This window comes from Lissotriton vulgaris, chromosome 5, assembly GCF_964263255.1.
Source record: "Lissotriton vulgaris chromosome 5, aLisVul1.2, whole genome shotgun sequence".
In the NCBI taxonomy this organism is placed as follows: domain Eukaryota; kingdom Metazoa; phylum Chordata; class Amphibia; order Caudata; family Salamandridae; genus Lissotriton; species Lissotriton vulgaris.
In genome coordinates this window covers 1,054,576,500-1,054,693,802 of record NC_141693.1, presented here as the reverse complement: position 1 = coordinate 1,054,693,802, position 117,303 = coordinate 1,054,576,500, and the positions used below count along the sequence as shown (strand labels likewise).

Here is a 117,303-nt window from a genome sequence, read left to right as displayed (position 1 = left end):
CGCCGTGATGGTCCTGTCGGCCCAGTTCGAGTCGAACTTGGGCTGGTGAAGCTGATTTTGGCAGACGAAAAGCACGTTTAAAAATGTTGATTTTTAGTATGTTTAGTAAAGTACTTGTTGTGCCCTTCGTGATCTCATGCCCTTGTGACAAATAGTTGATTATCTTCGCCTTCATCACTTTCATAATGGGTGATAGGCTTGGGCCAAGTAGCTGTTTTGACATTTTCGCGGCGGCGGCCTCTAGTGGCAAGCCTTTGGTCCTTAATGTTTCTTTTTGCTTGACGAATGAACGAACATCTGCGTTCGAGAAAGATTCACAAATATTTGTAGTAAGATGTTTATTCGAGTTTTGTGTTATTAAAGAACCACCCTCCCTGTGGCCTCTTTTGCTTCCTGAAATATATTGTTTTATTTTTTAGCAGACACAGTTCTAAGGAATTTCTTGGAAAGCAGTTCATCAAGTAGCCTCTGTAGGCCCACTTTTGTGTGGCTTAGCAACACCAGGTCGTCGGCGTACAGCAGATTGCTGATGCGGGTTCATCTAGTTGAGGGTGTGGCAGTTGACACTGTCTAGGGATGGGGATAGGTCTGATATAAACAAGTTAAAAAGGAGTGGAGCCAGCACACAGCCTTGTTTAACTCCGGATTTAGTTCCGATTTTTCCGGATGCGTGGGAGCCTTCCCCCAGCTTGATACTGATCCATGTTTCTGAATGGAGTTGGACGATAGCGTGTAAAAGGGTCGGAGGTATGCCCCAGGACTCAAATTTTTGCCACAGTATTCCCCGGGGTACACAGTCGAAGACTGCTTTAAAATCAACAAAGGAGCATTGCAATTGGGTTTGTTGAGCTGCCGCTTTCTCCATCAGGACAGTTAAGGTGAGTAAGTTAGTTGTTGTGCCAGAGTTAACCACAAAACCAGTCTGGTTAAAAGGGAGGCACTTTGTTGTATCGGCCCAGGCCTGCAGCTCTTCTAATAAAATACTGGCATAATATTTGGACTCGAAGTCTAGGAGTGCTATAATTCGGTAATTATTAGGGTAATTTCTCTTCCCGCCTTCATGAATTGGGTGAAGGATAGCGCCTCGCCAGGACTCTGGGACAGTGTTGTTTAGCCTGCAGTAGAGAAACAGGGGGGTCAGGTAAGCTGACCATAGGTCTACGTTGAATTTGAACATAGCCTGGGGAAGACCGTTTGCCCTGGTGCTCCTTCGGCCCTGGCTTTCCTTATGGAGCATGAGATCCTGTGTTTTTAGCTCATCGGATGACACTGTGGTCTCCGAAGGTAAGTCATTGTTTTTCGCTGAGTCCTAGATTATTGGCACTTCTGTCACGTTAGTAAAGGAGTGACTGAGATCAGGTTGTCTTGAACGCCTTAGTTCTGAACATAAAATCACAGCGTTAGATGCTATGTGGGATTTGGGATGGTCATCCTTTGTGTTATGGTCTTTAAAATGCGATGATAAGAACTGATGTTTGCGTTACCGTCACCACTTCTGCCCTCGCCGCTTCCTGCCCCGACCCTCTTCCGTCCAGTAACATCGATCACCTGGAACAAGAAATCGGCTCCTGGCTGGAGTCGGCCAGCGACCAGTTTGCCCCCTTGGTTACCTTCCCTCGTACTAGGCACCGGTACGCTCACAGGTGGTTTTCCGACGATCTCAAGACCTTGAAATTAAAAACACGTCAATCAGAACGTATTTGGAGGCACGACTACTCTGACTCTGCCAGACAGGTCTACCTGATCACTCGTAATAATTACAAATCCGCTATCAGGTCAGCAAAAATGGAACACTTCTCCAGTAGGATTGTGTCAGCTACTAATAAATCCAAGGAAGTGTTTAGAGTCCTAAACGAGCTAACTACGGATGATAGATCACTCCCAGCTCAGACTCCTACCCAGGACACTTGTGATACTCTGAACTCCTTTTTCCTGGAAAAAGTCATCAAAATTAAAAATTCTATCCCTCCCCCCACCCAGTTTCCCCCTCTTGATCCCTCCCTTGATAATACGTCGACTTTCACTACCTTTCCTGTTATAGACACGACTTCCTTAGTGGAACTTGCCACCCGTGTGAAATCAGGCTCCCCCAATGACTGCTGCCCTCCCTCTGTTCTGCGCAGTATCTGCCTCAATCTACCAGACAACATTCTACACTTGCTCAATAGCTCACTCACCAGTGGCAGTGTCCCCACCTCTTTTAAGGAGGCCATCTTGGTGCCCCTTCTTAAGAAGCCTGATGCAGACCCCGTTGAGCCATCAAACTACCGTCCTATTTCCCTCCTTCCCTACCTCTCTAAAATCCTGGAGGCTCATGTCACCCGCAGCTTATCAAACTTTGTCGAATCTTCCCAGTACCTTGAGCCCAACCAGGCGGGTTTCCGACCCGCCCACTCGACGGAGGCGGTCATTTTAGCAGTTCTCGATATACTCAGGTACAACGCTGATATCGGGAACCCTCAAGCCCTTGTCCTCCTGGATCTGTCTGCTGCGTTCGACACGGTGGATCATAACATCCTTCTCCACCGTGTCGAACAGGCCGGCATCCGAGGCGTGGCCCTCGATTGGGTCAGATCCTTCCTCACTGGCAGAACACAGGCAGTCCGCTTGGGTCCTTTTACGGCAAAAAAATCTCCCACGGTCTGCGGAGTCCCCCAGGGCTCCTCTCTTTCCCCGCTTCTATTTAATTTGTATCTTCGGCCACTGATTCAATCCCTCCTCAAATGGGACATCACTATTTTTAATTATGCTGATGATTTGCAGCTTGTTTTTTCACTTAATTCCCCTCTGGCCATCAATACGTTCCATGCTGTAATGACTCACATACAACTCTGGATGGACCAGAACCAATTAAAACTCAACCCAGGAAAAACTGAGCTTCTTCTTCCTGGCCTCAGCCATATCCATTGGGGCCCTCAGTTCTGGCCGCCGGAGCTTGGTTCCCCCCCACCCCTGCTAAAACAATAAAAACTCTGGGCGTAATTATTGACACCGAACTTACCCTCAAAGCCCAAGTTGGAGCGGTAATTTCATCATGCATGTTCCAGCTTCGAAGGATTCGCAAAGTTCGTCACTTCCTCCCCCCTGCAGCACTCACCCAATCTGTTACCTCACTGGTACTCTCACGTCTTGATTTTTCTAACTCTATTTATCACGGCCTTCCACTTTATCTGCTGAATCGCCTCCAGGTCGTCCAAAACCAGGCAGCTCGCCTGATCCATGGACTACCTCGTTGGCAATCCGCTAAACCTCTGCTCCATAGCCTTCACTGGCTCCCTGTGAATCAAAGGGTCGCCTTTAAGGTGGCTTGCCTCACTTTCAAATGTCTTCACTGCCCTAGTCCTGGGTTTCTCAACTCCCTCATCCGCCCCTACCGCCCTACACGTAATCTACGCTCTGCCTGTAATGACCTACTAATCACCCCAAAAAATAAAACCAAGAAATTTGGTGGCCGCCGTTTTTCTTATCTAGCCCCCACTCTCTGGAATTCTCTCCCCCTGTCCATCAAATCCTCCCTCTCTCTTCTCTCCTTCAGGAAACTCTTAAAGACCCATCTGTTCCCATCCTTATGTTAGGTTTTGTGTATTTCTGTCTCTCTCACCTGTCTAGCAGCGCCAGGAAGCTTCGGCGTCAGTGCGCTTTACAAATGGCACTTAACATAACATAACATCACTTCTACCTCGTAGACCCCGGTTTACAAGAGACTAGAATTGCTTTTAATTGGGATTTTTGTTTTCATGAATAAGCTTCAGCCAAAATTTATCCACAGCCTCTTGTTTTTCCCTGCGTATTGCGATCTTTAAAGCTACCAGGGTTTGCTTGTAGTTATTGAATTACTTGGTTTTGTCGCCTGGGCTCTTCCTAGATAGGTGTAGTGATAAATTTCTTTGTGCTTTTAATTGCTTTGTAGCTAGTGAGATGCGAAATTGGAATGCTTGTTGCCCAATGCTCCGCTTTTGTGGCGAGTATTCAAATAGTTGATTTATGAAGCTAGCCCAGCTGCTAATAACCAAAATATCTGACTCCAGTGGTAAATGTAGTAGAGTTCTACATTATTCCATCTTAGGGAGAGCCGTGGCATCCGACCATTTTATTTGCTCTAGGTTTTCTATTAGGAAACCTGAATGGGTATGAGCGAGTTCCTGGTGACATGAGATATAGGTGGATAGTGTTATAATTTGTGGCCGATGGTCGCGCTCGCCTTGTGATGCGATGTAATAACTCTCGATCAGGGGAAGTATCTCTCTGCTCCCTAAGGTGAAGTCTAAGAAGGAGTGTGTTCGACCGTCTGAACGGGTCCAGACAGGGGGAATGTCCGTGTGAAGATGCCCATTCAGTACGGTGAATCCTACACTGCTAAGCTGAATAACTGCGTACTGCCACAGTTTCGATGGTCTATTTCCAGTAGGAGTCGACTGTGGAGCGAAATGTGAGGGAATCATTCGGAGATCGATCCCTATGTCCTCTAAAGAGTTGCAATGGAGATTGGTGTTGAAGTCTCCTGATATTATAGTGGGTATGCTGTCGTGCTCGCTTAGTAGATTGCAGACGATATTGGTTAAACAGTCCATTTTGTTTTTTTTCTCGATGGTAGAGGGGGAGATATAAACATTGAGGAGAAGCAACTGCCTATCGGAAGGTAAACTTCCTAACACTATGCCAGAGAGCCAGTTTTATTCAAATTTTATCTGTGTGATGCGTAATTTAGTTGATACATAAATCGAGAGGCCCCCACTCAGCCTACCAAATTTCGACTGTCTGGAGGCGAATGACATAAATTCCAGGTAGCCTTCTATGGGCAATCTATCTACTGTCCAGGTGTCCTGTAAGAGAATGATGTCATGTTCCTTTAAAAAACCGAGGGTGGAGGCGGATTGATTTTTCAGCCCAAATCCGATAATATTCCAAGAGCATATTGTTAGGCCAAGCTTAGTGATGTTTCAGTCGTTCCGGCTTCTGGATAGAACCCCTGACAACCATGACCAATCTACCCTCTCAGGGATTTGCAGATTGAATATATGTCCTGGAGTTGCTGTTGGCAAATGGCTTCTTGCTGACATTAGAACTGAAAAAGGGGCCGAAGTTGTGCGGAGGGAGTGAGCCTGGTTGTTTTCTAATATTGATGTATAACGGAGGACACTGGGCGTTGTGATATTTATGCCCCTGTTTTTAAATTGTTCGGTTTTTTACTGAACCAATTCTCGAATTGCTGGAGATGCTTGTGTGAGTTGGGTTGTTTCACCCATATTGGATCCTATAGTTGGTGTAAATTCAATCGCAACTATATCTTTAGATTGCAGGGTGCTTAAGTCCGGGGATGATTTGAAGAGTCTAAGAATATTCCCTTGATTGAAAATGTCACGAGGGCCTCTTGAGACGTATTCTGGGATTAGCAGCAGTTTAGTGTCTGGGCTGTTGGTTTCTTGCGTGAAGACCTCGTCAATCGTTGCCGGCTTTGTTTGTTTTGAATTTTATTCAAGGGGCAGTTTGGTTGTGGCTATGGCGGGCGGTTGAAGGGACAATTCTCGGTAATAGGTGATTGGAAATAAAACAGGGGGTCTTTTACTTGTGGCCACAAACTGGTGACGATTTGATACATTTAAGGGATTCAAGTGGGCTTGCTCTCTGACTGTGCACTGTGAACCCATGTTGTTGTCCTCCACTATAGGTGGAATGCTGGCACCGGTGTCCACAAATGGTGTCTAGGGATTTACGGATCCTTGTTGCCCTATATTGGGTGCTGGCGACACTATTGGGGGTTGAATAAAGCCAGGTTTTACTTGAGTGAGTAACTGAGTCCGGGGCCGTACGTCTTGAAATGGCCCTAGTGATTGACTGTTCTGTCCTGAGAGTTCTTTCTGGGTAACCAGTTCAAGCGCCTTTGGCTGTGGGCTCGGGTTTGCTCCTGTCGTAGCTGGCATAGCTTGCTCTTCCCGTAGTGACTCTGAATTGGTCTTTGGGGAATAACTAACTCTTGAGCTTTTGGTTTCCGTTATTTGTTTATTCTGGCTCTTCCGCTGTCTTTTTTTTCCCGTTTTGACAGCTGGTGTATATTATGAAGGTTAGCTGGTTCTGTGGGAATTACGTTGCCATCACCTGACTCCGCGAGGTATGGGGAGAAAGGCCGGGGTTGCACTTCCAGAAGAGTAGGATCCTGGACCAAACTAGAAGCCTGGGGCGAAGAGTCATGAAGCCCCGGCTGTGGTAGCTTCTTAATTTCCATTAATACTGAAGAGAAAAATTGAGGTAAGGACGAATAGAAGAGTCAATTATGGGGGAGCAACAGCAGCATACTGATTGAACCAGTTGGGCTTGGGATTGGGCTTTTATGATGAGTGAGTTGAACGCCTCCAGTTTTTGATCAAACCCGGCGGTGTACACCGCTAGTGTGTTTAAAAGGTGCACCTGCAGGTCCATCTTATCTGAATGGTAGGTCAGTGCTGCGGCCGTAGTTTGAAGGGTTTGCAATAATTGAAACCATAGGTCATTAAGGTCAATTGATGGGAGCTTTTCATGCATGGTGGACTTGTTAGGTTCATTAGTGAAGAATGATAGATCTAAAGAAGTGAGGATTACTTTCTCGTTGCGCCACTCTTGGTTGACCGTTTGATCTCCTTGGTCAGTGTTGTTTTCAGAACTTTCTGGATGTGAAGATGGGTGGGTCATGACCTGTGGTGACAGAACTTTAGTATTCCTTGTTTGATAATCTGGTATGGTTGAGGTTTGGAATTTTAACTGCTATTGGGGAGAACTGATTAGAGTTCGGGGCAGGCTGAAGAATTGTTAGAAATGCATCTTTGTAGATGGTAGCTTGAAGAGAAGCCCGTTCGGTTTGGGCTGTCTGTTGATTAGAGGCCTGGTGTAAGCGACTGTCATCTGGCACGTCTAAGGCATCTGTTAGAAAGGACTCTATTATTACTGGTAGGCTTGTTGGTATTGGGCTTTCAAGCCCTCCAGCAGCCGCGTTAATCGTGGCTGAACCAGAATTTGATGCGACGCGGCTTCTATGTTCATAGGAAGGGGAGCCTGAAACTTATCAGAGGGACTGGATTTTTTCCACAAGGCTGTCGCTGGTGCGGAATTCCTGAAGTAATCCCTTAATGAGACCTTTTTTATTGTGGAGTTTGTGGGCTCTGTTTGGCCTGATTCCAGCATGTCAGTAATCAGATTATCATGTCCTGCGTCGAAAACTGATTTGAAATTTAGGTTTGCGGGTGATTTAGTTTGCATGAGGGCCATTGAGGATACTTCCTTCGTCTTTGCACTTTTTTTGGTAGGCCTTGTTGGAGCTTTCCTTACTCGCCTGATCTCATTCTAAGTGGCCCTGTGTCTTCCTGATGCTTGGCGGTCTTTAGTGCTTATTCGTTTGTAAGGAGGTTGATTGCTTTGGTGATTGTATTGCAGTTTCGCCGGTTGGATGTCCCACCTGGGGTACTGATGGACGATGGACGGTGGGTTGGCGGGTAACTGGGACTACAAGGAGCAGCTGAGGGATGGCCTTGATATCTCCACCAATCCCACACTATTGGTTCCCATTTATTTTGTTTATAGATGGCGTTGCTGGAAATAGTGACCTGTGAGCTGAATACAACAAATTTACCTGGAGTGAATCTGTAGCAAGTTAGAGTCAGGTTGGAGTTGTTAGAGTTGTTGCCAAACCTACTTTTTTACTTCAACCAGGGTGTTGTTGAGATGAATACAATGAGGAGGTTAGGAGGTGAGGCGGCGAGGCAGTGAGGCGGTGGACAGCTGGATCAAGGGCGGGGGCACGCGGGGCACTCAAGGCTGAGTTGCTGGCTTCACCTGAACTAATCAGGCCGCCTCCGCAAGATGCCAGGGGCACACACTTGATGCAGCCGCCTGCTAAAGGGCAGCCGCACTTGCCTCCCACTATCACCGACAGGCACCAGTCACCAGTCAACAGTTGCCCGCAATCCCCTGCGTCCCCCGGCGAGGGTCTTTCCGGCGTCACTTTACCTCTCTAAATGTAGCACAGTGAGAATGGTAGTGTTTTGGCGGATGGTGGCAGGAGCAGAGTGAGAATGATAGTGTTTTGGCGGGTGGTGGCAGGAGGTTGGCGTAGGCAGAGCGAGATAGAACCAAGGCCGGAGAGTGGGGGAAGGGGGAGGGGTGGTTGAAGGTTAGCGTTTTGCCATAAGGGCTCTGCAGGTTTTCTCCGCTGTCCGCTCTCACTCACCCGGGCAGCGGAGCACCGCACCGCAAACCGCAACGCAAACGCCTCGCTTCCTCACGTCTTTAGCTTGTTTCTGAACCGGTTTTTTCTGCAATGTCCCCGCGGCTCCTGCACTCCCGCTGCTCCGCTACTGAGTTACTCTGCTTGCCCGCCGTTCTTGCGACCACGTGATGCCTGTCATGGCTAGGCGGAGATAGGTACACAGAAGTAGGAACACACCACACTGTATGAATGTTTAGGAAGAAACTACAACTCCCACAATCCTGAGAGAGAGCCGGTCAGGGCACCTGACTTGTCTACTTAAGCCCCGCCCTTGCTGTGCTCGAGGCTTGTCACTCGAGAAAATTACTTGGTGAATGGATTGAAAGGAAGCTGCTGCGTCGGGCAGTCTATGCCCTCACTGAATATTTATGGATTGTCATCTCACCTGTATGAGGATATCTGTTTTCAAAGTGAAGTAACCGGAACAGAAGTTTTCCGCTTCTGCCTAGCGTCTGTTACGCTGTGGGCGGTAACTGTTATTGAGCCCAAGTCGGCTCCAACGGCTGGTTTGATTTATTGCCGCTGCACGCAAAAGCCGAGTGCAGCTGCAAAGGGAAATCTGCCTTTCTTTGAAGGGTTCACGCTCGCTCTGTGCTTTATTACGTGAATCATTTCTTTTTGTGACCGGCTTGAATGCCCTGGAGCTGTTCAATCTTTATCGTGAACAGAAAAGGGGCATACGCGCGAAGGAAGCGCTAACATTTTTGGATAAACATTTACTCTACCGGCTTTCCGCCAACAAACAACGCGGAAATACCGGCCAGTTGAATCTTCTTCTGTGATACCTCCCGAGTGCTAAAGGCAAATGCGCTAGATAGCGCCCTAAGCTTAATGTTAAATTACCATTACTTCACACGCTCCAGAGAGAGATATGGATACATGAGAGAAATACTGGAGAAGACCTCAGAGAATCATTGAGGAGCTAAAGTGCCAGAAGGATTATATACTAAGTATACTAGAGGATTATCTACAGTAAGATAAGTACCTCATTCTTGTGAGAATCAAGACTGTTTATGTTCTATTTTTTCATTATTTTTCTTTTTTGTGTTGTTTTACGTTGGGAGATGTACAATTGCATATTATGCAAGTACAAACACACATAAGGGCACATGGGAGTGTGGTCATTGAGGAAAGAGTTATCTTATGTGTGTATTGTGTTTCATTTACAGGGCATACGGGGTGGATTGTAGGAGAGTGAGGTTCACCATATCCGATGTCATCCCTTATCTGAGCCTAGCAGCTGCAACTTTATTGTTTCTTTTGTCCCTTTTTTCCCTTTCCCCGGTAGTGGTGTTATCCGTGCAGTGTTATACCTATATACTCATGGGTATCACAACATAGGGGAAGGGATTGACTAGCATCTCATTGTTCCCGCTGTATCCGGCTATAAGGTTAGTGATAACCTACCTCTGCACGACAATGCCGATACCTTTGTTCGTCTGCAGAAAGCCCAAGTCCTGTCAGTGGCCTCAGTACCATTGGATGCGTTATTCCCTATATTAAAATCACACACAGCTGAATATCAATGTTATGCAGAAAATTTGCTTGACTTAAATATTGTGCCCTAAATATTAAATATGAAAATAATATAGTTCCACTGGTTTAGATGGTCTATTGATTTCAATGGGAACATATTTTTCTAGATAATATTTAGGACACAGCATTGATGTCAAACAATATTCTAACAACTGCACACCCTTTCATGTTTGGTGTTTTTTGACACTGATGCACAAAATCTGTTGTGGATCTGGTACACGGATGGTGCAAGCAGTTTTTTCAATTAAACTCTGGAGAAGGGTGCCTGGTGAATAGAGGCGTGGGGGAGAAGGGATGTGACATTGGAAAGTACTTCACTGTGTTTTTTTCATAGGCTGTCCAATACTCTAATGATGCAGTCGCACACAGAATGTTATAGTACTGTCGACTTGCATCGAGACCCTTGCCTTTCTGTCTGTGCATTAAAAAGCCTTGGAACATGTCCATAAATGTTTCCTAAGGCAAGCATGTATTCCTGAATCAAAGTGCATGACCCATTTTGTAATAATTGAATAGCTCTTCAACTCTGGAGGTACAGCACCCAGGATAATATGCTGCATGGCTAAACAATTAGAAGATCCCAAAGGCGAGACCTATAGGCTATGCCAATGCTTGTTTAGAGAGTATTGCTTTGTGGAATTAAAGCCGTAGGACGCCATGGACGAGACACTGACAGTAAACACCTGATATCACTGACACGTCTCTCTGCAAACTGCATGTCTGCTTTAAAAACATTTCCCAGTGTTATTTTATGCCAATCGTATGCATGCTTCAGGTCTAATCCTGCTGGGTCGTAATTGTCTTGTTTGGGATTTTATAGCAGATTTCCATCGATATTGTTATATTGTCGATTCATAATGCTGCCTATTTCCACCAAAATGCTCACAGGTCCAGGATATTCTCCAATGTTAACCTTACATCTTGATTGGTGTTCGTTAGTTTCCTTCTCTAACGAGGCTAATGAGTGAAAACTAAGCCTTCAATGTGGTCGTCCAATAATTGGTTGTTGTCTTCCCCTTTTACACAGACTAGGCTCTACATGATTGATTTTTACATACTCGTGAAAAATGAGCTCTCTCATTTATTCTAATGCAGGTCAATTTTTTGAGGATGCAAAGTGTTTATTGGACCCACATCTGTAGTATTCGTTCTTTTTACTGCCAAGTAGGGCTTTCAGTGGGTTGAAAAAACTAGTATTTCCAAGAGGCATGGCCTATGTAATTAAGGCCAAAGGCACAAAATACCATAGTGTGCCATGCAACAGGTATTTTGGTGCCTGTCTACGAACTTTCTGCTATTGCATCCAACAAAATGACACAGTGACTAAAATGCACCTAAAACAAACTAGTCCTATTGGCTTCGCCAATGCTTGGTACTAGCATCAGATAAATAACAAGTGATTTTGCTCTGAATAATTGCAGTTGAAAATGTTTCAGTTCTGAAAATATAAAACTGTGCAATAGCCATTACTAAAGTGTCTCACTCCTGTCTTTCCCTGCCCCTTCCCACCTCTATTGGGGTTGGGAAGGAAAAGGAAACCCTTTTGTTTATTTAAAAACCTCCTCCTCTCTAGTAGTGGCATGCTTCATCATCAAGATCACCCTGACTCCTAAATGTCAGGGTGAGCTCAAACATATTTCAGGGAGGTCTTATGATAACGTTTTTGTAAGGGGGCGTAACTTTAAAGATAAAATTCCTTACCCACATTATTGAGGTGGATAAGAAAAGTTAAAAGACTGAGGGTTTGAGGATATCATGGTCCTATGTCACCAACATGTTTCAGCCCTGTTCTACTGACCTATCAGAGGTCTTGGGCGTTCATCGGGGACCCTATGCACTTTTTATACGGAGAAGTGCCACCTCCACATACACCCGCACATCCTTACGGTAGCAGGAGACTCCAGCAGAAAGTCTCTGTCAGAAGCTATCTTCTGCCAAGGCTTTACTATTTTCTTTTGTAAGCTTTGCTGGCCAGGTGTCCTCATTGGAACCGGATGGCCTCATATGGCCATGTCTTCGCATGACATTAGGTTGGAAGATTTTGTTTGAAATGATGAGGTGCAGATGGCAAGCGTGCAGGAAAAATAACTGTGTCTTATTTTGTATATGACATCCAGGTTTTTAGGTGGGAAGAGGGCAGCTAAAGAATCACACAGATTTTGGGAGGGAGGTAATGAGGAGCTCAGCTGCATGTCTGGTGATGCAAGCTCCTTATATGTTTTGAATAGCTTCCCTTGGGACTGATTAGAGGAGGCCGTGTTCTCATTGTATTACAATCTCTTGGCTATGTAAATTTCTCTTTTGTAGAGCATTTAGTGAGTTTTGCATGCTAGTTTCAGAATCATCACTGGTTCTATATATGACTGACTGACTGACTGACTGAATTATTTTTAGAGCACTCTTATGCCGAGGCGTCTTGGCGCTGTAAGACGGAGAGATAGAGGTGGCAGAGTTAGGGCAGCACAAAGAGCCAGGTCTTCAGCTCTTTCCTAAACTTGGCTATGCTCTTTTCGGAACGTAGTGAGGATGGTAGACTGTTCCAGAGCTTTGGGACTTGATGGGAAAAGGATCTGCCGCCCCAACGGACTCTCTTGATCCTAGGGATGTGAAGTAGATTTTGGGAGCTGGATCTAAGTGAGCGCTCCGGAACATATGGGGAGAGAAGGTTGGATAGCTGTTTAGAGGTCTGTCCATATAAGGATTTGTGGGCTAGGCACAAGACCTTGAATTGGATTCTTTTCCTAACTGGGAGCCAGTGTAGTTCGCTTATTGCTTTTGAGGTGGGGTGTCGTTTAGGAAGATTAAGCAGAACTCTGGCCGCTGCGTTTTGGATGGACTGGAGTCGGTTAAGTTGTTTTTCGCCGGCACCTATGTATAGGGCATTATAGTAATCTACCTTAGACATAATCAGAGCACCCACGACTGTTTTCCTCAGGGCGAAGGGGATGTAAGGCAAGATTTTTCTAAGGACCTTCAGTGTGAAGAAACAGGACGAAGTGACCTGGTTGATTTGGGCTGTGCAAGAGAGGTCCTTGTCCATTATGAAACCAAGGTTTCTGACCTTGTTTGCCAGGGTGGGACATACGCCGGCTTCTGGGGGCCACCAGAGATCGTTCCATAATAATAAAAACATTTATTAAGCGCCTGGCTGCACAAAGCTGTGTGTCCCTGCGCTGACTGCTAGTACAAAATAGATCCAGAGGAGAAGTGGCGTGGAGCTCAGCAGAAGACTTACTTTCTAGGGAACAGATGAGTTTTTAATTTTGCCCTGGAACTCATTTCGGAAGGCTCCATCCGCAAGTGAAGCGGAAGTGCGTTCCAGTATTTTGTGGCCAGGTAACGGAAGGATTTACCTCCCATTTTGGCTCTTGTGATTCGGGAAAGTTTGAATAACATCATACCTGACGATCTTAGGTCTCTCATCGGGCGGTGAATGGTGATAAGACTTTTCAGGTATTCGGGGCCTCTGTTCTGGGCGATACGGTGGGCATAGCAAAGGGTTTTAAATTTAATTCTTTCTTTAATAGGGAGCCAGTGGAGTTTGGATAAAGCAGTTTTGGTAGATGTTTTTCTTGAGAGACCGAGCACCAATCGGGCTGCTGTGTTCTGTACACATTGTAGTTGGTGCAGGCCCTTCTGGCTGAGACCTATCAGAAGGGCATTGCCATAGTCCAGATGAGGTGCTATTAGAGCATGGACTATGGTTTTCCTGGCTTCAGTGGGAAGAAGGTCAAGTACCTTGCGGAGAACTTTTAATATGCCAAAGCATTTTCCCGTTACTTTATTGACTTGGATCTTACCAGAGAGGTCAGAATCCAGCATGACGCCTAGATTTCTAACCGTCTCTACGGGAGTAGGCAGCTCGCCCAGTTCACTGGGCCACCATGCATGAGACCATGCAGAGACATCTCTCCTCACTACCAGAACCTCTGTCTTGTCTCCATTAAGACAGAGACAGTTGTTGTTCATCCAGGTTGCTACCGCCGACATACAGTTCGAGGAATTGGTGGCAAGTTCTCTACGCTCCAGAGTCAGCTTGAACACCAACTGGGTGTCGTCAGCGTAGTTGGCAATGCCCACCCCAAAATCCTCTACAATGTGTGCCAGGGGTTCCATATAGATGTTAAATAACGTAGGGCTCAAACTGGAGCCCTGTGGAACCCCATGGCTTACCCTGCGAGGCGATGATCTAAAGGGTGGGCAATGTAGCTGGAATGTTCTGTCAGTCAGGAAAGATTGAAACCAGGCAAGTGCTGGGCCCTTTACTCCCATGTCCGAGAGACGAGACAGCAGCGTTGAGTGCAGCACGGTGTCAAATGCTGCACTAAGGTCCAATAGGACCAACGCTGCCGTCTCGCCTTCGTCCACCATCTTCCGAATACATTCAGTCGAGTAAAGGACTGCCGATTCGGTTGAATAGCCTGATCTAAATCCTGACTGGGAGGGATGAAGGAGGGCTTCTTTCTCCAGAAACTCCATTAATTGTTTATTTGCCACTTTTTCTATGATTTTGGCACAGAACGGGAGAAGTGAAATAGGCCGTAAATTTTGAAATTGGGAAATAGGAATGTTCGGTTTCTTTTTTAAAGGTATCACTTGAGCAGATTTCCAAATTTCTGGCACGTGACATTCCTGGAACGATAAGGTAATCATGTGACTGATGTGATCAATTAGTGTGTTTTCCATAACTCCCTTACAATGTTCCGGTGGGCAGGCATCGATGGGGGAGCCAGAGTGTATACCATTAATGATTGTCAATAAGTCCTGTTTATCCGGGGTAGTGAACCTGGTAAGTAGGGATTTGTGCATTTGGGTGTTTTTATTATCTACATTACTATTTACGGGAGTTGTGTTGCTTATAAAAGTGGCATGAATTTTTTCTACTTTTTCTACAAAGAAATCAGCGATTTGATCTCATATCTCAACGGAGTATGTGTCTCGAGTATCAAATCGTGTGGGAATGGTGAGTTCTCTATAGATACAAAACAACTCTTTCGTAGGATTATTTGCTTCCTCAATTCTGTTTTTGTAGTGGTGACTTTTCTCTGCTCTAACCATTTTCTGGTATTTTTTTAGTTCAATTCTGTAGCTTTCTTTAAGTTCAGATGCATAATTTTTCCTCCATTTACGCTCTATAGATTTACATAGGGCTTTTGCTGTTTTGAGTTTCTCTGAAAACCAAGGGGCGGTTTTGGATTTTCTCGCCGGAGGTTTGGTGGTCCAGGGAGCGATTTTATCTAGTGCTTTTACTATCCATAGTTCGTAATTGTCCCAGACCTCTTGCAGGGAGTTACCTGTTGTAGGAGGCTGCTCAGCTAGCATGCTTTTAAAGAGTTCAGGGGTGAATTTTTTCCAGTTCCGGCGTTTGTGAGGAGGATGTTTTGTCGAAATGATTTTAGTGGGTTCTCTTATTATCTCAAACGGCACCATGCTGTGGTCAGACCAGCTTAATGGAATCGGGGGGCGGTTTTAATGCCCTTCCAGTTTGCAAAAATAGGGTCTAGAAGATGTCCCTGTTGATGGGTGGGGATTGTAGAAAGAAGTTTTATATCCACAGAGCTGAGTGCGGCCGCTAGAAGTTGTGCTTCACTGGAATTAATATCTTCGAAATGAAGATTAAGGTCGCCTAAGATGATTAGATTTTTATGTCTAATTGCAAGCTTGGTGGCTGATTCAATAAGTTGGCTCCAGAAAGGCACCGCAGTTCCAGGAAGCCGGTAAATAAGTAGGCCAGTGATCGTAGTTGTAGGTTCTAATTTTATTGTAAAAATACCACACTCACTATTGATTATAATTGATTTTGTTAAAGTGCATTCTAGCTCTGCCTTACAGATGAGTGCTAGTCCTCCTCCACGTTGCTTTTGTCTGTCAATTCTCAGAAGACTGTAATTGGGAGGTATGTCCTCTAGGATATCAGGGGAGGATGACTCTTCTAGCCATGTTTCAGTGAGAAATATGGCGTCCAGATCTTTATAAATCAATAGGTCGTGGATTTCCATTTTATGTTTTGTCATGGACCTACAGTTTAGTAATATCATCTACAAGTTAACTATCTTTCCTGAAGTTTTGGTTATCGTGGGAAGTGGCTGGTTACATAGATTACAGAACGAGGGTATGAAATCCGGGTCTACGGTGTGAAAGCAGGTTTGAATCGGAATCTTACCAAATGTAAGGAGGTCTGTCTTCGAGTAATGAATTCGATGGCTGACGCTTCTTAGGGCTGCGGGAATTGTTTGAGGGATTGGTCCATAGAGTACTGCCCCGCGCCCCGGTTGTTCACGGACGGGCGCAGACGGGCTGGACTCTGGCTTGACTCCGGCGCGCGATCGGCGCGCACGCAATGCGCGTCCGCTGCGCGGAGCCATTGACGTAAGTTTTTATGCCGTCGTCCGAACGACGTGCACTGCGAGCCCTCACAAAGATGGCCGCTACCCTATCCCTGTCAGTCCCCGCAGATGACGGCCCGTGAATCGGCCACACCCACAAGGGGAAGGCAAGTAGTCTGCCGGTTATCGCGGGAAGCGGGTAAAATCTAAATCACCCTTGCCTTGTCTGTCGCTTCAACACAAATTGAGGGAAGTGCCTTCAAACGTTCGTGCCTCTATGTTGATCAGCGCGCGATCAGTCCAAATGCCAAAGGGAGGGGGAAAGGACACACGGGGAAGAAATTCAGCAATAGTTAAAAAGCAATCAAGATTTTTAAAAGTTAACCTCCCGGCTCAAGCCTCAGGAGTGAAATGCAAAGCAGTAGAATCGCTCACGTGCTTTCTCTGTTTTTATGCCGTCGTCTGAGCGACGTGCACTGTGAGCCCTCACAAAGATGGCCGCTACCCTATCCCTGTCAGTCCCCGCAGATGACGGCCCGTGAATCGGCCACACCCATAAGGGGAAGGCAAGTAGTCTGCCGGTTATCGAGGGAAGCGGGTAAAATCTAAATCACCCTTGCCTTGTCTGTCGCTTCAACACAAATTGAGGGAAGTGCCTTCAAACGTTCGTGCCTCTATGTTGATCAGCGCGCGATCAGTCCAAATGCCAAAGGGAGGGGAAAAGGACACACGGGGAAGAAATTCAGCAATAGTTAAAAAGCAATCAAGATTTTTTAAAAAGTTAACCTCCCGGCTCAAGCCTCAGGAGTGAAATGCAAAGCAGTTCCAGACGGAAGGTTTTTGGCCAAACTCAATCACCTTCGTTTTTTCGGTGTTGAGTTTGAGGAAGTGAGAGTTCATCCATGCCTTGACGTCTGACAGACAGTTTCTGAAACTGGTGGCAGTGGCTTCTACAGTCTGAGCCATTGAGATCACCAGTTGTGTGTTGTCAGCGTACGAAACTAAATGTAGGCCGTGGGATTTAATCAATCAAAGGGGTGTGACATACAGATTAAAAAGGGTTGGTGACAGAGCCGACCCCTGGGGAACTCCGCAGGGTAGGAGGAATTCCTCGGACAGAAGCCCGTCCCAGTGGATTTGGTGAATGCGTGCCTGCAGAAAGGCCTGGAGCAGTTTTAGGGCGGTATGGGAGATGCCCAGCATTGTTAGTCTATTTAAAAGGACGTCGTGGTTCACGGTGTCAAACGCCGCTGTCAAATCTAGTAAGATCAGAGCGTCTCTGCCTCCTTTATCCATGGATTGACAAATGTCATCAGATGCAATGATCAGAGCAGTTTCTGTTGAGTGACAGGCCCTGAAGACTGAAAAACAGTTTCAGTCTCCTATCCCTTTGTTTTCGCTTGGTAAGATGAGAGTTAATTCAAGAAGTTAAAGACATAGGACCAGATGTAGGTGGCCATTTACCGGCCGGTAATGGGTTTTTGGGATGTAGGGGTTCCATTTTACCGAATCTGTAAATTTACCGAATCGGTAAAATACCGAATCGGTATTTTTACCGATTCGGTAACTTCTAGATGTAGGTGGGACTCTTCTGAGTCCCAAAGGCCTTTCAGATTCGGTATTTTACCACCCAATCCAATTGGGTGGTAAAATACCGAATCCAGGTGTGAATGCACATGTGTGTATGCACACCTATGCCATGTGACAGACAGACATGCCCTTAGGGCATGTCTGTGTGCCCCATGGCACACATGCCTGTATTTGGGCTGCTATAGGGTGTCAAAGTGACACCCCCTGCACCCTTGCTGGAATCGGTATTTACCGATTCTGTAAATACCGATTCGGTAATGCCCATTGATTCCTATGGGCTTCAATGCCCATAGGAATCAATGGGCATTACCGAATCGGTATTTACAGAATCGGTAAATACCGAATCTTAACTATTAGTTATTTACAGATTCTGTAATACCTACACCCCCCCCCCCCCTCTATTTTACCACTTCTTAAATACCGAATCGGTAAAATTCGGTATTTAAGAAGTGGTAAAATAAAATTACCTACATCTAGGCCTTACTATGTAATGCTACTTTCCTGATTTTTAGTGCTGCTACGATTCCCAGAATCACACTATAGTTCTGGAAGAATTGGTTAGTGATGTCATTAGGGTGTTTGGGGATATTCCAGGAAGTAGGGAATCCATACTAATTTAATAAAGAGAGAGCCCAAACCTTCGAGGCGGGTAATCTCAGGAACCACAGCACCAATCACAATACCCAATACAGCGTTGGAAAGGGCAGTTGCAGCAGAAGGACATAGGCTATGCAGACGCCCACCATATACATTTAAAAGGTAAAAGAACAGTACCAGCAAAGTAGTCCCTTGTGGGCGTGTCTGCGTTGTGCTGTGGGCGTGTGCTGGGGGCGTGACAAACGCTGGGGGCGTGTGGTACGTTCTGCCCTTCATGCTATGTCTCATATCGTGTGCTAATCCCACCCTGCTCCCTTTAAATACCCCTGCACCCCATAATCATAACCCACCCTTACTCCTTAAAATACCCCAACACCCTTAAACACTAACCCATCTTAACCCTATAAATATACCCTGTACCCCAAAACCCAAACCTATCCCTAAACCCTAAAAATACCCCTCTACCCAAAACCCAAACCTAGCCCTGAACCCTATAAATACCCCTGTACCTCAAAACCCAAACCTACCCCTGAACCCTAAAAATACCCCTGTACCCCAAAACCCAAACCTAGCCCTGAACCCTAAAAATACCACTGTACCCTAAAACCCAAACCTACCCTTGAACCCTAAAATACCCCTGTACCGCAAAACCCAAACCCAGCCCTGAACCCTTAAAATACCCCTGTACCCCAAAACCCAAACCTACCCCTGAACTCTAAAAATACCCCTGTACCCCAACCCCAAACCTAGCCCTGAACCCTAAAAAGACCCCTGTACCCCAAAACCCAAAACTATATCTGAACCCTTAAAATACCCAAACACCCCAAAACATATACCTCAGTACCCCAAAACATATACCCCTATACCCATACTTACCATATCCAAACATTTAAAAAAAACATGCTTTTACCATTCATGCATCTACAACGAATTTTGTTGTAAATGTATGTGGTAAAAGCATATAAAATGTAATGCCATGCGTTATAATGGCATTGCGGAGTCATGGTACTTTCGTAATGAAAGTATGCGGAGTGATTGTATGCGGAAAGAAAGTTGCAGAATAATGGGTGTTTACCCTCCCCCGGTAAGTACATTGGTGGCACGGTGGCCCACATCTCCAGCAACATACTCATAGTTTTTCACTACCCATTTGAAAAATGCACATATCTCTCTCATTTATGGCCGCACCGACATACACTTTTAGACACACCTCACGCCACAAGTTCTACAATTGCAAACTCTAGAGCTGGGTAGCTACGTTTGAATCTCGGCATCAGCTCAACATCCTGTGATTCTGGGCTAATCGCTTTGTCTCCCCGTGCCTACCACAAATGAATGTGTTCTTCTGTAATGTAAATTGTGCTCATGCCATGTTGTCGAGTTCACGCTATATAATATTGCAAGGAAAAATAAAGTAGGGAAACTCGAGTTCACACACTACTGAACGAGCACTCTTAAGTGCATCAGCAGTGCACTGTGAATCGGAGCGTTTCACAGGCCTGTCACAGATAAGAAATGCTATCAAAACGAAATCCTACAAAATATTATACTACTGGCCGGCAGCAATTCATACCCGGACAACGTCGGGACGGGCTTCTAGTAAGGTATAAACAAGGGACCAGAGCCTTTTTAGGAATGTGCTTAAAATCACTACTTGAGACAGGCTTGTAGCAGTAAGTGTGCCTGACTTCACTTTGTATGATTGTGCAGGGATGGATAATTTGAGCATTATATGCAGCCGCGGCCCGTGGAGGGAGTTTCGGTAGGGCAGACAGGCGGGGTGGGGGGGTGCTGGGTGGAGGGTGATAAACACCGGAATATGGATGATTACAGGTAAGTAAACAATTAAATTAATAAAACGATGCAGGGCACGGAACGAAATTAGTTTTATTAATTTAATTGTTTACTTACCTGCAATCATCCATATTCCGGTGTTTATCACCCCTCACCCTGCCCCTCCCCCGCCTGCCTGCCCCGCGGAATTCCCTCCACAGGCCGCGGCTGATTATATGGCCTGGCCCAGGTCAGAAGGCTGGCTGTTGGGAGAGATGGTGGTAGAATACAATAAAACAGGAGACCTTATTACATGACATGCTTCATTGGTAGGACCTTTGGAGTTTACATAAATTCTAGATATAGAAATTCTTTTGCTAATGTGTCAGTTTTATCTAACTGTATAGTAAAGCCCCCCAGTATCAGTATGTTGTTGCATAGGTCTTGGAGAGGTGTGTCCATGCTATGGAATTCGGATAAGAATGTACGACAGTGTGTGGGTGGTACAGTATGTTGTTTGATGTAAGGACATGCAATCCAGTGGTGCATTTTACATGCTCACATGAAAGAAAGGAGAGCTCAGGAAAATATCTTAATATGCAGGAAATTAATGTATAGATGCTGATCCAAAGGGGAACATAGATGACGTTCCTGAAGCAGCGTGACGGCAGCACCACAACCATACTCTTAAGAGATAAAAGGAGCGGAAAACAAACTAATTCTCCATGAATGATGATTATTCAAGATTTTCTCTGAAGAATAAGTTACTTACCTTCAGTATGTCTTATCTGGTAAAGACTATCTAGCCTCAGAGTCCCAACTTAGAATATTCCCCAAGAGTCAGACTGGATACAGACATTTTTGACCAATCCCCTTGTGCGCCAGTAGGTGGCTGTGTAGGGCTCTGCGTGGCGTTGAGGTGGAATCAATAGTGTGCGATGGTGAGGTCAGGAAGGATCTCTTTAATATAAGATATACAATTCACAGAATGGGGAAGATGTGAGTCGGTAAAGAATCTGCGGCTAGATAGTCTCTCCACTGGATGAGGAGTTACCAAAGGTAATTAACTTGTTCATCAAATAAAGACTTATATATGCAGATTTCTTACATTAGATAGGACACCAAAGGAATCTCTTCCTGGAGGTGGGTCTGCAGACTATGTTATACTAACAGGCAAAGTTAAGCCGACAACGCAAGAAAGCTTATCAGCAAAAGGTACCCTTTGACTGGCACCAAACAAGGCCTTACTGGGCACAGGTCAAGGCAAACAACAGAACTTCAACCAAAGGCGCAGACAGAGGCACAAAATCACAAACTAGTTCAATCAGCAGACGTGAATTGTTTTAGTGGAGGGAAGTCTGGCTGCCAGAATCACATCACATATTTTGGGAGGGAGGTCAAGCACCCTCAATTGTTGTCTCTCAATCTCCATGCAGGTAGATGGAGAATATGCAGGTTCTGATGCACAACCCTGCCCTGTCGCTGCAACAGGAGGTCCTCCCGAAGAGACAACCTGATAGGAGGTCTGATGCTCATGCGCAAGAGTTTGGGATATCAAACTCTCCTTCTCGAATCTGGAGCCACTAAGATGACTTAGGCATGGTCATTCTTGCTCTTCCTGAGAACCCTGAGCAGGAGTGGTAACAGCAGACAGGTGTACAAGAGTCCTGAGCTCTACTCTAGACAAAATGCATTTGGGAGCTAGGTTCGCCTAGGGAACAGCGTGCAGAAGTGCTGACATTGAACGTTCTCAGCGGAGGTGAATAGACCTAACCAAGGCTCTCCACAATCTGTGAAGAGCCTTTGCACCACCTCTGGATGGAGAAGCCATATGTGATCTGAGATGCATCCACAGCTGAGTTAGTCTCCTATGGCATTCAGAGAACTTGCAGAATGTTGAACCACCACAAAAATGTGCAACGTTTCAGCCATGTTCAGTGATGAAGGGATATTTGACTCAGGGTCCACAATCCTACCCTGTCCTGCTTGTTGCAATATCACATTGCTGTGGGTTTGTCTGTGAATACCTGAGCTAGCCTTTCCTTGACTGAAGGAAGAAAGGCTTTCAATGCCAAGCAAACCACTTTCAGTTCCAATAGACCTAGGGGTAACACATCTGTCACCACTGTGAGCGCTGGGTGGGGAGTGGAGAAGGGCCTCTGAGAGGGAGTCAGGTGTGAATTTAGCATGTTGATAGAGAACCCCAACAAGTGCAGGCGGTTCGCCGTAGTCTGGAGGTGGAAGATGAATGCCTGGGGCAACTCCGCCTTCAGCAGCCTGTTAGTTGAGGTAGGGAAACACTGCAACCCCTGGCCTCCGCAGATGAGCTGCAACCACTGTCATCACCTTGGTGAACACCTGAGAGGCACTGAACAGACCAAAAGAGAGCAGAGCAAAGGCTCTTGGCCTATCGTGAACAGCTAATAACACCTGTGGGCAGGCAGGACAGGCATGTGGAAGTAGGCGTCAGGCAAGTCCAAACCTACCATCCAGTCTCCAGGGTCGTGGGCAGCTGGGACCTGAGCCCAGGTGTGCATCTTAAATGTTTTCTTTTTCAGGAGGTAGTTGAGAGGGTGAAGGTCGAGGATAAGATGGAGGCCTCCATCCTTATTCAGCACTAAAAAGACTAGCAACCTACGTCTGCTCTCGGGACTCTCTTGATGGCTCCTTTGCCCAACAGAGCCTGTGCTTTCTGTCGCAAAAGCAAAATGTGGTCCTCCTTCAGCTGATCAGTGGACAGTGGCACAGGTGGAGGTTTTTGGTGGAAAGGTAGGTGTTAGTCCTCTGGATAATCTGAAGCAACCATTTGTCTGAAGTAATTTCCCTCCATTTGGACAGGTGTGCGGAATCCTGCCACCAACCGGGGGCCTGTGGTTCCAACAAGCCTTGTGAGACTCATGTCAGCAGCCACAAAAAGACTGTTATCTGCTGGCCTTGGTGACTGTAGCCACAGACGGTGCAGAAGGTGGAATGCAGCTGTCTCAGGAACATGGTGAGCCCCAACGACATGGTAGTGGTCTTGCTGTCTTTAAAACACTCTAGTGATGCATCTGCACGATTGCCAAGAAAAAAGGGTCCAGATCCCCGCTCAAGCAGAATATCAGTGAGGGCTTCATTAGAAGGGAGAAGTGGTTCTGAGGGGGACAACCCAAGCTGAAGCACTTCAGTCAAGACATTGGTCTTGAACTCAACCATGGGCAGCTGAGGATCCAGGATCTCAGCTGCCCTCTGGACCACCACTGCAAAGGAAGTCCCGTCCTCAATAGCCAATGTGGGAGGAGAACGAAGGGCAATGTCTGATGAGGTGTCAAGGCCACTGGCATCAGCCAGGTCCTCAAACCAGGTTTTGTCAGTCATGGACTCTGCTTGGTGGTCAGAATAGCCACAGGGACATCAATGTAAAGCTTAAACCGATGGATTACCTCCAAACATGAGGACATATACCTAAACATGGTATGAAATGAGAATGGCAAAACCTGGTTAAAATGGAAGTACATCATAGTCTAAGAACAGTTGATACTTTCCATAGTTGTTAAATCTTTAGGGAGGACTTCACCAAGTTCAATGACATGCTCACACTGAATTGAAGTAAGTTTAGCTGAAGGAGCTCAAAGGAGAAAACAAACAATCTGTTCAGCTAATTGCCTCTAGACGCCAGTTTTTCCATAGGAGTACACGATGTTGCGAGTATAGATTTTTACTCATTGATTTCTGCTGAGAGGACTGCTGAGAGAGGCCACACACCTTTTCCTAAAATACAGCTTTAAACAAATACTTGGCTACTGTAAATACCCGTTTTTTTACATACAATTATCGACTTATGGTTAAGAATAGACTCCTTTGAGAGGAATAGACCTGACGAAGTCTGAGGTTGACACCAAGAAAGACGAAATACGTGTTGTCTAGGATCAAGTTTGAACATAACTTGTGAAGAATAAATGAAGGATAAAAGAAGACTGCTTCATCTCTGATTTACTAAGGATACTAATTATTATGAATTAAGCTCAGGATATACGTGTGTTTTTACTAAGAATAAAAGTCAGTCCCCTACAGAGGTGCGCACCCTCCAGACTCTACTCAACTACCTAACGGGAGCTATGGGCGCTATAGAACAGCAAATAAGGACGGTAGAAGAAACATTGAGCTTGGGTACGAGTAATACTATCCCAGGCGGGGTTATACCTATAGTCGACATGACTCAAAGACGGGCGGTTCCACTCACAGAAGTATCAGAAAAACTAGAAGCTTGTCAGCGAAGCTTAAATTGATGTATTATAGATACCTCAGGGCACATATCAGGATGTGGTCAGGAACACAATAGTCACGATAATCAACCACGCACTAAGAGGGTGAGAAATCTCGAAAAACCGCCCAATAAAGTTGGGGTGAAAAGTTCTACGACTAAGGTAACTCCCCTAAATCCCCCAAAATAAGTCTTTAGAAAGGGTATACCCATAGCAGGTCAAAACTCAGGTAGTAAGGAAAAATTCATAGACAGCCCTACTATAAGCGCTAAGAATGGGTAGTTCAGCTTAAAGGAAAATTTGACTCCCTTGATGCCTTTCTCAGAGGCACACTAGATAAAATATTGGGAAGAATTGATAAAATGGAAAAAGTACTTTCCAAATATCCATTCATTATCCAGGACCCTGTACAGAAAATTTTAGACGTTCATGAAAACACTCACGTTCAACAAAGTAACACCATGAGATGTCCTGATTCCCATATTACCCCTGACATTAATAGGGATTCTGTGCATGCATCGTTATGTACAGCTAATCTAGGGGAGCGCACTACCATTTCACCGGAGGATCCACCTATTGCCATTTAAACTTTAAATCATAGTCGCAATAACATAAGTACCCAGCACAAGACAAGAGTCGAGTGGCAAAAAATCCACCTGGATATACCACCAGCTGCTACACCTTATGTGGTGGTATTAGCAAATGTCCCGAAAATACCGATTGGGGCGATAGAACCTTTGGAGCTTTTACGAAATAGAGCAATGCATTGGCTAGGTAGAATATCAGGTCTGACCGGGAGACTCTTTGAGGAATTTAAGATGGCGAGGAAAGTACCGTGGGTAGGTAGAGGCCGAAAAAATCTGACTGGGGATCGTGTAGTGTTGACATTTAGAACACCACAATTGGTACAGTTAATTTTGAGGAGAGTCGGAAGCAAAATAACAAGTCACAGAGTCAATTTGGTTACACTAGGTTTTTTCTATCAAACAACGAGTAACAATTCCCCCAAACCTAGAGATCCCTACCGTTTAGGCCCGAGCCACCAGTTTAATGTGCCCACTTTCAACCGTTTTGAGATATTTAGTAACCTCAATTTAGTTGAATGACTACAAACGGGGGAACACTGCAAAAGTGTAAAACCAAGCAGTTTTGAACTGTCAGATAGAAGGGGCACACTGGCATCGGTGAATAGTAATAATACAATCCCTCAACATGGAGCCACACTGACAGCAAGTGTAAGTACAGCCATTTACCTGCTGACAAACATTTTGAACGATTGTATTTCATATTCCCCTCAATCAGTTAATTTTACTCCTATTACACCAACTACCAAGAGGGGTCTTTACTGTGGCAAGGGTCAGGAAGATAACTGTCAGTTCTTGTTAAGGAACATTGCAGGCTTAAGGTTACTAATGCAATATGGTTTGAGTTTGTGAACATTTTTAACATTATCAGCCTCCAAGAAACATGGGCGATAGACCCTATACATATAAGTGGTTACAAGACCTTCCATTCTCTAGCTATTTCTTCCACACATGGTCGAGCTAAAGGGGGGTTGTGTATGTGTATATATATATATATATATATATATATATATATATATATATATATATATATACATACACACACTTACCACACACTCGTATTCACAGAGTGAAAAATAGACGGCACTCCAAGTCGGTGTTTCACAACAAAAGATTTATTGGCAGACCCCCCAAGCCCCCTCGACAGACACGTTTCACCGTTTAGGCTTCGTCAAAAAAAAAAAAAAAAAAAATAATAATATATATATATATATATATATATATATATATATATATATATAATTACCTAAACATAGGGAAAATTGATTTAATTGCAACGGAATCCCAATATCAAATCATTAATCTGCATATCGACGGTACATCCTGTCTGTTGGTATTGAACTTTTATAATAATGCTACCACAAACAGGATTAGAGAAGTATTGAAATCCATGAGACACCATTTACAAAACCTGCATACTAGTTTAAAGAAGTAAATATCCGTGATATGGGGTGGGGATTTTAATTCATTTTCATGTAAACATATTGATAAAGATTTATGTGGCCTGGCATTTGAAAAAGACAATATTCTTGCACATTTTTCACATACAATGTATGGTGACGCACTAAATCAAATTATGTTCATGTTTGATCTGGGGTTTGCTAATAACCAGTGTTCACCCACGGTGCTGTTTAGTCCCACCTTTTAACGGCCAAGGCATTTTTTCTACTATTGACTATATACTATTTTCTAGTAGATACTGGTCCCGTGTTAGTAATTTTAAGACACATGGAATTGCTTTAAGTGACCCCCTAAGCATGGATGTTAAGATGCATAGCCGGTGCATTAATGCTACAAGGGATTCTGCTGACATTGTAGAGAAAATTGCTTTGACCAGGCAAAATGGATTTGTACTTAAATGGGCCATGGTGGACCCTCAGGAATTTATTACCAAAGCTGTGTCAAATTGTAATAGTATGTTTTTAAAGTGTCTAGAGGAAAAGTCCCCCAGAGATGGAATTTTTGAAAACTTCGTGGCCATCTCTAATTATGTGAAAAAAGCATTCACTGTCGAAATAAAAAGGAGGCTTGCGAAGAAACAAGGATGGTTCGACACAGTGTGCACAAAGGCTTATACTAAATTAAAACATTCCCTACACACGAAAGTGAAAAACAGGGAAGATTTAAGAGAGGCAAGAAGAAACTACAGAAAAGCCTTAAAACTTAGAAAGACCGCATTACAGGAGGAGGCATGGCACGCTCTGCGCGATGCCTCTGAGTTAAGGGATTCATCTGCCTTCTGGAAGGCGGTGAACGCGTCTTTTTTAGCTGAGCAAGATAGGGCCTCTATAGAGATCGCTATTACTGAGTCTGAGTGGCTACAGCATTTCACAACTCTATATAGTAATTCTGTAATAGACCAACATGAGACTGTATATAATATGGAGACCTGGCAACAAGAACTCTCAATGGTCTTCACACTAGGTGAAGTTACAACTGCAATTAACTCAAGACTGGGTGGCAAGGACCCAGGACCTGATGGCATACCTGTAGACCTTTTTAACTCGAATGTAGTTTTTTGTCGACCAATTTTAACACAGGTTTTAAATGCATGTAGTGCATGTGGTTTTTTATATACATGGTACGAATCTATTATCGTTCCAATTTTTAAAAAGGGAGATAGGGCAAACCCAACCTGCTACCGCCAGATCTCACTGTTGGATTAAACAGTTAAGATCATTGGGTGGATTTTACTAGATAGAATGCAGACATGGGCAGAGAAAAAGAACGTGATAAGCGATCTCCAACACGGGTTCCGGAAGGGTTTTGGCACAGTTGAACAGGGTCTTAATTTACACATTATATTGGATAAATACAGCAGGCTAAAAAGGAAAGATTATTTATGATTTTTGTTGACCTGATGGCAGCTTTTGACTGAGTCATTCATGATAAAATGTGGTCAATTTTAGAAAGTCTGGAGGTCGATGTTTTAATGATTACTTTTTTAAATCAGCTCTATGTAGGGGCAAAGGCTAAAATTCGCTATGGGCTGGGTGGAGAATGCACTAGTCACTTTAATGTAATGAAAGGTGTGAGGCAAGGCTGTGTCCTTGCCCCATTCCTTTTCACTCTGTATATAAACAACCTGGAAACTATTTTAGTTAAAGAGTGCAGAGATATACCGATGATAGCGAAGTGTCCAATCCCTGCACTCTTATATGCAGATGATGCAGTCTTAATGGCCCGTACTCCTCTTGCACTCTAAAGGGTTGTGAACTCGTTTTATAATTTTATGACGCAACTTGGGCTCTCGATTAATTGCTCTAAAACATTCACTATGAATTGTGGGACAGGGCAAATAAGAGGATTAAACCTATTACTATTGATTCCAGGCCTATAGAATGCACAAAAACATTCTCTTACCTGGGAATTGTATTTGACGGGTCTGGTTCTTGGTCAGAGGTAGTGAATATTAGACACCTACTGTTTGTTAAGTCACTAATGGCATTATCAAACTTTAGCTGTAAACTAGGCAGACGCTCTACGGGGGAATTACTACACTTCTATAGGGCCAAATGTGTGGCTATAGCCACTTACGGAGCGGCAATATGAGGCTACGCAGAGGTACATACATTGCAAATTGCGGAAAATAAATTCTTTCAATTTCTCCTCTTCCTTCCCGATAGTACCTCAAATTACATCTGCCACCAGGAATTGGGAATGCCATATTCTTTGGCACAAAATGTGGACATCGGATGAAACAGGTTTTAATCGGGATATATTAACAAATGTGTTGGGGATGGACGGTGCAAAAACAAATGAGATGGCTCGAATATGCGAAAACATTACTTTCAAAGTTAGGACATCTGGAATGTTTCACTAAGCCACATTTAATGTGCATTGTTTCAAGAAAATCTCTGAAGGAGAGTAGTATGAGTTTTTTGGGCGAACGTAGAGCGACTACTGAAATGACGAATTCTACGGTACAAGCCCATCAGTTAACTCTGTTGTCCTCAATGACACAGCCATATTTACTATTAATAGTTGGTGACTTTGATCACCTACTGTTGAAAGGTTTTAGGGTAAATATTTTACATAGATTCCTAAGCTTTCTCTAAGGTAAATGATTGGGCAAGAGCTTTGTGCAAGTGCCCATGTGATGACATTTCTGTACAATCTACCATTCATATTTTGCTATTCTGTAGTTATTATGATACACCAAGGAGATGGATCATCTCTGTCTTAAAGAAATTGGGGCTGAAACCGTGTCGCCCTACATTTTTAGCAATACAATATCTAGAAAATGAATATGTCATTGCATCAGTCATTGCATTAAAAAAAAATTTTTTTAACTTATGGAAAACATTACTATTGTAAATTGTGTATTTGAATTCAAATGCCACTGAGATCTTCTCATTTTATGTTTTTCTTACTTGTAACTACTATGTATTTAAGTAGCAAAGAAATGAATGAATTTATTATTTGTGCTTTTTATGGTTATTTGTATTACAACCGAAAAAAGACATTTGAATTGAACTGAATTGACTGGGCTTTTAAAGGCATTTGTAGCGCAAAAGAGGACTAACAAGTATGTCGTATATGTCAGAGTGAGGCAGGCAATTAGAGCTATCTACCCGAACTTCCCGATGGAACCTACAACTCTGCTGGCATTGCAAGCGGTGCTAGCAGAAGAGAAAAAAATTCTGTTTACCAAGCTATATAATGCCTCTCTGCGGGAGAGGGAGCTGGGTGAACACCCCTCTTATCTTAGATGGGATGCCGCACTGGGATCCACGCTCACGCTTTAGCAATGGAAGTCTTGCTGTGCGCTAATACGTCTCTCACTGCGAATTGCAACCTTCGCAAAATTCACTTTAAGTATCTGCTTCAAATATATTATACCCCACTGCAACTTTGTAGGTTTGGGCTGCGTTAGACTGCGGGCTGCCCGCCGTGTGGGCAGGCAGATGCTGATTTTCTGCATCTGGCATGGCTGTGTGCCAGTATATTTGCATTTTGGTCGAAGGTGGCGAATGTGCTGACTGATATTGTGCTGGAACCTGTGAGCTGTGCACCAGAGATTTGCCTTCTTGGGAGCGTTAAGAGTTTAAAGCCCTGCAACCGATGTATAGTTGTGGTCTCAACTTGTTGACTAACAGGACTGTGGCGCAATGCTGGGGGGCGAAAACCACTCCCACTGTCAAAAAATGGATCAGCGATCTACTTTACTGTAGTGACCAGTTGGGGGTCTACGCAGAGGAGCTACCATAGGCTTCGTGCCCAAGGGATTTCTGGGCCCCACTATTTGTATATCTATTGAATAATCCTGACCTGTAAAAATGTTGTTGTCCATGTTCTACCCTATGGTCGGACATTGTTCACTTGAATTGGGACTCCATCCCTTGAATATGTTTATCGTATGCTACTCATATGTGTATGCTTTGTTTTGGATTCACCAAATTACCTATGTACTACATCTGAAATGGTGGGTTGGGGTGTTGGTTTTCTTGACGTGTATCGTCATGGACGTTACTATGTTGATTGGAAATTGAATAAACATAAATAAAAAGAAAAAAAAGAAATGGCTGTAATCAGTACAAAACAGTATTTTGCCCACCTCAAATCTCAGAAAAAGACATCTGATGGGAGTGTAAAGGTTAATATGATTTATGTCAAGGGTACAGAACTAGTCCCAAGGAAAAACAGTTTCAAGAACATGGGCTAAAGCAACCATTTTTATTGTCACCATGAGCAGGATCATCATGTTAAAGAGTTGCACTACTCCACAGAGACCTTCATTCTTTTTGTTCACTGCAAAATAGACTTACCTGATGTAGTGAGACACATTTTAAGACCTACCCACTCCCCATGAGCTTCTAAGACTGAAAAGATGTAAGGAGGAAATGAAGTGGGGTTCAGTGAAAGGTGAAGAAGTCCCCGTCCTACTTCACCTTCCTTGAGGAAGACAAGAAATTTGCCCCCCCCACACCTTCAAAAGCTGTTGAAGAATGCTCCACTGTGGAAAATGGAAAGGGATTCTCTTTTACGTCTCACGTGGAAATGAAGCTGTGAAGAGCTAGGATTTCATTACAGAACCTTGGAAGGGATGGTATTGACAGACCCTTCTCCACGACCCTTTGAAAACCAAGATAAATTGTAAATTAATACAGGCATACTGGTTTGAGATATTTAACCCCTTCTACAAAACATACTTCACAATAACTGCAACCACCATGCACCAACTGAGATCTTAATCAGTGGAGAGTAACTGCTTCTATAAAAGAGAGGTTTGCGTTCTGAGAGAAGGAAGACGAGTACAGTCAAGTATGTTTATGTACTGCTGTCCCCAGGGCCATTGTACCCAGATGATCACAGTAGCATCTCAGCATGTGCAAGGCTGTAACTTTTCATCTGCCAACGGTACCTTTTACTTGATTTGGAATAAAGTACATATCTATTTGTTCATTTAATTGTTCTATATCCTTTCACATCTGCAACTGGATGCTCTAAATTTGGCAACTACTTTTAACAGAAGCAGATAAGTGTTGTGAATTCTTCACGAGGGAGCCAAGAAACTCGGACTTCCAATCAGACATGGAAGGGTAGAAACTACCAATATTCGGTTCTTATCCTGCAAATACACAAAAGGGCTGGTAGAGCAAAATAAATTGAAAGGGCCTTCACAAATGTGACTCTAGAATTGGATCCAGTTTCTTTGAGCACACCAATGCTACATGGAACATCAGTTGCATCTCTGCAGCTACCGTTACCAGATATTTATGAAGCAGATTGAAGCCCCTACGAATATTCGCATGGGGGCAGGACATAATCAAGAACCCCTTAGGTCATGGAAAAAAATTATTTTATACAGATTATTCTTTTCACCCCCTCTTCAGAATCTAAAATGGTGACCGATTTATTTGCACGAAAAGGTCAACAGAGTCCTCTAAGGGGGACCTGGAAGGCCCAACCCTAAGAAGTGGCAGAATGCAGTATAAACGTGAGCAGTTAGATTAGCACACTGGCCTGATCTAAAGTCCAAGGACAGACAAAGGGCCACATCCTTCATAAACCCACCGGATAAATGGGGGAAGTGAACCCTGGGAAGGAATAGACGGAGCTTCAGTGGCATGACCTCATGAAAGATCGCGGATTCCCTTTAGGACGTTAGGCTTTCAGCAGATCCTCTCTGGACAGAAAGAGTCCCTGGTAAAGTTCATGGTTTAGGTTTCTTGGGTTTCAGCGTGTCTTTGGACCGGTCTGACAAAATGTCAGGGCATTTTAAGCGCACACATCTTGGAACTGCCTCAAAGTTGTCTCCCCACACTGATGCCGAGGACCTTGACCTCAGAATTGTAAGACATTAGGTAGCAAGGCTGAGCTGTTCATGCAATCTGTTTTTTAAAACTTTTTATTTTGAAACAATACACAATTAAGATAGCAACAACCATCTCGGTCGACATAAACTTACAAAGGACATGATGTATACATTGCAGGACATTCATCCTACCCCTTGTGATACGTAAACGAATGCAGGTTTCTTCTGTAACAACAAGCCCCTTCCTCCAGTCACGGAGATTCACCCAGCCCCAGTGTGCTCTTCCTGCAGTATCCTCGGGTGGGTCGGTAGATTGAACTGGTTGACAGAGCATCTCCCCACTTTCGTTCCATTTCCCCCAGATCTCTGTCCATTTGTGTGGGCACCCCCTGCTGTTCGTGCAATCTCGAGTCTCAAAGAGACTCCTTGGGTACATTCAAAGATAAACCTTTGCTGCTGTAAGCCCATACAAATGATAACTTGGAGAAAGCTGTGATGCAAGTCCAGTGTCTCGGTATCTCCTCAGTTGAGCCCCAGTGAAAGCCTTGAAGAACTTTACAGTATAATACTGTGCTATCAGTATCTCAGGGAGTACCCCAGTCAAACAGCCTCTTTCCAGATACTTCACAGTGGAAGCTCTAGGCAGATGCTTGTTTTTTCTTTATTTGATTCCTCCTTATACAGAAAACCAAGACCTCCTTAAGAAACAGACAACAAAAACACTGTCTATGCCTTCAGGAAATTCTTGGTAAAGCGCACTGAAAGAACGGTGCACAACAAAGAGAAGGTATGGAAAGAGCTGGCCGACAGCGAAAGGCAGATCCAAGTGGATGAGAGCTGAAGGTGAAGGTGGGACAAAGAGCTGAAATTGCCACAGAACTGAGAGCTCCTGACCAAGGTCCAATTGTTACCCTTTTCCGCATGTCCCATGGGTGCGGAACATCTAGTGGAGCCCTTGAAAAGAGGAGAAATGAACACTGGGTACGTACCTATAAAAGACTGGTGCTGGGGGGTGAATTGTGCAGTGATGGCTATGACCCTCTCAGGCCTACCATCAGAGCCATGTCAGCAAGCAGAACAATAAATGGGGCAGACTGTGGTGATCTTGATGGCTGGAAGCTATGGATCAGGGGTGGTCTGGGGGTAAAGGAGCCAGAGATCAGAGCTGCGTACCGCAGCAAAACTGAAGCTGCAAACTGCAGTATGGAAGGTGGGGATGGCTACAGATGAGCTGGTTGAGCATTACATTCCCTGCAGGCTAGGGGGACAGTCCCCCTTCATTGGGAAAAATGAGGCTGCTGTAAGCAGGTTATTTAGAGCCTGGGATCGCCCAGGAACCCTGTGACAGAACCCTGGACATATAAGGCTGAAGTGAAACATGGCACATTACAAAGAAACCTTTGAATGTAACCTGCTGAGTGCATTGCTTTAGTGTTTGTCCCACATTTTACTGCTAGGCACCATGGTAGGGAGAAAGACTAGTAGAGAGGACTTGTTCACTCTAAAGGGGTTATCCCCTAGAGTTGGCATACAAATATTGTTAAATAGTCAGCAGACTATGTCCTATTGTTCAGGAGTGAGCAGGCTCTATCAGCCCTCTTCATGCAAATATATTAGGTTTGCTCAGAAGTAACAGGAGTGAAAGATCAATTTGAGGCCTGATCAGCAAGAATACGACAGACGAATGGCAGTTAAAATCAACAAAGAGTACAGTGTTTGCCAAAGATGTAAAATGCAAATGAAAGAAGTTAAGAGAAGGTGATTGGGGGCACAGTGACAGGACTATCCTCGCCTGAGATGAGAGATCAATTTCTGCACGAGTTCATCAGCTGCAAAGAAGTAAAAAAAAGGGGCAAGTAGAGGGGCAAGTAGAGACTGATCTTCTTCCCTTACCTACATCCAGCTATTATGGCAAGAAAGAGGGAGATAAAACGTGAACTGGAGAAGTGGGGACTCAGTGGGCTTTACCTTCAAACTGGGAGTGGATCAATCTGGAAGATGCTATGAGTTTTTGTAAGCTAGCTCTGCAAGGGTGAATAGCTGTTCAGTGTAGTGGGAAACTCAAGGTCTGCCTGGGAGGGTTGGCTGTTTTGGAAGTATTGTTGGAGTGGGCCCTGGGTGGCTCCACCGGAGAGGGTTATCAGATACTTGTATTACATTCTGGATGTTCCTCTGGTTTCTGGGTCTTCAATATGACTCCCTGAGTCACAGTGAACATTATAACAGTATTGCTCACACAAGTATGTTTGTGCGTAATACTTGATGTACCTCGTAGCCTTAACAGTTCGGTGTAATGCTATGGCCCAATTTAACTTACAAGAGACATATCTGAGATATTAGCAGGGAGATATGTTCAGGTAGCTGGTTTGGGGTGGGCTAATCAATAGCCCCTTGGGGTCTTTAGGTTCTCGGGTGCTTTGTTGGGTGCAGCTGTTAGTAGGCGGATGAATATTGTAGAGATGGAAACTTCTGGCAAGGCCAACCTTCATTGTGACTTTGTCTCCGACTTTCTGTCCTTAACTAGCATGTATGAAGAAGCGAAGAAAGGGGTGGTCATTCTCCATAGGAAGAGGTTGTAACATCGTCTCAGAGGTAGCAAGGCAGAGAACATGCCTGGTATAAGTGAACTTAACATTGAGCTAATCAACGAGGGGGACAGTACAGGATTGAGTCCCCATCCCTCTTCAGAAATACGTCACAAATCAACTCCTTCACTTCAAAACAACACTTGGGAAGGTGAAGTTACTCTGTTCCTTAAAATATTAAATACAATGAAGCACACCGAAGAACATGTTGCTATATTGCTAATATGTTACTAACTCTGTTCACATAGCAGGTGTTTAACTGTATACTGATTCTCGGGGGGGGGGGGGCGGGGGAACGAGGTCTAGATTTTCTTATTTCATTTTTGCCTTGCCTGTTACCTTGTTTAGAGCAGATTAATTAGCTGGCTATTTTATAGAGGCTTAGCTGACACAAAAAGTTTACTGTGTGGATTTATTTCTGACCAAGCATACATCTCCCTCCCATAAGGCTTTCATGGATGGGACTCTTCTAGTCCAGATCTCTAGTTCCCTCCTTATGAAGCATTGTTGCATAGTTGGAAAACTCAGTGGAATGCAATGGTTGTAACTCGTGTGGTTTCAAAGACAATCATATTTTATTTAGTTTATAATCAAAAACAAAAGGTGAAAGGGGCAAACAAAACATTACATTTGTATACACGGAATGCAATAGTTGGTTCATAATTACATTAGCATTGCTTTTAAAATGTGAAAACAGTTCAGTTCATATAAACATATTTCATACAGTGCACCTAATATAGACTAGCACTGTTACAGTTTTGTTTAGCATGGCATACATTATCCTTGTTTGGGGGATATCCAAGAGTTTTCAAAATAATTCTGACACATTTCAGCTAACTAGAGAGTTAACACACTTTTATCAGGACAAGGAACTAGGCAGTTGTTAGGTTATGAATGTTGTAAATTGTGTAGTTAGACGTAAGGGTGTTCTAGTATGCTAGTGACCGATGGGGATGGACTGTGACCCCATATAAACCTAAAGCTGACCATAGAAGATTTAATTACTTTTTATTGGAGGCTAGTTCTGTATGGTGAAAATAAATGACAAAGGGAAAACAAACCTTGGCAGTCAATGTATTTTTTACGATGCTGTTCTGGTGTCCTCTCAATTAATTTTCTAGGCAATATAAAAAATGCATAATACTTTACTGCATTTGTTTAATTATTAATTTTTTGAAAAACTACTACTTGTTATAAATTAAAATGTGGCACCTTGATCTGGGTCAAAGTAGGGCAATCAACAATTTTTCATTTCCCTGAAATGTAAATATTTTTTCGAAATATATTTTGTACGAAGGTAACCGAATCAGAAATATGAATAACTAACAGGTGTGGTATTTAGATTCAGTGCATCTATAATTAAAATATGGGAAAGGCAGAACATGTTGAATGAAAGTATACCCCTAAAGTTCTCGTCCCCGCAGGTATACCTAGAGCCACCTGGAATAGTGTGGTTCTGGTCTTTACAGATCAGTCTACATTCAACTGTATCACAGCTGCATGGATGAAAGAATAGTCACTAAATGTCATAGTGACTTTTTTAGTATGATTGTGGGAGTAGGTACCTTGTACTGTTAATAAGAAATTCTTTTGATCAATGTATTATGTTAAGATATAACGTGTTGTGGCAAATTTCATGAATCAATATATTACAATATTCTGTCCAAAATCAATGTCAAGACGGTTCTAGATCACCATTGAGAAATATTTTTATTCAAAAAGATGTATTATTGCTTTAAAAGCTTGTTTATTGAAAGTGGAGTCCACATTATGAGTCATATGCTTGTATTTTAAAATGTACACTCATTCGTTTTGTAACATTATACACACTACCCATACTAAAAGATAATTACTTTAGATCCTTTCTACCATGGAACACTGAATTGAAGGCAAAAACTATTACATGAAAATCACATCATTGAAGATGACCAGATTGGTGAAAACATTATGGTGTGATAATGTAATGATCTTTTGATCTTGAATGGACAAGATGGCTCATTCAGCTGAGCCCTTACTAACATGATAAACTGAACGCCATTATTTGGAAGATCATAATGCTACAAAGAAGGAAACGTGCAGCAGCAAATGCAATATATAAGAAATACTATTCGCTATCTTTTCTTATTGATCATTTTTTTCCAGAATGGTATTGACTTTCTATTCATTTTCAGATGGCAGATCACATTTCTAAATGGGAAAATACACATACCAATTTGCACTTTCGTTCTGCATGTTTTCTTTGTTGTGTCTCTTTTTTTTTAATGCATCACAAAAACCCTGGCACTGCTGTTCGAGCGGTGGCCGGTAGGGAAGTGGGAAGACTGCCAAAAATGCCCACTCTGTTACGGTACTGCCAACATCTAAATCAGGCCCTAAGAACAGTCAGTTCATGCCCCTTCACGGCACCTGCAGCCAGACAGTCCTTGATAAAGTATGCAGTCGCCAAAATCTGCTGCTTACAATTATCAACAGCTCTTTAAACCCCCTAAACGAGGAGTGCTGAACATACAATGATCAAAATTTCCATTAAAAAACTTAAAAGCTAAGTGAATGTTCCGAGCAAATCAATGTAAACGTTCATATATTGGGTGTTCTACTCAAACATTTTGACAATTATTGTTGTTCTCCACATCAAGGGATTGTAGTTTAAAAACCTCTTATTGTCATAATTTGTAAACGGAGGTTTCAAATTAGGAAATTATTAACTGTAAACGTGCTATAACTGAAGGAAATAGGGGCTCCCTTTTTAGTACTAAGACACGATATTGAATCACTCAAACATGCTTCTCAAAGTTAACCGAGAATGAAACAAAAGCCATACAATATAAACACTGATAACACTATTGTTTGATAGTAGAGAAGGCCATCCAGCAGAGGTTCCTTTATTTAAATAAGGGCCTTTTAGCGGACAAAAGTTCATTCACATTGTATGTCCTCCTTTTCAGCACATTAAATAATGCGTCATGAAACTAGGAGCGTGGCGTGAGACAATGGGATGTAACCGTTCCTTTATCACTCCGTCTCGGTTTTCTCATCTGAGGAGGTGATTCAACTGGTCCTGCAAGTTTGAAGACTGTCTGACACTAAAAATAAGACGGACAACATATTATTCAGATTAAATAGGTGTAAACGGAGATCTAGCCCAACTGCTAATTTTGTGGTCAATGATAGTAGGGAGCATGTTAAATGAAGACAAAGAAGTCACAGAATATTTCAAATGCTTCAACAAAATTATGTTCCCACCACTGGGAATATAGTAACCAGAACCAATTAAAACAAAATAGTTTAAAAATAAAATGACACAGTTAACATGTGCTTCGTGGAGCATTTTTAATACTTAACATAAACGAAAGTTAGAATTAAGGTTCATTAGTCTTTACACATTTTCCATGTCCTCATAACTCCGCCAAATATTCAATAAGCTTCTTGAAATGGTGGATCTAAATATCAACTTGCATGAAAGGATAACCGACTTAACAGCTTTAGTACCTAGTCAAAATAAAGTTACGTAATTAAGTTTACTTTCAGCAGAGTGTTACCCTGTATATGTTTCAGACTGAATAATTTACTGTGAAAGTGGGCCCAAACATTCCAAGGAATGTTTGCAAATGTTTTTCAATACGACAAAAATACGACGACTTTTGTTGAATAATATTTTGCATGGTGCCATCTAATGTACTAAAAGCCTGTTTATATCAATAATAAGCTAATTAAAATGTGCCAATGCTTAGAAATTAGTGCCACAGAGTATGCCAGATAAGTTGTCTTTACCTATATAATTTATTGTGTAAGTAGTCTGGTTGCATCTCCCAGTGCTACTGCTGCTGCGCCTTCCCCAGAACTGGAGGTACGCAATCTGCCAGTTTACATGCATACTCCTTAACCCACCTCACTTCACCCCACACTCAACACACACCCAACATCTACTACACCACACCCCTCCAAGTCCTACATACTCAACACTTGCTCCCTCACTAAACACGCGACCAAACTTTATGGTCTGCTACACAATCGCTAACAAGACTTGCTCTTCTCGATGGATTTTGGCTAACTCCCTCGCTGGGCCCCGCCATCAACTCAGCAATCCACTCTGGATACAAGATTGCAAGACAGGACAGGACAGACCAAGAGGCAGAAAGGCTACCATCTCCAAAGAATTCATCCAATGCGCCACAACCTCAGAAAGCACCACCAGCATCATGGAACACTTGACCTTCAAATTCATCATCACTGCTAACTACATACTCGTCTACTGCCCCCAAGGGACAAAGTGCTAATTTCAGAAGCACCATCACATATTTTGCTTCCCAATCCTCGATGCCAGTGCCTTCATCATCCTTGGCAACACCAACTACCACCTAGAGGACATCACCCATACCAACACGACCAACTTCCTCTAGGACCGGTCCAATCTCGGACTCACCCAGTGAGTGGAAGGCCCAAAACACGACGCCAGACACCTATTGGAATTCACCTTCACCAGCAACATCAGAGTAGACATGCCGACACGTTCCCCTGGACGGACCTACGCCCTTGTCAACTTCAGCATACCAATCCCACACCACTGCAGAAACACCATCCCCATATCTTATTGACGGACTAGAACAAGATCTCAGAAACATTCTGGTCTTATGAACTTCTATACCACAAGCCTCAATACAACAACAACCTCCCCAAATGTTTCTCAAACTTCAACACCTGGACCACTGCAAGCACAGACACCATTGCTTCGCTCAAAGCCAAAAAAGCCATGAGGACCAAACTGAAAGCAAGCGGGTACGCATCAGAGCTCAGGCTCACCAAACACTACTGCAAGCAACTTATTCACAGATGGAGACAAAGTCAGAAGGACACCGACAAGAGCATTCAAATATCCGCCCTCGTATGCTACCATCAGCAAATTAGAGTAACCAAATGCTCCACACTCACAGACGGAATTGAAGGCAACACCTATAGCTGCAAGAAAATCTTTTAGGTTTACTAGAAGCATCATCCTTCTAAAGAATGTGTGACTACGAAGAGGACACTCCCCCCCCCCACAGTTTGCAATGAATCCGGTATTATAGTATATCTCAGTTCGTTCTATTAGTATAAGGGATTGGTAGGGTTTTAGTTTATACCCTGCATGCATGGTGTGATTATATACCACTTTTAAGTTTATCTTTACCCTGAAGAAGATTATATAAGCTAACATAGAGGTCGAAACATGTTGGTAATTGTAGTTTCCTTCAGAGGTCTAGTGATTCATTGCTTTTCACATTATGACCGGACTTCCATGATTTTAACCATATCAGAGGTCCTCGGCAGTAAAGTAGGTTTCGAGTATACCCCTAGGAATTGTTAAAGCTGGTTTTTCTGCCAAATCAACACGACCCAAAGCATTGCCCAGGCAATAGACTTCTAAGAACTCCCAAGATGAAGAATAGCTTCCCTCAGTTGAGTCCGCTGGAGTGGCATTGCTCCTACTCCATTGTGAGAGGTCATCAAATGATGAAGCAGCCTTGATAAGTTAAGGGTGAGACAACCTCTTAAAAATCTTTTGATGACCTTTTCCATAAAAGTCTGAACTGCAAATGGATAGCAGTTACTATACTAACCTCAAGTAGTTTCATGTTTTGCAGGGCTGCCATATGTGTCAGTGAGAGCATGGTCTGTGGGGATGTATAAATATGTGTGTGCTTGAATGGGTAATATGTGTATAGGCGACTGAGAGCCTGTGTCATATGTACTTATGGCACAGGACATTCCTTTCTCCATATGTGACACCGTTACATGTATAACACAAACATAGAAAAAATTTTTAATATGGGAGAAACTTAAGATGCAGAAAAAAGTTCTAACAAATGACATAATGTGGAACATTTCTCTGCACTTTAAATCCCTCTAATTTAAAACAAATAGCTATATTTTTCAGTTATGAATATGGCACTGTATTTAGAGCCACTGGGTGCAAGATTCCTGCTGTGTGTAAAAGCAACACTTTGAAATTAAAGACATTTAAACTGAAGAGTTAACTTTGTGTTTATATGGACTCCTTAAAAAAAACATTTACATTTTCACCAATTTTACTAACAGCAGGCATGTTGCTCCCAGTGGCCTGTAGACAAGGTGACATATTTATAACAACAAAATACAGTCACTGGTTCAAAGGGGAGGAATTTACAGTGATGAAACATGCTTCTTAAAACATTAAGCAGTAATTGGCTTAATTAAAAGTGGAGAAAAACATTAAAATGTAATGTTTTATAGAAACATTGTCATTCACCTTAAATTTCTCCCATTTAAAAAACATTGTTACTATATTTTTCTGGTATAAATATGGCACGATATTTATGGGCTACTGGGAGCAAAATACCTCCTACTTGTAAATGCGACATTTTGAAATAGGAGGACATTTTAATGAAGACTTAAGTTTTTATTTTCTCGAATCTAAAAGCATTCAGAAACATTATTATGTTCTCAGATCCAATATCGAGACAAGGACTTTTATTTAAGAGTTAAATACCTTAGGGCTTCAGTGTTCACCTCAGGCCCCACCCTAGGTCATAAATCTGGAGTGCTGCTCATTATCAGGCTCCGCTATCTGTTGTCTGATGATAATAATGTAAAATAAACACAGCGCACCCATAACTTTAAAAGAAAAACACAACACTTAATTATTGACCTTGTGCTTATTTACTGTGAGCTACTCTGAAGGTGATTGCGAGCTACTGGTAGCTTGCAGTCGACCGACTGAAGACACCTGCTCTGGAGCACACTTTGGAACCCAGTCCTCACCATGTCTTCATCAAAGGACTAGACTCCTTCAGTGCAGCCCTCACCCTGATCCTGGATGACTCAATCATCACATCCAAGTACCTGGAATACCTGGAAACATCCCACAGTACCCCCCTCCTCAAGAAACCCTTAGCAGATCTGAAGGCACTAGCCAATTGCAGCTTATTTCCCTGCTACTGCACCCGACAAAAGATAGGTGCTGCTTTCAATTTGGCCAGTGAGTTTAGAGCATTTGGTGGCTTTTATTTGCCGATGGTAGCGTCAAGGGACGGATTTGTAGGTGCTCTTGTCAGTGTCATTCTGATTTTGTTTCCATCTGTGTTCTAGTCTTGACAATCCGAATCCAGTCCCAACCACATTACAGAAACTATCCTCTTTGCCGCCAAGGGTGGCATCCGGATCATCATGGTCAGAAGTGACACTACAGCCCTCATTCTACTGGACCTTCCTGCAGTCTTCGACACAGTCTTCCATTCTATCCTTATCCAACAACTGCATGTAGCCAGCTTCCAAGGATCCGCACTTTTCTGGATTTCCTCCTTCCTAACACACCGCACCCAGTTGTTCAGCCTAGAGCCCCTCACCTCGGACACCATCAACCTCATCCACGGAATTCCACTAGCATTCTCACAATGCCCAACCCTGTTCAACACCTACATGACTCCACTTATCAGCATTCTCCTCACCCACAAAATCAAGGTTGCATCCTACCCTGGCGACAACCAGCTCTTACTTTCCCTCTCTGACAAGACGGCAATTATCCAGACCAGTTTCTGCAAACTTCATGACCGAGGTCTCCAGATGGATGAAAAACAACTGCCTCAAACCCAACACAGATAAGACTGTACTGGTAATCTTTGGCAAAAACAGCTCATTCCGGGACTCCCAACTGGTGGCTTGCCAAACTCGGACTCAAACCCGTTCCGGACACCCACAAAGAACGTAGGAATAGTAATTAAAAACTAATTCACCATGACCGGTCAACTGAATGCAGTTTCCATCTCCTGCTTCCACACACTTCAAATGGCTCCCCACCAACACTTCCAGAATCATCACACAAGCCCTCATCATCAGCAAGCTGTACTTATGCAAAGCACTCTATGTTTGAATCAATGCTCACCTTACAAGAAAACGTCTGAACATACAAAACTCGGTGGCCAGGCTCACCCTCAACCTCCCACCCCACACCTCAAAGAGCAGCACTGGCTCCAAATTCACAAAGAAGAACTCTTCATGTCCAAATATAAAGTCGTACACAACATTGTATAAACTCCATAAACTTTCACAATCCTACCAGGCACCTCCGCGCAGCGGGACTCCTACTCATACGCAAAACCTAAATACACTGTACCAGATCCTGTGGTTGTGCGCCCTCCTACCTCGCTCCTAAAGCCTGCAGCCCCTGCAAATCAGAGTCAGCTCTTCAGTTCTTGAATTCCACAAGAAAGTTAAAACCTGGCTCTTCACCTACCCCAGGCCCTGGCTCGACCCATACAACTCCTGCCTTAATGCCAGGATCTACTCCTGGGTGAGTTGTGTGCTATACAAACACACATAACGTAACACTGCACTTAGCTTATGAAGATGGGTAAGAGATAAAGTTCAGACAGTTTATATTAATCGGTTGCAGTGGGTGCAATTATAGAATTCGAGTGGGACAACTGAAAAAAACAACCCATAGCCTTTGCTCGATAAAGCAGTCAGATAAAGCAGTCACAACTGAAGCTAGAGGGAGGTACGAGGGTCAAAAACTTACTTCTTCTGAATGGCTTCTTGTCTGCATAAAGGGTAAAAGAAAACAATTAAAACATTAAAAAAATAAGACAGCTCTTCAGGATGCACAATAATGGCCTTATTAAGAGAGAAAATGTCCAAATACTTGTTTCCCCATCTTCTAAATCAGAACTTTCAAGATGGCGTGAACATTTACAAATTATCAAGGGAAAATGTCATATGATATAAAATATTAATTTGTACATTCTGGCAGAGTGTTTTAGGTCAATTACTAACACAGTGTCCAAGGTTCTGAATGTGTGCAAAATATTTAAATGTGGATTATTCACGTTTTTGGGCTAGCTTTCGCAATAGCCTAAACATTCAGAAAGGCATGAGATACGAGCTTGGAAGAGGTCACATGCACCCCACCTGTCTATCATCTTGCCTTGATAGCCCTCAGTATTAAGTAGTATGCCTCTATGGCCTTGTTTGGGTACATGTAGTTATTCCTGCCTATAACTCTCTGAATTCAATGACAGATTCTCTCAAATGTTAATCTTACGCAATCACTTACAAGTGGGTACAATGTTTAATGCAGAAGCTTTGTAACAACAGTTTAAAAGTAAATCATTACCTCCACCCAGAAATAACACTTACTGATACTGAAGATGAGTTGTTATAATGGCCATTTTCCTTAGACTCTGTAAAGAAGGTAAAGATGTATTCAGAACCATGTAGCTCTGTATATTTACTATTACATTGTTCAAAAATCAACAAAACAAGTTACGCCTGCATCTAAATATAAGAAGAAGGATACTAAGGTGTGAGAGAGACATACTTTAATAAGCTAGAAATTAAACATTGTTCACAAATAGTGTTATTGTGGCCCAATTATTGTAATCCTGGATAAACTAAAGAGGAAAGTGCCCAAATTGTCACTATTATAACACAGTTGGGTGGGGGGATGTAGCGGGAGTCAAGATGGGACATCAGCAGGCGCACCTTCTCCTTCTTTGCTCACCACATTGCCACATTAGGGTGGAGGCCGGCTCCTGGTGGTCATTGAACTGCTGGGGCTGGGCAGATGCAAAAGTGAAGCAAAGGGAACAGGAGGCAAAAATACACTCCTTAGTTGGCATAAGAAAATGGCACCCGGGCAGTGAAGCAGCACACGAAGTCCCACATGGACAAGGCTTAAACCTGGAGGCAGGGAACAAGGAAGAGCCACCGGCTTTTGACCTACTACATAGGGGCAACCACAAACCAGAGGAAGGGCAGGGCTGTCATCACCAGCAGTCCATTGAAGTAGAGTTATAAAATGGTAACCACTGCCACACATCGAAGCTGGGCCACCAGCCATGCTTATACAGAGAAAGTGCAGCTGGAAAATTGGGGGGGAGTGGGAAAACAGCTGGCAGTCTCCATCCAAGAGAACTGCAGGTGAGGGACGTGGAGAAATGCAGTCACAACAGCTAAATCATCCTGAGCAGCCCTGGGGTCTAATGGGTGAAACAGGGCTTGTGTGGCAGAGTTGTTCCCTGGAGGATGTTGGTGATTCAAAAGCGCCTCACTGACAAGGTGGGACTGCGTCCCGACTTCCAGAGTTCACAGATGGAAGGCACACAGGCCTAGTGAGGAGAGACTGCGGCACTCTGAGCCGTCCCAACAAGACAAACACTTGTAATAGAATTAAAGGGCTAAGCCACATTAGTGACAATGTTGAACACTGGGGGCAGCACAGACAGAGTGGGACTCTGTGACCTCACCACAGAAAAGCGAGACCCCAGTCCTACTGCAGGAATCCCTATCTAGTAAAAAGAAGCTGCGTCATCCTTGGAGTCAGCCCCCAGTGCATGGTAGCAGGTATCTTACACTACACATGGATGCATCAACGGCAGTGGAGGCCAAACAATAATCCGCTGAAAGGGCCTTCTGCAGATTCTGGGGTGTTACCCTCAGCTGTAAGCCTTTGCTGAGAATAAAGGGTGACAAGGCAACAAAGACTCTGTGGAGCCTTTTATAAACCCTCCCCGTCATGCAGCCCTGCACACTAGGAGAGGAATGGTGTCTAAGAGCAAAATGATGGCTCCCTTAAAGATAAGCTTCTTCAATCCATCAATACTGATCCCAACTCCCAGTGAAGGAATAAAACAGATAGCGCTGAAGCAGGAAGAGGAAAGAATGGAAGAGCACTTCATACACCCATATCTGGAAAACTTGCTCTCTAACATCAATGAGGAAACAACTGGTTTGGATAGAGACCTGAAAAATGAAATCTGATATATAAAAGAAAGAGAAACAGGCAAGATGTATGACAGACTCGTACTTGAGGTGCATAGAGGCTGCAGAGAGGTGGTTTAGGAGTTTGTAAAGCGGGAACTTCTCACATTAAAAGAACAGAATATCATCCTCCAAGACTCATTGGATGTCCTGGAAATGACAACATGCCATAATAGTATAATATAAAAATTTGAGGGGTTCCCCTAGGCAAAGAAGGAAGAAATGTAGAGGAATATGTGGAGGGTCTGTTTAGACATCTGCTGGATCCACACTGCCCAAGCAACACTCAGCAGGACAGAATCCAAAAGGTGCAATCTCTCTCGAGCAAGATTGCCCACCACCAATGGAAAACTTGGTAGAGACCATCCATCACTACTTAATAACTAATAGTAATTGTGGCTCTTCCATTGAAGCATAATAAGATGCCCTGAAAGCAGTGGCTAGGAATACGCGATAGCCACGTCTCTGGCCTATATTAAGGACACAAAATAGAAGATGAACAAATTGAATAAACAAGTACAGCAGCTAGAGGGGGTGCACTAGATGACTGAATAACTGAAGGTATGGAGGCAACTGGTGACAACTAGGGCCCAACTGAACACCTCGGATCTGGACAGAGCAGAGTATGTTCTGTTGCATACTAAGTAAATGTTCAATGTTCAGTGGGAGCAATAGGACAGGCACACTATTGGCATGCAAGCGTCATGCACTGTACACATGCATGAGAACTGGGCACATAGAAGATGAGAGAGGGCAAACATGCACCTCATATAACAGTTGCCATGCAGGTCATAATTAAGTCATTTTTTTTTTCTGATTGAGCAGAAGCATAAGATAAATCAACACATAATACATAAAACATAAACTCGGTTCCAACAATAAACACATTCATTTAAAAGACTGGGAGCCATTATTGCTTCAATGTTATATTTCCTGTTGTTGCTTTAGCTAATGTAGAAGTGCACCGTGCGGGGCGACATTCAAGACACATCTTCTTATATTAAAAAGTAAATCAATTTGCATTAATCAAGCGTCTTTTATTAAACACATTCATTAATACATTTGGCCTTAAAGTGCAGTGCTGTTGACTCCCATAAAGTGTATTTATCCCTGCCTCCCAATAAAATGACTCCAAACCTTACTAAAGTGCATCAACTCGGGTTCAGCAGCCGACGACTCATTATAAAGTGCAAATACGGCTAAATAATTCCTTGAGTGCAATATTTATCCCGCTTTCACACTTGCAGGCTTTCTACTTCATCCATATATTTCCATACAGCAATGGCACCAACCTTTTAGTGTAGGCCTCTTCTAATTATTTTTTCGAAACATTTTACTATGCCATTCTAGGTAGGCTGATACTTTTGTTGTCCTCCAGTTCTGGAGAATCAAGGATGATGCCACTACAGAGGCGGTTGGTATAAATGTTTCCTACCCTTTAGACATTGGCAAGTTTTTTCTCTGCCTTGCTAATCCAAAAAGCACTACTGTTGTCTCTGGTTCGCGTCTTCTCTGTAGGCCAAGGCTAAGAGCGGCAAAAACTCTCTCCCAAAACTGTGTTAACATCAGGCAGGTAAAATAAATATGAAGCCAGCCTCCTGCTCCCAGTTACTAGCAACAAAAAGTATCTATCCTCTACTTCTGGATGCATTTTAAGAAGCTCTTTGGGAGTATAGTATGCCATCCAGTGTGACAAAAATGACATTGCGAGATCGCCTGCCACTTGAGCTCAGAGAAAGTACACTGCGTTGCCTGAATAATCTTGTCTAGGAAACATTTTACTAAGAGGCACTCCCCTTGACTCCGTAAAAGTCTGTACCAATTTCTCATCCCTCTTAGCTTTGTTCTAAAAAGATCAGCAATTGTAGATGTTGAACCTTTGCTAAATGGGGGGACAATATTTTTTCAATAGATGTATAATCTGAAGATTCCACACCGCCCCACACACAAAACAAGCATTTACAATGCAACGGTCTCGCCTTTGCAAAAGTTTGCGCTTTTGGCATTGTAAATGACAAATGTTTTATTTATGTGTTGGTTTTGGAAACAGATAAATAAATGGCATTGTCATGAGCAGTAGAGAGTGAGTAGTAGAGAGTGAGTAGTAGAGAGAGTAGTAGTGAGTAGTAGAGAGAGTAGTAGTGAGTAGTAGAGAGTGAGTAGAGAGTAGTAAGTGAGTAGTAGAGTGTGTAGTAGAGAGTAGTGAGTGTGTAGTAGAGAGTAGTGAGTGTGTAGTAGAGAGTAGTGAGTGTGTAGTAGAGAGTAGTGAGTGTGTAGTAGAGTGTGTAGTAGAGAGTGTGTAGTAGAGAGTGTGTAGTAGAGAGTGTGTAGTAGAGTGAGCAGTAGAGACTAGTGAGTGTGTAGTAAAGTGGTGAGTGTGTAGTAGAGTGGTGAGTGTGTAGTAGAGTGTGTAGTAGAGTGTGTAGGAGAATGTGTAGTAGGGAGTGTAGTAGAGTGTGTAGTAGAGAGTGTGTAGTAGAGAGTAGTGAGTGTGTAGTAGAGAGTGTGTAATACAGAATGTGAAGTAGAGAGATTGAAGTAGAGAGATTGAAGTAGAGAGATTGAAGTAGAGAGATTGAGGTAGAGAGATTGAATTAGAGAGATTGAGGTAGAGAGATTGAAGAAGAGAGTGTGGAGTAGAGAGTGTGGAGTAGAGAGTGGAGAGTCTGTAGTAGAGTGTAGTAGAAAGTAGTGAGTGTGTAGTAGAGTAGTAGAGAATGTGTAGTAGAGTAGTAGAGAGTAGTAGAGGGTGTGTAGTAGAGGGTGTGTAGTAGAGGGTGTGTAGTAGAGTGTGTAGTAGAGCGTGTGTGTAGTAGAGTGTGTAGTAGAGCGTGTGTGTAGCAGAGTGTGTAGTAGAGTGTAGTAGAGTGTAGTAGAGTGTAGTAGAGTGTAGTAGAGTGTGTAGTAGAGTGTAGTAGAGTGTGTAGTAGAGTGTGTAGTAGAGAGTGTGTAATGTAGAGTGTGTAATGTAGAGTGTGTAATGTAGAGTGTGTAATGTAGAGTGTGTAGTAGAGTGTGTAGTAGAGTGTGTAGTAGAGTGTGTAGTAGAGTGTGTAGTAGAGTGTGTAGTAAGTAGTGACTGTAGTAGATAGTGTGTAGTAAGTAGTGACTGTAGTAGATAGTGTGTAGTAGAGAGTGTCTAGTATAGAGTGTGTCGAAGAGAGTAGTGGCTGTAGTAGTGAGTGTGTAGTGAGTGTGTAGTAGAGTGTGTAGTAGAGAGTAGTGACTGTAGTAGAGAGTGTGTAGTAGTGTGTAGTAGAGAGTAGTGACTGTAGTAGAGTGTGTAGTACAGTGTGTAGTAGAGAGTAGTGACTGTAGTAGATAGTGTGTAGTAGAGAGTGTCTAGTATAGAGTGTGTCGAAGAGAGTAGTGGCTGTAGTAGTGAGTGTGTAGTGAGTGTGTAGTAGAGAGTAGTGACTGTAGTAGAGAGTGTGTAGTAGTGTGTAGTAGAGAGTAGTGACTGTAGTAGAGTGTGTAGTACAGTGTGTAGTAGAGAGTAGCGACTGTAGTAGAGAGTGTGTAGTAGAGTGTGTAGTAGAGTGTGTAGTAGAGAGTAGAGTGCGTAGCAGAGAGTAGTGACTGTAGTAGAGAGTGTGTAGTAGAGTGTGTAGTAGAGAGTGTGTAGTAGAGTGTAGTAGAGAGTAGAGTGCGTAGCAGAGAGTAGTGACTGTAGTAGAGAGTGTGTAGCAGAATGTGTAGTAGAGAGTAGTGACTGTAGTAGAGAGTGTGTAGTAGAGTGTGTAGTAGAGAGTGTGCAGTGATTTGAGTTTTACATCAAATTAAAAACGGGAACGGAACAAACTCATCCTATACATTATTGTGGTAGGTGCCCACGCATATAGGGTTAAATGATGCGTTAGATGCCACAGGTCCCACCAACACGCTTCCTTTATGATAGGAGAATGCCCAACATCGCGGAGATTTGCTCTCTGTTCTTCCCGGATATTTGTATTTTCAAATGTATAATGTTATCCTGCTAAACGAAGACGATGCTCAAACTATAAAAGAAGAGGGTTTCACAGATATGTTAGTCCTTCCGGGCAAACGAAATGACCCAAAGAAAGATCAAGTGACAGTTTAGAGCTCCAAGTGAGTCTTAATAAAATCAGTGTCTGGAACGCATAGCATCAAAAAACGAGCGGGGCATCAAACTGCAGTGTCATTCAATCAAAGCTTCAAGGCTTCTGAGCGCTAGCCGAGAATTATTTTTTGTGAAGCACTAATCACTGTGGAAGGTGCCCCTGCTATCCCAGATGTGAGAAGTCAGTCTGATATGAAAATAAGCAGTATTTGGAATGAATGTATTTGGCAGGGGGAAGGTGGGGCGGCGCAAGACCGTACTGACGAGTGAACAGGAGCCATTTTGTACCGAGTGATTCTGCCTGTGTGCATGTAGACAAACCAGGCAGCAGCATGAGCATGTGATTCGGTAAAATAACAAGCATTTACAATGCAATGGTTTTGCCTTTGTTAAAGTTAGAGCTATTGGCATTGCTCTTGACACTCTGAAGCTCCACTCTGCACTCTGAAGCTCCACTCTGCACTCTGAAGCTCCACTCTGCACTCTGAAGCTCCACTCTGAAGCTCCACTCTGAAGCTCCACTCTGAAGCTGCACTCTGAAGCTCCACTCTGAAGCTCCACTCTGCACTCTGAAGCTCCACTCTGAAGCTCCACTCTGAATCTCCACTCGGAAGCTCCACTCGGAAGCTCCACTCTGCACTCTGAAGCTCCACTCTGCACTCTGAAGCTCCACTCTGCACTCTGAAGCTCCACTCTGCACTCTGAAGCTCCACTCTGAAGCTCCACTCCTGAAGCTCCACTCTGAATCTGCACTCTGAAGCTCCACTCTGAAGCTCCACTCTGCACTCTGAAGCTCCACTCTGAAGCTCCACTCTGAATCTCCACTCGGAAGCTCCACTCGGAAGCTCCACTCTGAAGCTCCACTCTGAAGCTCCACTCTGAAGCTCCACTCTGAAGCTCCACTCTGCACTCTGAAGCTCCACTCTGAAGCTCCACTCTGCACTCTGAAGCTCCACTCTGAAGCTCCACTCTGAAGCTCCACTCTGCACTCTGAAGCTCCACTCTGAAGCTCCACTCTGAAGCTCCACTCTGAAGCTCCACTCTGAAGCTCCACTCTGCACTCTGAAGCTCCACTCTGAATCTGCACTCTGAAGCTCCACTCTGAATCTGCACTCTGAATCTGCACTCTGAATCTGCACTCTGAATCTGCACTCTGAATCTGCACTCTGAAGCTCCACTCTGAATCTGCACTCTGAAGCTCCACTCTGAAGCTGCACTCTGAAGCTCCACTCTGCACTCTGAAGCTCCACTCTGAAGCTCCACTCTGCACTCTGAAGCTCCACTCTGAATCTGCACTCTGAAGCTCCACTCTGAAGCTCCACTCTGCACTCTGAAGCTCCACTCTGAAGCTCCACTCTGCACTCTGAAGCTCCACTCTGAAGCTCCACGCTGAAGCTCCACTCTGCACTCTGAAGCTCCACTCTGAAGCTCCACTCTGAAGCTCCACTCTGAAGCTCCACTCTGCACTCTGAAGCTCCACTCTGAAGCTCCACTCTGAAGCTCCACTCTGAAGCTCCACTCTGAATCTGCACTCTGAAGCTCCACTCTGAAGCTCCACTCTGCACTCTGAAGCTCCACTCTGAAGCTCCACTCTGAAGCTCCACTCGGAAGCTCCACTCGGAAGCTCCACTCTGAAGCTCCACTCTGAAGCTCCACTCTGCACTCTGAAGCTCCACTCTGAAGCTCCACTCTGCACTCTGAAGCTCCACTCTGAAGCTCCACTCTGAAGCTCCACTCTGCACTCTGAAGCTCCACTCTGAAGCTCCACTCTGAAGCTCCACTCTGAAGCTCCACTCTGAAGCTCCACTCTGCACTCTGAAGCTCCACTCTGAATCTGCACTCTGAAGCTCCACTCTGAATCTGCACTCTGAATCTGCACTCTGAATCTGCACTCTGAATCTGCACTCTGAATCTGCACTCTGAATCTGCACTCTGAAGCTCCACTCTGAATCTGCACTCTGAAGCTCCACTCTGAAGCTGCACTCTGAAGCTCCACTCTGCACTCTGAAGCTCCACTCTGAAGCTCCACTCTGCACTCTGAAGCTCCACTCTGAATCTGCACTCTGAAGCTCCACTCTGAAGCTCCACTCTGCACTCTGAAGCTCCACTCTGAAGCTCCACTCTGCACTCTGAAGCTCCACTCTGAAGCTCCACGCTGAAGCTCCACTCTGCACTCTGAAGCTCCACTCTGCACTCTGAAGCTCCACTCTAAATCTGCAGCTCCACTCTAAATCTGCAGCTCCACTCTAAATCTGCAGCTCCACTCTGCACTCTGAAGCTCCACTCTGAAGCTCCACTCTGAATCTGAACTCTGAAGCTCCACTCTGAAGCTCCACTCTGAATCTGAACTCTGAAGCTCCACTCTGAAGCTCCACTCTGAATCTGAACTCTGAAGCTCCACTCTGAAGCTCCACTCTGAAGCTCCACTCTGAAGCTCCACTCTGAAGCTCCACTCTGAAGCTCCACTCTGAAGCTCCACTCTGCACTCTGAAGCTCCACTCTGAAGCTCCACTCTGAAGCTCCACTCTGCACGCTGAAGCTCCACTCTGAAGCTCCACTCTGAAGCTCCACTCGGAAGCTCCACTCGGAAGCTCCACTCGGAAGCTCCACTCGGAAGCTCCACTCTGAAGCTCCACTCTGAAGCTCCACTCTGCACTCTGAAGCTCCACTCTGCACTCTGAAGCTCCACTCTGCACTCTGAAGCTCCACTCTGAAGCTCCACTCTGAAGGTCCACTCTGAAGCTCCACTCTGCACTCTGAAGCTCAACTCTGAAGCTCCACTCTGAAGCTCCACTCTGAAGCTCCACTCTGAATCTGCACTCTGAAGCTCCACTCTGAAGCTCCACTCTGCACTCTGAAGCTCCACTCTGAAGCTCCACTCTGAATCTCCACTCGGAAGCTCCACTCGGAAGCTCCACTCTGAAGCTCCACTCTGAAGCTCCACTCTGCACTCTGAAGCTCCACTCTGAAGCTCCACTCTGCACTCTGAAGCTCCACTCTGAAGCTCCACTCTGAAGCTCCACTCTGCACTCTGAAGCTCCACTCTGAAGCTCCACTCTGAAGCTCCACTCTGAAGCTCCACTCTGAAGCTCCACTCTGAAGCTCCACTCTGCACTCTGAAGCTCCACTCTGAAGCTCCACTCTGAATCTGCACTCTGAAGCTCCACTCTGAATCTGCACTCTGAATCTGCACTCTGAATCTGCACTCTGAATCTGCACTCTGAATCTGCACTCTGAAGCTCCACTCTGAATCTGCACTCTGAAGCTCCACTCTGAAGCTGCACTCTGAAGCTCCACTCTGCACTCTGAAGCTCCACTCTGAAGCTCCACTCTGAAGCTCCACTCTGAAGCTCCACTCTGAAGCTCCACTCTGCACTCTGAAGCTCCACTCTGAATCTGCACTCTGAAGCTCCACTCTGAAGCTCCACTCTGAAGCTCCACTCTGCACTCTGAAGCTCCACTCTGAAGCTCCACTCTGCACTCTGAAGCTCCACTCTGAAGCTCCACGCTGAAGCTCCACTCTGCACTCTGAAGCTCCACTCTGCACTCTGAAGCTCCACTCTAAATCTGCAGCTCCACTCTAAATCTGCAGCTCCACTCTAAATCTGCAGCTCCACTCTAAATCTGCAGCTCCACTCTGCACTCTGAAGCTCCACTCTGAAGCTCCACTCTGAATCTGAACTCTGAAGCTCCACTCTGAAGCTCCACTCTGAAGCTCCACTCTGAAGCTCCACTCTGAAGCTCCACTCTGAAGCTCCACTCTGAAGCTCCACTCTGCACTCTGAAGCTCCACTCTGAAGCTCCACTCTGCACTCTGAAGCTCCACTCTGAAGCTCCACTCTGCACTCTGAAGCTCCACTCTGAAGCTCCACTCTGAAGCTCCACTCTGAAGCTCCACTCTGAAGCTCCACTCTGAAGCTCCACTCTGCACTCTGAAGCTCCACTCTGAAGCTCCACTCTGAAGCTCCACTCTGCACTCTGAAGCTCCACTCTGAAGCTCCACTCTGAAGCTCCACTCTGAAGCTCCACTCTGAAGCTCCACTCTGAAGCTCCACTCTGAAGCTCCACTCTGAAGCTCCACTCTGCACTCTGAAGCTCCACTCTGAATCTGCACTCTGAATCTGCAATCTGAAGCTCCACTCTGAAGCTCCACTCTGAAGCTCCACTCGGAAGCTCCACTCGGAAGCTCCACTCTGAAGCTCCACTCTGAAGCTCCACTCTGAAGCTCCACTCGGAAGCTCCACTCGGAAGCTCCACTCGGAAGCTCCACTCTGAAGCTCCACTCTGAAGCTCCACTCTGCACTCTGAAGCTCCACTCTGCACTCTGAAGCTCCACTCTGAAGCTCCACTCTGAAGCTCCACTCTGAAGCTCCACTCTGAAGCTCCACTCTGAAGCTCCACTCTGCACTCTGAAGCTCCACTCTGAAGCTCCACTCTGAAGCTCCACTCTGAAGCTCCACTCTGAATCTGCACTCTGAAGCTCCACTCTGAAGCTCCACTCTGCACTCTGAAGCTCCACTCTGAAGCTCCACTCTGAATCTCCACTCGGAAGCTCCACTCTGAAGCTCCACTCGGAAGCTCCACTCTGAAGCTCCACTCTGAAGCTCCACTCTGCACTCTGAAGCTCCACTCTGCACTCTGAAGCTCCACTCTGAAGCTCCACTCTGAATCTGCACTCGGAAGCTCCACTCGGAAGCTCCACTCGGAAGCTCCACTCGGAAGCTCCACTCGGAAGCTCCACTCTGCACTCTGAAGCTCCACTCTGCACTCTGAAGCTCCACTCTGAAGCTCCACTCTGCACTCTGAAGCTCCACTCTGAAGCTCCACTCTGAAGCTCCACTCTGAAGCTCCACTCTGAAGCTCCACTCTGCACTCTGAAGCTCCACTCTGAAGCTCCACTCTGAAGCTCCACTCTGAAGCTCCACTCTGAAGCTCCACTCTGAAGCTCCACTCTGCACTCTGAAGCTCCACTCTGAAGCTCCACTCTGCACTCTGAAGCTCCACTCTGAATCTGCACTTTGAAGCTCCACTCTGAAGCTCCACTCTGCACTCTGAAGCTCCACTCTGAAGCTCCACTCTGAAGCTCCACTCTGAAGCTCCACTCTGAAGCTCCACTCTGCACTCTGAAGCTCCACTCTGAAGCTCCACTCTGAAGCTCCACTCTGAAGCTCCACTCTGAAGCTCCACTCTGAAGCTCCACTCTGAAGCTCCACTCGGAAGCTCCACTCGGAAGCTCCACTCTGAAGCTCCACTCTGAAGCTCCACTCTGAAGCTCCACTCTGAAGCTCCACTCTGAAGCTCCACTCTGAAGCTCCACTCTGCACTCTGAAGCTCCACTCTGAAGCTCCACTCTGAATCTGCACTCTGAATCTGCACTCTGAATCTGCACTCTGAATCTGCACTCGGAAGCTCCACTCGGAAGCTCCACTCGGAAGCTCCACTCGGAAGCTCCACTCGGAAGCTCCACTCTGCACTCTGAAGCTCCACTCTGCACTCTGAAGCTCCACTCTGAAGCTCCACTCTGCACTCTGAAGCTCCACTCTGAAGCTCCACTCTGCACTCTGAAGCTCCACTCTGAAGCTCCACTCTGAAGCTCCACTCTGAAGCTCCACTCTGAAGCTCCACTCTGAAGCTCCACTCTGAAGCTCCACTCTGCACTCTGAAGCTCCACTCTGAAGCTCCACTCTGCACTCTGAAGCTCCACTCTGAAGCTCCACTCTGAAGCTCCACTCTGAAGCTCCACTCTGAAGCTCCACTCTGAAGCTCCACTCTGAAGCTCAACTCTGAAGCTCCACTCTGAAGCTCCACTCTGCACTCTGAAGCTCCACTCTGAAGCTCCACTCTGCACTCTGAAGCTCCACTCTGAATCTGCACTTTGAAGCTCCACTCTGAAGCTCCACTCTGCACTCTGAAGCTCCACTCTGAAGCTCCACTCTGCACTCTGAAGCTCCACTCTGAAGCTCCACTCTGCACTCTGAAGCTCCACTCTGAAGCTCCACTCTGCACTCTGAAGCTCCACTCTGAAGCTCCACTCTGAAGCTCCACTCTGAAGCTCCACACTGAAGCTCCACTCTGAAGCTCCACTCTGCACTCTGAAGCTCCACTCGGAAGCTCCACTCGGAAGCTCCACTCTGAAGCTCCACTCTGAAGCTCCACTCTGAAGCTCCACTCTGAAGCTCCACTCTGCACTCTGAAGCTCCACTCTGAAGCTCCACTCTGAAGCTCCACTCTGAAGCTCCACTCGGAAGCTCCACTCGGAAGCTCCACTCTGAAGCTCCACTCTGAAGCTCCACTCTGAAGCTCCACTCTGAAGCTCCACTCTGAAGCTCCACTCGGAAGCTCCACTCTGAAGCTCCACTCGGAAGCTCCACTCGGAAGCTCCACTCTGAAGCTCCACTCTGAAGCTCCACTCTGAAGCTCCACTCTGAAGCTCAACTCTGAAGCTCAACTCTGAAGCTCAACTCTGAAGCTCCACTCTGCACTCTGAAGCTCCACTCTGCACTCTGAAGCTCCACTCTGCACTCTGAAGCTCCACTCTGCACTCTGAAGCTCCACTCTGAATCTGCACTCTGAAGCTCCACTCTGAAGCTCCACTCTGAAGCTCCACTCTGAAGCTCCACTCTGAATCTGCACTCTGAAGCTCCACTCTGAAGCTCCACTCTGAAGCTCCACTCTGCACTCTGAAGCTCCACTCTGAAGCTCCACTCTGCACTCTGAAGCTCCACTCTGAAGCTCCACTCTGCACTCTGAAGCTCCACTCTGAAGCTCCACTCTGAAGCTCCACTCTGCACTCTGAAGCTCCACTCTGAAGCTCCACTCTGCACTCTGAAGCTCCACTCTGAAGCTCCACTCTGAAGCTCCACTCTGAAGCTCCACTCTGCACTCTGAAGCTCCACTCTGAAGCTCCACTCTGCACTCTGAAGCTCCACTCTGAAGCTCCACTCGGAAGCTCCACTCTGAAGCTCCACTCGGAAGCTCCACTCTGCACTCTGAAGCTCCACTCTGAAGCTCCACTCTGAAGCTCCACTCTGAATCTGCACTCTGAAGCTCCACTCTGAAGCTCCACTCTGCACTCTGAAGCTCTACTCTGAAGCTCCACTCTGAAGCTCCACTCTGAAGCTCCACTCTGAAGCTCCACTCTGAAGCTCCACTCTGAAGCTCCACTCTGCACTCTGAAGCTCCACTCTGAAGCTCCACTCTGAAGCTCCACTCTGAAGCTCCACTCTGAAGCTCCACTCTGAAGCTCCACTCTGAAGCTCCACTCTGCACTCTGAAGCTCCACTCTGAAGCTATACTCTGAAGCTCCACTCTGCACTCTGAAGCTCCACTCTGAAGCTCCACTCTGCACTCTGAAGCTCCACTCTGAAGCTCCACTCTGCACTCTGAAGCTCCACTCTGAAGCTCCACTCTGAAGCTCCACTCTGAAGCTCCACTCTGAAGCTCCACTCTGAAGCTCCACTCTGAAGCTCCACTCTGCACTCTGAAGCTCCACTCTGAAGCTCCACTCTGCACTCTGAAGCTCCACTCTGAAGCTCCACTCTGCACTCTGAAGCTCCACTCTGAATCTGCACTCTGAATCTGCACTCTGAATCTGCACTCTGAATCTGCACTCTGAAGCTCCACTCTGAAGCTCCACTCTGAAGCTCCACTCTGAAGCTCCACTCTGCACTCTGAAGCTCCACTCTGAAGCTCCACTCTGCACTCTGAAGCTCCACTCTGAAGCTCCACTCTGAAGCTCCACTCTGAAGCTCCACTCTGAAGCTCCACTCTGAAGCTCCACTCTGCACTCTGAAGCTCCACTCTGAAGCTCCACTCTGCACTCTGAAGCTCCACTCTGAAGCTCCACTCTGCACTCTGAAGCTCCACTCTGAAGCTCCACTCTGCACTCTGAAGCTCCACTCTGAATCTGCACTCTGAAGCTCCACTCTGAAGCTCCACTCTGAAGCTCCACTCTGAAGCTCCACTCTGAAGCTCCACTCTGAAGCTCCACTCTGCACTCTGAACGGTCAGACTCCAAAAATCGGCCCTAATCACAATAGTATTATTTCACCTGCGTGAATATAAGTCTTTGAAATTCTGGCCAGTGGTAATACACACAAGTAATATAAAATTGTTGTTCCAAAGAGCATTAAATGGAAATAAAACAAGTACCAGACCCATTGACGCCTGCACCTTAAAAGTGAAACTGACTGAAGCAAGCGCCAGGGCCACGTTGAAAAAAAAAGCCACACACATTAGATGCAGTCAAGGCGCGCTCACGAGGTCAGAAGGCACTCCACAGGAACAACTACCAGACACATTGTTTCATTTCACTCTGAAAGTGCAGGCGTCAAAGTGAAACTGACTAAAGGAAGCGCACAGCCCATTAGATGCAGTCAAGGCGCGCTCACGAGGTCAAATCTCCAAAGGAGAAGCTCGTGACAGCCTGACTACAGCAGAAAAAGCTCGTAACAGTCTGATGTCCACAATATTCCCAGAAAAGTGGCAACATAAGTTGTCTCGCATAGACAGCAAAAGCTTCGCTTTTGCTTTCGTCTAGGCGAGACCTAAAAAAGCTTAAACGGTCTCCACACCTAGCTTGGATCTCTTGCCAATTAATACTTCTGCCTACCACTATAACATGTCCCAGCTCTTATCTAGATTTTGGGCGGAGTTTAGCAGTCTTAATGAAAACCAGTGTCTGAGATCCAGCTTCCTGTACCATCTTATCAAAAAAGAAACTATCCAAGCATCCCTTACAATCAATTAAAGAACTATCATATCCAAGAAAGAGGCTTTATAGTATGTTCGAACCTGGGGCAGTGCCAACCCCCCTGTTTAATATCCTGTTGAAGCACTGGAAATTTGACCCTTTAAACCTTCTTATTCCAGATAAACTGTCGAAATATTATTTCTAGTTCTTTAAAATATGTTGCGTTCATTTTTATCGGGACATTTGTCAAAAGAAAAATCAATAAAGGTAAAATAAACATTTTTATGATAGCTACATGGCCAATTAATGTAAGAGGAGTAAGTGTCCATCTGTCTAGCAGGCTTTTGATTTTTTTTCAACATTGCTTCATAATTCAATTTAGGTATTTCCGCATAACGAATGGTGACATATCCCCAGATATCGGGTCGGGGGAGAGACCTTACCGTTGAAAATTACACGTGACAATATCACAACAGGTATTAAGCAACAACATGTCTGTCTTGTTGCGATTGATTTTATATCTCCCAATTAATTAAAACTGCACGAATTCTGTCAACGCTGTTTCGATATTCTGCTCTTCAGGTCTAAGATAAAGAATGATGTCTTCCGCAAACAATTTTAATTTTGACATTCCTACTATTGGTGCATTTATCTCCAAATTTGTCCTAATCCTGACAGCCAATGGTTCAATAAAGAAAGTAAACAGCATGGGGATAAGGGACAGCCCTGTCGGGTCCCCCGATTAATATCAACCATCCCTGCTAAATAAGAATTTATAAAGACCTGAGTCTGTGCCCCCCGATATACATTACACAGCATGTTAGTGATTTGAGAAGGAAACCCCACCCTTCTGAGGCCGTAAAAAAGAGTGTCCCAATTCACGAGATCAAATGCTTTCTCAGCGTCAATCATTATTATAAGCGTGGGTATTTGATTTGTGTTAAAGAAATCAAGTGCAATAAAGTAATTATTGTATGAGGTTTTAAGCAACACAGATTCATTTAAATTATAACCACTAAGACCACCTGCCTACTTGTATGCACGTTGGAGGGCGATTCAAACAAGGGTATGCTTTACTAATGCTATGATTACTGATCAACTATCATCAAGAGTCTTAACTTCATGTCCAGGAAGCTGGCAACTCCAAAGGCTTTTTAATTGACCACATAATGTACACTTCTATTCCCCTTATGAAGACTGTCATAATTCTGCACATTATAGTTAAGTACACTGTAAATACATACACATGTGATTTAGAAAGAGATCCAACAAAAGATGCCTTACATCTTCAGAATGTAAAATTGAATCTTCCTGCATCACCATGTTTCTAGCAGCTTGACCAAGGAGCTATAGAATACAAAAACAAACATGTTAAAGCATTTTTAAACATTCTACGCCACAAGATATTTTCGTCATAATATAGATTTTTGCATTAAATATAAAAATAATTAGAAGACGGGCATCCCATTTCCAGTGGATATATACATGTTTGTTATTTATCATTTGTTGAACACTGCTAGTGTTTTTCACTATATTCGTGTTTCTCAATACTCCATATCTTCAAGCCCGCAAACAAAAATAGTTTGTACATTATGTGGTATGAATCTAAAAGGAGGCAGACTATGCTGCACAAAAATGTATTAGGAGTTAACTACTCCACATGTACATTCTCAACCTGAAAATAATTCTTGGCCTCCCTATGTATGTGCCCTGTTTTTGTTTGTTATTCCTCAAGCTTGCAATGACATAAGGACATTACATAGTGGCACAGTATGAAGAGTCTATGTGTATTTATGCATGTCTGAGTTTTTGTACAGTAGCATATTAAAATCCAGACCTGTGGGGTCGTGGATGGGGTAACAATATAGCGGTCATATCCCTCTGAAACACCTTGCTGGTACCTGGTACCTGATATCCTGCATCCCTGAGAAGCATTGAACCAGATGGAGCTGCAACACTACCTGCTGAGCTGGGGAGGGGGGGGGCCTTCAGAAGGAGCCGGTGATCACCAATGCCATTTGGGGGGGGGCTCCTGTGCTTGGTGCAGCCTGCTGCGGCCTTCGCAAACTGCAGGGAGGTGGCACCAGGGGCTCTGCAGCCCAGAAACGGGGGTGCTGCCCCCCCACGTGAAAGTCTGTTGTGCTTGCGGTCACCGGGTGATCTGGAGGAAGTTGGGGCAGTCATTGACACTTAGGGTGACACTCAGTGTGGTCCAGGGGACAGAAGTGGCCTGTGCGGGCCCAGGGGTGAGATCCAACAGCAGTGTGGCCTGAACCAGGGGGCACCAGCCCGCCCCTGTGTGGAGCTTTGTCGCACCGAAATCCGTTTGGGGACAACTCCCAGCTGCTGCCCGATCTCCGAGACACCTGGAAAGAGCAGAGAGGAGGCGAGCGCTATCGGCTCCTTCTCCTGCCCCCATTCTCTGCTTGGCCTGAGACAAACAGAGCTGCATGTGGGCCTCCTCCCTAATATCTAGACCCTGAGAGACCTCCCCCACACACCTGGCTAGCCCGGGTAGGGGAGGGCCAGGAGGACATGCTCCCGCTTTCACAGTAATCCTACCCAAAAAACTATATTAATTCCAAATGCTCCCCACTCCAATACTGCAAGCATACAACAAGACCTAACCACTTTCATATGGTGAGGAAAACAGCCAAGACTCCCAAACAAACTCCTTATGATACCTCGGGACAGAAGCGGGTTAGTGTGACCCAATCTTCTAGAATACTATTGGGAGTCACATCTCCGATACATCTCGGAGTGGGTAGTCCGCTAGAGCGAGGAGCATTGGCAACATATGGATTGGGCTGTATCCTGCAAACCCCTGTGGGACTTAGCATGACTTCCACAGTGGTCTCGACAGCGCATCACATACTTAGCCACCCCCATGTAGACAGTGTTGGAAATCTAATATAAGGTCGCAATCTCTAGGGGCCTTACTTCCTTTATATCCCCCAATACACCCTTGGCATGCAATCCAAACTTCCCACCAGCCCTGTACCAAATTCCTTTTTAAAGTGGGCGGAAGGGGAGTGTCGTACAATTCGGGATCTTTTTTAAGGCAGCCATTTTAAATCACTGTGTAAAAAGGAATTTCACCTATCTGAAGAGACTAGACTATAATACTTCCAGATCCGGCACTGGCTGCACACACCATTGAAAACCCAAGGGGCGACTCAGCCTTTTACCCCCTTTGAGATTCTGGTGTGTTCCTAGGATGGGCCCCGGGCATGGTTTCTCGCACTTACCAAATATTACAAAACTCTGCCCCGATTAAATTCCACACGTAACAGACACAATGGCAAACAGACAGCAGAGATGAGGTCACCCCTAAGCAATGGTGTTGTGTAACATTTTAGGACCTTATTGTAATTTTCCCGATTCATGCCCTTATATAGGTGTAAATCACCATATCCTTATACAGGCATAAGAATAATAACCATATTTAGACATAGCTCATGCAGTCCAAATACGGCAGGGCTACTTCCACTAGTTCCGAAAATCTACAACGATTTCTTGGAAAACTCGGCTTCAGCAGCTAGGGTCTTCCCTGACTTGTCCAACAACTCATGGAGTTTTCAAAGAACTGAGACTCTTTGATGACGTTATTATGTCCACCTTTACGTTAATCTCAGCACCTTCAAGGTATAAATATGCCCACACTTGCCATAGCAAACACACAGTGGTTTGGAGCAGTTCGACAATCTACTTGTCCGACGCGCCCTGCTACTGCAAGTGCCGAAGGAAGCCGACCATCCAGCAGACGCACTAGGAGAGACGCTGTCTTTTCTCCTGCCGAGAAATCCAGCTCCAGTGTTTCCAAGCTACCATTGCGGGTTGTTGGGAAATCGAGTCCTGGGCCTGACCTTCTTCATTCCAAATCAAGGTAAGGAGCTGATTATTAAGCAAAAAAGAATACAAAGTTCCCCGGGGACAACAAAAGAGGTATGTGTGTGTGAATCTGGATTAGAGCAAGAGCAGGGAACGGGGTGTTCCCTTGTTGGAACCAGGAGACCTCACACACCCAGAAGCTTAGGTGTCATGCTTCATCATTGGTCTCCTGCTCCTCGTCAGACTGGCGCTGCAATGTCCGACGGGCGCCATAGGCGCTCTTTGTTGGAGATCTTTTGTTCCAGCCAATGGTTTGAGTGCGTGTGAGGGGTCTGGTGAAGGTGTAGTCGTGTGGGAATGGTGAGGTTTAAAAAAGGCGAGTCAATACACTAGGGACTTTATTCAAGTGGCTTACTCCCTTAGTTAAAATGGTGGGAGGGGAGAAAGGAACCATGAGGTGCACAGTAAACTAACTCAACCCTCTAAAAAGGTCGGCATGTTTCTTGCCTTGCTGGCAATTCTTCAGGACCTCGGGTGCTAGGTACTACACAGTGAGAAAGATAAAAAAGAAGAGATAGATACAACCTCACTGGGTCAATCAGGAAGCAGGCCAAGTGGTCCTGCTTTTAGAGGGGAGACCCTAGAAATAACCCTAAAGGGCATCTCAGTCTGTTCCCGTGGGGCTGTTGGTAAAGGTAAGATACCTCAGATCAGAACAGCCAGGGCGTAGAACCTACCCCCAACAGAAAGCGCCCCACTCGGTAGCGCGGAACACCATGAACAATCCTTTATTTCCTGTCTCCAAACCAGACAATACATATCGTCTAGTCTTGGATTACAGACGTTTTCAGAACAAAATTCACACAGCGCAGTACTGATGAATAACATCATTCGCAAAAAAATACAAAACGACATTAGATATTTCAAACGGTTTCTTCTGTCAAAACATTGCACCTGAAAGCAGGTACTTGACCGCTTTCTCAATAATGGAGACACAACAAAACGCTTGTCTCCCCCAGGGATTCAAGAACAGTCCTGGATTATTTTCAGCCAGAGTAGCAGAGTTACTACAAACGTATGATGATGAGGCATTATCTTATGTCGATGACACTTGTACACAAAAGCTGAAATCAAATTCACTTCAACAGAAAAAATTCTGACAGCGGTTTAAACTGCAGTGGCAAGAGAAAGAGCACTCGCACAGGGTAAACCCATAAAAATTGTTACTCTTGTCCCTGCCTTAGAGGCAGTGACAAAGGCAAGCATTCCGAATGCAAAAGCTTTACATCCAACATGGATACAATGGGTTAATTCTCTTGCTGCGACAGACGTTTCTTTTACTTGAAGACACAAGAATGTCTCCAATACGAACAAGAATGTCCTCTGCCCACTGAAATTCTGCCTCTAGAACATTACGGCTGTATAATATATACAGACGGATCAGCACAGCCTGCAATTGGGGGAAAACAAGATTATAGTGCAGTGTGCGCGATTGCTAAAGGTCGTTGGCGCGATGGTAAATTCAGACCTATGGTCACAAAAACTCAATCTCTCGGAGACTGTACAGCTCAGCGAGCTGAACTCCAAGCTTTCAAGATGGCACTGGAAAATACCGATCACGAATTCCCCACACTCATAGTGTGCGATTCATATTACTGCGTCCAGTCTTACAATGAATATCTGCAGAACTGGGTTCAAAATGGTTTGAAAGACGCAAAAGGTGGCACAATCAAGCATAAAATGCTTTGGGGGGGCGTGGCCAAGATGACGGGGTGAGCGGACGCTTCCTCCCGTAGCTCCTCCGGCCCGGCTCAGCTCGAGCCCCGATTTCTGCGCTTCTCTCCCCCCGCGGCTGCTTTGCGGGCGAGAGGACTGTGCCGGAGTTCCTGGGGCACATTTTGATACTACTCTGACTCCCATCGCCCTGGAGGAAGTGCCCTGAAAGTTTATTCAAAGATCGGACTACGGAGCAGAGCCTGGATCGGACCACGGAGAGGGGCCTGGGAGGCGGAGCGTATTGCGGCGCTGTCCGAGCGCCTCGGCTGGGCCGAGTGCTGAAAGCTGGTGATCCCGAGGGATCGGACCCGACGTGCTCCGCAGAGTGCGGGTGCCCTCCGGCCGGGGCCTACGTGACCGGAGTCACCGCTGCACAGCGGACCCTGGACCCTCGCTGGTGCCCTGCCCCTTCACTACCGATGTCGGTACATGATACGACGTGGACCCCGAACCTGGAGGCGGGAGACGGAGGCGTTTGAACGGCGGCCGATCTGGGTGTACCCGCTGGTACAACTGTGAGACACTGGCTTTGAACTTTCCTGGCCCATTGCAGCCCGAGGGTCGCCGGCGGTCTTGCCGGCCTGGGCCGCCCCCTAAGGTTCCGCCCTGCCGCCATCTTGTCACTGAGGAGCTGGAGCTGGCGACCTTCACCCGCGCCCCTGCCGAACGGGTGCCTACTTTCACCCTGGCTCCTGCACTACCTTCCCTGGGAGTGAACTACTGGAGGTCCCTGACTTTGGCTCTGTTTGCCACCCTGGTCGGTTCTATGATCGTCTTGCCCCGGCCTGCGCCGCCATTTTGTCGCATCACCCTTGTCCCCGGCGGGGCCTTCACATCTGGTGCCCTCGAGCGACTGGACGCATCTACAGCGGCCAGCCCTGAGCTTTGCCCACTGCTGAGGCCAAGATGACTGGGAGAGGAGGCGCGAAAAGGGGAGACCGCACTCTACCAGACATGCTCAGCAGGGCCCAGCAGCTGCGGGACAGGACACAACCGTCCCCGGGGTCCTCTCGGGCCTCGGCAGACGCCACTGGAGGCGAGCCACCGGTCACGAGGTCCTTCATGGAGGAATTATTCAGCTCCCTCAAAGAGGACTTCCAGACGCTCAAGAACGAGGTGGCCAGTGAGGTCCGAGAAGTACGCAGAGAGGTCGAGGGCCTTGGCGAACGTGTGGACACGGTGGAAACGGCGGCCCAGCGCCGCGATGAGGAGATAGTCCATCTCCAGCAGGACGTTCTCCGCCTACGGGAGCAGTGTGTCGAGCTCCAGGCCCACTCTGAGGACCTCGAGAACAGGTCCAGGCGGAACAATATCCGGGTGCGGGGTGTCCCATCCGCGGATGAGGGAACGGACCTGGTGGCCTATTTGCAGGACTTGTTCCGGGAGATTTTGGGAGAAGACACGGACTTTCCGGTCCGCATAGACAGAGCGCACAGAGTGGGCCGACAGCGCCAGTCATCGGCACCCCCCCCCTGATATTCTGGCGTTCCTGCCAGATTTCCCTTTGAAGGAGCGCATTATGACAGAGGCCCGCAGGAAGCAGCCTTTAACTTTCAGAGAGCGGCCCGTGGCGCTCTACCAGGACCTGTCCGCCATCACGCTGCAGAAGCGTAGGACCTTCCGGATCGCTACGGACTTTCTGCGGGAACATGAGACGCCCTACTCCTGGGGTCACCCCTTCCGTCTAATCTTCCGATGGAATGGGGTGTTACATCAGCTGTGCTCCCTCCAAGACGTCTGCGGGGTGTTGGGACTCACAGCCACGGAAGAAGACGGAGCGACGCCCGCATGGAGACGTCCGGAGAGAGGGAGCCGGCGAAGATCGAGGAGGCGACAATCGCCGGCGACTGCGAGCCGCCCTGACTCCCCTACCATCAGGGCGGATATGGCGGAGGCCCTGAGAACGGCGGCCAGGACCTTGCCTGAATCCAACGGCGTGGCCATGACGGCCTAACTTCACTCCGGGGGGAGAGATTCTTAGCCTCTACGATGCTGGGTTGGGGCTGGGGGTTGGGAGGGGACGGTTGGAGGTGAGTGGCTGAACGTCCACTTGTTTGATTTCTGCAGACTTGCCTGTTCGGGCTGGACTGAGACAATGGGGTGTTTTTCTTTTTCTATGGTTTTGGCTAGTTGCCATGGGATGGTTCTGGGAGGGCTTAGGAGTTGGTTTGTTGTCGGTGGGGTCCCGTCCGATACTGCCCATGCACACGAGAGGCCGGTTCTGGCCTTCCCTGCGCCCCTGCCCCGCGCGCCCCCTCCGCTGATCCCTCGCTTGCTGCATAGCGCTTCGATCCCCTGGGAGCGATGCCGTCGCTGAAGGTGGTGACCCTTAATGTTAAGGGTCTGAACAACCCTGTGAAGCGTAGGGCGATCCTTTCCCTGTTAGAGGGGACGCAAGCGGACATCTGCCTTTTGCAGGAAACTCATTTACTTTCCAAAGATTGTCACAGGTTGCGCTCTGCCAAGTTCCCCACCCAATTCTTCTCTTCGGCGGCGACCAAGACTGCGGGTGTAGCCATTCTTTTAGCCAGCTCCTTCAGGGGCGAGGTATTGTACAAATATGCCGAGCAGAAGGGGAGGCTCCTAGTGTATCGCATGCGGCTTGGGGGTATCGCCTTCACGGTTGGCTCCGTTTACAGCCCGAATGACCATCAGGATCGTTTCCTGGAATCAGTGTTGGTGGACGTCACTGCCTCGCCTGATCGCCATGTTGTCTTGGGGGGAGACCTAAATATGGTCTTCGACTCAGCTATGGATAGGTCTGCCCAACGCTTCCCGCAGACGGGGGAGCTTTCCCGAGCGGTGCAGGACCGGATTGCGGAGATGGATCTGCATGACCTCTGGCGCACTATGCACCCCACCGATAGGGACTATTCATACTTCTCCCACGCGCACCGCACTTATTCGCGGTTGGACTACCTCTTGGTGAGCGGACCGCTTCGCTCGGCCGCCACGGCGGCAGATATCGGGGTTTTATCCCTGTCCGATCATGCACCGGTTTCCGGAGTCTTTGCTTGGCCGGCAGCCCCCCCCCTCCAGAGGGATGTGGCGGCTTCGGGACACTCTTCTGCATAGGAAGTCGGTGGTGAAGCGAGTGGAGGAGGTCATTCAGGAGTATCTGGTCCACAATAGCAACTCCGACACGTCTCTAGCGACGCAGTGGGCAGCCTTGAAGGCGGTCCTCAGGGGGGAATTTATTTCCATTTCCTCGGCGGAGAACAGAGAGCGGCAATGTAAGAGGGACGAACTGACGGCGCGAGTCAGAGAACTTGAGCAGGTTCACCGCCGAACGGGGGCTCCTCGAGTTTGGAGGCAGCTGAAAGCGGCGAGGAAACTCCTCTCTGCGCTAGATCTAGATCGGGCGGAATACGCAGCGTTGAGTCTGAAGCATGCCTTTTATACGGGCGGAGACAGATGCGGTAAGCTCCTGGCCCATCGGCTCTGGGCTGCGCAGCAACGCAATGTGGTGAAGGAGCTAGTGGGTGCAGATGGGGTTCCGGTTTCCGGTGACGCGGATGTGGCGGATTCCTTCCGTAGCTTTTACGAGGCGCTATACGCCGCGGAACCCTCCCCACCGGGAGAAGCTGAGGCCTATCTGGAGTCTATGACCCTCCCGGCTCTGGAGCCCGCCCAGGCGGACCACCTGGAGAGGGACATCCATGTGGAGGAAGTCATCTCCGCTATCGCACGATTGAAGCACGGTAAGGCCCCGGGCCCGGATGGCTACACGGCCTTGTTCTACAAGACCTTCTGCTCCACTGTGGCGCCTATCCTGGCTCGCCTGTTCAACTCCTTCTCTGAGCCGGGGGCTATCCCGCCGGACCTTCTTTCCGCGACGGTGTCGGTTATTCCGAAACCCGGGAAGGATCGGACCCTGTGCGGTTCATATCGGCCTATTTCGCTTCTGAATGTGGACCTTAAGCTCTACACAGGGATCCTGGCGGCCAGACTGGGACTGCACCTACCGGGCCTGGTGGAGGCGGACCAGGCTGGTTTTGTGCCCAGTAGGCAGACAGTCGACAACACCAAGAGGGTGGCGCACGTGTTAGAAAAGGCCTCACGCGTCCCGGGGGAACGGATGTTACTGTCGGTCGATGCGGAGAAGGCCTTTGATAGGGTTCATTGGCCGTACCTTGAGCTGGTTCTCGGGAAACTGGGGATCGGCGAGAAGTTCCGCACCATGGTCTTCAATTGTTATAAGAGACCGTCAGCATCGGTGCGAGTCAACGGACACAGCTCTAGTAGTTTTGCCATTGAGCGGGGTACGAGACAGGGCTGCCCCCTCTCACCGCTCTTGTTCGCCCTCTATATGGAGCCGTTCGCCCAGAGGATTCGCTACAATCAGGACGCTGTTGGGGTTAAGATGGGTCAATATACCCATACTGTTAGCCTATATGCGGACGATGTCCTGCTGACCCTGGATGACCCCAGGCGGTCACTCCCTGCTTGCGTCCAGGAACTGAACGCCTTTGCACGCGTGGCTGGCTTTAAAATGAACATGTCCAAATCGGCTGCCCTGGATGTGTCGCTCTCCGCGGACACCAGGCGAGACCTCCAGCGTCTTTTCCCTATGCAGTGGTCCTCTTCCACGGTGCCTACCTGGGGATCCTGCTTGCTCCTTCGCTGCCTGAAATGGTCAAAGCCAACTATTCTTCCCTTAGCAAGAAGATTAAGGAGGAACTCGGCCGATGGGGCAAGGGCCTGCTCTCGTGGCTGGGCCGTATCGCAGCGGTGAAGATGACGGTACTGCCTCAGATCTTGTATCTTTTTCGCGCTCTACCTCTCCAGCCCCCTGTGGGTTGGATACAGCAAGCGCAGGCTGACATCTCCCGTTTCATGTGGCAGGGCCGCAAGCCTCGGATGAAGAGGGTTCTTTCCACGCTTGCCCCGGAGGCGGGGGGTCTCGGTGTTCCGGACCTCCGGAAGTATTTTCAAGCGGCGCAACTCCGGTACTTGGTGGAATGGAGCAGGTGGGAATCGGACAAGCACTGGCTCTTTCAAGATCAGGCGGTTGCAGGTCGCACCCTTCAAGAGGTTCCATTCCTGCGGCGCGCACATCGCCCGGCTAATCTCTACGCCTCCTTTGTCACCCGGGCTCCACTGCGAGTGTGGGATGCGGTTTGTGAGCTCCGCGAGCTAACTACTTTCCCATCGCCGTTTACACCCATAGTTGGTAACCCAGACTTTACTCCGGGCCTAGAACCGGGAGCTTTTTCTCACTGGGTGAGTGCGGGTTGCAGGGTGCTCTTTCAGATTTACGGGCCGGAGGGCGTGCTCCCTTTCCAACAACTCCGACAGGAATTTGGTCTGACGGAGGTGGACAGACTGCGTTATATGCAGGTCCGTCACTGGGCTCTCCAACCCCAAGTGTGCGACGTCGCAGCCCGTCAAATCACACCTTACGAGCGGTGGCTGGTGACCCGGACCTCGGATGCCAAGCTTATCACCGATCTGTACAAATTTCTCCAACCCCCGCCGTTTCATTACCACAACCCGGGGAGAGAGCGCTGGCACAGGGAGTTGGGCAGAACCCTGAGCCACAAGGAGTGGGACAAGATCGCATATCGGGCGAGGCACTCTGCGTACCACACTGGGCTGACGGAGACCTTCACCAAGGTGTCCACCTACTGGTATTACACCCCGGTGAGGCTCTACGAGATGCACAAACTCACCGACAAGGGTTGCTGGCGAGGCTGCGGACAGGAGGGTACTCTATCGCACATTCTCTGGGGGTGCCCGGTACTGTCTGCTTATTGGAAGGAGGTCTTAGATGAGGTGGACAGGCACTTTGAGGTTGAACTCCCGCGCTTCCCGGCATACGTCCTGCTAGGCCTTCCCAACGACTTGATGTACCCGCTGAAGTCCCGCAGGGGTAGGCAGATTGCTATTGCGCTAGGCTCAGCGGTTCAAAATATCCTTGTACACTGGCGCACCCCCACTGCCCCCTCTATCACTGGCTGGTTGCATAGACTCTGGCAGGTACTGGGTATGGAGAAGATGTCGCTCACTGTGGCTGGGAATGTAGACCAGTTCGAGGAGCTCTGGCACCCTTTCTTGGCACTGCTGTCCACGGAATTTCGCGAGCTCACATGTCCGAGGTACCTACGCCTTCTTAGGCTGACGCCGCCGGTGGCTCCAGCGGATTAGGAGGGATGGGATCAGGGGGACTGGGGGTTGAGGGTAGGCGGCTTGGGGTGAATGTTTTTATAACGGGCTATTGGACGGGGATGTTGGGGTATTGTTTTCTTCCTTTTCTTTTTCTGGGGACGGGGGCTTGGAGGGAGTGTGTTGTTTTCGCTGTGTTGCGGGACACTACTCGTGCTTAGCCTTGATTGGGAGGTCGGGGACTATTGGAGGGTCACTCGCACTGCCTTATTGCCTTACAGCATATGCCTTTTTCCCCTCCGGGACTACCGACCTCCCCACTTTCCACCAGAATTGCTGCAACATGTCTCGTTTTGTACTGTATGTAAACTTAACCTCCTACTTCCCTTCCCCATGTTTTTTATGTTTAATAAAATGCTTTAAACCTAAAATGCTTTGGGAACAAGTACTTCTTTTACAGAAAGAACTACAAAAGACTCACGTGATCCATACACTGAGTCATCAGCGTGATGGCGTTCACGTTGAAGGGAATTCATTGGCTGATGAAGCCGGGAAGGCAGCTGTGCAAACGACTTCCGTAGCTGGAATCACTCTTTCAAAAACAAAAATAGAAAGCGAAATAATGCAAGCTGTCACTGCTTCAATAAAAGACAGTGGTAAAACATTACCAAAAGGCTTTCCACTCAAGTACTCATATATAACTGATGCGAATAATGTTCCGTTTGCTCGAATCCCTGGAGTGAGGGATAAAGTAATCCCAAACATGGAACACAGGTTAGGGCTAATCTTAGGAGCACATGAAGGGCTTGCCTCTGCACACGCAGGTGTTTCTGCCACAGTTTCATTATTAAAACAGCGATACTGGTGGCCGCGCATGAGGACACAAACCAGAAACTATGTTTTGGAAATTGAAATCTGCCAGAAAATGAAAGTTTCAACAGTGAAACGCCCGGCACAGACGCCCCTTCTAATTTCAGATAAACCATTAGCATGTGTTTACCTGGACCACTGCGGTCCCCTTCAGAGGGACGGTAACTATAAATACATCATGGTCGCAATGGATTCTTGTACAAGATTCATTTGGATGTGGCCTCAGCGCTCGGCTGACGCCCGAACTGTTATAAAAGATTTGCGAGTCTTTATCAGCACATACGCAATCGGCACGCTACATTCTGACCAGGGTCCTGCGTTTAGCTCCAGGGCTTACAAGAAGGCCATGGCCAGCTTGGGCGTTGCAATGCGGTTTTCGAGTCTATTCCATCCTGAGGGAAATTCGGTTGTGGAGAGAAAAAACCGTGACATAAAGCAATCTATAACAGCTAGGGTATTAGGTTCGGGTGACGGGTGGGTCAAACATCTAATAAGTGTCCAACGTAGTCTTAATAACCTGCCAAGAAACTCTCTGGGTGTAATCACTCCATATGAAATCCTTTTTGGTACTAGAATGATGATTGAAGACCTCGATCGTCATACTTCAGTAGTGGAACAAAATCCCTTTGATATCAAAGATCGTTTGGCTGTTTTACAGGACTTAAACGAAACAAGAAGAAGTCTAAGCAACACCAGCCAAAAGCCAACGACCACTGAAGAAAAACCACCTGTCCCAGTAAGACCTGTCTGGATTCCAAAGATTGGGGATCTGGTCAGAGAAAAAATAGTGGACAAGAAGGAATTTGGGCCTTCTTACAGAAAACCAGTATCTGTACTAGCAGTCCACGGATCAAGAACAGTGTTACTGCCGCCCCTTGCTGGAAGAAAGGAGAACCGGTCTGTATCAATTGACCTAGTAAAACCACATCATGTGGCGGATAATAAGTAGTAGGCCCAGTGGACTCCCAAGATGTAGCAGACAACCAAATCTTGCTACTATCCAAGAGGTTCAAACTGAAAGACTCATCACCTTTGAAGATTTGGCAGTGAGAAAAGAAGGACTATACAATAAAGCCATGGAACTTGTGCGTTTTGAAACCCAAATTACAGTTCGTCAAGAAACTCCCGTCAACAATGAAGTAGCATCGTGACTATACAAACATGTCAAGGAAACAAGCAGCTCCAGCGATTTCAAATAATCTGTATGCAATACCAACAATTGACAGAACTGCCTCTGGCTATTTCATCAACTTCAATACCTTTTCTGAGGCTCCCAGTGAACCTGAAACAGCACAGACAAACAAAACTTTCAAGGAACAATTAACGGAACTTGGTCAGGAGCTTGCAAAAACACATCTGGTTTCACCATGGGTTGAACTTTGGATTAGGTTAGGTGTATTTTAGCTCCTGCTATGGCTCATTCTTGTTTTAAGTTTGGGAAAGCTGATAGATGGAAAACATTAAAATGGACACAGCAAGTAAGAACATCAATTTGCTCCTGAAACTAACTAAATCATCTCATCGTGAACAACGAGACCTGTCATCAGTAAACATCACAGAGGTTCCTCTACCTGGTGGAATAGCATGGGATAGAACTGATTGTGACATTTATGGCCCTGTCGAGCTGCTGAAAATTCCACACCAATTTAAGGTTTCCTTGAGTGATTTTGTTTCACCTAGTACATTTTCTGATGATTGGGACTTTGAAACTGTTAAGAACATTTGCAAAACATGAATACTTAGAAGGTTCATCAAATTATGAAGAAACGTGTTGTTTTAATCATTTTGGACATCATTATTTGCATAAATCTGCAAACCCTAGAAATGTTTTAACTTCTAATCAATGGGAACATTGTCCAACACCTCCAAAAGGTAGCTCTAAAACATTCTATAGAAAATTTCCATATTTTACAGGTTTTAATGTCACAAACCCAGAAAGTTTTTACTTCAAAAATGTTAATAAGACAGGCATGAAAAGTATGTTGACAAATACTAAACAGATTTATTCTGCTGCCTTTTATGCTCAATTATCCACATTAGGCTTCAACTTTTGGAAAGACAATATTGAGACAAAAACTGTTTGGGGCACAAAAGACTGTCAGGTACAAGGTTTAGAAGCATTATTCAGAGCCTGCATCATCCCATAGAAAATAATGTTCTTAAATGAAACTATTCAACAGACATCTTGTCTTGGCCTGGCTAAGATAAAAGATTTAAACAAACCGTCCATACCTAAGCCCACACCTGACAGTAATTTAACTTCAGATGAGGAGGTAGAAGTAAATTATATTCTTCTACAAAACAGAACAAATCCTGAATGGAAAAATGGTTAATCTGGCCCACAGACACGAATATCTGTCAAAATAGATTCCTGAACAAGACACAAGGGTTTACAGTAACACGGCCAGATCCAAGATACATCCACAGACAACATCCAGGGATAATAACAACTTACAGTGTAGGAAAACTGTGCCTTGAATGGTTACAAAAATCCACACTTCCGGAGATAAAACAACACTTAACTTTACTTAAAGATGGCGTTGATTTACGAGAATTCTTACTTGGTCCTCGCAAACCACGTCATATACGTTTCATATACGCCGGTATATACGCTGCTTACAATGAAGCATGGAAAGTAACGCAAATGAAAACATCAAAAAGAATACGAGAAAATGGTCGTATTAATTTAGAGAAAGCACTCTCTGTAGTTGACAATAGGTTAACAACTCTGTCGTCCAGAATTTATTCTTTGGACAGCATTGTATCCTCTGCCATAGACATAATGGAACAGGACTTGCTAATTTTACAACATGGCCAGTCTCAATTACGTTCTATAATGCTGTTAGGCTGGACGTTACAACACCTTCGTTCTGGCTATGTGCCTTGGCGTCTAATCAACACTACGTCATTGTTTACTGTATTTAACCTTACAGATAAACAAATCTCTTTGGCACAGAGGGGAGCAGACCATACGGTGCTGAGCATAGAAAAACTGGAGAGATTACCATTGACCGTTTCTGAGTAACCATCAGTTGAATGGATAATACATGGCACCATCACGATACCAGTGACGATTTTCCAGTTTCAATTTTGCTTAAAACATATACCAGCAGGCCTGTATGAAGGTTGGGTAAAGAATACATAAAGTCGACCTGGGATTTACCATACACACACAAATGTTGGAGTGGGGAAAAGGAGGTATTTCTTAGCGGAATAAAATGTAAAACCACACTAAGCGGTACACTTCTGTGTCAAGGCATTAATTTACATGGAGCCTGTGAGGGTTCATCAAACAACTTATCATGTCACCTGCAGGGTTCACCGGCAGCGGTGATAGATCCAATTTTTAGGCAGCTTTCCAATGGAAGCTACACAATGCTCAATGATCACAGCTGTTGTGGAATGATGCCAGGGATAGCATATCTGGTTAGTGTGTCAGCCAGGGTCACTTGTTGTATGCAAGTATTGTTTCCGAAAACTAAGACAGACGGGGAGTCGCCACCATGTCCTTCACTGAACATCTCTTCTATACAAATTGATACTTTAAGCAGAATGAAAGCCATTCTTTTACAAAAAACTGTGCCACTGACCTCGTCCAGAGAGATGTATGATCTGCAAGTTGCAAGGTTCTCTGCAGTGATACATGCATTATTATCAACAAACTGCCCAATACATTTCGCAGAAATGTTAGGTCGTATCTTAAACATGTCTGATACCAGCGTTATTGTACATGTATTTAAGACAATTTTTTCTGGACTGTTAGCACCCTTTGAAGCAGTCCTGGGCATTTTTCCTAACTTCGTGCACTTTCGGCAGCCTGCCTCTCATCTTGGGACTCGTAGCAGGGATCCTATTTTTATTCCTCCTGCTCCGTTATGGCAAATCCGGCCACCAGCGATACCCAAATTACCATGGAGAATGCTCTCCTGGCCATGCAGTATCGTGACAGAATAACACAGATCCTTGGCTTGGCTCGTTTGAGAGATCTGAATACCACATCGTTCCTGTCATTCGGACCAATCTGGCAAGATTGCATCTTACCTGTTCTACGATGCCTGCTTTGTGGAGAGGAATGCGTGTTAGATGTCTGTCTAACACTTCCATCAGCAATGCCAACGGATGTTGACGCTTTACTGAGTCCGGTGACGGCTCATGTACTGTGTTGCCCCCAATAGCTACAGATCCTGATGACGGCATTCATTGAGATCTCACCAGTAATTCCAAATGAAGGTGAGATGTGCGCACCAACAGGCACACAGGTACCAACTGCTGCGAACATTGCTAATGCGACTGACGCTGACGGCGATGTTTCACATCTGTGTACAATCGACCTTCTTAATTAAGTGGTTCAACTTTCATCTACTGTGGTAGACGATTTCTTTGCCAGCCTTGACGACTTAATGTTTTCTCCTGACACCGAGAATAACTTTTGAAGTTAGCACACAGCGTTATTTCAACTCGGAAATTCGACCTTCACTTTTTTCAAAACAAAACTTCTAATTTTGGAACTGTATTTTTCTACGATGTGATTTGACTTTTTCCAAACACAATGAACTTTGGCACAGAGAAATCTGCTTAAAGTAGAACTATTCTTAGAGAACAAGAATTCTTTGAATACTTCCTAAGAAACAATATTGACCTAATCCACAAACCAAAATAGCTTGTATATTCTGCAATGGGATGGTCTCGATTTATTTTTTTCTCTATAACTACGAGCCATTTCATAAATGCAATTTTCGTGACTCATTCGGTTAGCATTACTATTGTCATATCATATGCTTACAAATGAGATCATTGCTTTTAAATGCATACTGTACAAAATGCTTATTTTTTCTTTTCTCTCGTATGCAACCATTTCAAATGCATTTTATATGTGTTTCAGGGTGGGACTGTATTCAAATGCTTGAGAATATGTCTTAGTACTTGAACTTAGATGAACATGATAACATGGAGTGGGTGTTGTGTAACATTTTAGGACCCTGTTGTAATTTTCCCGATTCATGCCCTTATATAGGTATAAATCACCATATCCTTATATAGGCATAAGAATCATAACCATATTTAGACATAGCTCATGCAGTCCAAATACGGCAGGGCTTCTTCCACTAGTTCTGAAAATCTACAACGATTTCTTGGAAAACTCTGCTTCAGCAGCTAGGGACTTCCCCTTGCTCGAATACTGACTTGTCCAAGAACTCATGGAGTTTTCAAAGAACTGAGACTCTTTGATGACGTTATTATGTCCACCTTTACGTCAATCTGCCCACACTTGCCATAGCAAACACACAGTGGTTTGGAGCAGTTCGACTATCTACTTGCCCGACGCGCCCTGCTACTGCAAGTGCGGAAGGAAGCCGACCCTCCAGCAGACGCACTGAGAGAGACGCTGTCTTTTCTCCTGCCGAGAAATCCAGCTCCAGTGTTTCCAAGCTACCCTTGCGGGTTGTTGGGAAATCGAGTCCTGAGCCTGACCTTCTTCATTCAAAATCAAGGTACAGAGCTGATTACACCCTAAGAGAAATCTTGGACAGATTCTTGGCAAAAGAATACTACATTTATGCTACACCTCACTTACTTCTTCCCTCGTACTAAGCTTAGGTTAGGTACATCGGGGTAGGCGTATTTTAGAAGCACCAGTTGAGTACTTTTAGCCTCTGTTATTTATGTATGTATTTATCTATGGTTTAGGAACCATACAATGCTCTTACAGTATTATTTTATTATACTTTTAGCACTGTATGCATTATATTTTGCAACCAGTTTTACGATTGTAGCAGTCCATTTCTTATGCTTGAGAAAGAAGACTGTTCAATAAATCTTTTTATTGAAAACGCCCGTCTATCTATTTCTCTGCACCTCTGGTGAAATGAAGCATGCACGATTGACTGAATGAAATATCTATCTATTGTTTCCACGACTCTGAAGATCAGTTTTATTCTTGGGGAAACAAAGTTGTCATGTTTATGCGGTTGTCAGAAACGAAATCCCTTCTTGTGAACTCGAGAAAGTTTCTAGTGACCTCTGAACTAGCTGGCACTCACAATTAAGTTTAATATATTCGATAGAGACCTGGTCGACCTAAGTCCTGCGTCACATCTATAGGATATATTATTCCAATGCGCAGAGCCGATTGGGAATATAGGAACTACACTACAATGGGAGCAACTCTGGCGAGACATACTGAAAATATTTAAAAGCATACCGCAGCAGGAAACCGTATACAAGCTCATGACAAGTTAGTACTATATCTCCCACCGACTACATAAAATGTTCCCCACTTCTTCTCCCAATTGCTGGCGCTGTCAGCACGATATTGAAGACTTCCTGCACATACGGTGGTCCTGCCCATTGTTGACTCCTTATTGGAAAGAAATCGTAAGTCACATCAAAGACGTAGTGGGCTACCCCATACCAGCAGCCCCTATTGTGATCATTCTGAGAGTTAGGCCCTCAACTCTTCTTGTCATGACTCCATCAGACTGGCACATTATATCCCATATGCTTGGAGCAGCAAAACAGTTAATAGCTTTTTACTGGAAGAAAACATCTACACTACCCATCGCCATGTAGTTCACCTGCATATGGCATACTTTGGCAATGGAACTTCTCCCGTCTTGAATAACACACACTAAACCTCCATTCAAAAGCACATGGCAACCTCTAATAGATAATTTCTCCAAATTAGAATACACATGCTTCACCCAAACAAAGCTTCGAGCCCTACAACTATTTGAGGACACCCCACCAATCAAGAACACAGACATATCACAAGACGCACCAGTCGGACACCACAGGGAGCCCACAACCTAGCCCTTAGCTTTAAAAGGGAACCCTTGGGACTCCTTTACTGGCAGTATCTCCCACCCCCTCTCCGCTGCCCTGGAATCCCCCTCTTTCATGTTATTACATTTCTGATTTATTGATGTTCTCACATGTCCACAGATATATGTTGATAGTAAGATATAATCATATGCATCACATCACAACTTTAAGCAATTTGATTTATAAGAAGGACGTAGATGCGAAATTTATGTAAGCTTCCGATGCCAAAGTTGTGTAATATTGCATTTTGTCTCAATGCCTTCATCTTGCTTTGTACAATTGGAAAACCTTTTCCTTTTTTTTCCAATCAACAGATTTGAAACAAAAACCAATCCACCATGTCCACAAAAAAACTCTCCATCGTTGTTCGTAATTTCTTTGCTCTTGGTCAAGTTTTTTCTGTCTAACTTAAAGATTGTAAATTCCATTGTCTGTGCTGCCTACAGATCCTAAAGTTTGTTTTGCATGGCCTACAAATAACAATACATGAACAAATAAATAAAATAGGAGCAAGTATGTATATCAAGACCTTGGCCTTTCCATTTCTGACTGCTGTGCAATAAATAAGGTTTGGTGGCCCACCATCCTCTTCCTGGGGAAGATAGAATAGGGATATCCTTGGAAAAACAAGTCCTCACAGGAGAATAACCTGTGCCACCCTTATAATTTGTATAAGTGGAAGCAAAACATTATGCCATGGTCCCATTGGGGGGACTGGCAAAAGTGATTTTGGAATAGGTCATAGGAGCATGGTTTACGGGGCAAGTGCACCACATCTCCTACCAATATAGTATTATGGTGCAAGTTTTAAATGAACCCTTCACATATCTAATTTAGGTGGTAATAAGATTTTCAACTGGATGTCATGCCAATAAAATTGAATGGTAATGACCTGGGCTAGTACAGGCAAAAAGTTTATTCGTAGGACAATGGTCTTAAACAAGACCCCTAACCTCCAATCTAGTGCGATTGAGGGTCTACCGAAAATAATTTACTAATACAGCACGGTGATGCCAAGATTGTTACGTCACTTCCAGTGGCCTGGTTTAGTAGGTGGTTAATGAATAATGGATACTGTACGAAATTGAGTTTTTGATTGAGTGGGGATGAAAACCCTTCTCAAGCAACAATCACAATATTGTACATGGTGAACCACAAATGTCACTAAATTAACCTGTACTTAGCCCTTTGGTAGCTTGTTACAAAAGCAAACAGGCTTAACTCAGAGGTGCTGTGTTAAGTATTTATGCAGAACTCAAACAGTTGCAAAGTGAAAACACAACAGAAGAAAAACGCAACACCAATTTAGAAAATAGAGTAAAATTTAATAAATAAAATGAGACCAAAATGACAAAAATGTCATGAGTAGAAAAGGAGATATCCAATTAAAAAGGGTGAAGTAAAAATTACACCAAGAAATAGGAAGCTTTAACTGTGGCTATCTGGTTGGTAGACCGGGACAAAGTCATACTTTCAGGCCAATCATGATGGAGTGTGGGCCGGATACAGGGACCAGGTTACTACAGCTGAAAAAGATTACCTTCTCATAGTCCTGCGTGCAGAGTTCACAACTTCAAGATTTCACAGGAGGACCTCAACTAATGTCATCCAAAAGGTGCAAGACCTTTGGGGGGGCCTCTTTGGGGATCAAGAACTCACTCCAACAGAGGCAAGCAGGTCCAGTTGCAGCCTAGGCATATCCAGGTACAGCAAGTCAGCTGGGCAGGTGCAGGAGGCCCCTTGGGATTGTTGTGTCCCTGTAGCTCATAAAAGGAGGTCACCCACCTGACCATTAGAGTCACTCTGGTAGTCCTGGGTTTAAAGAGATAGTCCTCTCTCTTTCAAGCCAAAGGGCAGGCCTCAAGAAGCAGGGTAGTCTTTTGGAGACCAAGGCAGGCCTCAAGCAACAACACAGTCCTCTGGAGAACAAGCCAGGCCTTAAGCAGCAGGGCAGTCCTCAGATAGCAGTAGGACAGCCCTCTGTTAAACAAGGTAGGCCTCAAGCAGCAGGATAATCCTCTGAGAAACAAGGCAGGCCTCAAGCAGCAAGGCAGTATTCTGGAGTACACGGCAGTCCTTCTGTAGTCTTCCACAGGTCCAGGAGTGTGCTGAAGAGTTGGCCTGAAGGTATAATATATATACCTGGGGCCAGCCTTTGAAGGGGGTGAAACGTCTAGACTTCCCCCACATCTGGTTCTGGAATTCCTTCCCGCCAGGCTCCATGGGGTTTGGAGTCACAACAGACTGGTATAAAGTTCGTTGTGAGTGTACTGTGGCAGCCTCTTTGAAATATAATTGGGTCAGGAAACAGTCTGCTCCTCCCATCCTGCCAACAACTAATCTCCCTTTGTCTCAATGTCTGAGAGGAATACATAATGGCCAATTACACCCAGTCATATGACCCAGGACACAGGCACCAAATGGTAAAACAAGAAAATGCCAACTTTCTAAAAGTGGCACTTACAGAATGGTTTACTTGAAATCCAACTTTACCATTAAAGAAAATGTTTTAATAAAATTCTTTAGACAACAAATTCTACCTTCCCACCAGTTCCCAATTGACAGTTATCACTTACTAAATGCAATAAGTTAACCCACTGTTATCCTATGTGAGAGGCAGGCCTTGCAGTAGTGAAAAATGAATTTAGGAGTTTTTCACTACCAGGACATGTAAAACTTAAAAGCACATGAACAACATTTTAAATATGCTGCACCCCACCATATGGGCTGTTTAGGGCCTTCCCTAGGGGTGACACACAGGGGTGGGGGAATCATATCGCCCGACGCCCGAACCATGTTGATTTTTATGACGGGCAAGATGATTTACTGTCTATTTTGTCCGACGGACAAGTAGACATTAAATCACACATAATAAACGATCTGGGAGCAGTCTGGGGTTCACAGCCAATCAATGGCAGAGTCTATGTTACTGGCGGGCCCGGCATCTCAAATGCTGATTATCGGCACTTCCGAAGTTTTCCGCTCTGCAGATCAAATGACAACCAGAAGGAGCCACTCTCTTCAGTCCCGTCGAAGTCGTCCTGTAAAACCCGGGAACGGGTGGAGGAGAGCCTCCGCTGTTTGATGCTCCTCACACGTGAGGAGAACATGAGGGCATCGGACAGGGGAGGCTGAAACCCGGCATAAGGAAATTGGAGATGCGCCCCGCCCCTGCTCTCACATGAGAAATCCTCACAAACGCCCCCTCCCTCCCCCCTTTTCAGCGCGGGCTCGGGCGGGAAAGTCCAAGACCGCCACGAGCGGCATGATGTTAAGTATCTGGGGAAACTGATTGGCACTAATCGGACTGGCTTGAACTAAGGCTTTGGCCTGCAGCCTTCCATTGACGATTTATTTACTGTGACTGGTGGCCAGAACAAACTACTGACTACAGCTTGTGCTGCTGTTGAGAGCGCGCCTCTCCCCAATGACTTATGCAACCAGCAAGATGGTCAATCTACGGGTCAGCCCGGAGCGGTGGTAACATTCCACACTGGAGGAGCAGCAAGCAGCATACAAGTCGTCACTAAAGCGGGTGCGCTGCAAAGTGAGTCACCCTGTCTTCCCTACTCTACATGCAAGTCTCAGGTCAGTGTGTATTTTGTTGTGACGGCCCTCATGTTATTACTACCACTTCTAATCCTGACTCAATAATATTGCATTTTTCAGGGGCGCCTGCACTAAGCCCCTCGTCAGCTCCGCCCAGCCCCAGTAATTATAACCACTTTAGTTAGGTTCTGGCTCTGAGGGAGGGGTAAAACTCATATTTATATTTTGACCGAGGACAGAGAGAAAAGAAGGAAGGGCACGAGCGACACGATAGAAACACCGAGAAGAGATGGGTAGAAGCAGGGAGGTGGGAATGGACAGGAGAAGAGGGGCAGAGCGGGACAGAGAACACAAGGGCAGCTCCCTACGCTCTTAACTCTCACGTTACAAAACACACGTGAGCTTTGTGTCTATCTTCCCGTGGCGGCAGCCAGCAGGACCCAAAAGTGAGGAGTGGGGACAGTGCTTTACATGGGCATGCACTGTCCAGAACCGAGTACCCGCACTTCCTACGTTTGAAAGAACGAGCCCCGTCACTTCTCAGGAGTGCTGCAATACCCAGCGCTCCACTACATTTGGCTACAACTGCCTGCGCTCACTGTTCATATACCATATACATCTCAGCAGCGAACAGGCAATATTGGACAGTGGAAACTGGCATTTCTAAATTTCCATTTCAGGCATGGTAAGGATGGCGGGGGACGATAGGAGAGAAAGAACGGTTGAGTGGGGGGTGCAAGCACGTCTCTACCTCAAGCTCGCTGCTCCAGCTCAATTACTGTGCCCGGGTAGGGTGACCAGACGTCCCGGATTTCCCCGGACGGTCCCCGTTTTTTTGGCGAATTGTCCCCGTGTCCCGACAATTTTCTCCAAATTGTACAAATGTCCCGATTTTTGACTAGTGCCTGTGTTATGTCCCGGTTTTTTAAGGGAGGGTGGGCGTGAAACCTGGATGTTAATCAGCGTTGTGCAGGCTCGGGGACAGAGTACAATTCGTTCAATCCTGCTGTGCTGCTTCGTCTCACTTAAGCAGCACAGCAGGATTTAACGAGGTGTGAATCGGGGCTGCAGAGGCCATAGGGGCAAGCCCAGGCCCACCAGCAGCCGACCCTGGAGCTCTTCCCAGAACGGGCACAAATATATATTTTCTGCTTTGCATGTAGATTTTTTTATCTGGCTTCTCCCCAGACGCTGCTCAGTGACCAATTAATAAGTAAGGAATGAGCGTGCTGTTTAAATGGGAGACGGCCCGGCATTGGGAGCAGGAGAATGTGTTTCATTTCACATTCTCTTTCATAACGAAAATCCACTCTGGAGCAAGAAGCTGGAATACATTGGGGAAGCTGTGTTTTATATCACTATTTCTCCGGTAGGCTTTGAACTTTGCTGAATTCCCGCTTAAACGTAGAAGTCGAGGTGGAGTTGATTATTTTGGATGCTGCACTTTCATCGGCGAAGCCTACGGAGTGGTAAATGTCTGTTTACTGACTCGATGTGACTGAGTAGGGGCATTATGGGAATGGTAGTCCTGCTTATTGTTACATGCCAAGCACGGGGTACATTTGAGCTCCTAAAACACACATCGTATGGCATATCTTATCAGCAAAACAGATGCTTCATTCACTCTGGCATGTAATATATTTACAATGTTGTTTCTCATTTCATTTACAAGTGAGATTAATCAGCACAGCATCTAGTGATCTCCATGCTAATTAAAAAGCCAGCCATTTGTAATTGGAATTTTGTCTCCCAGATACATCACAGTTATGCAGCAGATCACAGTGTTTTAAAATGTCACATGTAAAAGGTTTGCACTATATTGTGACAATATTAGCAGTTGTCCAAAATGCTTTGTTTAGATACATTGCTGATACAATGGTGAAATGTGCATATTGTAGGCTGGGGGTCTGATGAAGCATTATGCAGGTTAAGGGTGTATATTAGTACACTATGGAGGATTGAAATATCAATATTTTTCAAATTACAGTTTTGACCACCTGCGCTAATTAATGCATTCTATGAGAGGGCACTTGCATGCCCGTTTGTAATGGGTGTATCCTTTTTAAATTTAAATCAATAGATGTCTATTTCTATGATCTCGACATAAGTATAAATGGTTCTGTGTTGCCAGGTCAGAGGAGCGGAGGTGTCCCCATGAAATAAAATTCCTTTGACATTTGCTTTCTTTGTGTGCGTGCTCTCTTCTTTGTGAAGTAGAGTTTTCTTTTGATATACATAAATATGAAGCACTGAGACCTAATTTGACATTTAGTCCTATTTCTAGGTCTGTGCCCGTCACGGTTTTTAATTCTGATAATCTGGTCACCCTATGCCCGGGGGACAGAAAGAGCCAACGTCCAGGGAGCAAACATTGGTAGGCGACAGGATGGTGGGGGGGTGGTGAACGGGATCAGTGCAGAACTGACGCTCGCTCCAAGATGTGTGTTGTATGCGAGGCACCAGAGTGACCCCAGGGAGAGCAGGCCTGAAGAGAGAGCGGGTTAAGAGCCGGAGGCGGAAGTCGAGGGACAGACACTCCTCCCCAGGGTGCAAGCACGTGGCCAGGGTGGCATTGGCAGGCATTAGCTCTAAGTCAGTATAACCTGAGGTGGGAGTGCCTCGCAGTGACTTCAGACAGTATCCACATGGAGAATACCCTCTGCGTCAGAAGTGCCCCTGTGACCGGTGGCTACTGAGTAAGAACAAACACACCTCCTAGGCTCTTTTCATAGAGACAGGCTACACTGGGCTCTGGAGTGTGGCCTACATGGCGTCGACAAGGGGGAATTGAGTACAGCTTATAGGTGTGAGGGGCAGACAGCATGAGAAGTGCGCCCTGAAGTGGCGTAGATGGTTTCCAATGGAGTAAGCTGCGGCCTGAGGGAACGTGCTAATGGGCTTGCTCTAGTGTGAGTTGAGCCCTCTCCCGTCTGCCTGCCGGTGTGCAGGACAGGCAGCCAGCAGTGAGTGCACGCTAAGTGTGGCCAGGCTGACTTCCATTGGAGTGAGTTTAACCACCTGTACCATGTTTACTGGTGTGAGGGACAGGCAGCTAATGTGTTTTGGAGCCAGGCCTGGGAGGGCGGGGTGTCCTAGGTTGTCTTAAGAGGGAGCCAGCAGCAGACATTACTTCCACCTCTTGGGGTTTCAGTGATTAAAGTGCTAGGCTTCGTGGTGTGTTTGATAATAGAACGAGAGCATCAAAGGGCTGAGATCAGAGCCTGAAAAAAGCTATGAGTGAGATGGGACACAAGGCGAGGGCGGGCACACGGGCCTAGGGAAAGGCTCCTAGTCCTAGAGGAGAATGAAGGAGGCTCCAAACCCCAGAGCCAATGGGTTACATTCACTTTCTTTTTGAACAGATAACCGTAGACCGCCTTGAGAAAGTCAGATACTAACAATGACACTTTAATTTAATTTAGTTCTTTACTTTTATCCTTAGCTGGGAACAAATATTCTTTTTTAAAAAGAAAGTGAAGAATTGTGTCGCATGAAGTAACTACTGAAATCCTAACTAACTTCAACAACAATTTATAAAAGGGGAAGAGTAGTTGATCCATACGTGCTTATCCTTGTTCACGTGGTAGCCGAGTTACGCTTTAGGCTTATCGCTTGGTTCTCTTTGTACCCTACTTTTAGATCATAAATTGGAAGATATACACTAAATGAACATCTAAATTCTACATTTGGATTATTCCATTAGAACTCCTCCTGAATCGCCAACACTTGCTTTTTTGTGTAATGTGGCGTATTTGTATAGCGCGAACAGTGACCCGGAGGCATCCCGGCGCTTGTACTCCTACCACAAGGGAACCCCTCCTGGCTTTTCCTTGTGGAGTGTCCACTCCTGGGCATCCCATGGTGAAACCAGGCATCCCTTGTGCATCGGGGGCCTTTGTGGAGACTAAGCAAGCTATTGCCCAGAGTTGCAGCGTGGGACCCATGCTTAGAATCGGCACTGAGGCGAGAATATCCGGTCAGAGGAATTTAAGCCCGAAACCCGCCGAGGCGGGAATCGAACCCTGGTCCCTGGCCAGCGTTCTGCATCAAGATCTGCCGCTCTAAGCATTGAGCCACACTTCTCCACAAGTACCCTTGAGCGTATAATCTATCACAGGGACTGCTTTACCTCTGGATTGAGGGTAGACCTTGATAGCAACAATAGGACCTCTGATTATCTGACCTAGTAAGTTAGTGAATGTTTTTGAATTTGTTTATATTGCTGTTCCTATGCATAATAGTGCTGTGACTATGTGTAGGGATCATTTTAGTGGTTTTCTTTAATCTGTTCTTCTGGTCCATGTTATCGGGATATCTATCTGTTGCTTTCAACAATGTCAAATGTTAATGTGGTATTTTACTGCTTGGTGACAATGTTACTCTTTGTATATTGTAGATCCCCTGGATATTTGGGTTGTTTTATTGGAAGTGGTCCTGAAGAAGGTGGCCTTGAGCCGCAGAAACGCGAGTCGACCAAGTGCGGGGTCTCACATTGACCTTGGAGACCTGGATTCATGATTTTACTTCCTTGTTTCAAATGTTGTGGGAATGTGTGTAGTTTGAGTGAGAATGTGGAGATTGTTATGAATGTGTGTAGTTGTTAGCACTGTTTTCTTCTTTTACCAGGGTCTTAATGAATTATGTATTAACTTGGAGCCATTTAAATTGGTATATATGTTTGACTTATTTGCACTTTACTTATGCTTTTCTGTGCTCACATTTTTTATTAAAAAAATGCCTTGTCTTTATAAAAATTGCTAATCTTGTAATACTTGATGAACTGACAAAAGAATGTTAATTGATGCAAACTAATGGAATTTATATTTATTAATATGGAATAAATTTTACACTTTTTGAAAGATTGTAAGTCATGGTTGAGCTTTTGTCACCAACATTTGATTAATTATTTGAATTATTGTTGTATTATAATTATGTGGTAGGTAAGGGAAATCTGTTCTCTATGTCATGTTGTTCTATTCCCCTCCTTCCCTGACTTGATCAAGTCCTTAGGGGGTCCCATCATTTTGGCTAATAGCATTCGCGTTTTTTTTAAACGTGGGATTCAAATTGTCTTTCATTCTTGCTTTTGATTTATTATGTATGTGGTAGATATTTTATCTCTACCTTGTTGAATTCAACTTTGACATTCCCGTTTGACCAGTTGTTCACATTTTCTTATTTCGTGTTGCACATGGTGATCGGGACTTAGTATTTGCTTTATGTCCATTCTTTTCTCTTTTACTTCCCCCTTTTTTTTGACCTTGTTTCTTATCAGGACTTGTATTGACTTATAACTTAGGTAAGTCTTATATGTTAAGTAGAATATTTATTACTTCTAACATAAAACAATCATGGATAAATTTCAAACCTTTGGGTTTACGGACGATGACTTTAACTCATTAATGGGCAGAGTCACTGGAGATACAGGTACTGTCACTTCTCATCACCTTGATAATAGTGAATGGCAGAATCTATTGAATATGCGTAAAAAACTCAAACGTATTGAATCTCATGCGTTTTATATGTTTGAGTACCTCAAGGACGGTGTCATTCCCACTGGATTGAGAGTTCGTAATGCCCCTGCATTATTTGTTGAGATCAGAAAGTTCCTGGAGCGGTGGTCCCTTATTTCTAACCGCTGCTCCAGGGACTGGATGATGCTCATTATTGAAACAGCAAAGGAAATAGCATCTACCCTCATGCAAGAAATTACTGCCCTAGAAGCCAAATTAAATACCTCCACAGCAGTTGATGAAGCTAAGAATAGTTTTGAAAAAATCCAAACAGAAATGAAAGACTTTGACATCTATCTTACAAATAAGAAAACAGAAAAATTAAGAAAAGATGTTAGATGGTTCACAAAAGACAAAATCTACCCATACCTTAACTCTACCTATTATCAAGATGGAGGACAAGGTAACTATAATACCAACTATAATGGGTACCAACGTAGGAGGTACACTAATTTTTCTGATTCAGGATCATCCGGTTCGGATGGTGACAACTATCAAGATTCAGGCAGTGGTCAATTTAATTCTAGACCCTTTAGGCGTAGATCTACCCAAAAAACATTCCATTGGAGGGTTTTTTTTTACCCGGGGGCCAATATCGAGGAAGGAATATAAGATGGCAGGATCAGGGAGCCCAGCAACAAATGAGCCCTCAACCTCCTCAGCAATATGTACGGACGCGCAACCAACAGTACTGGTGGTAGATGACAATCCTGTTCCTACCACTGATACTGAAGGTGACTTACCAATCTATAATCTATCATCCACTACTTTGAGACCAGAAGATATACAGTTGTTGAGTAGAGGCTTGTCATTTGTTCCCAGCACCAGTCTCAATAAATTTAAATGATATGAGGACCTTTTTGCCTTCTTTAGGAAGATTAGACTCAACAGATTCTTCTGTGACCGGACCCCTATGGAGGAAGATAACAACTTATCCAGATGTAAACCTCCATCCACCTTTACTCCCACCCTTGATATGGTGGGTCCCGAGGTACGTATTTTTGAACAAAGTGTACTTCGTGATACTGCCCGTATTGTGAACAATCCGTATAAACCATCCTTTAACTTATCTAAGTTAGAAAATACGTCTTTGAAAAGAATGAAAGAGGATTCCACTCTCATGATCAAACCTTGTGATAAAGGTGGCGGGATCGCCATCTTTGATAAAAGCACCTACGATCAAAAAATGACTGGTATGCTGGCCATTATCGATCATTACAGACCAGCACAGCGTAGAGAGCTTGATAGACTCAATGCTCAGATTCGTGTCATGACACTGGCAGCCCTTACTGAGGGATATATCTGTGATGACGAATATGTTTTCCTCAACAAGACCTGTCCAATGGTTTCTGCCCTTTACGGTCTTCCTAAGACCCATAAATCAGAAACTGATCCTCCCATGAGACCTATAATATCAACTATTGGCTCAAGCACCGAACCCTTATCCAAATATGTGGACTCATTTTTGTGCCCTCTGACCCATCGCTATACTTCCTACATTCGCGACACTGGCGACATCATTAATAAAATAGAGGGTATCCCATTCAATCAAGTTACTGACATCCTGGTGACGCTCGACATTGAGGCTTTATACACCAACATCCCTCAATGTCGAGCGTTACTTGCCGTGTCAGCCTTACTCCAAAGATTCCCAGATAATCGACCAGACAATTTTATTCTTCAGTGCCTTGAAACGGTACTGATGAATAATTTTTTCGAATATAATGGGTCCTTATTTAAACAAATCAAGGGTACTTCAATGGGGGCATCTTGTGCCCCCAGTGTGGCTAATACGTTCATGGGAGAGTGGGAGATACAGAACATCTACAATGAGATGGCGCAATTTTTTGAAAATGTATCTATATGGAAACGTTTTATAGATGACATTTTTTTTATTTGGAGTGGTTCTGTTGAGTTGTTGCAAGCATTTATCCTTTGGCTTAATGCCAGTGACCCCAATTTGAGGTTCACAGTGAATTATAGCCAGGCTCAGGTGGATTTCCTAGATATTAAGATCAATGGCACTAGTGGACACTTAAAGGTGAGTCTGTTTAGGAAAAGAACGGCTAAGAACACGATCTTAGAATTTAACAGCTACCATCCGAACTGCCAACGGGAATCCATCCCGTTTGGCGAATTCTTACGGATTTGCCGTAACTGTACGGACATGACTTCTTTCCACATACATGGAGATGCACTGAAAGAGCGGCTGCTTAAAAGGGGCTATCCGCATAGGCTTGTAAGACACTCCTATAAGAGAGCGAAATATTATGACCCCCAAGCATTGCTACAGGGATCAAAACGTCCTAAACAAGATCGGATAACATGCGTAATTAACCATTTAACGCTCAATTTCAAAATAAGGAATGTCATTAACAAAAATTGGAAAATTCTGAATTATGACGACAACGTCCCAATGTTACCATTGCCCCTTGTGGCATACAGACGTAACAAGAACCTCAAAGACATGTTGGTTCATACAAGCCCAAGTAAGAAACCATTGCATGTGAACCAGCCATCTATAACAGGCCTATCTATAATACTAGGCAATCATAGGTGTGGTTCCTGCCACGCGTGTGATGCAGCCATTGTGTCAGATGTCATTTCATATAATGGAAAAGAAATCAAGCTACGTCATCTTTCCAACTGTCGTAGCAATAATGTCATATACATTTTGTTTTGCAGTTGTGGATTAGCCTATATAGGAGAAACTGGTCGTGAATTCCGCTTACGCTTTAGTGAGCATAAGTCCGCAGTCAGAACTAGGAAGCTGCTAGCACCCCTAGTACAGCATTGTGCAGACATGAACCATAATGAACAAGAACTGAGATGGTCAATTCTTGAAAAAGTTCAACCCTTACCAGGACAACCAATGGAAGTCACACGCAAAAAACGAGAAACGTTTTGGATTTTTCATCTTGATTGCGTAAAACGTGGCCTCAATGAAGAAATAAACTGGTATGTCACTAAATAACTGTGGTTCCTCACTCTAACATATTATTGACAAGGTTATATGTTTCTATCCTTTTAAGTCACATTGTTATCATCTTATGTGACTTTGTTTCTACCTGTCATTATCTCATATAGTTGTCAATATGTATAAATGTTGTTCTTTAGGGACCTGTTTTTGTACACCTTTATATGTGCATTATTTACAAGCAGGACCATTCATATATGTATTTTTATTATTATGTTTATTGCCCTTTGTGTTTATTCTTTTCCCTATCTCTATGAGGATATTCCAACACTACTGAATAACTAAGGCCATCTGTTTCAGTGGCTTTTTGGTTAATAACTTTTGGCATTTATTGCTCTTCACTGCTATTTCTTTATCTCGTGCATTTTCTTAGTGTGCTGATTTCTATGGAGTATTTCCTTTCGGTGCTCATTCTAATATGGTGGCACTCTAGTACGTCTTCTATTTTTAGTTAGCCTGCCCTTGGTCACTTCCTTCCGGGTTTATACAACATATTGCGATATTACGCTATGAGCGCGAAGGTTTAAAAACAAAGTTTAGATGTCCGGCATTCTCCCCTTCGTTGGGAGTCTACCAGGAGACAGACACGCTAGGATTGAGGTTCCCCTCTAGTAAGGTGAGCGCAAGGACTCTGTCTTTCAGGACGGTATTGTAGTCTTACCGACGATGAGCGCTGCTTTTATTAATGCTTCTTTAGTGCCCGCAGAGTCTATCAATTAGCCGCTCCCCTCCCTTTAACTCTGATAGTACCTTTGCGTTTCTTTCAATCAATGCAATCTGTTTGAACATTATAAAGGCACTACTTGTTAAGGAATTACTGGCGACGTGCGCCGCCTTGACTGACGTGTCCTTAGTGCCCGCATAGTTTCACATTTAGCCGCTTTCCTCTCCTTAACTTTGGACGGGTACTTTGAGGCTCTTTCGATCAATGTATTCCATTCTAAAGGCACGATCTGTGAAGGAATTTCCATACATTTAGTCAAATTTCATTGGTACTTCCTCACTCGTGCCTATTATTTGTCAACTAGTTGAGGCAATCAGAGGTTAGAGATATCTTTACTTTATTACTGGAAGTAGATATACATCTATGTCCTAAACACGTATATATGTAGAAAGGGCTGTACCCCGGTATAGGATCTTTCACACTACTGAGGTTTGAACCTTTTTATTCAATAGGACATTGAAAGGTTTGGCTGGCGTACCCTCTCAAGATTCTTAGTAGAAGATGGATTTATAAGACCCAGTGTATACGCCTATTATCTATCAGAGGTAAGGACCAACAGATAACCGTCGACCGCCTTGAGAAAGTCAGATACTAACAATGACACTTTAATTTAATTTAGTTCTTTACTTTTGTCCTTAGCTGGGAACAAATATTCTTTTTTAAAAAGGAAGTGAAGAATTGTATCGCATGAAGGAACTACTGAAATCCTAACTAACTTCAACAACAATTTATAAAAGGGTAAGACTAGTTCATCCATACGTGCTTATCCTTGTTCACGTGGTAGCCGAGTTACGCTTTAGGCTTATCGCTTGGTTCTCTGTGTACCCTACTTTTAGATCATACATTGGAAGATATACACTATATGAACATCTAAATTCTACATTTGGATTATTCCATTAGAACTCCTCCTGAATCGCCAACACTTGCTTTTTTGTGTAAGTACCCTTGAACGTATAATCTATCACAGGGACTGCTTTACCTCTGGATTAAGGGTAGATCTTGATAGCAACAATAGGACCTCTGATTATCTGACCTAGTAAGTTAGTGAATGTTTTTTAATTTGTTTATATTGCTGTTCCTATGCATAATAGTGCTGTGACTATGTGTAGGGATCACTTTAGTGGTTTTCTTTAATCTGTTCTCCTGGTCCATGTTATCGGGATGTCTATCTGTTGCTTTCAACAATGTCAAATGTTAATGTGGTATTTTACTGCTTGGTGACAATGTTACTCTATGTATATTGTAGATCCCCTGGATATTTGGGTTGTTTTATTGGAAGTGGTCCTGAAGAAGGTGGCCTTGAGCCGCCGAAAGGCGCGTCGACCAAGTGTGGGGTCTCACATTGATCTTGGAGACCTGGATTCATGATTTTACTTCCTTGTTTCAAATGTTGTGGGAATGTGTGTAGTTTGAGTGAGAATGTGGAGATTGTTATGAATGTGTGTAGTTGTTAGCACTGTTTTCTTCTTTTACCAGGGGCTTAATGAATTATGTATTAACTTGGAGCCATTTAAATTGGTATATATGTTTGACTTATTTGCACTTTACTTATGCTTTTGTGTGCTCACATTTTTTATTAAAAAAATGCCTTGTCTTTATAAAAATTGCTAATCTTGTAATACTTGATGAACTGACAAAAGAATGTTAATTGATGCAAACTAATGGAATTTATATTTATTAATATGGAATAACTTTTACACTTTTTGAAAGATTGTAAGTCATGGTTAAGCTTTTGTCACCAACATTTGATTAATTATTTGAATTATTGTCGTATTATAATTATGTGGTAGGTAAGGGAAATCTGTTCTCTATGTCATGTTGTTCTATTCCCCTCCTTCCCTGACTTGATCAAGTCCTGAGGGGGTCCCATAATTTTTGCTGAGAGCACAAACACTTTACCACTGGTTATCAGTGGTAAAGTACAAATAGGTCTAAAAGCCAACAAAAACAGGTTCAGAGAAGAGGAAGGGAGTAGGCAAAAAAATTGGAAGTGACCCTGCATAGAGGGCGAATTGCAACAGAAACAGATTTTTTATTGGTTTCCATTTGACTAGGATACTCTAAAATTCCAATTCAATAAACCTTTATACAACTAACTCTCAAAGAGTAGCACCAGTGGACTGCCAAAGTTTAGTCGTGGTAACAGATGGATGGTGACCTCATTGCAGCATGATACATTAATGACACACATTAAAATTCAATGAGTGATTACAGTTGTCTTTCAAAAAGACTGAGGGCTTATTGTAGAGAATGGTGGTATGGACTGACAAAAAATCAATTGGGGAGAATGAACCACTTGTCCTGTGCTACCAGGGTCTATGGAAACGTGAGGCGGGCCATCTTAGTAAAAAACCCTCATATGCGAACACAGGCGTAAGGCGGCATATCTTGGTTCTCCGCCGTTCAGTGTCGCAACAGCATTTTCATTGGGTCTTTTCCTTAGTATGTTATACTGACCTCCACATGGAGGAAGACCAACTGGTGTTACAGTAGTGGCCAGAAATGAAAAGAGAAGGGGTGTGTTTTGTGCTCAAGTGAATGAAACATTTTTAATTCCTTATACCAAGACTCTCGTATTTTATTCTACGAATCATAGGTGTAGGAAATTAAAAACAAGAATGTGCGTCTGTAGGCTTAATTATTAGCCCTACGCACTGGAGAGTATGATCAACATGTTTCAGCCTTCTGGATACTCTAGAGGCTTTCGTCAGGACCAATATTTTTAAAAGCCTATTGTGGCTCTTAATCATGAAAAAGTGGGCTACTCACCACTTTTTGTGTTTTGTACGAAGATGAATTGTATCTGTACCTGTAAGGAAAAGAAAAGGTGTATATGCAGTAATGTCAACATGCAGTTATTACAACATGTGTCAGTATGGCTGTTGCGGGCACATTTTTTCTGCTTTTATCAACAACTTGTTCATTCTGCGAACATAGTGTGCAATTATATGCTCATTCGCTGCAAGGAAGAGGTGGTTTTTGTGGTTTCATGGCTGGATGAGGAGAAATTCAAAAGGAGAACATAAGGACTTAAAAAGCATTAAAAAACATTAAAAATGCCTGGTGATGTCAATCGTTATATTAAGTAGCTCCGTTGGTCTGTGCATCTAGGTTGCACAGTAGTTATGAACCATCGTGCCAAGTAACAAAATTGTGAGAGGAAAGCGCTTGTTTAACTACTATGAGACTAATATCATCATGAATATGCCTTGAATGTGACTAATTTAGGGGACGGCGCTTTTATAGCCGTCTCGTGCTGATTATAGGGGGCCGCATAGTCAAAACGAAGGGTAATTACTTCTCATTGTTGAAAAGATACCGCGCGCTATGTTGTTAGGGTTCGTAAAAGCATGTAATCTTGGTGCGGTCGTGGTCTATTGGTCCATAATCGGCAGTGGTCTATATGGTACCTCACCGAACGAAGACGCTTGTTTATAGCCATGCTTGATTTGCCAAAAGCGAGCTCTGACATGTGGCGGCTTTACCTTAACACTGCGGGGCTTTTGGCTCCATCGAAAAAACCGGCCAGACGGGCAGACCTGTTGCTGATATTCAGAAAAACCGGCATCAGGGCCTCAATAGGGGTAGCGGTTACTTATAGTTCTAGTTGTGAAGCGGGCCGCCATTGTTCGTCTTACCGGTGCTGTTGCCACTCTGACTTGTGCTGGCTCTTGTTCTTTGGGTGACGCGCACCCATGTTAGACTGGTTATATGCAGCTTACAGTTAACACAGAAGAGAGACTATTCAACAGGTGTTCGTTGGCATTGTTAATTAATGAACATGGACTAAATTCAATTGGATCATACACGCTGTCATAATGTTCCTATTTAGAGAACAGATTTATGGAGATCTCATTGGGGCTCAAAGGAAAAGAGGTTACTGCTGCAATTAATGAGTTGGGATGAAGAAACAATTTATAAGGGAACAGCTCTTAAGTTAATTGTTCAGGTATCATCGTGTACTTTCAGTTTACTGTTACTTAAGTAACGTTGTTCAAGGGAAATGTGAATGAGCTTGATATATGCTCAGTGATATTTATTGTCAACTATTATCTCGCCGTGGTTTTTATGCGAGGGAGTGCCAGGTGATATTATCGTTCATACCTTCTTTGTCTGTTTTTAGACGATGGACCCAGCGTTGTTCTTTTTCGTATAGAACCCGTTCCGCGTTGTGATGTTTGTTGGTAAGGGTCTCAAGGATTACCCAATTGATGTCTTCAGTGGAGTGGTTGGTCTCTATGAAATGTATGCTCCTCTTTGTAGTGGCCTTTTTGCATTGGATATTGCTCCTGTGTTCGATGATGCGTCGTTTGGTCTTGCAGCAGGTCATCCCTATATATTTAAGGTTGCATGGGCAGACAATCATATATACCACATGGGTGGTATTACAGTTAGTGTGGCTGCGTAATTCCCACTTCAGATTCGGGAGGAGTTGTAGACTCTTGGTCACTTGTGTCAGTTTGCATACCGAGCAGTCTCCACATGGGTAATGTCCTTTTATAGGGTTTAGGTTCCATGTTGTGAGAATGGTGTTGGTTGTCTTTATTGTTTGCGGTCTCGTATGTACAAGCATGTCTTTCAGATTATTGGTTCTTTTATGTGCAAACCGAGGTTTTGGCCATTTTAGTGTATGTGATTGACACCTCATAAATGGGCACAGAGGGACACACAATACACCATTGCTCAATACCAAGACATTTACAATCTACTACTCTCATCTCTCATCTCAACTAACTGTATTATCAAATATATTTAAGTACTCTTTGGGGCTAGAACTTGCAGTAATGCTTTGAAAAAATGCTTCCAACAGAGAGCGTTTTTTTTTTTTACATAGGTTGGAAAGCTACAACAGATTATCTTAGTTATTCCAGTATCTTTGAGGCTGAGAGAAACTTCATTGGTCTATACCAACTGAATACTTGGTTAAGGTCAATTATGTCCCAGAAAAGACTGAATTGTGGCATATGCACTATATATAAAGAGATGACGGAATATTTGACATAAAAACCATAGAAAATAATGTATCCTTCTGACTGAACGCGCAAAAAAATTGGTTTTTCAAACTAAAGTTCAGGATTCTATTATAACTGCCTGTAGCGAAAAGAATGGTTTCTGATTAGTCTAGTTCCATTTTGAGGTTTTTGAATGCCACTAAAAAGATTTTGTTTATTCTTCCTTTTTTCTCTCCCACCCTTGTTTGCTTGGTGCATGAAGATACAAGGTTCATATTTTTAGGTCTCGTAGAGAGACCTATTGGGGTGGAAACCAGAAAGTTAAACCAGGCGGATTGCGAGTGCGGATTTCCAACAGTTCACGTGAAATCACGTGACCACAAGCACGCGCATTTCCCCACCTCAAAGCCATCAGCCTCCCTCCCACAGGCTTCCCCAGCGTGGGCAGTGCGCGCTGGCCTCCCTTCTCCTCCCCCCTAATTGCTTGTTTTCACTGCCGCCAGGCCGTGAGCTACATCAAAGCGTTCAGCTCCCCGCCCCCTGCTTAACGGACGCTTCTCAGGCCACCAGCCTGCCCAATACTTGTTCTTTCCGCCACCTCGGCCTCTTAAGTTTCTCCCTCCAAACCTTGCCCTCTCCTCTCCCTCATTCACGGTAATACGCCTCCTTCTTTGCCCAATCCACGTCGCTTCTTTGCTCCCTGTCTCCACGCGTCTTTCTCTCCTTCCCTGCGTTGCTTTTCCTATAACCGAGCTCAGCCCTCCCTTTTACACGCATTCCTCCCCTTCTCAATCCATGCTGCCTCTCATTCTTTCTACCACTCCCCTCTCTTGTTCCCTCCACCCGCCTCTGCCTTTCCAGTTCTCTTCATCTCACCCTTTCTCTACTTTCCTCCACCTCTTTCTGCCCCTTCTTCATTCGCTCTCAGTCCTGCTCCACACCAGTTGCTTCACTTCTCCTCCCCCCTAATTGCTTTTTTTCACGGCCGCCAGGCCGTGGCTCGTTAGCCCTTGTTTATTGCTCTCTGCCTCCTCCTCCCCTGCCTTCCCTCCCCCGGCTTCTTCCAAACACCCTTCCTTTTTTTCGGCACTGGGCCAGAGACGTGTGCCATCAAGACTTGTTTCTTGTGTGTTTAAAGTATGCCTTCATAATACAATAAATCACAGCCCCTAATGCATCTTATATGCGCCAATAGGAATAATTATTTCCATTGATGTGCATTAAAAATAAAAAGGATTTTTTTACCGGTTCTAAGCACAATTAACCTTATGTGCAATGGCGACTTCATTATTTATAATTTTCAGTGGAATCCTATGACTGTCATGTTTAGACAGAGCAGCAGCATGGCGTATTTTAAAAAAAAAACATTTGCTTGTAGCAAAAAATAACATGCAACCATTGCACTTGCTTCAGACCTAAAGGCTTTACCGTTGCTTGCTCAACATCTCTTCAGATTTTCATTGCCAGTGAGACACAATGCGCACTGAGAAGCCTCTTCACTTTTATCCACGTCTGTCCCTCTAAAAGTGCAGATTGCTAAAATTAGCCCTGCCTACGCAAACACTAATGTATGCTTTTCTTATTCTTAAGGGAAAAAATCCCTGCTTCCTTTTCATGTGGCTGGAAGGAGAGGAGATAGCTGCTTTGTTTTTCTTGCTCACAGTCAAAGGGCTCTGGGAAAACGCTCTATATTTATCACCAGAATGTAATGTCCCTTTAATGTTCATGTCCTGTTGGAATGGGGCACAGAGTTGACTGCCGTGAGCAAACTTCACATCTATCTTTCAATTAATTCTCCAAATTAATGCTACCAGAGTCTGAAGTCCAGATGTCTCTGTACATTAGTGCTAGCCGCAGACAATAGATGGGACCTGCAGGTCAGGAGTATCAATCCGGGCAAGGCCAGCTCAACTGTTCATCCTTACAAGGTCGGTAAAATTGAATGCTGTTAAGCAATACCGGAGATTTGCAGCGCCTAGAAATTGCACAATTGGGTTTTGGTGCGCTATAGTAAAGAGTAGTTTATTACTATTATTATTATTGATAAGGATAATTGTTGTGTAACTTTCCTCCAATGCCTTGTCCCACAGAGCCACCCTGACAACCAGGACAAGACTGACTGTTTCATCATAGCAGATAACGTTTCACAAAGTGTGTACTCTGGACTCTCGGCCACCTCGCTTCACGAACACTTCACTGACATGGTGAACATTGGAATAAGCCACCACTGCTTTATAGGGTGTTTGGTGTCTGTGTCTTCACATTTTTCACTGAACTGCCTTCTTTACCAAATTCCCATTCTGATTTCTTCTAAGGGTCGAAAAGTTTTACTTTTAGTTTCCTATGCAAAAAAAACACACGAAACCCTACAATCTTCCATTAATATAGAGGATGAATTAAATTATTTAACAGGCATACACGAGTTTTACTCAGGACTCCCCATGAGACAGTATTCTACAAGTATCAAAGATCCGACTCTGATCATGGTTACTTGCAGACAGCTGTCAGTTGCGAGTTGGTGCATTATAAATCCTACATTACTGTAGATGCTCAAAAAATATTTTCTTTGTATGTGTGATCACGTTAGTACCTGGATTGTTGCAGTTAAACACTGTCTGTCTGTGGGCTGAAAAAATTTAACAAAGATTATGGCGATATGTCACACAGACCGCTTTTGAAGGCTTTTGAAGCTATGATCCCCCCACAAGTGCTTTATGGAGCTGAGGTGCTTTTTCTGAGTGGTAAAAATGGGTGGGATCAGGAAGAAGGAAAAATTGTGAAGATGTTGTTGTCCTTACCAAATAGCTCCATGATTCAAGCAATTAGAATGGAGGTGGGTTTAACATCATGGGAGGTAAAGTCCCAATTGTCTCTAATAAGATTTTGGAACCGACTGGAGACTGGTTGCGATGAGAAGGTTTCAATCTGGTGTAGAGAGGAAATTCGAGTAAGCAGCTTACGCTGGGCGCGAGATGTGAAGAAAACCCTCCAGACGGTAGCTGCGAACTTGAAATTGAGCCTTTCCCAACCACTGTTAAATATAGCGTGTACGAAAAAGATGCTTAGAGACCAAGGGCTTGATTACTCTAGATCAAAAGATATGGACTATCTAAGGCTAAAAAAATCAGTGAATTGGGTAAAAAATGAGTGGGAAAAGAAGGTTCGGTACCCATACCTGGATTTATTGCCTAGTAGATGGCTAAGGTATGAAATTTTGAAGATTCGGGTGGGACTAAATCCATGGAAGATTGAAAGAAAAATAAGTGTGGCCCTGATCCATCCGGATGGAATTTGCAAATGTGGTCTAGGTGTAAGGAATAATATTTTACATATATTGTGTGATTGTACATGTATTTTAGCAATTCGGAAAAAAAAATTACGTCCAATTTTTTAAAAAAATGAGGTGTCCTCACGGGCTGAGGCTATTGGCCTCCTTACAGAAATGTCTTCTTTGGATACTACAATTGCGTTGGGGAAATTTCTGAAAGCAATACGAGAATATGTAATGGAGACAACAAAGGAGAATGGGAGAGTTTGAAATTATAGAGTATCCCAATTTTATGTATATGGCCCTCATAAGTGTTGTAATTGTATAAAATGAACTGTGGTTTTAAATATTGTATGCGTATGGTTTTACAAGTGCTGTAATATGTAAAATGAATTGCGGTTTTAAATGTCTTATCACGATACGCGATCCATTGTTCTATGTATGGTTTATAGACTATGGTCTAAATAAACTTATGTGTTAACAGTAACAGTAAACAGTAACAGTTAAACACTGCATTTTGTGTCCGATGAGAGCATCACTCGTTTCCCTCCACCCCACTGCATGGGATTTCCTTTTAACACCTATCCATTGAGGGTGGAAAAAACACCTATCCATTGAGGCAGTAACACCATGGTATACCCAAAGACCCCTAAAAACTCTCCTGAACACTACGGAATCTATGGAGTTCATGTGAAATGCGCGTGCACAGAAATCCGATCCCCCACCAAGCAAGACAAGCCAAGAACATCACAGCGACCGGCCGCTTTGAGTCCATTTGCCACCAGCCACTTCACGCCCTAATTACATCCCTGCTGTTTCCTTTCACTTTCACGGCCGCGAGGCCGTGCTTCACTTCAAAGGGATCCACACCCCGCCCCTGCAATGCCAGAGCATTTCCCGGCCGCTTTTAATTTATGCCTGCTACAGTCACACATTGACTCCCAGGAAGGTTTACTGCAGACGGACATGTACTACACCTTACACTCTGCCTGCACATCATAGTGCATTTCATAATCCCTGTACCTTACGCACTTCTTACATCTGCATGTGCTACCCTGTACAAACTCAGGCTTTCACACCTGGGTGCCTTTGACAATCCCGGTGTCGCACACACTGCTTACATCGTTACATGATGACACGCATTCCTCTCCTGATAAACAGGATAACTCGACTGAAGCCGGAAGCTTGATGCCTGGTAGGCGCTACAAGGATGAATGTTAGTATTTCTGTATCTCTCTGTACCTCTGTGTTTGTGATTTGAGTCTGTCTGCTTGTATGGAGGGGTGTCTCTTTGAGACTTAAGTGTGTGTTAGGTGTACAACACCTTAGTTGTTCCTTATAACGTAATATATTGTGAAGTGGTTACGTGACTTTGTGTGTGTGTGCATCATTTCGCCATTGTGCTTATAGTGCCTCAAGCAGTCACTGAGAAAGGGATGCCAGCCAGATACTCACTGCTCAATATGCATCCCTTTCTCCACTGTACAGCACTGGTCTCTCCCAGGTCACGGTTCGCGTCCCTACTAAGGTCCATCTCCCACACTCTCATTGCAGGTCCCAGGGTTCAGTGGAAGGTGTAACAAAGCCAGAGGGATATGAGCACTACTTGGTCCTTCCTGGCAGACAAAGCTGAATGTTGTCAAGTGACACAGCAGAGAATGGACTACCAGGGCTGGGCTCCCTAACCCACCTCCCCCAGAGCCTCCAAAGTACTTGCTGCCACTTGAAGCAGGTTTGCAAGAGAGCACATGCATAAAAGATGACACTGAGCGACAACTGAGCATGTGCACAGGCCACACACACTCGTCACACACACACCTTCTGCTCACACTCGGTGCGAATGCTTCTTACACACTAACCTGTGGATATGCATTATACTGCCCGGTCAGACAACACAGAAACACTGTACATGCAGTGTACTGAGTCTAGGGTTTTTCTGTTATCAGATTAAAGTTGGTATCACCAAACATTCAGCAGGCCACTGCACCATCCGTGCAGCGGGGGTCCTGGAGAGAAGGCAATCCCTGGGAAACCTCTGAGCAAATGGGTTTTCCCAACAAAAAAGTTGCACTGGAGTGGATGCTGCATGTGTGCTGATAAAGGAGCACTCTAGTCAGTCCCTGCTTGTGCCCTGGGGGCACTGTAAAGTGCACGCTCCATCGGAGCGAAGAAATGCAGAAAACACACTACAATCGGTCTCCACATGCTGAGGGAACTGCTGTATGGTGCCATGCTGAGCAAACAAAAGGCGCAATGGTGAAATATGAAAGTGGCCACCTGACAAGATTTAAAGACCTGTTTTCACTCGCGCTGGAAATGAAAAGGCAGGGTGAACAGCTGTGTGTAAGGACTGTGTGTGCGTCACTGCTCGTTCTTGCGGCAATACTCCAGGGTGCCGCAAGAACACATGCCCTCTGTTAGACTCGTTTTTTGTGCCTTTCTGCCCTCTGCATCACCGCATCATCACTCAGCGCTACCCCAGCATCACTCAGCACCACCACATTATCACTCAGCACTACCACAGCATCACTCAGCACTACCACAGCATCACTCAGCACCACCACAGCATCACTCAGCACCACCACAGCACCACTCAGCACCACCACAGCACCACTCAGCACCACCACAGCACCACTCAGCACCACCACAGCATCACTCAGCACCACCACAGCATCACTCAGCACCACAACAGCACCACTAATCTTGTAATACTTGATGAACTGACAAAAGAATGTTAATTGATGCAAACTAATGGAATTTATATTTATTAATATGGAATAACTTTTACACTTTTTGAAAGATTGTAAGTCATGGTTAAGCTTTTGTCACCAACATTTGATTAATTATTTGAATTATTGTCGTATTATAATTATGTGGTAGGTAAGGGAAATCTGTTCTCTATGTCATGTTGTTCTATTCCCCTCCTTCCCTGACTTGATCAAGTCCTGAGGGGGTCCCATAATTTTTGCTGAGAGCACAAACACTTTACCACTGGTTATCAGTGGTAAAGTACAAATAGTTCTAAAAGCCAACAAAAACAGGTTCAGAGAAGAGGAAGGGAGTAGGCAAAAAAATTGGAAGTGACCCTGCATTGAGGGCGAATTGCAACAGAAACAGATTTTTTATTGGTTTCCATTTGACTAGGATACTCTAAAATTCCAATTCAATAAACCTTTATACAACTAACTCTCAAAGAGTAGCACCAGTGGACTGCCAAAGTTTAGTCGTGGTAACAGATGGATGGTGACCTCATTGCAGCATGATACATTAATGACACACATTAAAATTCAATGAGTGATTACAGTTGTCTTTCAAAAAGACTGAGGGCTTATTGTAGAGAATGGTGGTATGGACTGACAAAAAATCAATTGGGGAGAATGAACCACTTGTCCTGTGCTACCAGGGTCTATGGAAACGTGAGGCGGGCCATCTTAGTAAAAAACCCTCATATGCGAACACAGGCGTAAGGCGGCATATCTTGGTTCTCCGCCGTTCAGTGTCGCAACAGCATTTTCATTGGGTCTTTTCCTTAGTATGTTATACTGACCTCCACATGGAGGAAGACCAACTGGTGTTACAGTAGTGGCCAGAAATGAAAAGAGAAGGGGTGTGTTTTGTGCTCAAGTGAATGAAACATTTTTAATTCCTTATACCAAGACTCTCGTATTTTATTCTACGAATCATAGGTGTAGGAAATTAAAAACAAGAATGTGCGTCTGTAGGCTTAATTATTAGCCCTACGCACTGGAGAGTATGATCAACATGTTTCAGCCTTCTGGAAACTCTAGAGGCTTTCGTCAGGACCAATATTTTTAAAAGCCTATTGTGGCTCTTAATCATGAAAAAGTGGGCTACTCACCACTTTTTGTGTTTTGTACGAAGATGAATTGTATCTGTACCTGTAAGGAAAAGAAAAGGTGTATATGCAGTAATGTCAACATGCAGTTATTACAACATGTGTCAGTATGGCGGTTGCGGGCACATTTTTTCTGCTTTTATCAACAACTTGTTCATTCTGCGAACATAGTGTGCAATTATATGCTCATTCGCTGCAAGGAAGAGGTGGTTTTTGTGGTTTCATGGCTGGATGAGGAGAAATTCAAAAGGAGAACATAAGGACTTAAAAAGCATTAAAAAACATTAAAAATGCCTGGTGATGTCAATCGTTATATTAAGTAGCTCCGTTGGTCTGTGCATCTAGGTTGCACAGTAGTTATGAACCATCGTGCCAAGTAACAAAATTGTGAGAGGAAAGCGCTTGTTTAACTACTATGAGACTAATATCATCATGAATATGCCTTGTATGTGACTAATTTAGGGGACGGTGCTTTTATAGCCGTCTCGTGTTGATCATAGGGGGCCACATAGTCAAAACGAAGGGTAATTACTTCTCATTGTTGAAAAGATACCGCGCGCTATGTTGTTAGGGTTCGTAAAAGCATGTAATCTTGGTGCGGTCGTGGTCTATTGGTCCATAATCGGCAGTGGTCTATATGGTACCTCACCGAACGAAGACGCTTGTTTATAGCCATGCTTGATTTGTCAAAAGCGAGCTCTGACATGTGGCGGCTTTACCTTAACACTGCGGGGCTTTTGGCTCCATCGAAAAAACCGGCCAGACGGGCAGACCTGTTGCTGATATTCAGAAAAACCGGCATCAGGGCCTCAATAGGGGTAGCGGTTACTTATAGTTCTAGTTGTGAAGCGGGCCGCCATTGTTCGTCTTACCGGTGCTGTTGCCACTCTGACTTGTGCTGGCTCTTGTTCTTTGGGTGACGGGCACCCATGTTAGACTGGTTATATGCAGCTTACAGTTAACACAGAAGAGAGACTATTCAACAGGTGTTCGTTGGCATTGTTAATTAATGAACATGGACTAAATTCAATTGGATCATACACGCTGTCATAATGTTCCTATTTAGAGAACAGATTTATGGAGATCTCATTGGGGCTCAAAGGAAAAGAGGTTACTGCTGCAATTAATGAGTTGGGATGAAGAAACAATTTATAAGGGAACAGCTCTTAAGTTAATTGTTCAGGTATCATCGTGTACTTTCAGTTTACTGTTACTTAAGTAACGTTGTTCAAGGGAAATGTGAATGAGCTTGATATATGCTCAGTGATATTTATTGTCAACTATTATCTCGCCGTGGTTTTTATGCGAGGGAGTGCCAGGTGATATTATCGTTCATACCTTCTTTGTCTGTTTTTAGACGATGGACCCAGCGTTGTTCTTTTTCGTATAGAACCCGTTCCGCGTTGTGATGTTTGTTGGTAAGGGTCTCAAGGATTACCCAATTGATGTCTTCAGTGGAGTGGTTGGTCTCTATGAAATGTATGCTCATCTTTGTAGTGGCCTTTTTGCATTGGATATTGCTCCTGTGTTCGATGATGCGTCGTTTGGTCTTGCAGCAGGTCATCCCTATATATTTAAGGTTGCATGGGCAGACAATCATATATACCACATGGGTGGTATTACAGTTAGTGTGGCTGCGTAATTCCCACTTCAGATTCGGGAGGAGTTGTAGACTCTTGGTCACTTGTGTCAGTTTGCATACCGAGCAGTCTCCACATGGGTAATGTCCTTTTATAGGGTTTAGGTTCCATGTTGTGAGAATGGTGTTGGTTGTCTTTATTGTTTGCGGTCTCGTATGTACAAGCATGTCTTTCAGATTATTGGTTCTTTTATGTGCAAACCGAGGTTTTGGCCATTTTAGTGTATGTGATTGACACCTCATAAATGGGCACAGAGGGACACACAATACACCATTGCTCAATACCAAGACATTTACAATCTACTACTCTCATCTCTCATCTCAACTAACTGTATTATCAAATATATTTAAGTACTCTTTGGGGCTAGAACTTGCAGTAATGCTTTGAAAAAATGCTTCCAACAGAGAGCGTTTTTTTTTTTTACATAGGTTGGAAAGCTACAACAGATTATCTTAGTTATTCCAGTATCTTTGAGGCTGAGAGAAACTTCATTGGTCTATACCAACTGAATACTTGGTTAAGGTCAATTATGTCCCAGAAAAGACTGAATTGTGGCATATGCACTATATATAAAGAGATGACGGAATATTTGACATAAAAACCATAGAAAATAATGTATCCTTCTGACTGAACGCGCAAAAAAATTGGTTTTTCAAACTAAAGTTCAGGATTCTATTATAACTGCCTGTAGCGAAAAGAATGGTTTCTGATTAGTCTAGTTCCATTTTGAGGTTTTTGAATGCCACTAAAAAGATTTTGTTTATTCTTCCTTTTTTCTCTCCCACCCTTGTTTGCTTGGTGCATGAAGATACAAGGTTCATATTTTTAGGTCTCGTAGAGAGACCTATTGGGGTGGAAACCAGAAAGTTAAACCAGGCGGATTGCGAGTGCGGATTTCCAACAGTTCACGTGAAATCACGTGACCACAAGCACGCGCATTTCCCCACCTCAAAGCCATCAGCCTCCCTCCCACAGGCTTCCCCAGCGTGGGCAGTGCGCGCTGGCCTCCCTTCTCCTCCCCCCTAATTGCTTGTTTTCACTGCCGCCAGGCCGTGAGCTACATCAAAGCGTTCGGCTCCCCGCCCCCTGCTTAACGGACGCTTCTCAGGCCACCAGCCTGCCCAATACTTGTTCTTTCCGCCACCTCGGCCTCTTAAGTTTCTCCCTCCAAACCTTGCCCTCTCCTCTCCCTCATTCACGGTAATACGCCTCCTTCTTTGCCCAATCCACGTCGCTCCTCGCTCCCTGTCTCCACGCGTCTTTCTCTCCTTCCCTGCGTTGCTTTTCCTATAACCGAGCTCAGCCCTCCCTTTTACACGCATTCCTCCCCTTCTCAATCCATGCTGCCTCTCATTCTTTCTACCACTCCCCTCTCTTGTTCCCTCCACCCGCCTCTGCCTTTCCAGTTCTCTTCATCTCACCCTTTCTCTACTTTCCTCCACCTCTTTCTGCCCCTTCTTCATTCGCTCTCAGTCCTGCTCCACACCAGTTGCTTCACTTCTCCTCCCCCCTAATTGCTTTTTTTCACGGCCGCCAGGCCGTGGCTCGTTAGCCCTTGTTTATTGCTCTCTGCCTCCTCCTCCCCTGCCTTCCCTCCCCCGGCTTCTTCCAAACACCCTTCCTTTTTTTCGGCACTGGGCCAGAGACGTGTGCCATCAAGACTTGTTTCTTGTGTGTTTAAAGTATGCCTTCATAATACAATAAATCACAGCCCCTAATGCATCTTATATGCGCCAATAGGAATAATTATTTCCATTGATGTGCATTAAAAATAAAAAGGATTTTTTTACCGGTTCTAAGCACAATTAACCTTATGTGCAATGGCGAGTTCATTATTTATAATTTTCAGTGGAATCCTATGACTGTCATGTTTAGACAGAGCAGCAGCATGGCGTATTTTTAAAAAAAAACATTTGCTTGTAGCAAAAAATAACATGCAACCATTGCACTTGCTTCAGACCTAAAGGCTTTACCGTTGCTTGCTCAACATCTCTTCAGATTTTCATTGCCAGTGAGACACAATGCGCACTGAGAAGCCTCTTCACTTTTATCCACGTCTGTCCCTCTAAAAGTGCAGATTGCTAAAATTAGCCCTGCCTACGCAAACACTAATGTATGCTTTTCTTATTCTTAAGGGAAAAAATCCCTGCTTCCTTTTCATGTGGCTGGAAGGAGAGGAGATAGCTGCTTTGTTTTTCTTGCTCACAGTCAAAGGGCTCTGGGAAAACGCTCTATATTTATCACCAGAATGTAATGTCCCTTTAATGTTCATGTCCTGTTGGAATGGGGCACAGAGTTGACTGCCGTGAGCAAACTTCACATCTATCTTTCAATTAATTCTCCAAATTAATGCTACCAGAGTCTGAAGTCCAGATGTCTCTGTACATTAGTGCTAGCCGCAGACAATAGATGGGACCTGCAGGTCAGGAGTATCAATCCGGGCAAGGCCAGCTCAACTGTTCATCCTTACAAGGTCGGTAAAATTGAATGCTGTTAAGCAATACCGGAGATTTGCAGCGCCTAGAAATTGCACAATTGGGTTTTGGTGCGCTATAGTAAAGAGTAGTTTATTACTATTATTATTATTGATAAGGATAATTGTTGTGTAACTTTCCTCCAATGCCTTGTCCCACAGAGCCACCCTGACAACCAGGACAAGACTGACTGTTTCATCATAGCAGATAACGTTTCACAAAGTGTGTACTCTGGACTTTCGGCCACCTCGCTTCACGAACACTTCACTGACATGGTGAACATTGGAATAAGCCACCACTGCTTTATAGGGTGTTTGGTGTCTGTGTCTTCACATTTTTCACTGAACTGCCTTCTTTACCAAATTCCCATTCTGATTTCTTCTAAGGGTCGAAAAGTTTTACTTTTAGTTTCCTATGCAAAAAAACACACGAAACCCTACAATCTTCCATTAATATAGAGGATGAATTAAATTATTTAACAGGCATACACGAGTTTTACTCAGGACTCCCCATGAGACAGTATTCTACAAGTATCAAAGATCCGACTCTGATCATGGTTACTTGCAGACAGCTGTCAGTTGCGAGTTGGTGCATTATAAATCCTACATTACTGTAGATGCTCAAAAAATATTTTCTTTGTATGTGTGATCACGTTAGTACCTGGATTGTTGCAGTTAAACACTGTCTGTCTGTGGGCTGAAAAAATTTAACAAAGATTATGGCGATATGTCACACAGACCGCTTTTGAAGGCTTTTGAAGCTATGATCCCCCCACAAGTGCTTTATGGAGCTGAGGTGCTTTTTCTGAGTGGTAAAAATGGGTGGGATCAGGAAGAAGGAAAAATTGTGAAGATGTTGTTGTCCTTACCAAATAGCTCCATGATTCAAGCAATTAGAATGGAGGTGGGTTTAACATCATGGGAGGTAAAGTCCCAATTGTCTCTAATAAGATTTTGGAACCGACTGGAGACTGGTTGCGATGAGAAGGTTTCAATCTGGTGTAGAGAGGAAATTCGAGTAAGCAGCTTACGCTGGGCGCGAGATGTGAAGAAAACCCTCCAGACGGTAGCTGCGAACTTGAAATTGAGCCTTTCCCAACCACTGTTAAATATAGCGTGTACGAAAAAGATGCTTAGAGACCAAGGGCTTGATTACTCTAGATCAAAAGATATGGACTATCTAAGGCTAAAAAAATCAGTGAATTGGGTAAAAAATGAGTGGGAAAAGAAGGTTCGGTACCCATACCTGGATTTATTGCCTAGTAGATGGCTAAGGTATGAAATTTTGAAGATTCGGGTGGGACTAAATCCATGGAAGATTGAAAGAAAAATAAGTGAGGCCCTGATCCATCCGGATGGAATTTGCAAATGTGGTCTAGGTGTAAGGAATAATATTTTACATATATTGTGTGATTGTACATGTATTTTAGAAATTCGGGAAAAAAATTTACGTCCAATTTTTTAAAAAAATGAGGTGTCCTCACGGGCTGAGGCTATTGGCCTCCTTACAGAAATGTCTTCTTTGGATACTACAATTGCGTTGGGGAAATTTCTGAAAGCAATACGAGAATATGTAATGGAGACAACAAAGGAGAATGGGAGAGTTTGAAATTATAGAGTATCCCAATTTTATGTATATGGCCCTCATAAGTGTTGTAATTGTATAAAATGAACTGTGGTTTTAAATATTGTATGCGTATGGTTTTACAAGTGCTGTAATATGTAAAATGAATTGCGGTTTTAAATGTCTTATCACGATACGCGATCCATTGTTCTATGTATGGTTTATAGACTATGGTCTAAATAAACTTATGTGTTAACAGTAACAGTAAACAGTAACAGTTAAACACTGCATTTTGTGTCCGATGAGAGCATCACTCGTTTCCCTCCACCCCACTGCATGGGATTTCCTTTTAACACCTATCCATTGAGGGTGGAAAAAACACCTATCCATTGAGGCAGTAACACCATGGTATACCCAAAGACCCCTAAAAACTCTCCTGAACACTACGGAATCCATGGAGTTCATGTGAAATGCGCGTGCACAGAAATCCGATCCCCCACCAAGCAAGACAAGCCAAGAACATCACAGCGACCGGCCGCTTTGAGTCCATTTGCCACCAGCCACTTCACGCCCTAATTACATCCCTGCTGTTTCCTTTCACTTTCACGGCCGCGAGGCCGTGCTTCACTTCAAAGGGATCCACACCCCGCCCCTGCAATGCCAGAGCATTTCCCGGCCGCTTTTAATTTATGCCTGCTACAGTCACACATTGACTCCCAGGAAGGTTTACTGCAGACGGACATGTACTACACCTTACACTCTGCCTGCACATCATAGTGCATTTCATAATCCCTGTACCTTACGCACTTCTTACATCTGCATGTGCTACCCTGTACAAACTCAGCCTTTCACACCTGGGTGCCTTTGACAATCCCGGTGTCGCACACACTGCTTACATCGTTACATGATGACACGCATTCCTCTCCTGATAAACAGGATAACTCGACTGAAGCCGGAAGCTTGATGCCTGGTAGGCGCTACAAGGATGAATGTTAGTATTTCTGTATCTCTCTGTACCTCTGTGTTTGTGATTTGAGTCTGTCTGCTTGTATGGAGGGGTGTCTCTTTGAGACTTAAGTGTGTGTTAGGTGTACAACACCTTAGTTGTTCCTTATAACGTAATATATTGTGAAGTGGTTACGTGACTTTGTGTGTGTGTGCATCATTTCGCCATTGTGCTTATAGTGCCTCAAGCAGTCACTGAGAAAGGGATGCCAGCCAGATACTCACTGCTCAATATGCATCCCTTTCTCCACTGTACAGCACTGGTCTCTCCCAGGTCACGGTTCGCGTCCCTACTAAGGTCCATCTCCCACACTCTCATTGCAGGTCCCAGGGTTCAGTGGAAGGTGTAACAAAGCCAGAGGGATATGAGCACTACTTGGTCCTTCCTGGCAGACAAAGCTGAATGTTGTCAAGTGACACAGCAGAGAATGGACTACCAGGGCTGGGCTCCCTAACCCACCTCCCCCAGAGCCTCCAAAGTACTTGCTGCCACTTGAAGCAGGTTTGCAAGAGAGCACATGCATAAAAGATGACACTGAGCGACAACTGAGCATGTGCACAGGCCACACACACTCGTCACACACACACCTTCTGCTCACACTCGGTGCGAATGCTTCTTACACACTAACCTGTGGATATGCATTATACTGCCCGGTCAGACAACACAGAAACACTGTACATGCAGTGTACTGAGTCTAGGGTGTTTCTGTTATCAGATTAAAGTTGGTATCACCATACATTCAGCAGGCCACTGCACCATCCGTGCAGCGGGGGTCCTGGAGAGAAGGCAATCCCTGGGAAACCTCTGAGCAAATGGGTTTTCCCAACAAAAAAGTTGCACTGGAGTGGATGCTGCATGTGTGCTGATAAAGGAGCACTCTAGTCAGTCCCTGCTTGTGCCCTGGGGGCACTGTAAAGTGCACGCTCCATCGGAGCGAAGAAATGCAGAAAACACACTACAATCGGTCTCCACATGCTGAGGGAACTGCTGTATGGTGCCATGCTGAGCAAACAAAAGGCGCAATGGTGAAATATGAAAGTGGCCACCTGACAAGATTTAAAGACCTGTTTTCACTCGCGCTGGAAATGAAAAGGCAGGGTGAACAGCTGTGTGTAAGGACTGTGTGTGCGTCACTGCTCGTTCTTGCGGCAATACTCCAGGGTGCCGCAAGAACACATGCCCTCTGTTAGACTCGTTTTTTGTGCCTTTCTGCCCTCTGCATCACCGCATCATCACTCAGCGCTACCCCAGCATCACTCAGCACCACCACATTATCACTCAGCACTACCACAGCATCACTCAGCACCACCACAGCATCACTCAGCACCACCACAGCACCACTCAGCACCACCACAGCATCACTCAGCACCACCACAGCATCACTCAGCACCACCACAGCATCACTCAGCACCACAACAGCACCACTCAGCACCACAACAGCACCACCACAGCACCACAGCACCACTCAGCGCCACCACAGCACCACTCAGCGCCACCACAGCACCACTCAGCGCCACCACAGCATCACTCAGCGCCACCACAGCATCACTCAGTGGAACACAGGTTATAAGTGTCATACTTGAAAATGTTAAAACTATTCACATTGTAAATGACAAAATTATAACTTTAACAACTTTCAAAACAAACACATAATAAAAAGATTGTCTTTTAAAAAACAAATAGCTCAAACTTAACTATTACGAGACCTATTGCATTGCAAATGCTTGTTTCTACATATTTTCTAATTACTTTCCAGAATGTAATTAACAATAAAGCATTATTACAGGCTGTGCTGGCACGCCCTCCTTCCTGACTATTACACTTAATAACTATGCAACTGTATACATTTATCGATGCCTGCATCTCTCAGACGATGGCCACTTTCAGTAGGGTCGGACCCAATTCAAAACCGCCTGCATTACCCACAGAGCGATGCACTCTTCTTCACACTCCTAAGTGAGAAACTGAAAATCTCCGAGGGCTGCATTTGTCCTGGCCGCAGCGACAGAAGCAAATGTCTGAACGTAATCATTAACTATAACTTGGTGTACCATTGTATCATGTTACTGTTGTGAAGCGCACTGGTGCCTTCTGGCCATGTCCGCGTTTTATAAAATTGCAACAAAGAATTAGCATGACAGGAGGGCTGCAGGGTAAGTGGCAATAACGGTTATAACTTACAAATCAAGATAACCCACTGACATCAAATGGGGCTAATAACAGGGGAAGTCGCGAGTGACCGAGATTCGGAATCTTTTGTGGTTAATGTCGTGGCGCGTGCATTTAACATCCACAGTTGATGCTAAAATGCCGCTGTCAGTGCCTGCACACGTGAATTGTTTCGCATGTTTTTCTTCTTAAGATACAGTGCCGCCAGCTGGTGACGCGCTATAGCGCAGCGCGACTCACCTCAGAGCTGCGCGACCCCTTCAGCACCTGCTTGGTGAGGGCGATGACGTCAACGCTGCAGGTGTTCACCTTCTCGGTCAACAGTCCTTTTACTGACTGCCCGAAACGAGCCTGGCCCTCGGCGGTCGCCATCTTGGGAGCAGCGTCCTTCTCCATGACGGCGAACAGACCCGGAAGAGTGACTGAAGGAAAAAAAGACTAATGCAAACAAAAATAGCTGGGAACGGCAGCGTGATAGACATAGAAGAAAGAAAAAACCTTTAATCTTCTGGCTTACTGTCCGCACTTGCAATGCATTTCATTACTGTTTGCAATGCATTTCACAGTGCTAGGTATTATTCTTCCTTGTTTCCGAAAAGCATTGTTTCTAGAACATGAATAACAGAATGAAAAGTTTTCAAATTTATAGCTTTTCGTCTACAAACACTAGAATGGGAAGAAACAACCCGGAGTGGATGAGTTACTGTATAAAGTAAGGATATATGAAGTACAACAATTATAAGGGATGTATTGCCCTAATAGAGAGCACAAAACTCGGCTGTGGAGGAGGGGAAGTGTCAATGCATTTTTTTTGCAGGTATATATTGCACGTACTAGACCCAAAGGTATTGGAGTACTTTAAATGAGCACCAGTTACATTACACTACGACACAATCATTTTCAGGTCGAGCCTAGCGCAGCGTGCATGCTCATCTTTATGTAAGGGGTTTTAGAAAGCTCACCACACGCTCGTGCGTGTGGTCAGCTTTCGCTACAGGCTATTGGGCTTTCCGTGCGTCTTTTCTAAGAAAGACAGCACGCAATTGGGCAAAGGCGGGTGCATGTCCCGTCTTTGCTCCGCCCACGGTCTATTGCTTGCGGTTACCAGCATAGGCCACATCTGTTTTCCAATATCGTGCCCGGACACAGCGCGACAATTGAAAACCGATTGCTTGCTGTGTGTGTGTCGCGCGCACCACTCGCATGCTTGTTCTGTTTGTGTAAAAACAAAGAATCTAAGAAAATCGAAACTAAGGGGCCCATTACGATGTCGGGTGGATCGACAGCCCGACATAAATGCCCACCCGCCACCCTTCCCCCCGCCACATTACAATGGCGGGGAGGACCGCAGCGGAGACAAACACCGCCCGCCACATTTCCGCCCCGGTCGCCTCGCGGCCGGGGAGGGAAATGGTTCATATAGTGGCGGTGTCTATCAGACACCGCCACCATAATTGGATGAGCGTCTGCAGTTGCTTTTCCGTGGCGGCATTGCAAACGGAGTGAAGGAGAGTAGGGTGGTGAACACGGGGGGGGTACCTGTGGTACCCCCCTTCATTTGAATTTAGAAAGCGGCAGGCACCGCGAGGTGTAAATGCAAATGCTGAAATGCATTTTTAGCATTGTGGCAGGCGGTGCAGAGAGCACCGCCCGCCACAATGCTAAAAATACAGGATGTGCCCGCCACTGTGGCGGGCACATCCTAATACCCCCCACGGGACCCCCGCCCTTATGGCGGGCGGTCCCCCTTACCACGAGGATGGCGGGCGGGCAAAGTCCACCCGCCATCCTAATGACCCTCAAAGACTTGTTGAATATAGTTTAACAACACCAGAATTATGCTAGAGACTGACGTTTTATTTAAGGCAGAAGTAACAATATTTTAGTTTGTCCCTCTAAAACTTCCTCCCCATCAGCAACAAAGTTTTCTTGTAAATGTTCCAAAATATTGGCATGTATTTGAGTGGCACATATGTCTCCTAGAGGTGGAGGCAGTCAGGGTAGGTCTGGAGCACCAAGTTTAGCCGTGCAACTAGAGATTGTTGAAAGCAGCTCTTGTGTCAGCGAGGCCCCGGAAGTTATAGAGTCGAAAGAAGGAATGAAGAGTGCGGCCTCCCAGTACCATCCTTGTAGGGCGGAAGCTGCAGGCATTTGCCGCTTCTGTAAACCAAACAGTACAGTTCACACTGACCCCGCTGAGAACGGCACGGACACCCAGAGTATTGCCTCCGACAGACCGTGTCTCTTTCTTCGTCTCTCCACCTTCTCTAAACCTGTATCTTGTTTTCTTTTATTAATACCTCATTTCGTTTGTAAGCTCGCTCGCTGTTTTTTAATAAAAGGTGGGCCCGTTTTAAATTTTCAAACACGTTATTTGGACCTTCTGTTGTTGTGAAGTCATTCTAGCAAGTTGACGTGCTTACACTTTGATCCAATTTTTGTTACTTTTTTGGAAATTGTCAATCTAGATAACATTTTTACTCAACCCGAAACTCTCACCACTAGAAGTTTCTCAACGCAATGTTTAAGGGAAACGCAGTGGGGACTGTGGCTTCAGAAATAGTTTTATGAATCAGTGGCAAAAGATCTGGATTTGTACAAATGTAGGGACGGTTTAAAAGACTGTGTGATCGTTGTTACAGTAAGATTTACCTACCCTTTATCATTGTCACTTACAGTAAAATTATGTTAATCAAGGATCGTGATAATTACTGTAACACATCTGTTGTATTTCGCACAGTGAAAAACAGTTTTTAAATATTGTAATTAAAGAGCATGTGCTGTGATGTTACCTACTACTATATTGGTAAGCATTTGTTTTACTATAATTTCCTGGACAGTTGGTCGTGTATTCCATCATACAAGAAACAATGCTTGAACAAGCCACCCTCTGTAATTTGTTATATCTACAATTCAAGGTAAACAAACAAGCGTGCAGGCAGTCAAGGTGCTTAATCGCATTTTCATCACAACTGCCATTTGTTGGAAGTCAAAGCAAGTCATGACAAAGAAATGGCGTATTTGGGGTGACACAGTTAGCTTTCAGGAAAAAGGTGCAACATCATTGCTGGCACACCAGATCCCTCGGTGTCTTTCGACATCGTGGAGCATGATATTCTTCTGGACTGTCCTGCTGTGTGATTCCACCTCATGCCTCTTTCATCCACCACCACTTGCTCCCTGCCCCTTTTCTCACTTTTATAGATAGTTTTTTTGTTCCTGCTGTCTCTCTTTATGAATGCTTTTCCATTTCTGTTGTTCTGTTTTTCTCTTCCTACTTCTTCTCCCTTTTCTGTTTTGCCCGACTTGCTCTGGTCAAAGTCTGATGAGTAAAAATGTTTCCCCAAAAATGAGTGTCAGTGGGCTGCACCAGCAACCATTGGCTCAAACTAAGTACTACCTGTGTGAACAGGTCCATTTGTTAAATCAAGGGCATGTTCATATCAAGCTGAGAATCGATTTGAAAGCCATTACTGCTTTAGAAACGCTTACAGCCCATGTCCAGTCTTGGATTGCCTCTAATTCCCTGCAGTTGACCGCTGCAAAATTGTAAGTTATAATTTTTGTAGAAAAAGAAATTTCTCTCCAACATCTTTAGAAGTGCCAAGCATCTGTGGTTCTGAAATTCTCAAACCTGTCTGCATTTTAATCTTGCCTTCACGTAGGCCAGTGAAGTGGGCCCAACAAGCAAGTGGCTTTGCCTTCTGAGTTCGTGCATATATTAATTTGGGTTTCTCTGACTCTGAATGAACTGCAGAGAGAGTAACCCTTTTCACCTGAAGCTGACCTTTTGCAAAACCAGTTCCGCTAGCTGATCGTTGTCTGAGTTTTCAATCACTGTTCAGGACCTTGTTAACCATTAGTTTCCTTTGCGCATATGTTATCTTAAACAACATCTAAATGGTTTCTTTCCTTAAAGACTTTCTTTTCTGAAACTTGGGTTTTTGCTATGTGTCGTGATTGCCATCTAGTGTTACTTTTCATGTAGGCTTCAGAAGTTAGTTTGTGAGCAAAGCAGTATGACCTGTTGTGAATCACATATACACATTAACCAGGGATTTCTTCGTGCACTGGAGTTAATTTTAGAAGCTGGCCTTTCACCCAGGAATTGACCCTGCCAAGCCAATTTCCCTGCAAGATCGTTATTTACTTTTTCCAATCACTATTCAAGACATTTGTTAACTTTTAAAGTTTCTTTACGTATTTGTTATCTGGCACATTATCTGAAACTACTTTTCTTGACTGTTCTTCATTTCATGGGTTACGCTTTCAATTAAGGGTTTGTGCGGGCCTTCCAGAATATAATTTAGATATGCCTAAATATTAACTTGTGGGTTGGGACACTGTAAAATGAGCTTTACTGTATGATGCTGTGTGATGTCATGTACTTTCTATTGGTTGAATTTTGGTGCAGGGGTGTGCATTTTAAATGTACCTTTTTGTGTATAAATAGGGATGTCTCGCCTTAGTAAAATTGAGCAGTTTCTTGAGTTGTACACCATGTTGTATTGCTGGGATTTCTGCTACTAGCTGCAGCTAATAAATTTGATCTCTGACGCCACCTAGAAGTATTCCGTGTCTCTGTATACCAAGGCAAGGGAACCTAGAGGACTCTGGGCGTGTCCCTGACGCCGCTGGGTACTTGAAAACCCGGTTCTGCAGTTGGCGCCCAATGTGGGGCCGACTTCAGTGGTACCGGTCCAAGCCTGAAGATTGCCAGGAGCCACGTGAGGAAATTCTGGAGGAGGGCCCCCACTTCATCGACCCCTGCTTGTCGGCGTGGACCAAAGGACTTTTCTGCGAGGCTTCCCGCTTTCCAACGGCTGCGAAGGACTGCTGCCCTGACTGTCGCCTTGTCTTGGACCCTCCGATTGATGTTTGTAAAGCGAGACGATAGACGGTCTTCTGGTGGCGTGACAGATATTTGGTTAAGTATAAGTGGGTCGCTCCCACGACTTTGTTTGATTCCTTGGTTTTGATTTGGCTGCTGCAGTGTCCAAAGCCGAAGGGCTTGTATATTTACAAGTATATCATTTTTTGATTCCCTTTGAAGTTTGAAACCAGACTAGTGAGCAAGATGCCTGGTCTTGGTAAATTTGGTAATTGGTTTGTTTGTGGTAGTAACAGGGATTCCAGATTGGAGGATTCATGTCCGATACCTCCGGTTGGAACTCCGACTTATGAACTTTATTCCAAACACGGAGTGGGCCCTATTACTTATAATGAAGTATGGGTCCGCTACACCAAAAAGGATGGTGTTTTACAATGGCCCCCACATGGTAGTTTTGAAACAGAGATTTTAGACAATCTAGAAGTTAAGCTATTTAAGAAGAAAGCCCGGCCGGCAATGTTTGACTCTTTCCACCTTTGGCGTAAGGAAGCCAAACAGAGAGGAATTAAGCAAGCAAAGAGAGATAGGAAAGATAAAAATATGTCAGTATTACAAGCTGCTAGACAGTTTAAGGAAGATGGAGAAGAGCGTGCGAGTGAAGTCTTAGATAGACAGCGTTGCATGGCCACAGATAAATGTTATTCGGCCTTGCCGTCTTCTCCTCCGAAAGTGATGGAAGACCCTGAAAAAGATCCTTTGATCTCTCATTTATTGAGATTGCCTCCTCCCTATGTGCAGGGTGCTACTGCGCCTCCATTACCCCCAGTTGTTCCACCCTTTGTTGTTCAACCTCCTGCTGTTGTTCAGTTACCCGGTACTCCACAGATGGTTTTGCCTTCTCCTGCGCAACCCATTCTAGGGTCGCCAGCCTTGCTACCAGCTTTGCCTCAAACTCCTTTGCCTTCTGCTTCTGCATCTTCGATTTCTACTGTTCTTGTTCCTACACCTTCCTTGCCTCAGAATACTTATTCTCCTGTTCTTATGTCTGCTTCTTCTCCTTCTGTTCGAAAACGAATGACAGAAACTGTCTCTAATTTGTTGT

At 44.8% G+C, this 117,303-nt stretch overlaps 1 protein-coding gene across 2 annotated transcripts; it reads right to left on the bottom strand.

The window, feature by feature from the left end:
- Nucleotides 1-35,285: 35,285 nt before the first annotated feature.
- On the bottom strand, nt 35,286-111,789 carry BORCS7 (BLOC-1 related complex subunit 7). Of its 2 annotated transcripts, XM_086922706.1 has the most exons (5): nt 111,611-111,789; nt 59,560-59,622; nt 43,880-43,923; nt 43,263-43,283; nt 35,286-37,812 (listed from the first exon to the last, which is right to left on the bottom strand). In XM_086922706.1, the coding sequence occupies exons 1-5, from the start codon at nt 111,764-111,766 to the stop codon at nt 37,761-37,763; spliced, it is 336 nt and encodes a 111-aa protein (XP_086778832.1). In that variant the 5' UTR covers nt 111,767-111,789; the 3' UTR covers nt 35,286-37,760. The 2 variants fall into 2 exon arrangements, with proteins under 2 accessions (XP_086778832.1, XP_086778833.1); XM_086922707.1 differs by lacking the exon at nt 43,263-43,283 and having other exon boundaries at nt 36,468-37,812; nt 111,611-111,774.
- Between the last annotated feature and the right edge of the window lie 5,514 nt (nt 111,790-117,303).

What these genes read in the sequence shown, in the direction of transcription:
- BORCS7 (XM_086922706.1), bottom strand. Translation starts at nt 111,766, where the DNA reads ATGGAGAAGGACGCTGCTCCCAAGATGGCGACCGCCGAGGGCCAGGCT. An exon ending in CAATTTTACATTCTGAAGAT is followed by an intron (nt 43,924 to 59,559) that starts GTAAGGCATCTT and finishes CCTTCTTTACAG; the next exon opens with AGTCTAAGGAAAATGGCCAT. An exon ending in CAAGAAGCCATTCAGAAGAA is followed by an intron (nt 37,813 to 43,262) that starts GTAAGTTTTTGA and finishes TCTTATTTTTAG; the next exon opens with TGTCAGACAGTCTTCAAACT.